General features: G+C 39.3%; 12 protein-coding genes across 14 annotated transcripts; 2 read left to right on the top strand and 10 right to left on the bottom strand.

Moving 5' to 3' along the window:
* The first annotated feature begins 794 nt into the window (after positions 1–794).
* Positions 795–9,237, top strand: zbtb41 (zinc finger and BTB domain containing 41). Its single transcript, XM_063462828.1, has 11 exons — positions 795–936; positions 1,460–2,704; positions 3,632–3,839; positions 4,424–4,493; positions 5,730–5,877; positions 6,146–6,275; positions 6,409–6,504; positions 6,628–6,734; positions 6,870–6,975; positions 7,126–7,214; positions 7,834–9,237. Exons 2-11 carry the CDS (start codon positions 1,492–1,494, stop codon positions 8,463–8,465), a joined length of 2,799 nt encoding a protein of 932 aa, XP_063318898.1. The 5' UTR covers positions 795–936; positions 1,460–1,491; the 3' UTR covers positions 8,466–9,237.
* Positions 9,238–14,389: 5,152 nt separating this feature from the next.
* On the bottom strand, positions 14,390–15,795 carry LOC134617260 (complement factor H-related protein 1-like). The gene is made up of 4 exons (XM_063462465.1): positions 15,735–15,795; positions 15,471–15,656; positions 14,669–14,848; positions 14,390–14,586 (listed from the first exon to the last, which is right to left on the bottom strand). The coding sequence occupies exons 1-4, from the start codon at positions 15,793–15,795 to the stop codon at positions 14,390–14,392; spliced, it is 624 nt and encodes a 207-aa protein (XP_063318535.1).
* Positions 15,796–21,907: 6,112 nt separating this feature from the next.
* LOC134617258 (complement factor H-related protein 1-like) lies at positions 21,908–23,520 on the bottom strand. The gene is made up of 4 exons (XM_063462463.2): positions 23,461–23,520; positions 23,186–23,372; positions 22,185–22,364; positions 21,908–22,101 (listed from the first exon to the last, which is right to left on the bottom strand). Exons 1-4 carry the CDS (start codon positions 23,518–23,520, stop codon positions 21,908–21,910), a joined length of 621 nt encoding a protein of 206 aa, XP_063318533.2.
* Positions 23,521–30,716: 7,196 nt separating this feature from the next.
* Positions 30,717–34,180, bottom strand: LOC134617257 (complement factor H-like). The gene is made up of 7 exons (XM_063462462.2): positions 34,126–34,180; positions 33,853–34,044; positions 32,847–33,035; positions 31,463–31,519; positions 31,039–31,200; positions 30,845–30,943; positions 30,717–30,733 (listed from the first exon to the last, which is right to left on the bottom strand). The coding sequence occupies exons 1-7, from the start codon at positions 34,178–34,180 to the stop codon at positions 30,717–30,719; spliced, it is 771 nt and encodes a 256-aa protein (XP_063318532.1).
* An 8,953-nt stretch (positions 34,181–43,133) lies between these two features.
* LOC134617256 (coagulation factor XIII B chain-like) lies at positions 43,134–50,968 on the bottom strand. Its single transcript, XM_065469577.1, has 7 exons — positions 50,914–50,968; positions 47,185–47,361; positions 46,910–47,089; positions 46,113–46,175; positions 44,016–44,177; positions 43,415–43,443; positions 43,134–43,303 (listed from the first exon to the last, which is right to left on the bottom strand). Exons 1-7 carry the CDS (start codon positions 50,966–50,968, stop codon positions 43,271–43,273), a joined length of 699 nt encoding a protein of 232 aa, XP_065325649.1. The 3' UTR covers positions 43,134–43,270.
* Positions 50,969–52,730: 1,762 nt separating this feature from the next.
* Positions 52,731–76,410, bottom strand: cdc73 (cell division cycle 73, Paf1/RNA polymerase II complex component, homolog (S. cerevisiae)). Its single transcript, XM_063461408.1, has 17 exons — positions 76,221–76,410; positions 75,428–75,533; positions 75,239–75,308; positions 75,034–75,096; positions 74,707–74,759; positions 74,119–74,207; positions 73,813–74,026; positions 72,285–72,383; positions 66,149–66,227; positions 65,334–65,398; positions 58,895–58,952; positions 57,026–57,061; positions 56,838–56,925; positions 56,316–56,477; positions 55,477–55,577; positions 53,949–54,090; positions 52,731–53,801 (listed from the first exon to the last, which is right to left on the bottom strand). The coding sequence occupies exons 1-17, from the start codon at positions 76,349–76,351 to the stop codon at positions 53,765–53,767; spliced, it is 1,593 nt and encodes a 530-aa protein (XP_063317478.1). The 5' UTR covers positions 76,352–76,410; the 3' UTR covers positions 52,731–53,764.
* On the top strand, positions 60,424–65,311 carry LOC134616547 (beta-1,3-galactosyltransferase 2-like). Its single transcript, XM_063461409.1, has 2 exons — positions 60,424–61,647; positions 63,229–65,311. The coding sequence occupies exon 2, from the start codon at positions 63,345–63,347 to the stop codon at positions 64,617–64,619; it is 1,275 nt and encodes a 424-aa protein (XP_063317479.1). The 5' UTR covers positions 60,424–61,647; positions 63,229–63,344; the 3' UTR covers positions 64,620–65,311.
* Positions 76,411–77,924: 1,514 nt separating the features above from the next.
* LOC134617255 (parafibromin-like) lies at positions 77,925–83,227 on the bottom strand. The gene is made up of 5 exons (XM_063462460.1): positions 83,097–83,227; positions 78,709–78,814; positions 78,465–78,534; positions 78,260–78,322; positions 77,925–77,977 (listed from the first exon to the last, which is right to left on the bottom strand). The coding sequence occupies exons 1-5, from the start codon at positions 83,225–83,227 to the stop codon at positions 77,925–77,927; spliced, it is 423 nt and encodes a 140-aa protein (XP_063318530.1).
* A 171-nt stretch (positions 83,228–83,398) lies between these two features.
* On the bottom strand, positions 83,399–92,695 carry ro60 (Ro60, Y RNA binding protein). Of its 2 annotated transcripts, none has more exons than XM_063462416.1 (9): positions 92,587–92,695; positions 91,054–91,642; positions 90,327–90,547; positions 87,014–87,160; positions 86,784–86,921; positions 86,565–86,681; positions 86,178–86,294; positions 85,466–85,612; positions 83,399–85,176 (listed from the first exon to the last, which is right to left on the bottom strand). In XM_063462416.1, exons 2-9 carry the CDS (start codon positions 91,622–91,624, stop codon positions 85,024–85,026), a joined length of 1,611 nt encoding a protein of 536 aa, XP_063318486.1. In that variant the 5' UTR covers positions 91,625–91,642; positions 92,587–92,695; the 3' UTR covers positions 83,399–85,023. The 2 variants fall into 2 exon arrangements, with proteins under 2 accessions (XP_063318486.1, XP_063318485.1); XM_063462415.1 differs by lacking the exon at positions 92,587–92,695 and adding an exon at positions 92,009–92,434.
* Positions 92,696–97,072: 4,377 nt separating this feature from the next.
* On the bottom strand, positions 97,073–100,921 carry LOC134616905 (uncharacterized). 2 transcript variants are annotated; one of them, XM_063461973.1, is made up of 4 exons: positions 100,522–100,921; positions 99,780–100,050; positions 98,738–98,875; positions 97,073–98,150 (listed from the first exon to the last, which is right to left on the bottom strand). In XM_063461973.1, exons 1-4 carry the CDS (start codon positions 100,719–100,721, stop codon positions 97,881–97,883), a joined length of 879 nt encoding a protein of 292 aa, XP_063318043.1. In that variant the 5' UTR covers positions 100,722–100,921; the 3' UTR covers positions 97,073–97,880. The 2 variants fall into 2 exon arrangements, with proteins under 2 accessions (XP_063318043.1, XP_063318044.1); XM_063461974.1 differs by having other exon boundaries at positions 97,075–98,150; positions 99,780–99,934; positions 100,522–100,607.
* Positions 100,922–113,037: 12,116 nt separating this feature from the next.
* On the bottom strand, positions 113,038–114,728 carry LOC134616880 (regulator of G-protein signaling 13-like). The gene is made up of 5 exons (XM_063461941.1): positions 114,587–114,728; positions 114,428–114,487; positions 114,269–114,330; positions 114,006–114,172; positions 113,038–113,895 (listed from the first exon to the last, which is right to left on the bottom strand). The coding sequence occupies exons 1-5, from the start codon at positions 114,667–114,669 to the stop codon at positions 113,710–113,712; spliced, it is 558 nt and encodes a 185-aa protein (XP_063318011.1). The 5' UTR covers positions 114,670–114,728; the 3' UTR covers positions 113,038–113,709.
* A 6,957-nt stretch (positions 114,729–121,685) lies between these two features.
* Positions 121,686–122,658, bottom strand: rgs1 (regulator of G protein signaling 1). Its single transcript, XM_063462604.1, has 4 exons — positions 122,626–122,658; positions 122,341–122,425; positions 122,088–122,254; positions 121,686–121,862 (listed from the first exon to the last, which is right to left on the bottom strand). The coding sequence occupies exons 1-4, from the start codon at positions 122,656–122,658 to the stop codon at positions 121,686–121,688; spliced, it is 462 nt and encodes a 153-aa protein (XP_063318674.1).
* Positions 122,659–122,662: the final 4 nt, after the last annotated feature.

Genomic DNA, 122,662 nt, shown 5'->3' with positions numbered 1-122,662 from the left:
TAACGACAATTCATTTAACTCTAAGAGCATTCACTTTGGTCTCTGGTACAACTAATGGGCTTGATGCTCTGTTTGTGTTGCTTATTTTACCATTGGTCTGGCTCAGGCTGATAAACCTCGGACTCCACCCTATGATGAGGGTTTTGAACCCTTAAACTCATTCATTGAAAATATTACTAATATACACCGTATTGCCATGCATTCACTTTAGTGAATTCAGACATTCAGTGCTAACAATGTACTTCAAATTTAAATATACAGTACAACCAAATTGCCCTGCAGGAGGTGGGTGACTCTGTAAATTCGTCCACCTGGAGGGGCCACAGCCCAATCGTGGATTCACATCCAGGGCCTTCTTGCTGTGGGTCAACAGTGCCGACCATCACACCACGATTCCCCCAATATTACTTTATATTATATTATTGTTGCAATTGGCTGGAAATTTTACATTTTTTAAAACAAAATACAGCATTTATATGTTGTCAACATTTTCTTTTTAATAATCTTAAATGTTAGCTGTCAGATAAATGTAGTTGGAAAGGAGAAAAAAAAGAACGCCAGTATGCCGTTAGCTGTTGGACTACATTACCCATGATGCCGTCGTGTTATGAGCTCACGATGATAATCGACACAAAACACCCCAGCCTTTGTTTATTTCGTGTTTGACTTTTCATGTATTATATAGAAAATGAAGTAACACGGGCATCAACTGTCGTATTTGTTGAGCTTTATTTCACTGCTGCTAGTGTTTACGCGGATAAAAATGGACCGTTAGAGAACAAAAAGCTGAAGCAGCCAATGAGCAAACGGCTTGTTTCGGTGTCTGGTGGGGCGTTACAGATATCCAGGAAATTATTATTCCTTCGTTTATTTCTCACCTTTCTTATTCCAGCTGGGGGTACGCAGTCCCTTGTAAACGTGTCCCGCAACTCTTAGGTAAGACGTTTGGTTAAAATACGTGTGCGTATTTAATGATAGTTTGCAGGGTAACATCAGAGGTCGTTTGTCAACACTCTCCTCGGAGGGGGGCCCGCCCGTCACTCCGATAACACAATGTTAGGGGTCCTTGAGGTGGGGAGCGAATATGTAAATGCCCCTGCCCTGGCAGTTAACAATTTAGATTAGCAACAGAGTTACTAAGTTAGCTTAATTTCACATTTAAGGCCACTGAGGCCTTTATTGTGTTGAATGCATTGTTTATAACCAATGGCAGTTTTGTGTTTCGCATTAGCAGGAGAAATCCCTTAGCATCTTTTTATGTATAGTTATGCATATGTATGATAAATGTTGACTACAGTCTCCTTTTACACTCAGCTTTGCTGCACTGTGTTGCACTTACATACCAAACCATTGTGCAGCCTCTTGACTAACATGCTCCTTTGAAATCTGAATAAAAACCCAGTAGTCAGCAGCTATACATGTTCAGTCCCAGCTCTGATGACATTCCTCTTCTCTCTAGGAGGGATTCCTTGTAGACCTGCAGACACATTAATGACGAAAAAGCCTAGCACTATGCTCCGTCCCAGACGTGGCAGGCAGGTCAGTGCCAGTGGTGACAGTGTACCTCCATCCAACACCCCAGCAAACTCTGAAACGTTACAGGAGTCAGCCCCACAAATGAGACACCTGATCATGTCACAGCACAGTAACAACCTCCTCAATTTCTTGAATGAGGACCGGAGCCGGCAGAAGTTCTGCGATGTGTTTGTGTCTGTAGGTGGGAAGACCTACAGTGCCCACAAGGTGGTTTTGGCCCATGGGAGCAGCTATTTCCATGCTGAGCTGTCCAAGAATCCTTCTGCTAAAACTCATGTGACTCTGGAGCACGTGGAGGACTCTGTTTTCCAGCACCTGCTCAGCTTCTTGTACACCGCTGAGTGTGTTGTTGCAGAGACGGCGCTCCCGGCTCTAACTGAAGCGGCCCGATTCCTGGACATGATGGATATATTAAAGCTGTTATGTAAAGACGGTGAAGTACAACCTGTAAGTGTAATACAGACCCAGGGTGAGACAAGAGCTTCTCGTAAAGTGGAAACTACCTCCAACAACTCGTCAGGAGCTGATACAGAGATCCACAGTCCAGCTGATGTTCAAGGAAACCTGTTCGGTCATGATAACTCCAATCAGGGTCACTTGGCTGAGAGTGTACACACTGATGTACATCAGGAGGCCTCGAATGAGGAAGAAAAGACGACAGGTCAGGGAAGTGCTACCACACGGAGATCAGCTCGTAGGAGGAGAACACCTACTAAGTATAAAAGAGATGATGGTGAGTACTGTAGCAGTGCTCCCAAGGAAAAACAAAGCACTGCATCATCAAGGCAGCACAACAAAAACAGACTGGAAGGAAAAGGGGAAGTGAATGTGACAGCCAAGCTGGATGTGAATAAGGCATCTAAACCAGTTCAGGGTGACGATGTAATGGATGTGGACGAGGAGGAGGAAGAGAGAGGAGACGCAAATGCCGACATTATTGCTGAGAAGACAGCTGATGAGGCAGAGAGGCATGCAGATCTGCAGAATTCAGATCTACAGAGGACAGAGCAGCAGGCTGCTGAAGGGGTGGAGATGCATGTTGGAGCAGCAGCAGGAAGCTCTAACCAGAGTCCAGTGTATCCTGAAGGTCTGGCTCCAGTCATCATCCAGAACTCCAGCAAGAAGATCCTCAAGTGCCCCAAATGTGACAAGACGTTTGACCGTGCAGGTGGGAACCACGGAATAAGATCTAGATTATTAGTGTTATTCTTATCTTACAGGGTTAACAGATAGGACCAGAGATAATTATTTTTTGTGATGTCATTCAGTGTTTGGTCTGCACACACATAAAATAGCTATAAATGCTCATCATAAATTACCACAGCCTAAGATATTGAGGGTCATTCCATATAAGATCAATCAAAATTGATTTTGTAAAAATTTTAGTTTATTTATCGGCGCTATGCAACCCTAAAAGTTAATAGAGTTGGGTTGTAGTTTGCACTTTTAATATTTTATTGCAGCATTTCACCGCTCAAAATTTCATGGGTAAAAAAATATATACACCATTAACACGGTTAACCTGTTAGATAGTAAAACAAGTTATGTCAGGTCTTCTTTTTACCTACATTTTGATACAAGGCTCATCTCCTGGCCATGGCTCCTTCTGTTTCATAATATTTATAATACTGTAATTTTGTAATGTTCAGCAGATGTTTAATATGAGATTCTGTTTAACCAACGAAAGCAGGATTTGTACTAACACAACTGGTGTGGGAGACTATTCAACTGATTTAACCCCTTCCTGATTTCCTATTTTTTTCTATGTTTGTCACACTTAAATTGTTTCAGATCATTAAACGAATGTAAATATTAGACAAAGATAACACTAGTAAACACAAGAGTTTCTAAATAAAGGTGCTTATTACTTACTCCAAACTTACATGGCCATCGTTTGCAAATTGAGTTTTTGTGGCCTCTAAATTGTCTTTAGAGAGTGCCTCTAAAAGATATTGTTGTGTTTGTGTTGTAAGTGTAAAGGGTTTTTTTCTGTTCCTTTCTTGTAGAGGTATGTCTGTAGTTTGTGTTTATCTTATGACCCAGATGTGTTCCTAATACAGTATAGTATTTTATACACGTATTTTGCAATTTCCAGGGAAATATGAGAGCCACACTCGAGTGCACACAGGCGAGAAACCTTTCCAGTGTGACATCTGTCTGCAGCGTTACTCCACCAAGTCTAACCTGACCGTACACAAGAAGAAGCACGCCAGCGACGTCCCCTTCCAGAAAAAAGAGCACAAATGTCCCTTCTGCAACAAACTCCATGCCAGCAAGAAAACCCTGGCCAAGCACGTCAGGAGGTGAGAGATGGCCATTTTACTTTGGTATTGTAATAAATTCACATAATGTTCATGGGATGATTGATGCCAGGGTAAGCAAATGGATGTAAATGTGCAAGTATAGTATGTTTGGACCACTCCCAGTCGCTCTGGTTGCAAATCATCAGCAGCTCAAGATGTCAGCATATATGTGTGTGAGGTATTTAGGCTTTGCTTTGTACAAAAAAGAGAAGCTATAACACTGCACCCATGTACATACAGTGTATATGGTGTGTGCACTGCAGTGAATGATATTTCATATACACTAATAGTTAAAAATAAAACCAGAAAGATCAGCTTTGTGGTGAAGAGTCTGTGACTAGCAGTCTATCATTTTACGTGTTTAATTTCCGTGTTATTGGATTTAATATACAATTAAAATGATTGAAGCAGTGTCACCAACACTATAGCGCTGATATTTGTAAAACTCTGGCTCTACTTAAATTCTAGTTAAGATATTATAGTTAAGTCATTTGTGCAGCACAAACATCACACAACAACAACATCAGCTGAGCTGCTGCTGTGCTGCTGCTCTGTGTAATGAAGTATCTTCTCTTTCCTGTCAGGTTTCATCCAGACCACATCCAAGAGTTTCTTACCAAAAGGAAGAGGAAGAGTGAAGGCTGGAAATGTGCTGTGAGGACTGGTTTAGTTATGACGAAATATTTATATGTTATTGACAGTGATGTTAGCAAATGTATTTCTCCTGATGAGCCCACATCCATTTTTAGTAATATATTTCCAAGACTCAGTCAATCAATTATTATCAAATTAAATACTTTTTAAGAACTTTATCTTTTTATCTGATAGTCTGTGGAATCAACAATAATATCAATTCAATTCAATTCAATTTATTTGATACAGCACCAAATCACAACAACAGTCGCCTCAAGGTGCTTTATATTGTAAGGTAGACCTACAATAATACATACAACTATATGCTTTAGCAGAAAGGAAAGTTTTAAGCCTAATCTTAAAAGTAGAGATAGTGTCTGTCTCCCGAATCCAAACTGGAAGCTGGTTCCACAGAAGAGGGGCCTGAAAACTGAAGGCTCTCCCTCCCATTATCAAATGAGTTAATTTTTCATGCTGCAGTCTGCAGCTGATGCGGTAAGATACTGATCAGACCAGAACGCACAACCACTGTGGTCCCACTTGCAAACTCTTTGAACATGTTTTCCTTTCTCGTCTCTGTCATGCAAATGTCAATAAAGTTACAGTACTTATTTTCAAGCCTTCTGCTAGGCCTACAGAGGAGGAGCGAGGATCAACAAAGATGATTTTTTTTTAAAATTCATACATTTTTTTATGTGGCAGGTCATTTCAAATGCAGCTTTTCAGACAGCTCAACAGGTGTCACCAAACACAAAGTGTCTGTGCAGTTTGCCACACAGTCTCTCTTTGCTGCTCCAACAGTTGTTGTGTTTGAAGAGAAAAAAGTTAGTGTGTGATAATTTTACTCTGAGAAATTGAGAAAGATGTAAGAAGGAGAGGAGAGGACAGGAAGGTGACAGATTATTTTCAAAGACAAGGACTGTTCAGCAAGTAACATTTGTTAAAATGGAAATTTACATGTTACACAACTTATTGTGAAATGTCTTTTACAACAGATTGAATGATAATAATTTATTGCTCAGAGTTTATACAGGATGGCAGCTGTAAGCTAAACTGGATAGTTTGTGGTCTGGTGGTAAAGTTATAGTAATGGATTAAGCTTACGATGATCTGCAGCATTGTTTTCCTGTGTCAATATTTAAAGAAACTCTTTATACTAGTATATCTGTGAAATAACCAGTGTTTACACCCATGACTTTTATATGGGCTGTAATGATGAATTAATCCTACCTGTAACCTTTGAACTCTCTGTATCAGATCTGTTTCAAGACCTTCACTCGCAAACCTCATCTGGAGGAGCACATGATCCTGCACAGCCAAGACCGGCCTTTTAAATGCTCCTTCTGTGATGAATACTTCAAATCCAGGTTTGCCAGACTGAAACACCAAGAGAAGTTCCACTTAGGTGAGAACTATTTTTTTCACTTATATATTTATATATAATAATGGATTTATATATTAAATCCAAACCTTTAACGTTTTTCTCCAGGTGCTTCAACTTCGTCTCATGCAAAGACATGCAGATGGGTTAATTTAGGTTAAGTTAGTGATTCTAAATTGACTGTATTTGTTCATGTGAGTGTAAATGGTTATCTGAATGTGCCAGGGTGTACTTTTGTAACCGTACCGAAGTATCAATTTCTGTACTCGATTTCATCCTGCCTCATTTTCAGGTCCTTTTCCCTGTGAGATCTGTGGTCGTCAGTTTAATGACACCGGCAACAGGAAGAGGCACATCGAGTGCACACATGGAGGCAAAAGAAAGTGGACCTGCTTGGTTTGTGGGAAATCAGTAAGAGAAAGGTACACCTGTCGGTGCCCTGTTACATTTCCCACATGGCCCATTTTTATGTGGGAGTGCACTATGTTAGACAGCAATGATTATTTATTTAAAAAAATAGTCATAGATGATCATATTTGAGTTTTCACTTTGCAGGACAACCTTAAAGGAGCACTTGAGGATCCACAGTGGAGAGAAACCTCACCTCTGTAGTATTTGTGGCCAAAGTTTCCGTCACGGCAGCTCCTACAGGTGGGTCCCGTGAGATTTGGAGACGCCATTTGCTGTTGGTGATCACAAAAATTTCAAACTTTCTACTATGAACATAAGTTCATAGTAGACTTGTCTTTAATGAGAAAACTGTTTATTGGACAGGCTTCACCTCAGAGTCCACCATGATGACAAGCGGTATGAGTGTGATGTTTGTGGGAAAACCTTCATACGCCACGATCACCTGACCAAACATCAGAAAATACACTCTGGTGAGCATGGAAGGGACAGCAGTGCTATTCTCTAGTTTTACTTGTTACTTTTGTGGCTTTTTCTCCACACAGAGTCACATGGTACAGCGTAAAACACTTAAAAATGTATTTTAACTGTGACCATTTCTATTACAGGTGAGAAAGCACACCAGTGTGAGGAGTGTGGCAAGTGCTTCAGACGCCATGATCACCTGACAGTCCACTACAGAAGTGTTCATCTGGGAGAGAAAGTCTGGCAGAAGTATGTTATACAAACCACGGGCTTGTTCTCTATGTAGTGGTGTTGTTGTTGTCACCAGCTTCTCTCTGCATCTCCTTTCCAGATTAGCCTGGAGGTTTCTGTAAGTGTTCCCTTTGTGTATGTTAATGATAGATTTTTTTTTCCTCTCAGGTATAAAACTGCTGTGCATCAGTGTGAGGTCTGCAAGAAAGAATTTAAAGGAAAGTCAAGTCTAGAAATGCACTTCAGGACTCACTCAGGTAAGGAAGCAAATGAATTAGTGGAAAGTCTACATTTGCTTGAAAATACTTCCTGTATGAGAACAGAAAAGAAGTGGATCTTTAATGAGTGTTTTTAGGCTTGTTTTATTCTTTTTATAAACTCTGAATCCTTTAAACACGAGCAGCTTCAACTGGAGATTATATTCTGTTTTGGATGCAGACAGATATCTGGATGAGTAGTCATTCTTGTTATACTTCTTTGAATCTCACTTTAAGCCCCGTGGATGTGTCTGTAAGCTCCACGCTTACCGTCTCATGATAAAACTTAAGTCACTTTGACACAAACAGATCTGAGCAGACTCCTGGATGCAGAAACTATGACAAGACCACTAACTGTTGCTGACAGATGTGCATTCGTTGTTTAACAGTTTTATTTGTATGAGCTGTGTCGAGTAGACAACATTTAGAAGAACCATGAAATAAAGACTTTTTGGGTTTGGAGAAGTGATAACAAAAGACACATCTACAAACAGTCTGGGGGTCTTGAAAGCCTGACAGTCAGTGTTCTGATGCAGGGTCCATCAGAACACTAATATTATTATTAAAATTAAAGGTGCCGTAGATGTGAATGCCTGTCTTTCTGTGTTATGCGTAACAGGTGAGAAACCGCACAGATGTCCCGAGTGCCATCAGACATTTCGGATCAAGAAGACTTTGACGAAGCACATGGTGATTCACTCAGACGTCCGTCCCTTTAACTGTCCCCACTGCAGTGCCACTTTTAAAAGAAAAGACAAGCTCAAATACCACGTCGACCACGTGCACAGCACCCGCTTTGCCGAGCAGCCCCTCAGCTCGATCGGTGAAGAAAAAATAGTGTCGATTACTTTTGAGGAAAGCTCAAAGACGTACCATGCCGAGCCTAAGTCGAGCCACCAAACCAGCCCCGCTCCTACAAACGTGTGCGTTCCCGTCACTTTAGTTCCCATCCAGATGGCTGGAGGAGCGCAGGGCGACTTGACCGTTCACAGGCCTCCACCTCACTCCTCACAGACTCACACAGTCATTAGCTTGCAGACTCAAGGACAGCAGCAAAACTCTGGCTACCAGGCTACAGACATGGCCTTCTTAGAGAAGTACACCCTCACACCTCAACCGGGCAACATCGTCCACCCCGTGAGGTCGGATCAGATGCTGGACCACCGAGAGCAGTCCTACCTGGGAACGCTGCTCGGACTCGATCCATCTTCCTCTGTGCAGAACTTGCCCACCTCTGATCACGCCCACTGACAGTCCTTGGCAAAAAACTGGAGCTTAAAGGCACAGCGCAACAAACTTGGCACAGAAATCATGTAGGAAGAACCAAAGACGTAGTCACCTCTGCAGTGTGTTTGTATTTCAACATGGAGTTGACTCGCAGACTCACGTACCATCTAAACTTACGACAAAAAAATAAATCCAGATTTAGATGGATTTGTGTGACACGTTTAAGAAAAAAACTTAAACGTGTTAAATTTAATTTAAACTTAAAAAAAGACATTCTGGTAATAATGAAACATTTTTAAACATTACTTTAGCAAGTCCAAGTCTAGGCAGGATTTTTTGCTGTTACTGAAGTGTTTACCTTTCATATCAGAGTTTTTATTAGCACGGTCACTGTCATTTTTAACGGACAAATAAAAATGAATGATGAGATTTTTGATAGACAAGTCATGTAATTATTTTTAGTAAAAACAGTTTGCCGGTTCTAACTTGTAAGAATTAACGCTGGTTTACCAAATACATAATAATAATAATAATAATAACAACCTCTAATAAAAATAATAATTGCTGGTGGTTAGAGGAATTCTAAACTGTGACTGCAGTATACATGTGTGCAATTTGTCAAAAACAAGCACGATTTTTTTTTTTACTTGATGTAGTTTTATGATTTAGAGTACTGTAGGTGAAAGGGAGAGCTTTCAGCCACTTGTGAGCTTGAACAGCTGTAGGTGTGAATAACCTTTGTTGTTTAGCTTTAGTTGCACATCTGGTTTCAAGTTGAGATGTTTCATGAACAAATTTCGAGCTTGTTAAATAAAGTAAAACAAGTGTACAATGAATAACATATAATGACTCTTTATTTGAGAGCAATAATTAGGCATACACTGCATTTCTTTTACAGATGAAGATTCACCAACAAACGAGTCTTTTCAAAGATAAGTTTTCAGTTAATATCTCTTTGGAAATCACCTGGTTGGTGCAAATATACCCCTCCACTGACCTCCTTCAGTTCCTTGGATGTCTGTAAACATCTGGGAACCGAGGAGACCAGCAGCTAGGACCTCTGGGAGATTTGTCTGATATAGGATTCTAGCTGTGTTGGGTCTTTGTCTTTGTTTTTTGTTTTGTCTCAAATATTTCCAGTCAGTGAAACTGCAGGAAAATTCACCACCCAGACTCCTGCACTACAAAGTCATGCTGTAAAGATGGTGCAGTAGATGGAAAGCATGATGTTGCAGTAACTTAGATGTGGTTTAGTGTTGTCCTGCTGAAATATGCAAGGCCTTCCCAGAAAAATCTGGATGGGAGCATAAGCCGCACTAAAACCTGTACATATGCATGTTTTTGTGTTTCCCACGCTGTACAGTCATGTGAAAAAGAGTCTTCACAGAACCACAGAGTGCTGTGAAAAACCAAGTACATCCTTATTGTTTCCATGGGATTAATAGATCCTCATCATGTGTGAGCACCTCAATCAAAGCAGAGGTTTTGGCAGTTTACAGGTCCAAAGCATTCAGGTGTGTGTTAACACGAAGGCAACACTGTGGTTTTTATAACGTTACCGTAGGTGAGTATTGAAAAACATTCACTGTATATGAGTATAATAAAATGTGCAAGAATCTTAATAAAAACACTTGTTTTGATATTTGGGGACTAAAGAAATTAAAAGAAACAGGATTACCTCTTTTCATTTATCTACATTTTAAAAAAGGCTTATTTTAATGTTGCGGCATTTCCTATAACTTAGATCACAATTTGAAAACTGATTGATTTTAAATCGGTGCTCTTCAGATACAAACACTAAAAACAAGAACAATAAAGAGCAGCAGGAGCTTTGATGGTAAAATCTGAGACTTTTTTCACACACAAACCATTTTCTCTGATACTGTTTGAAGGTGAAAATGAAAAGTCAACTCGCTGTGATGATGTGATCATATGTCAGTTGTCTCATCTAAAAGCTCCACGGCGTTGATCAAATACTTAGGTACAGATTTCCTGGTCAGAAGAAAATATGTTTTATGAATAAATTACAAATTTAATAAAATGAAACACAAGTGTAAAAAAAAGAATCAAGTTGTGATTCTTCATTTGAAACACTTCCAAATGACAGATGAGAGCAATAAGAATACACAGCATGTCTTTTGAAGAGGAACACTCACCGCTGCATGCTCCATCCTGTTACAACCTGTAAACAGTGACGCAGAAGCTCAGTGTGAACACTTTAGTTACTTAACATTTGCAGATGAGGTGTGTTCAGTTTTCTACATGTCTACAAGCTCCTGACAGTTTTTATCAGGTTTAATATTTTGTTTAATTGACTTTAAGGATAACTTCATGTTTAAAAACAGAATAAATGTGGGGGAAAATATCTGTTACTCATTGAAATAATTTCCACATCACAGGCATTAGTGCAGGGAAAGGGAAGCTGTCAGGGCTGCAGCAAACACTACAAGGTGTGACAGGTGCCTGTGCAGTACGTCTGGTGACAACTAATGAAGGTAGAAACAACGAATCAGTGAATCAGCAGAGTTGCTGCAGTTTTTTCTGTGTGTCTAAAGGAGTTTAAAGTTGTAAAAGCTTGGTTGGATTTAATGACACTGAGAGACATTAAGTGCTCAGATCTTTTAAAAAGTAATTGTTATTAAAACGATTCATGTTCAGTTGTTTTATTTATTAAAAAGTTTTCTTTCTTATAGGTAATAAAAACGTGTTAACATGTAGGCAACACAGCACTGAAAACTCTTTTCTGACTGACACGTTCAAACATAAAGAGTTTACAGTAATACTTACATTTAGTTACCTCCACTCTTCCATTGATGCACCGAACCTTAGAATAATGTTCAAACGACCAGCTGTGTGGTTTCACACAATCCACTCTCTTTTCCTCACCATTTTCTACGTACACAGTTCCCACAGATATGTATTCAGGAAGGTCATCGGTGTTGACAGCACAGAAGTTAGCTGGACACAAGAAACAACCATCAAATTAAAATTTCTCCCCAACGCTTTAACAGATCCTTAAAAATGATTATCACTGATGTGTTTATACCTCTGCACTCAGGTAAGTCTGACCACATGCCACTGCTGATACACCTCACTGTTTCTGGACCCACTAATCTGTACAAACGTTGGCATCGGTATATCAAAGAGTACTGTGAAGTTTGCTGAACGATAGCATTTTCAATAACAGGGAAGTTTCCGCAATTTTGAACTGAAATGAAAATGCAGGAATATTTCTGAAAACATATCAAACTGTGGCCGAGGTAATGCACTTAATATTCTGATTTCATCAGCATCAATAAATTCAAGGTGAAATTAATGTACTTATTTACTTGTTGTATAACGAAGATGAGTGTCTCTCTCATTTGAAGATCCTGAAAGATACAAAACAGTTATTTAGCTTTGAGAAGCTTTCTTTCTTTTTTTTTTTTTTGCCTGTCCCGTTTGGATCTTTAGCCATGAGAATTGTTGTCTGAGGGCCAAGAAAGATGCCAAGCGGATTTAATTTACCAAGTGGATCATCATGGCCTTGCCATATTGGTCCATTTGATTGACCTTTATTATAATTATGTATTTATTTTATTTGATTTTCGGTTGTTACAGACGGGACAGACATGACTGGGGGATAGGACAGGGAGAGAGCATGAAAGAAAGAGAGGGAGAGAAAGAAAACTAGAGGGGAGAAGAGATGGTGAGAAAGGGGGGAAGAAAAAAAAAGAAAAACAAACAAAACACCTGGATCACCTGTATGGAGATAAAAAAAAAAAAAACAGAAGAGAAAACAAACAAAACAGAGCAACATAATAAATACAACACCATCACAATAAACTAGCTAACAGCAGATAACAGTAGATACTAAATATTAAATGTTATTGTGCAGTACGCAAGATCGACAGCACACAATGTGCTTTGAGGTAGCAGCCAAGAAAGGTGTAGTTTGTGTCTGTGAACACCCGTGTGTACACCAGTGTGGATCAGCATGCTTGTATTCAAAAGGTTTCTCCATGTAACGATCTGCTAGGGAGTGTGGGGAGCCATATCCCCGTCCCCCAGGGCATGAAGCAGGTATGGAGGAGATCCAGGCCCCAGACATCCAGAGGCCCCAGAGTATGAGGACCCAAGGAGGACCACCACAGGGGCAACCGTGCCACCCTCCTGGGAAGAGCTGAGGAGAGCCCCAAACGAGAGGAGCCATGGAGCAGAGGCCAGGGGGGGTTGCAGTGACGTGCCTGCAGGCTCTGCCGGCAGCCAGCTGTGCCAGAGAGGACCGCCTCAGGCCCAGCCGGGCCACTGGCGCCAGGCCCCGCCAATCGGACACCAGAAGTGAGTCAGTACATACATGAGCTCCCAGCCCCAGACACCAAGAACCACCAACACACCAACGTCTGAGGGCATCAGCCACCAGCAGGGAGTGTGGTGAGGGGAGATAGGCCTCCTTACCTTGGAGAGCCTGAGATGTTCCCAGAGAGGTGGAGTCTAAGACCCAAGCTGACATATAGACACAGACGAACAGGCGCATGCAGACACAAACATGCATTCCCACCCCCATATACACAAACAAATACTCGGCACTCACCCAACATGGAGACAGACACAAATAGACACTGTACACACATTCACACTCCCCAAACATACTCTATATCCTAGGTCCAGGTACCCCTGCTCCCAGAGGGGCAAACCGTACCCGGACCCAGGAGATGTAACCCTTCTCTCTGGGGCGGAGGCAAGCAGACTGCCTCCTTATCTGCAGTAGCAGAGAGGATCCCGCATCCCTGACCCCAATCTGACGCCACCAGCACCAGAGGTGGGTTTGAATACACAGACCTTCCTCTGGACGCTGTATAACGTGCCCACCCCAAAGGCCCTATATGTATGTGTTATGAGAGTATGAGTAATGTGGATGTCTAGCTGAGGATGGGGAGGGAAGAAAGGGAGGCCCCTCCCTGGGGCCAGCTCCCCCGCTGACCCCAGTAGGCACCCCCACACTCTGGAACCCACCAGGGAAAGGGGGCCCAGGCCCATCCGGACCACCCCACCCCACAGAGTCCGGGGCAGCCCACCCGACCCCACCGCAGAAAAAACTGCACCCACCCCATCATCCAATCATCTCCCAGACTACACAAGACAATTGACACCCAGGTTGAGTTCATTCTCCACCTCTCCTATATCTCTCCCCCACCTGCAGAGTGAGCTCCTGTAGAAAGGAGACCTCCTGCAAAGATGTAACAACCTCCCCACCATTTAGAGAGCCCTCCAGTTGGGCTGGTGCACCAGAGGTCCCCCACACCGGGGCTGAATCCCCATGCACCCACCCACCCACAACCCCGGCAACACAGCAACCAGGTCCCAAGCCCCCAAGGCCCAGCCAGAGCCCCAGTCCCGGGGGTGGAGCACCCCCAGACCCCCAAGCCTCCACGCCCGTCCCGGACCCACCCAGGGGCAGCCAGGCTACCAGGCCAGTAACCAACGTCCGCTAGCACAGACCCTCCCCCATCTCCGCTGTATGCAGCCACAAGGAAAACACCATCTAAGAGCCACCAGAGCCCCGAACCGGGTCATGGCTTTGAGAAGCTTAAATTAATTTAAAAAACTCAGAATATGTCAACGTTTTCTCTTTCAGTCTTTCAAAAAATTATGATAATTTTCAATGAAATTATTGTTTTTTTTAATGTTTTAGGTTTATATTTATATATTTATTTTTTAAAACTTTGATTATTAGCAGCAGAACAGGATGTAAACATGACACATTCTGCATCTGCAGACTACAGAGTTCAAATGTTTATTATTTTTCTGAACACTTGATGATTTCCACCAATCATATTCGTGCACTGGTGCATTTACTTCCTGGATTATGTTCTATATTCCTTCAAGTGTTATGTGATCAGTTGTTTTTAAACTTACTGTGGATTATTGCCAATTAATAAAAAGTAAATACATAAATGCAGATCTCATTAAACTGTCAGCTTACTGCATGTTGGCACTGGTGTCCAGTTTCCCTGTATACAAACAGATTTCTCGGTGTGTGCAGTGTATCCGTCTTCACACTCATACTGCACTTCTGAACCTGCTGCAAACACTTCCTGGTACCTCTGATTAATGATGACTGCATGGGAGATTTTAGGAGGTGCACTGCATGCACTCATACTTCCTGTAAAAATAAAAAGTCATGAATAGAAGCAGAAAAAAAGCACTGAACGGCTAACTGGAGTCAAAATATGTAGCAGACTTACTCTCACAGACTGGTGCAGAGGACCATTTTCCATTTCCACAGGTAGTGGTGGTGAACTGGTTTTGGTGCTCAAATCCTCCATTGCATGTTATCCTTAGTGTACTTCCATCCTCATACCAGCCGTTTGAGTTTTCAGGGTACTTTCCATTGGGAATAGTTGGTGGAAAACAGGCGCTTTCATCTGAGGAAGAACAGACTAGAGTCACCATCAACACTTTGAGATTTTACAGAGTAAAATTTCTTTGTGGGAGACTGAAATTCCTGATTTGTACTTTTTTAAAACTACTATAAATAAATTTTTTACACTTGGCACAAAAACATTAAATTAAACTTCACGATTCTGCCTCTCCAAAAGTTGAATCTGTTCATCTGGACGTAGCGTTTTGTGGGAGAAACGTTTCGTCACTCATCCAAGTGACTTCTTCACTGAAGAAGTGATTCACTGAAGAAGTGATTCACTGAAGAAGTGATTCACTGAAGAAGTGATTCACTGAAGAAGTCACTTGGATGAGTGACGAAACGTTTCTCCCACAAAACGCTACGTCCAGATGAACAGATTCAACTTTTGGAGATTTACTTTCCTGGATGATTGAGAATGCATCAAGACGTTTCACGATTCTGCAATTGGATTTTATTGCTTTTTATATTTATTTACTGAAATAATCACATTTCATTGTTCTTTTTCTCAGATGAGTTTATTTATTAGCAAATCTAAACTAATTACATCATTTTTTAAAAACAGAATTTATATTGAAGCTTTTTAAGCACATTCACCATTCCCAGTACCTGGGAATAGGACCTACCTATACATTGTGGTTCATGAGACCATTTCCCACGTTCACAGGTACTGGTTGCCCACCAACCCTCCACTACAGGTTTATATCCGTTATCACAGGAATAAGTGATCGTGGCTCTGTCAGAGTAAGTCTCTTGTCTGGGGAGAAAGTTACCATGAACCAGTCTGGGAGCATCACAACCCTGTGCTGAAACACAATTTTTTTTTAAATCCCACATAAATCTCACATTTACAAACTAAAATAGTTTCGATGTGTAACAGAATTGAATCTTCTTACCTTGAAGCAATCCAGGAAACAAAACAAAGACAAATCCAAGAGCCCTGAGACACATTTTGCAGCAATGAAAGCGCGATGTGAAGGCAGAGTAAAGAGCCGTGTTCTGCTGGACGAGTTAATAATTGTTGGGAATTTCCCCAAAGAACTAAGAAGTCAGGACACAGTAAACATTGCGCTGAGTAACTCTGGCTCTGGTCCATATTTCTCAGACAAATGTTGTATAAATAAACTATTGCTGTCAATAGATTAATTTTTTTTTGTAATTGATCGTGATTAATCGCAATTACTTGATCAATAGCCTGGCCACAATTACATTTTCTTCAACTTCATATTTAAACCTGTAACTAAAATTCATGCAGTATAATGAAGTAAATGCAGAATAAACACAAAGAATGTATGCTTAAATTCAAAGAGAATTTGTATAGTTTTCTTCAATCTTTTAGCACAGGTTCTCTCCTGTGAAATACAACTTAAAAAAAACCCCCTATATACTAATAGGTAAGTATACACTAATATATAATATGTATTAGTGCTGTCAAACAAATGTTTAATCAGATTCATCACAGGGTTACTGTGGATTCATTTTGATTAATCACGATTAAATATCATTCATTGCATCATTCATGCAATTTGTTGCAATCCACTTGGCAATTGTGTCAGTCAATATTTCCGAGGTAGACTGACTGAGTCCCCGATGCTCCGTGAGTGGTTTGTCCCAAGCTGGGAGACGCCTTAGCCAAAGTCCTAGCAGCATCCCCGGCTAACGTATGCTTTGCGTCAATGTGATATTTTAAGCTGGAGGTGCTTTAATGAAAAGAAAATGTGCAATAATACTTTATGCCGGTCGACTGTTCCGTCTTGTTATTTTTTTAATACTCAAATTTCCCATCGAGAGGGCCAATGTGCGTTTATCATTTTCCATACTGAGTTGATTGGTTCAGCTGCCCGTCACTACCAGATCAACTGCCCATTTGCGCATGTGCGAAGGTAACTGCTTGGACAAACTGCCCGAAAGGCGTTGACAGATAATTTTGAGGAATTTTGAGTCATTCTGCACTCCAGATGCGTTAAAGATTTTAATCGCGTTGACGGTGATGGCGGATTAATTTGCGTTAATGCGTTAATTTTGACAGCACTAAAATAAAGACAAATGAAAGTACAAAGACTCATATGTTTTTTACTCCTGTTGTGTCATTTACTGTGAATATTTAGTCCTTCTCACCGTGAAACGCAGTCATCGTCAAGAAAACACTTCAGCATTTCACTTTTATATGACAGGAAAAAGTCCACGTTTATTAATTTGATCCTGAATTTCTCAGAATATGTTTTGGATAAATTCTATGAGGTTGTTTACAGATCCCAGATTTCAAAGAGACTTCCCGCATTGCTGCAATCAGAGGTCACCATTACGAAACATCAAACATGTAGAAGCACAGGTTTCCTGTTGAATATGTGGTTGATTTAAACTCAGAGTTTCTCTGATTGTCAGCTGGATCTCTACAAGCTCTGTGTGTTTGTTAAGGAACAGATATCAGAGAAAATGAGGAAAAATATAAGAAAGCACAGTCAGATTCTCCTTTACTTGACTTTACAGCATCCCAACAGGTTTGGCGTGGCTGCCTAGCAACATTAAATGTTTCCAAGTGTATAGTAAGAACATTTGTTTCATATGAGGCTGAAGGATTTGGAAAAATCTGTGTTTTTCCCATTTTTCAGAAAGAAGACTTTAAGGTGTGCCAAACTGAACATTTATAAAATCATTATACCAGAATAACTGGAACATGGCTGGAAATGTTCTCATCACAGGACAATCTTAAAGGAGCACTTGATGATTCAGGGTGGAGAGAAACCTGACCTCTGTGGTATCTGTGGCTGAAGTTTCCATAGTGACAGCTCCTACAGGTGGGTCCATGACTGTTGGAGAGGATTGATGATGACAAAAGTTTCAAACTCTCAATTATTAACATGCCTTTGTTATAGTTCTCTATATTGGCTAAACTGTTCCTTGGACAGGCTTCACCTCAGAGTCCACCATGATGACGAGCGGTATGAGTGTGATGTTTGTGGGAAAACCTTCATACGCCACGATCACCTGACCAGACATCAGAAAATACACTCTGGTGAGCATGGAAGGGACAGCAGTGCTATTCTCTAGTTTCACTTGTTACTTTTGTGGCTTTGCCTCCACACAGAGTCACATGTTACAGCGTAAAACACTTAAAATCAGTATTTATTTTCCTATTTCAGGTGAGAAAGAACACCAGTGTGAGGAGTGTGGCAAGTGCTTCAGACGCCATGATCACCTGATAGCCACTACAGAAGTGTTCATCTGGGAGAGAAAGTCTGGCAGAAGTATGTTATACAAACCACGGGCTTGTTCTCTAGTGTAGTTGTGTTGTTGTTGTCACCGGCTTTTCTCTGCATCTCTTTCCAGATTAGCCTGGAGGTTTGTTAAATCTTGTTTTCTTTTGTTGTCTGCATTAATAAATACTGCAGAAAGCTGCTGTGCATCAGTGTGAGGTCTGCATGAAAGAATTTAAAGTCAAGTCTAGAAATGCACTTCAGGACTCACTCAGGTAAGGAAGCAAAGGAAATAGTGTAAAGTGTCAAACTGTCAGATATGTCTGGGCTCGTCTGGTTGTGCACGATGGGGAAGTAAACACATGGCATTGTTATGAAGCTTACGAATAAGATGAATAAGGAAAATGTATTAATGAGTGATCTATCTGCTTTTGTGGGGTGTTGGGCTGCTTTTTTGAAATTTGTTGGTCATACATACACTGCATCTGGAAAGTATTCATAGTATTTCACATGACGGCCGTAGTGATAGATGTAATACCGAATAACAGCAACATCAGGAAGAAGGAACATGAGAAGCCGGAGAAGTACCAAGAGCTCAGAGAAGAGCTTGAGAAGATGTGGAGGGTGAAGGTAACAGTTGTCCCAGTGGTAATCGGAGCACTAGGTGTGGTGGCTCCAGCAGATCCCAGGAACAACATCTGAGATCTTTGTCCAGAAGAGCTCAGTCCTAGGAACAGTTAAGATACTGCGCAGGACCCTTAAGCTCCCAGGCCTCTGGTAGAAGACCCGAGCTTGAAGGATAGACCACCCGCAGGGCGAGAGGTGAATTTTTTTTATTTATATGCATGTATATATCAAATTATTCAATTTTTAAGAAGTAAAGAAATAAAAACAAAGTTATTATTTTCATGAGGCTTTTCCCATAACTTTGGTCGGAACTGTTTGACAATTCCATATTTTAAATATTCTTCACATTTGGAAAAAGTGATGAAGTTTTTCTCAACCTTTTTGCCATGATCAATAAATCAAAACTGCAAAAACAAACAAACAAACAAAAAGAAATGTGTGAGTTTGTAGGTGTGTGACTGTCTGGAGAAAAGAAAACCACATGTGAGAACGTTCAGCAACTTGTCACCCTGAACAGGACAGCTAGCTTTAAATCAGTGCTCTTCAGATACTAAACAATGAAACACACAAAGCAGGAGCAGTTTTGATGGTAGAATCTGAGACTTTATTCAGTTTGGTGGTGTTTGTGTCTCAAATAAGAGCACACAGACCATTTTCTCTTAAATTTTTGAAGATGAAAATGAGAAGCTGACACAGGATGTGACGATGCGATCATATGTCAGGTGTCTCCTTTAAAAGCTCCAAAGGGGTGAGCAAATCCTCAGCTGCAGGTTTAGTCACAGTCGAATAGACTTGCCTGGTTAGAAGAACAGATGTTTTATGAATAAATTACAAATATAATACAATTTTTAAAATGTAAAAACCAAAGGAAAAAAATAAAGTGTGAAAACAAAGTATAAAAATCAAGTTGTGATTCTTCATTTGAAACACTTCCAAATGACAGATGAGAGCAATAACAGCATTTCTTTTAAAGAGGAACACTCACCGCTGCATGCTCTGCCCTGTTACAACCTGTAAACAGTGATACAGAAGCTCAGTGTGAACACTTCAGTTACTTAACATTTGCAGATGAGACGTGTTCAGTTTTCTACATGTCTACAAGCTGCTGACAGTTTTTATCAGGTTTAATATTTTTATTTTATTTATTTTTACTTTTGGAATATTTTTGGATCTCAGTGAATTTGGAATCTGGTCCATCTTTCAGTGTCAGAGTTTATGAAAACGTTTTTCGGGACTGTGTTCACTCTTACAGCTCTGAGCACAGCAGAAAAAGGGGTAAAGACATGAATGTCCATCTGGGTGTCTTGTTTCCCACCTAATGATGGTTTCATATTTTGTTTAATCGACTTTACTGGGATACTGTTTAAATCACTGCATGAGTCAGAAGTTTCTATAGAAGTGGATATGTTTGTTTACTAAATACTCCCCTGTGTTTACACGAGTCACAAAGTAAACAACATATTTATCAGCCTCATTAAAGGTGATCACACAGTAAACTCTGTTTAAAGCCTTCCTGCGTGTTTAAAGAAATACATATTCATCAGGTCTATAAGATCTATTCTGCATATCTGTTACTCATTTTAATAATTTCCACATCACAGGCATTAGTGCAGGGAAAGGGAAGCTGTCAGGGCTGCAGCATATACTACAAGGTGTGACAGGTGCCTGTGCAGTACGTCTGGTGACAACTAATGAAGGCAACAACGAATCGGTGAATCAGCAGAGTTGCTGCAGTTTTTTCTGTGTGTGTCTAAAGGAGTTTAAAGTTGTAAAAGCTTGGTTGGATTTGACGACACTGAGAGACATTAAGTGCTCAGATCTTTTAAAAAGTAATTGTTATTAAAATGATTCATGTTCAGTTGTTTTATTTATTAAAAAGTTTTCTTTCTTATAGGTAATAAAAACGTGTTAACATGTAGGCAACACAGCACTGAAAACTCTTTTCTGACTGACACGTTCAAACATAAAGAGTTTACAGTAATACTTACATTTAGTTGCCTCCACTCTTCCATTGATGCACCGAACCTTAGAATAATGTTCCCACGACCAGCTGTGTGGTTTCACACAATCCACTCTCTTTTCCTCACCATTTTCTACGTACACAGTTCCCACAGATATGTATTCAGAATTCTCACTGGTGTTGACAGCACAGAAGTTAGCTGGACACAAGAAACAACCATCAAATTAAAATTTCTCCCCAACGCTTTAACAGATCCTTAAAAATGATTATCACTGATGTGTTTATACCTCTGCACTCAGGTAAGTCTGACCACATACGACTGCTGATACACCTCACTGTTTCTGGACCCACTAATCTGTACAAACGTTGGCATCGGTATATCAAAGAGTATTGTGAAGTTTTCTGAACGACAGCATTTTCAATAACAGGGAAGTTTCCGCAATTTTGAACTGAAATGAAAACGCAGGAATATTTCTGAAAACACCAAACTGTGGCCGAGGTAATGCACTTAATATTCTGATTTCATCAGCATCAATAAATTCAAGGAGAAAATAATGTACTTATTTACTTGTTGTATAACGAATACGTGTGTCTCTCTCATTTGAAGATTCTGAAAGATACAAAACAGTTATTTTGCTTTGAGATTAGGCACATTTGAACGTTTTCTCTATTATTATTTTATAAAGTTTGTCAGTCATTTTTATGTTAACAAGGTATTCATGCTAGAGAACTTTTAACCCCCAGTGAGACATAATGTAAATCATAACCTGCCTCCATGTCCTGGCTGTATCTCACTGCCAGCAGATGTACTGTCTCCATCTCCTGTTTCTGTAACTGTTGATTCAGTATGTTCACCACCTGGTCTGGTTTCTATCTCTGACAGAGACAGAAAATACATCACATATTCTACACACACTACATATGCATCCAAGAACTTTTACTGCTCAAAAACATCCAAAAATAAAAGGATACTGTCACTGCAATATGTATTAAATATTTGTTTTTTTTGTGTTTTTGTATTTTATTAAATTTCACTATGAACAGCAGAAAAGACTGTAAACAGACACTGACAGTCCACTTCCTGTTTACACGTGCATCATTTGTAGACTGTAAACTTCAAATGATTGCAGAATACTTATTATTTATTATTTATTATAATTCTGACCACCTGATCATTCACTAAACATTCTCATTCATTTGTGCACTGACACAAGTGTCATGTGATCAGCTGTTAATTACTGCCAATTAATAAAAAGTAAATACATAAATGCAGATCTCATTAAACTGTCAGCTTACTGCATGTTGGCACTGGTGTCCAATTTCCCTGTATACAAACAGATTTCTCGGTGTGTGCAGTGTATCCATCTTCACACTCATACTGCACTTCTGAACCTGCTGCAAACACTTCCTGGTATCCATGAATGATGACTGCATGGGAGATTTTAGGAGGTGCACTGCATGCACTCACACTTCCTGTAAAAATAAAAAGTAATGAATAGAAGCAGAAAAAAAAGCGTTGAACAGCTAACTGGAGTCAAAATATGTAGCAGACTTACTCTCACAGACTGGTGCAGAGGACCATTTTCCATTTCCACAGGTAGTGGTGGTGAACTGGTTTTGGTGCTCAAATCCTCCATCACATGTTATCCTTAGTGTACTTCCATCCTCATACCAGCCGTTTGAGTTTTCAGGGTACTTTCCATTGGGAATAGTTGGTGGAAAACAGGCGCTTTCATCTGAGGAAGAACAGACCAGAGTCACCATCAACACTTTGAGATTTTACAGAGTAACTTTTACATTCATAATTAAAACTTTCTGACTGCGAACAGCAACATGTCACATTAAATGGTGTGAATAGTTATTTCAAGGAATTACTGGAAGAGAGTTTTTTTATTTTATTTTTCCTTTAAATCTGAGGAAAACCAGACAAAAGTCACCATCAACAGTTTAACAATATTAACTGTTGGGGTTCAGGGTTAGGGTAAGTGTTCATAAAAGTCACGATCAATGACGAATTCCCATCTTAACCATGAAGACAAGCAACATGTATTTTCTTGGAATAAATGCAATTTTCTTTTATTCATGGCAGAATGATTCTTGACAGGCTTGGACCTCTGTGATTTGTGGTATTTAACTTTAAAACTCCACAAACAGCAAAATGTGTCCCTGCATGAACGGTTAATTCAAAGAGAATTAGGAGTCCCAAACTCTGATTTGTATGTCCTGTACCTCATAATATTATTTTTTATTTAGTTTATAACTTTTTTAGAGTTGAAATTAATGCTTCACCATCCTGACATAAGATTAAACATTGTCTTTATTTGCTGATCAGTCTGATTTTTAGCTTATTTCTTATGTTTTGAGACAACTGATTACATAATCTTTTAATAATAATAATTATATCTATATCTATATCTATATATATATATATATATATATATATATATATATATATATATATATATATATATATATATATATATATATATAATTATTTTTTTTAAGCTTTCAAACACATTCATCATTCCCAGTATAGACATATATATGTAACACTTACCTATGCATTGCGGTTCATGAGACCATTTCCCACGGTCACAGGTACTGGTTGCCCACCAACTGTCCACTACAGGTTTATATCCGTTATCACAGGAATAAGTGATTATGGCTTTGTCAGAGTAAGTCTCTTGTCTGGGGATAAAATAACCATGAAGCAGCTTGGGAGCATCACAGCGCTGTGCTGAAATACAATAAAAACAAACAAACAAAGAAACCCCATAAAACGCACATTATATATATAACCAACAACTTCAAATAAATAAATAAATAAATGTCCTCACCAAGAAGCACTCCGGGAAATACAATCAGGACAAATCCAAGAGACCTGAGACACATTTTGCAGGAATTAATTCACAAAGCAGAGCAGAGTAGTTCTTGTTCTTCTGAACCAGTTAATAATTAGTCAACAAAGCCAAAAAGTTGGGAAACAGTAAACACTACGCTGAGTAATTCTGGCTGTTGTTGAAATCAATTCACAAATAGACACTGCGTGCACATTTTATAAATGTATAAAGCTTAAATTGGGGTCCTTACAAATGCACACAAAGTACGCAGACATACATTTTGTACATACACATAGTGAACGTCAAGAAAACACTGCTCAGTTGGAACTGCTTGTATTTATTTCTTTCCTCCTGCATTTGTCAGATAATGTTTTTGTACAAAAATCTATGAGGTTATTTACAGTCCAGGTTTCAAACTGACTTCCCGGACAGCCGTAATCAGAGTTCAACATTGTGAAACATCAAACAGCAGCCACGTCAAAGCACAGACAGTCAGCAAAGACTGAATCCTGAAGCCAGGATTGTTCAGTAATATTGTTATCATGATATTTGTTTTGCGGTGAAAGATTCAGTTCTTATTGATCCTTGCATGCTCTCTATATTTTCTTTTGAGGAACATGTGCTGGGTAGATTGAGGTAAAATTAAGTAAAAGGACAGATGTTTAAAAAACAAAAATAGCAATGGATGAATTACATATGAGTTTTAGTTTCCTACTATTCTCACTCTATTGACAGCTGGCTGAGAGCTGGGAGCTTTCCCTGGATAAATCTGACATCTCAGGGGAATCACAGGACAGCAGTTTATATAAATTGTTAGATCCTGACACATCGCTATGCTGATGAATATAGGCTTTGTTACTGTACAGCGTCTTAAAACCTGTGCATCGTTTTTATTATTTACTATTAGTTTGTTCTCAGCGTGCTCTGCAAGGCTGCCGGTGTTTATTAAATTCAGTATTACATATTAAAAGAATCCAACATTAATCTTACACATGTGAAGTGTGTTTGAGTCTAATTCAGGGATGTCAAACTCATCTTACATTGTGTGGCACTATAGCCCACTGATCTAAAGTGGGCTTGACCAGTGAAACTGTCCATCGGTGAAAAGAAGTTTAGTTAAAAATCAAAGCACTGAGACATCGTAAGAAAGAAAAACAAATGACTATTTGAACAGTACAACTAAGTTTTTCCACATAATAAAAAAATGCTGCTGTAATAAATGAAATAAATATTTCTGTGATACTCTTTGAGCATAAATTGGAATAAATAAATGTGTAAAATGACCAAAGAAAATTGGCTGATTAAATTAGCTCATTGCCCAGATTGTGCAGTAATTATAAAACAAGAATGTTTCTGTTATTCAAAGAAAATGTCCTATTTTCTGGGCCCACTAAAAAACAGAAGTTTCTATATACTCAATATTGAAAAGGCATGATTTTTTTCTGATTTTTCCTTTTTTTTATTTATTACTTAATTACTTTGGTGGACTATAATAGCTTGAGCTGCAAGAAGATAGGGAGAACAGCAAGTTCCACAGAAAGCCGTGCCTACCGCACACTCCAACTCACAATGAACGATGCCATGAAACACCCAACTGCTGATTCAGTCATAACTAAAGCAAGAAAACTGGTACATGCTGTAAGAAAATCATCAGTGGCAAATGAAGAGATGATCAAAAGGTGTTGCAAAACTCTGTTCTGGGATTGTACCACTCATTGGAACAGTACTTTTGACATGTTGTGACGACTGCTAGAAACAAGCGCTGAACTAAACCAACTGCTTGAGCAGCTGGTGATGGACACACACACAAGTGATTGGGCCCTCGAAGGAGACTTCTGGGGAAACGTCTTTTTAACAGATGAGACCAACGTGGAGGTTTGGCAAAAATGCACAGCAGTACCTTCAGCAAAAATCAAACACAGCACAAACACCTCAAACCAACTGTCAAGCAAGCTGGTTTAAGGGTGGTGATTTGAGCTTGTTCTGCAGCCACAAGAGAGAGGCACCTTGCAGTCGACGAACTCCTCTGTATGCCAAAGTTTTCTAGAGTCAAATGTGAGGCCGTCTGTCCGACAGCTAAAGCTTCTCCTAAGTTAGACCATGCAACAGGATAATGACCCCAAGCACAGCAGCAAATATACAGCATGGAAGTCCAGACCTCAACCTGACTGAAATGCTGTGTATAAACATTGCTTGCAAATGTCAATGAATTGAAGCAGCTGAAGTTATTGCTGCTAACTGCTGGTTCTGTAAACTACTCAATCATAGAATGATTGCGATATTGAACTAAAACACTAAATGCGATTCAGATTTCTTTCTTTTGTGTATGCTATTTTACATCCAGTGGTTAATTTATGCTAAAGAGTATATATTTTCATTATCGTTAACAAAAATTTGGTATAAAATCTGGATTCAGATACATGAAAGCCTCTTGTTCATTTTGTGCCTGGCGCTTGCAGTCATGTACTGTCACATAAGCCAATCCTAATTACACAATGAGTGCCTCACATTATTCTGGTTAAATGATGAAAAACTCAAAGGCACGTTTCAGCCGTGGATCTGTGTGAAATCAGCAACTTGCAAAACTAAATCAAAATGTGGGCTATTGACTCTAAAAACAGAAATCGCAACAAAGTTCAACATTTACTACAACCGCAATTAAATCACCTGAGGAGCTTTACTGATGAAATTATAACAGTTGAATTTATATGCAGTGAGATTTACTGATCAGTGATCACAGGGGAGATTTATGCCATAAAGAAGACTGTCATGAAAAGTAGGTGGCATCTGATCTACAGTAACCTGTTGAGCTACACTGTCTTTCCAGCACGGCTCTTTGATTTTTCTTTATATTTTTGTTTTGTTTTTGTTTGCCTTCTTGTTTTATTTAATTGCTTCTGGGATTTGGATCCAACAAGTAAAGTATGCATATTATGCACACATACAAACACACATGCAGCTATTACCCATTTCTTGTATTTATACTTAAGACAATTTATTCTTGAATGAAGACAACGATCAGTCACATGTAAAATGTAGCCAATTGTGTTTATTGTTCCACCCCATCTCTCTAACCTGCCTGTTCAAAAGTGAACACAGGTTAGGGAGATGACGGAGGAAATGGTGGGGGTTGTAAAGAAAAAGGTAAAAGAAAGGTAGAAGAGGAAAAAAGAGGTAAAAAGGGATAGAAAGGAGGAAATAGAGGAGAGAAAACCCCAACAATCCCCTCTGAGCAAGCACTGGGCGACAGTGGATAGGAAAAACTCCCTTTAAAAGGAAGAAACCTATGACAGAACCAGGCTCTAGAGGGAGCAGTCAACTGTCGGGACTGGTTGGGGGGTGAGGGTGAAAAAAGAGAGCGAGAGGGAGAGAGGGGAAGGAGATGGGGGAGGTGTTAGGAGTTAAAGGGACGGAGATGGGAGAGAATAGAGGAGAGGTGAAATTTAAGATGGAACAGAGGTGGAGGAAGACGTGGTTTTTCCTGCAGTTCCATCCATTTACATAATTGTCCTAAAATTGATGCCAGTGGGCTTATAAGTGGTTGGTGTTAAAAAAAGCCCCAGATATAAATATGAATTTTAGGACACGATGTTGAGATTAAATTAGGTGAAAAGCCAAAGCAGCCAGTTCCGCTTCTTCTTCTTCTTCTTAATTTGCGGTATCTCTGGCAGGGTCTTAACTTCAGTTTTGAGGTCAGCCACCTTGGCAGTAAACATTTTCTGTTTGTCTCGTAGCCTTTGCAAAGATTCCTGGACAGACAATGCAGTCGAGTCCTCTTTTTCTATCTTTTCTTGTTGTCGGGTGTCTTCTTCTTTCAGAGTCTCCTGCAGAGACATTGCAGTTGATCGCAGCGAGTCCTCTTTCTCTATCTTCTCCTGTCCTCCAGTGTCATTTTCTTTCAGAGGCTCGGATCTTTGCATTTCATTTGCATCAGAAGAATTTTGTTCTTTTTGCTTCTTTGTGACTTTAAGGTAGGAAGCTCTGGCTTCTTTCAACTCTTGGTCAAGAGACTCTACCTTCAAATCATGATGGGCCTTGTTGGAGAGCAGCTGGGATTTCAGGTCACTGATTTCTGTCTTGAGTGACTCCTTCTCCTGGCTATGTTTGATGGCCTGCTCTTTCAGTTGATTTTGAGCTGCCATGAGCTGTTTCTGGAGCATCTCTATCTGCTCTCGTTGATTCCTACATTGGACCTCAAATTCAGCCTCCTTAGAGGACTTCAGGCCTACAGAGTTGGTGTGTGAAGTGTCTGTGGTTGGAGTGGCAGACTCCACACACTGCTCTGTGGTAGGGTGGCTGATTTGTTCCTGCAGGGATAGCATCACCTCATCCAGTTTGACAATTGCTTGATTGTCATTTGTGAGAGCCTCTGTTTCACTCTTCCCATCGGGCTTATTTCTAGAAGCCTCCTCCAGCTGCTCTATGAGGTCTTTAATTGTTTCCTCATGATTTCTGTTGTTGTAGTACATTTGTGTATGAAGTTTGCTCAGCTGAAACTGGTGATAAGAGGCCCTCTTGTTAGCACCAACCATTTGCCAATAAAGGTCGTTCTGATGGTTTTGGGAGGCTTGCAGTTGCTGTTTGAGAGCAGCAATCTCGTCCCATGGATTAAACTGAACTGGGCCCTGATGTGGTCTAAATCTGGGATTGGACTGATGTTGCCAAGTCCCTCCATTAGGCCCAGGGTTTTGTCCACCGTGGTTATGCACATTCCCCTGTTTTTGCTTTTTTGTTTTCTTTGTTTTCATGACCGTTTCTGTTTGAGCTGGTACCACGGGAGATTTTTCAGTATTTGGTCTTCCGGGTTTTTCAAGCTCGTTTTTTGGGTTTGGCAAGATTATTATTTTTGGAGTCATGACCATTTTCGTTTGTGCTTCTGCCATTGTCGATGGTTCAGCGTTTGCGTCTGCGTTTCTCTGCGTCTGCCTTATCTTTGTTTTAACAACCAGGTTGTTGTGTGTTTCTGCCATCCGAGATCCACTAAAATTGGTTGAACTTCTCCCCTATTTAAGGGTTTTTCCAGTAGAATGTGCACCATGACATCACAGGCTGTTCCTTTGAAGTGCTGCTCCTTTGATGTGCCATCATTGGAACAATTCAAAATAAAATACCTACAAACCTCCTGTAAAGGAAAGGCTTTTATTTTGTAGCATATACTGACTTAACACTATAAAAGCTACTCTACAGAAATTGCAGTAAAAAAATAAAACAAAAGCAAAATATAAGTTTGATAAATGGTTGTTAAAAACCCTAACCAAAGTAGAAGACGACTGTTTAGTGGAAAAGTACTCAACATTGTATAAATTCTCATGCATAATAATTTCTTTTATAATTTAAACTAGGGCAGGTAGAAAACTTTGATATTTAGTGAAAGATGTTTATGAACACTATCCAATGAGAGTTACTGAATGACTTTAGGCAGTGAGATCATGGTGGTTGCCGAGGTGACAGAATGTCATCTATGTTTTGTTTTAAATTCAGTTTCAATGCTGAATCTAAGAAACAACAGACTTTAATAGAGGTTTACTAACTTTTACTATCATATCTATTGTGGAAAAACCTGTATATATTTAGCATAATATATTCCAAGCATGCAAACTAAAATTCACAGGAGAGCTTATGAGACCACAAACACTGTGAGATCCAGTTCAGAGACACAGGTTTTGCGGAGGTGAAGCCTAGAGGACAGCTGGCAGCTACAGATTTGCTCATCTGCTTTTTTCCTCACAATTTCAACATTATGACTAAACTAATGCAGGTATGAGAATCAGGCATAGGCTGTGTTCTGAAAGGTGTCTATAAAAAAACTGTATTAAATGTATATGTACATTTTTAAAATTAGAATAAAAAATTTATTGCCATGAACCTGAGTTGTCATATACATCTGTGAGTTTATGTGCACAACAGTATGCACATGTGGTCTGTGCATGTACACACATGAAGAATTTGACATTGCAGCATCTATGAAAGTGTTCATTGTGTAGAACTCACAACCCAAACCTCTACTAGAAAACTGTTAAAAATACTAGTTTCAATATTTAAACAGTCATTTGTAGATGTTCTAAGTATGTACAAAGAAAAAACAGATCCACTCTTTTAGCAGACAAAGCAATACAAAGACGTCTCTGATGATGAAACATTGAATTCAGACCTCAGCCAGCCCTCTGCACTTTATGGATTCAGTGTGCACATCATGTATTGAGTGCATTCAAAGCTCAAAACATTTATGGACAGTTTGGTGTTTAAAGAACAATCAGCACTAAAACTGTACAGAGAAAAGAAACATGTTTCATTGTTGCTCTGCAGGTTTCTGGTTGAAGTGTTTCAGAAAGGTCATGTTGTCAGTTGGGTTCTCTGAATACTCTGCACACTTCCTGATTAAAATACAAATAAAAAAATAATTTTCAAACTGCTGTGTAAATGTTATCCACAATTTAATATACTTCTTTGAAATGTATATATTTGAAAAGTAAATCAAAGAATTACACTTACATAAAAAATGTCAGCTGTTGGACAACCTAAACATAATCAGACAAAAGCAAAAAGTGAGTTTGTCAGTTAGAAGCTCAGATCCAGTAAACTTTATTAGTGAGGACGGATTCGCTGCATTCAAAGATAAACCTACAGACAAAAATCCTCTGTTCTTAAAGAGTCAGATTGCTTTTATTCTTCGTGTTTTACTTTTATTCCATATTAATATTTGCTGGCAAAACTGCTTGCAATCATAGACAATGACTCCCACTCCCTCCATAACACACTGGACAATCTGAAGAACAGTTTCAGGAACAGATTTCTTCAACCTCGCTGTCTGAGGGGAACGTTACAGGAGGTCGTTCCTTCCTGCTGCTATCAGACTCTTTAGTTCATCCACTTGGGTCACATCCACACATGCAGAACAGGATTAAACACACCTAACTGCAGTCTGTTACTTTGGTACACCATGGCATATATTTACACACATATTTGGGACCGTTTATATTTATATGTATATTTATGTTTGTATTTATACCTGTATCTCAATATTTATCTATTAATGTCTCTGACATGACATGAATTTGGCTGTTGGAAGTTGGGGACGACTCTATAGGCAAACATCAGCTGCAGCCTTTCACAACTCAGCAATGTTAGGTTTCTATTTCATTATGTTCCTGTGTGGGAAATGTTTATTTACTTGTTTTCTTTCACTATTCTTCTTGAAATGATGTGTTAATTAGATCCTGGAGAATGAAGTTTCATGTATGTTAGCTGTTACAGGAAAAGAGAAACTGAAAGAGAAACAAGTTAAAATATAAAGAGATTGTTTATATACTTACATGTACTCAGAAATATTCTTCTATTAGTGCACCGAACATTGATATAATAGTCTTTTGTTGTACAAGGAAAAGGCTTCGTCTCTCCTTCCCGCATGTATTCAGATGACGTTTTTACAAGACCATAACGAGCATATCTAGCAGGATCCACCACACAGAACGCTTCTGCAAAAACAACGACAAGTAAAAACAAACATAAGAAGAATTTTTAAGAACATTTTTAATAAACTTTTGAAATGAAAATTATTATTTTTTGATACCTTCACAGGTGGGTAGTTTGGACCAGTGAGCATCACTGTAACAATTCACAGCCTCTGGACCAACTAGTTTGTAATAACGATTACACTGGTATTTCAAATACATTGGACCTTCTTCCACAATTACAGCATTTTCGATGTATGGGCGGGCTCCACACGACTGAACTAAAATAAAAGAAAGTGACTGTAACAAAATGATCATTGTGTACTCAGCTGTTTAGTTTTCCAAATCTTTGAATCCCTGTACAACGTACCCAACTAATCAAAATTAACCATTTTTGCAGTGATCAACAATTCATTCATTCATTAACACTGGCTTCTAATTCCAATCCAGCTGCTTGTTGTCATTCAAAAAACGAAATTAAATATATAAAAACTGAATTTGATGTATATGCTGATTAAGTGGAAAAGGTTGTGAACAACTTACTGTTTACTGGTATAAGACTGTTGTCTCTGTTATTTGAGTCAGAGGTGCTAGAAGATGCTGCAGGATACAGAGCAGATAACGTACATGTACATATACATATACATATATATTAGCATCACTTTATAAACTCCTTTGACTTATAAATCAGTCCTGCTGCCAGCTGTACCTCCCTGATATGTGATCACAGTGAATCATCCTGTCCCCAGTATCCTCTTCTGTCACAACACCCCTCTGCATCTCCTCTTGCTCCACATCCATGAGCCGAGATCTTTCTCTTTTCTTCCTGCTTGGCAGCTCCATCTTCAGTATCTGTCCCTATGACGCACTCATTTCAAATCTTGTTCCTGGTCAGTCCTGATGAAAATCAACTCTGATGCCTCCAGCTCCTGTCTTTTTATCAGTGCCACCATCTTTAAATCATACATCAGAGCTGGTATCACTACTGTCTGGTAAACCTTCCTTTTCTCTCTTGCTGCTATCATTCTGTCACAGTTCACTACGAGACAGTCATCTTCTTCACTTCTCTTTTGCACCATCTGTTATCTTGGTTGACCCAAGCTATCTCCACTACTACTTCTACTCCCTGCATCTTTACTTTTCCACCTGCATTATCACAGTTCCTTTGTCGGCACTCTTGGTACATCAAAGAGTGAAAGTGTCAGGCCAGGACTCTGCAGTCTATTAACACCTACATGCTAGTGGACATGAGGGGGTTCACTTCCTGGCGTTCCAGAAGGAACGCTGGTTTGAGCGGGGAGTGAAGGTGGCCATTTACGTGAAAAGGGAAAGACCATCTCTGATTCGAGGAGGGAGCCTAAGGGTACATCTTTCAGTATCTTTCAGTGCTGTGATTGCAGCCATTCCCTAACTCTCTGTGAATGCTACTTATAACCATTGTTCAATGGTTTTTGATCAGTAGTTTATGATCAATGATCATGACAATTTGTATATTAATGATCAAGAAAATGACCCCTTTGCCCATTGTTCATTCAGTGTTGCAAGTTTCAGTTATTATGCAAATGTTCTGTTTATGATGCTGGAAACCTGCAGACAGATGAGACTGAAAAGTCACTTGGATGAGTGATGAAACGTTTCTCCCACTGAAAACGTCCAGCTGAACAGAATCAACCTTTCTGGGATGTGAATGAGTGTTTTCAAAACATTGCTATACTGTATATATATTTTCTGAAGAGAATAAATAAATGGTTTAAAGCTTCCTCTGCCTGCAGGTTGAGAGGAATTATTGTTACAAACTTGTCAGTAATGGTGCTTAAATGCCCTTCTGTGAAGATCAAGACACATCATTGATCTATACTGCATGGATACTATATTATTATAATGTTATGTTATAGTGTGTCAAAAAGTTTAATTCATGTCCACTTACTGCAGGTCGGGCCTTGTGTCCAGCTTCCTTGTGTACAAACAGATTTTTTGTTGTGTGCTCCCTCTGCAGTGTATCCATCTTCACACTCATACTGCACTTCTGAACCTGCTGCAAACACTTCCTGGTAGTCCTGATGAACGATGACTGCATGGGGGATTTTAGGAGGCACGCTGCACGCATTTGTGCTTTCTGTAAAATTAGTTTAAGACTCAAAAACGTTATTAATCCCAGAGAAGAGCAGTTTGTTTGTAGCTTATCCACAGGATCAAACCCACAAAACCTACAGTCCTTAAACACTAATCATAAAAACTCCTGTGAGTTGAGTCATGGATCAAAGAACAGTGAGGACCTGGAAAAAAATTACATAAAATGCCCTTATTAACAGCCTTCTTCTCAAATTTGTTCTGTGTTCACCAGTATTAATTTTGTTGATCAATAATTTTCGTCATAGTGTGCAGACTGTGGTGTCTAACCGGATACTTACAGATACTTCGCAGTTAATCCAAATTGCTATAGCAAGAGTACTATCATCATACTTCTTTGGTATCATCTTCCCTTTATTGGCTCCTTTAAAATGCAGAATTATATTTGAAACTCCTCCTCTGACATAAAAGGTCTTAAATAAAGAGTTAAAATTTCTAAAAGTAGAATGGGAGGCAGCACTTTCATCTATCAGGCCCTTCTTTTGTGGAACCAGCTCCCAGTTTGGATTGAGGAGACAGACACCCTCTCTACTTTTAAGATTAGCAGTTTAAGGATCTTGGAAAGAAGGCGACCAGATTTCTTTAAGTTAGTGAAAAACATTTTTAAAAAAGAAAATCTGATACATTAAAATTTTAAGCTGATGTTGGCATTAAATTCAAAGTAAAATAAAGTAAAAAGGAGTTCATTCTACCTTATTGCACAGATTCCATCTGTGCAATATTTTTGCACAGATGAAATCAGCGCAAAAATATTTCAACCAAGACAAACAAGAAAAGAAAGAAGAGCTGTTTGCAGGACTTACCTATACACTGTGGCTGATGAGACCATCTTCCATTGTGACATGTGCTGGTTGCCCACCAACCCTTCATTGCTAGCTTACGTCCTTCGTTGCAGGTGTAGCTCAGCTTGGTGCCGTGAGAGTAAGTCTCTTGCTTTGGGGCAAAGAAGCCACCGTCCAGTGTGGGAGCATCACAGGCCTGTGTGGTGCTCTGTGCTGAAACACAACATTGAAGTAAGTGCAAAACATTATCAACCAGTGTAAATGTTTGTCTGTGAAGTTACTTGTTGTTCTCACCGTGCAGCACTCCAGGAAACCAAAGAAGAGCAAATGCAAAATATTTGATGCACATTTTTAAATCGTCCAACAACAAAACAGCACCAGCAGTTAAAGGTAATCCACATGAGAACCAGCTACTGATCACAACTGTCACCCAAAAGTTTGTGTAATCATCTTGGCCGTTCCCATTTTGTGGGATGGAAAAAAGTTCGTACACATTCAAAACAACTTTTGAGAAAGCAAAGGGAAAAAAACCCAACTGTTTTTCCATAAACTTTTATTCAAATATGTTTTTTATTCAGGTTCTTTTTAAACATGAAGAAAAGAAATATGAAAAAACCCTCAGCAACTCAGAAAATGAACCGTTAAACAATAAATAAATAAACAAATAAATAACACATTTTAAAATTCATAAGTAAGTGTTAGAGCTCTGATCTAAAACTCATAAACTTCTTTCTTTTACAAAAAATTTATTGAGACTTGGGCTTTCCACAGCTTCTTTTCTCAGTGCTTTTGTTACATATTGTTACTAATCTATTGATTTCATGCACACACCAACATCTTCCTGATGTCTACAAAACTTCTCATCACCCAGAAAATGAAGAGAAAATTGTTGGTTTTACTTCGCCAATCAGTTTGGTTTAAACATAGTGATTTCAAATTACATTATTCATGACATTTATTATTTTAGTGCTAATTGAATGAATAGAGCAACACATATTTTGCATTGATTTTATTAATCACACAGTGGATGTTGTGTTTGGGACATTTTCTCTGAAGCGACCCAAAATATTTACTTTGAAACATCAAATCAATGAAACTATTTACAGTCCAAATTTCAAAGTCATTTTAGATGGCCTACCACTCTGTGGCCGAGTTGCTGTCGTTCCCAATCACTCCCACTTTGTTATAATACCAATAACAGCTGAGTGTAAAATATTTAGCAGCAAAGAAATTTCCCAACTGGACGTGTTGCACGGGTGGTGCATCGTATCCAATCACTGAGCTCCTGAGAGCGACTCATTCTTTCACAAATGTTTGTAGACGTCTGCATGCCTGGGTGCTGGATTTTATACACCTGTGGCCGAGTTTATTTTAGAAAAAGTTCAAGTAGGGACTCGGTCACTGTGATGCCTTTAACAGGCCACAGTTTAACAGCCGTGGGATTAAAACTTTAATGTCACATCAAATTAGTGGCTGTACCACGCATTTAGTACATGCAAAAGTAAGCTGTGAAACATTTCTCCATCTTAGTCACTGTGAGCTTATTCATTAGGACCCAAATGCAGGTCTCAGAGGCTGCCATGATGTGATATAATAAAGAATGAAGATGCCATGTTATGAGTACATTAAGTGCAGAAAGGAGGTGCTGGGCCCGATCCAAGGGTGAGAGAAGGATACACCCTGGACAGGTCGTCAGTCTGTCTGCAATTGTGGCGTATTAATTCAGTTCAGTTTAATTCAATATACTTACACTTGTATACATTTTTACACTTACACCTACGTTAGCATGTGTAAGTTCAGTAAGGACGATCTGTAAGCGTTCATCTGTCTGCTTTCCTGGCTGTTTGGCTGCTAGTCTGTTCATCACATCACTTCCACTTTTTCACAGTGTCCTAGTCAGTGCTGACATCATTGCTCCAGTCCAATCATCTAATCCGATCTAATTGCTTTTACTTTTTCACACAAGGGCAGGTGGGTTTGAATAGCTTTATATCCCTTAATAAATGAAATCATCATTTACAAACTGGATTTTGTATTTACTCAGGCTATCTTTGTGCAATATTAAAATATGAAAATACTTTTTCACAGTACTGTTCCTGCATGTTTTAAGAACACTGTATTTCAGGGTTTACACATAAAAACCTTTATGCTGAGTCCAAGAAATCGTTGTCCTGTTAACATAAATTACAAATTGTAAATTCAGATCAAAAGTGATGAGAAAAGTGGTTTTGTTATTACTTCTTCTCAAATGAGATACAGCAACTATTTCAGTCAGACTTCAGAGCTTTTCATGTTCCTGAAAAAGCTTCGTTGAAGGTGATCAATTATTTGTGACTCACATTAGATTCAGGAGATATCACAGCCCTCATTCTTTTGGACATTAGCTGCTTTCTGCTTTTGAAGCACAAGAATCTTTGGGCTTGGCTCAAATGCTGGGTTGGAAATAAGAACTTTCTCTGTGTCTGATGGTCAGTTCTTTAAATCTTCTGCTCCTGTTTCTTGTATGTTTCTTGGACCAGGACACCAAATGAGGGTTTTTGTGCCGTCACAGACTGTTTGAAAATGTCAACCTACAAGAGACCCACAGACCTCTTAGAGGTTCGAATGAACTTAAAACACCTGAGTTTCCTAATGTGTTCTCAGCTTGTTATAATTCTAGACAAAGGGGAGTAGCAATTTTAATACATAAAAATATTAATTTCACAGTACTCGATACAGTTATAGATCCAGAGGGCAGATTCTTAATCATTAAACTATCTATACTTGATAAAAAGCTATGTATTGTAAGTGTATATGGTCCAAATGTTGATGATCCCTCATTCTTTCACAGTTTTTTCAGTGCACTCTCTGAACACTTAGATGGCACACTTGTTCTTGGAGGCGACCTCAACCTTGGACTAAATGAAGAAATGGATAGGCTCAATACAGCAGGAACTCAGCGTAATTGGCAGTCCACAAATATAATCAAACAGTATATGAGCGACTTTGGTCTTTGCGATGCATGGCGCTCCCTTCACCCCACCAGTAAGGAATATACTTTTTTCTCACATGTTCATCACTCCTACTCTCGTCTGGATTATTTTTTGGTCAGCAGCTCACTGCTGAGTGACATTTCAGACACTGAGATTCACCCTATAGCTGTCAGCGATCATGCTCCTGTATCTTTAACACTAATGCACAAGAATAATACTACGCCAAGTAAAAACTGGAGATTTAATACATCACTGCTTAAAGATGAAGACTTTATTAAATATTTTAAAAAAGAGTGGACTTCATATTTAGACTTTAATGACACTCCCGGAACATCAGCTTCTGTTTTATGGGAAGCAGGGAAAGCCGTGATGAGAGGTAAAATAATTTCTTTCTCATCACATAAAAAGAAAAAAGAAAACAAAAATATTCAGGAATTAGAAAAAACCATCAAATCACTAGAAGAAGCCTACGCGTCCCACCAAGATCAGGAAACATTGAACAAAATACGCAAAACAAAACTAGAATTAAATGAGATAATTGATAAAAAAACAAAATTCTTAGTACAAAGACTACGCTTACAAAATTATGAACATAGTAATAAATCCGGTCAATTTCTAGCAAACCAGCTAAAAATAAATAAAGAAAAAACAACTATATGTGCTGTTCAAGATTCATCTGGGAACACAATATATGAACCGAAACAAATAAACAACATTTTCAGGGATTTCTATAAAACGTTGTATTCACCACAAATAAACCCATCTAAAAAGGAAATTGATCAGTTTTTAGACAACATAACTCTCCCAAAATTATTAGACACTCAAGCAATGGCACTGGATTCGCCACTGACGCCAGGTGAACTCCAGGAAGCCCTGATAAATATGCCCAATAATAAGGCTCCAGGTCCAGACGGCTTTCCTGCAGAATTCTACAAAGAATTCTGGACGATTCTAGCACCAGTTTTTTACAGAACGTTGTTGGAAATCAAAGAAAATGGCAGACTTCCACCAAATATGAATTCTGCAAACATTAATCTCCTGCTAAAACCAGGCAAAGACCCTGTATATCCCTCAAGCTATCGTCCAATATCCCTTATAAATGTAGACCTTAAAATAATTTGCAAAGCTCTCTCAAAGAGACTAGAGAAAATAACCCCCCTCTTAATTCATCCTGACCAAACTGGTTTCATAAAAGGTAGGCACTCATCAACAAATACACGTAGATTACTTAATTTGATAGACTACTCATACAGTAAAAACCTTGAAACTACAATATTTTCTCTAGATGCAGAAAAAGCGTTTGACAGAGTTAACTGGAAATTTCTATTTGCAACTCTACACAAATTTGGTTTTGGATCTTCTTTCATCAACTGGTTAAAAATATTATATAATTCCCCAACAGCTTGTGTCAGAACAAATGACCAGACATCCTCCAGCTTCTGTCTCCTGAGGGGCACCAGGCAGGGATGCCCACTCTCCCCTTCACTGTTTGCAATTTTTATCGAACCACTAGCAGCAGCAATTAGACAGAATTCAGTAATTAAGGGCATAAAATGCAAGAACGTGGAACATAAAATCAGCCTTTATGCGGATGATGTGTTACTCTTTCTCCAAAATTCACAAACCAATATCTCTGGGGTGATTGAACTGATAAACTCTTTTGCAAGAATATCAGATTACTCAATTAACTGGTCAAAATCTACAGTCCTTCCGATTAATTGCTCCTTCCATAATTCCTCTTCTACTCCACTGCAATCGGGAAATATAAAATATTTAGGTATTAATGTTTCTCCCAAGCTTGCAGATCTAACTAAATTAAACCATATCCCACTTTTAAAGAAAGTAGAAGGTGATCTGGCTAGGTGGAAATGTCTACCCATATCACTCATGGGAAGGGTTGCCGCTATAAAAATGATGGTCTTACCAAAAATAAATTATTTATTCTCAATGATCCCAACTAAACCGCCGCAAGATTGGTTCAGATCTCTAGATTCATATATGTCCAAATTCCTTTGGAAAAATAAGCCCCCACGTATAAGCTTAAAAACACTACAAAAGACCAAGGATAAAGGAGGATTAGAACTACCTAACTTTCAGCACTACTTCTTGGCCAACAGGCTTCAGTTTATCTCAGGATGGCAAAAACATACCCTCTTAGATGAACCTTGGCTAGATGTAGAACAAGCACTTTGCAATAATCTAGAGATTTCAGATCTACCGTTTATCAGCTCAAACATCCAACGACATGAATGCTTCAAAAGCGCCAACATCAGCTCCTCTCTGACAGCGTGGTGGGAGTTTCTGAAGTTGACAGAGTCTCCATTAATCCCATGCAAACGTACACCTATCTGGAACAACCCTGACATATTACAAAACAATAATATGATAAACTTTTCAGATTGGAGTAGTAAAGGAATCAAATATTTAGAACATATACTAGAAGGAACAGAATTTATTTCATTTGACAGACTAGTTACACAATATGGGATCAACAAGAAAAGATTTTTAGAATATCAACAAATTAAATCCATAGTAAAAAAGAGATTTAAACCGGGTCAAGTTGAACTACAAACACCACCAAGTGTGGTTCAATTTCTTACTCTTAAAACCCCCAAATTACTATCCAAAATATACAGAATGCTTTCTAAAACAGATGAATCAATATCACTTCCTATTGCAAAATGGGAAGCGGATTTATCAGTTAACTTAGACCAAAACTTCTGGTCTCAGATTTGCTTAAAAACCTTTCATTTAATTAGAAATCCCAGTCTTCAATTAATTCAATACAAAATACTACATAGAGTGCACTATACAGGTCATCGGATGTTCAAGATGGGCTTTACGTCTACCAACAACTGCTCACACTGCCAAACCAATTCACCGGACAATTATATCCACGCTCTTTGGTTCTGTCCACCAGTTCAGAAGTTTTGGCGTGAGATATGTGAAGACTTATCAAAGTGTCTGAAATGTAACATTCCAACTTCTCCTTTAGTATGTTTGTTGGGCAGCTTAGATAATGTCACTTCAGAAAAGAATATAGCCCACATGGTTTTCACTGCCCTATGCATAGCCAAGAAAACAGTCCTCATGAACTGGAAAAATAAAAATAATCTTAATTCTAACCAATATAGAAATTATCTATTAGATTACATTAGTCTTGATACAGCCTCTGCCACCACATCAGATCAATTGCTCTGGGCTCCTTTGATCAGCTCCATCACCTAGTGGGGGTGGGGGGCCATAGTTTGGTCCCACCTTCACTGTTGTGATTGGTGTGGGGGTAGGGACAGGCTTAGGGCGTCGGGGGGTTCCCCAGGAGCATCTTCCTTGGGGGGCTCAACCCGGGGTAGCGGTCATGGCCAATTAGGGGCTCTGTTGGCTCTTAGGTGACGGTTTCCTCGTGGCTGCGTGCAGCGGGGCTAGGGGAGGGTCTGTGCTGACGGACGTGGGTTACTGACCTGGTAGCCTGGCTGCCCCTGGGTGGGTCCGGGATGGGCGTGAGGTTCTGGGGGCGCTCCGTCTCTGGGCTGGGGCCCTGGCCGGGCCTCAGGGGCTTGGGTCCTGGTTGGGGTGTTGCCGAGGTTGTGGGCGGGTGGGTGTATGGGGGCCCGGCCCTGGCGCGGGGTGCCGCCGGTGCATCGAGCCACCTGGGGGGCTCTTCAACTGGTGGGGGAGGTTGTCACATCTTGCAGGAGCTTTCCTCTCTTCAGGAACTCTCTCTGCAGGAGGGGGAGATACAGGAGAGGTGGAGGAAGATCTCAGCCTGGGCGTCTATTGTCTTGTGTAGTCTGGAAGATGAGTGGATGATGGGGTGGGTGCAGTTTTCTCTGTGGTGGGGTCAGGTGAATTGTCCCGGGCTCTGTGGGGCCGGGGGGCGCTGCTGCACTGGGCCCCGGTCCGGATGGGCCTGGGCCCCCTTTCCCTGGCGGGTTGCACAGCATGGGGGTGCCTACTGGGGTCAGCGGGGGAGCTGGCCCCAGGGAGGGGTCACTTGCCCCTCCCTTCCTTCCCTCCCCATCTCCAGCGGCCTCCCTCTTCCCGCTCCACCACAATCACCCACACATGCAGGGCCTTGGGGTAGGGGTGTGTCACCAGGGTGCAGAGGAGACATCCCCCCCCTCTGTCCCCTTCTGGCTGCCTCTGCCTCAATTTTATCCCACAACTTAGACATTCACATTACTCACACTCTCATTACACATACATATAGGATCTTGGAGGTGGGCACGCTACACGGATTCCAAACTACCATCAGGGTGTACACCTCACCCCTGGCGTCGTTGCCCACCTCTCAATTTTAAATACATGTAGACATTGAGGGCTAGCAGGAGGGGCTATATGCTTACCTGCTGCTCTGGCAGGTGGCTCCATGCCCTCCTGGGTTTTAAATGCACCTTAGAACACACATACATCAACAGTACATATGAGCGGGTGGAGGGAGGTTTGGAGTCTTCCTACACCCCCGTTCTCTGCGGCCTGCTGGAGCAGGGGGGCTAAGAGGAGGAGTTGGCCGTCCGACTGGGGTCTGGTGTATGGGGCCTCCCTGCTGCTGCGGAGTCGGGGCGGTCTGCTTCTCCCCACCGCAGGGAAAAGGGTTACACCACCTAAGTCTGGGTGCAGTTTCCCCCTCCAGGGGCAAGGGTACCTAGACTCGGGGCTTAGAGTACGCTTGGGGAGTGTGATTGTGTGTACAGCGTCTCTCTATGTCTGTCTCCACGTTGGGTGAGTGTTGAGCAATTGTATACGAGAGCATGAGGGTGGGAATAGATGTTTGTATCTGTGTGTGCCTGTTTGTCTGTGTCTATATGTCAGGTTGGGTATCAGACGCCACCTCTCTGAGGACATCTCAGGCCCTCCAAGGTTTGGAGGCCCATCTCCCCCCACCACTTCCCCTGCCGGTGGCGGACGCCCTCAGACATCGGTGCGTTGGTGGTTCTCTGTCTCCGGGGGTGGGCGCCCAGGTACCCACCGGCTCACTCCTTGGCGGCTGCTTATTGGGGCCTGGAGCCTGGGGCTCGCTCGGGCCACTTTGGGGATGGGGTGCCCTCGGCCTCACGGCCCGGGGCTCGGCCACTCAGGCACAGCTGGCTGCCGGCGGAGCTCACGGGCACGTCACTGCAACCCCCCCTGGCTTCTGCTCCGCGGCTGCTGAGTGACCCCTCATCTGGGACTCTCCTCAGCTCTTTCTGGGACAGTGGCGCGGCTGCCCCTCTGTTGGTCTTCCTTGGTCTCTTGTGTTCTGGGGGCCTCTGGATGTCTGGAGTCTTGATCTCCTCCATACCTGCTTCATGCCCTGGAGGTCGGGGCAGTGGCCCCCCACACCCTCTAGCAGATCATTACATGAAGGAACCTTTTAAAAACAAGCGCGTTCATGCTCACAGGTGTACACACGGGTGATCACACACACAAATTACACCCTTTTTGGCTCCTACCTCAAAGCACACTGTGCGCTGTCGATCTCACGTGCTGCACAATAATGTTTAATATTTAGTATTTACTGTCATATTCTCATATATCATTGTGATCTTGTTTATTACTCTCGTTTTCTTCTGCTTGCTTTCTTTTTTCTTTCTCAACAGGTGATCCAGGTGATCGATATATGTATTTTTTGTCTGCTTATTCTGTTGGTTTTTGTTTTTTGCCCTTTTTCCCCATCCCTCTTCTCAGGTTTTTTTTCTTTCCCTCTTTCTTTCTCCACATTCTCTCCTCCAGTCAAGTCTGTCCCGTATTCAGCAAGTGAAAATAAAATAAACAATAAAAAGTTGAATCAAATGGACCATTACGGCAAGGCTGGGATGGTCCATTTGGTAAAGTAAATCCGTTGGGCATCTTTCTTCGCCTTTAGACAATAATTCTGATGGCAAAAGAACCAAACGGGACAGGTTAAAAAAAAAAAAAAAAAAAAAAAAAAAAAAAATGTCAACCTACTGTGAAATCTATTGGTGGATCAGTGTGTCTATGACATGTTTTGCGGTGATACTGTGGTGCATCAACTTATCATCACCTCATCTCTAAAAAAGAGTTCAGCCAACCTTCAGACGAAGCTGTTTTCTGCAGCTTGTATCCACAATCTCATTCTTTCGGTCACTAACCAAAGCAACACCATCATGAAGCATTAAACAAATCAATAAACTTGAGCTTGTCTGCTTGCTATAGTGTTTCCGTTATTGTTATTTATAAAATAATATTTTGATGTACATAATAAAAGAACTGTTCTACACAGTTAGCAGACAAAGAGATACAAAGACGTCTCTGATGAGGAAACATTTTATTCAGACCTCAGCCAGCCATCGACACTTTATGGATTCAGTGTGCACATTATGTATTGAGTGCATGAAAAGTTCAAATTATTTATGGACAGTTTGGTGTTTAAAGAACAATCAGCCCCAAAACTGTACAAAGAAAAGAAACATGTTTCATTGTTGCTCTGCAGGTTCTGGTTGAAGTGTTTCAGAAAAGTCATGTTGTCAGTTGGGTTCTCTGAGTTCGTAGCATGATCTCTGATTAAAACACAAACAAGCAATCAAACAGCAGGTGAGTGAAAAACATCAAGCACATTTATTTCAAAGAAACTATATTTGTTTGAAAACAAATCAAAGAATAACACTTACATAATATTGACGTCCATAGTCATTACAACCTAAACAAGAAGCAGTGAGTTTGTCAGTTAGCAGCTCAGATCCAGTAAACTTTATTAGTAAAGACGGATTCACTGCATTCAAAGATAAACCTACAGAGGAAAATCCTCTCTGTTCTTAAAGAGTCAGACTGCTTTTATTCTTCATGTTTTCTTTTTATTCCACATTAACATTTGTTGAAGTTATTTCATTGATGTTTTTGAGGTTTTGTAACAATAACAAACTGTTTTGTGGTGATTTGGGGGCAACTGGAACAAGTGTGGAAAGAAGATGCTGCACAGTAAATCACTTTGTTCCTGTGATAAAGAGTGAATCTCCTGCTTTGTGTGCAGGTAGATGAGTTTGACTGTTGGAAGCTGGGGATGACTCTTTTACCAAATCAGCAATGTTAGGTTTCTATTTCAATATGGTCCTGTGTGGAACAATTTCATTTATTCATTTTTCCTTCACTATTCCTCTTGTCTGTGAATCACATATCAGAGAATTAATTTTCATACGTGTTAGCTGCTAAAGGAAAAAAAAGAAAGTGAAAGTGAAACAAGTTAAAATATAAAAGCATCATTTATATACTTACAACTGGTCAAAGTTATTTTTCTGTTAGTACACCGAACATAGGCATGATAGCCTCTTGTAGTACAAGAAAAATATTTTTCTTGTCCATCGTGCATGCGTTCAGGTTCAGCTGCTTCAAGAGCATAACGAGCATATCTTGCAGGATCCATTACACAGGACGCTTCTGCCAAAACAAAAAAAGTAAAAACAAACATAAGAAGAATTTTTAAGTAGAATTTCTAAACTTTTGGAGTGAAAATTAAATTTTTAATACCTTCACAGGTGGGTAGTTCAGACCAGCTACCATCACTGTAACAATTCACAGTGTCTGGACCAGCTAGTTTGTAATAACGATTACACTGGTATTTCAAATACATTAGACCTGCTTCCACAATTACAGCATTTGGGATAAGGGTTGGGGTGAAAATTGAAGCCAAATAATCTACGAAATGCTCAAAATTTACTAGTTTCCTGTTTTAATGCTTGTCTTGTAAGTCTTGTTTCTAAATCAAAAATGAGAGTCAAAAATAAATTAGTGTGTCCAAAAATGTTGCAGTACTCTAAGAGATGAGATGACTGGATCCACTAATTAATATGCTTCACTTACCCTCCGGTTGTTTACTAGTGATGGGATTTCCGGCTCTTTTTAGAGAACCGGCTCTTTCGGCTCGGCTCACTAAAAAGAGCCGACTCTTTCGGCTCCGAACCGGCTCTTCAGTTTGTTTTGTTGCTTTAATTAATTAATTATCAACAACAATATAAAATTATGCACAAAAGGAATTAGTAATGTAAAAAAACGTGGTTTTCTTCATGTATGTTTATATATAAATATTTATGGGGGCCCCTAGAGACGAAACACGTACAAACTCCAAAACACATTTCTAGCATTAACTGAACTTCCAAAACAGAGCTACCTAGATCACTTAAATTACACAATCGAATTCATATGTCTATTGTTTTTGTATTAATACACAAACACTCATATATATATATATATATATATATATATATTCAAATACTTCAAAACACAACGGAAGTGCTCCAGGATGCTAGGGGCCGTGTTGACCTTTTGTTACCTAGTGGCTACACAAGCCAGGAAGTACCAACAATCGGATTGGGTGTGTGGTAGTAACAGGTAAATGAAGGGGTTTTTTTAGAGTTTGTTCGTGCTCCGGAGTTTGTACGTGTTTTGGAGTGTGTACGTGCTTTGTCTCTAGGGGCCACTGTAAATATACTTTTATTTATTCACTCCACATAAAATGTAATAAATAAATTATAAAATACAGAAACCAACTATTTACATTTCATACATTTCAACTTTTAACTACTTAAATTTTCAGCTTTTTCCTTTTAAACAAATTTAAAGTGAAACAACACAAAACACTGCAAACCACAACACAATAAAATATAAATTAAAATATGGAAAAAAAGGGGGAAAAAAGAACGGCCAGATCTTTAATTAAGGGAAAGGTTGGCATTTAGAAATATTAATATCACACTCAACTGACTGCATTTTATCTTCCCATTGCACTGATGGGTGGACAGTTCTTAGGTGCCTGTGCATGTTGTTTGTGGAGCCGGCTCTATATGATATCCTTTTCTTGTAGACTCTACACTTTGCTTTTGTTTTGCCAATAAGATTGAAATGGTTCCAGACTTTGCTTCTTTTCTTGGTGTCACTCATTTTCTTTACTGTACCTTTCCAATGTGACGGTGTTGTCTCTTGTTGTTGCTTCCGGCTCGCTTTCTTTCCCTCTCCCTCCTGCTCTTGTTGTGTGCTACTGCTGTTGCGAGTGTAACTACCGCCCCTCCCCCCTCTGCCCTGTTTGCAGTCTCTGCTCAGCGCAAACACAAGGGTGACTTGCAGCGTGAAGCGAAAAAAAAGTGAAAGAGAGGGCAGGAGAAAGAAGAAAAAAAACCCACGGCTCCCAATAAGGAGCCGGCTCGCATCGTTCACTTCAAAGATCCGGCTCTAAGAGCCATTTCGTTCGCGAACGACCCATCACTATTGTTTACCACTGCCAGCTCCACTTTCTCTTCTGTCTAAAAACATGCTTTAGATTCAAAGTATACACAAACACAGAGATGAGGTGCATGGACAAAATGATTAAAAATGTACCTCTCCCCTCAGGCTGGACGTCTGCGTCTGATGCAGGGTGTACCTGATCTGCTGATGATTCGTCTGTAGAACCACAGATATTAATGAGACTACTCAGCTTAAAAGCAAAAAGCTTTAATGCTAATGTGCTCTGTCACATAAACTGTTGTTTACCTGCTGACTTGCAAATGAATTCAGAGCACAATTCAGGTAACAATGGCAATTCTATCAGATTTATTCTCAAATTTTATACAAATTTTCAAACAAGACAAAAGTCCTACATCATTTCAGTTACTGCTGATAAAAGGTGTGGTTTGTCATCCTATAAAAACTAAGCAGCCCATGTAGAAAAAAAGAAAAAAAGTAAATCTGTCCTGTCATGATGCTAACAGACTGTTGCCAAAGTAAAGTTGAATGTCTCTGAGACCTGGACTGCATTTAGATAATTATATGGATTTTTATTTTTTCCACTTTCAATTTAGTGAGACCTTGTATTTATTTTTGTTGTGTTTGTTTGTTTGTTTTGGATTGCAGGGTTCATTTATATTGTCATAAGCAGAAATAAATATTCTTGCAGGTTAGTCATCTGTCATGCAACATTTGATCAACCTGCACCAGGAAAAAGTAAACAATAAGCTGTCCCAAAGTGCAACTGCAATTTCAAATGCCAATAATTCAGTTTCTACACATGCTGCGCATGAATCTCTTCTGATTAACGTACATATAGAAATTGGTTCCTTATACACTTTTGTAACATTGTTTTAGGTTTTAGAAAGGTGAGAAAAAATAAAATTAAAGGGTATTTTTTACACACTTACTGCATGTTGGCCCTGCAGACCATTGTCCTTGTTCACAGACGATGATACTGTTGCCCTTTTGAGTATAACCTTTTTCACACTCATACTGCACTTTTGAACCTGCAGAAAACACCTCCTGGTATGGATGAATTATGACTGCATGAGAGATTTTTGGAGGCTCACTGCATGAATATTTCCTTCCTGTGAGGAACAAAAAAAAGCACACCTGTCACTACAAGCCGACTGATGGAGGTGGTGAGAAAGTGACTTGTTTTTGTGGGATCTGGCAGACTTACTCTCACAGACAGGCAAAGAGCTCCAGTTTCCACTTCTACAAGTGGGTCTATGGTTGCCACTGAGTACATATCCATCGTCACATTGTATCCTAATAAAGTCCTGTTCTTTGTACCAACCCTCTTCTGCTTTATCATATTTTCCATGAGGTATTGTTGGGGGGAGGCAGGCATTTTCATCTGAAGGAAATAAAAAAACCAACAAACTTGTTTGATGACTTTCTTTAAACTGTATTTTACTTGTTTTCATATTATTCCTGTCCTCTAATTGATTCAAGATTCAAGATTCTTTATTTGTCACATGCATAGTTATACGACTACAACACGCAGTGAAATGTATCCTGACACGCTCCTCGACTGTTCTGATTTAGGACCCTGTTCTGTAAACAGCCGTCACCCGTCAGACTCACACTAAGCTATCAAGCAAACATTGCTGGGTTTGGTATGCATTGCATTACTGTGTATTTTTAAATATTATACTACATATTAGAGTACAATTTAATAAAACAAATAACAAATAAGGATAATTTTCCATGGCTTAAAACTGAATGCATTATTTCTTTCATACAACAGTATCACTCCACATTGTTCTTTTAATGAACAGCTAACCGATGGTCACACATGTATTGAATAAAGTTCGCACTCCTGCAGATTTGTAGTGTCTAACTGAAACAAATTTGCTGTGATATTACTGAACACTTACCTATACACTGTGGATAAGCAACCCAATTGTCATTTTCACATTTGCTTGTTGCCCACCAACCCTCCGCCACCGGTTTAAGTCCAGAATCACAAGCGTAAGTGAGCTCTGCTTTATGAAAGTAAGTCTCTTTTTCAGGGACATAATAACCCCCTTTCAGCACAGGAGCCTCGCAGACATTTTCATTTTGTGCTGAAACAATGATAAACAAGTAAGCAACTAGAGGAAAATGCACGTTTTAAAAATGTGTTTTTAAGTATGAAAATAGCAAGAAGTAAATTTAATGTTCTTACCATGCGTCACTCCTGCAAACCAAATCAGAAGCACAAATCCAAGATAACGCGCACACATCCTGTCAGGAGCTCAAATACTGCAGAGTAATGCAACAAACATGAGAGCACAGAGACGAGATAAAATCAGAAGCGGTTAATAATTATTTAAGGAAATTCCCCCAAAATGTAACCATGCCTCTGGCATCATGCCCAAATGGAGCAAGCATCTAAAATCCAGGTAAACTGGAGGGAAAAGTCAAACCTGTAGAGTTAAATTTTTTTCTTCCTTCAAATTGATTTCAGACACACAGGAAAACTGTACAAGGAGGAATGTACTGACCAGCATTGCAAAAATACTTGCTTCTGTACAATTATAGTTGCAGACTCTCTGTGCACCTTTAGTTTGAGCTTTTAACTTCTAATTTAATGCTGACTTTTGGTTTTATAACTGTAACACCAGCGTGTCTGTATGTGTGTGTGTGTGTGTGTGTGTGTGTGTGTGTGTGTGTGGTGGGCTGGGTTACTCTATATATATTGTCCAGGATTCAGCTTTGTTTGGAACAGCTCTCACAACAGTTTGTTTAGCGTGCGCATTTCAAAATGATTTCCCGGACTGCCGTGTTCAGAGGTCACTGTTTTGTTGTTTTGAAATACCAAACACAGCCAAGCCAAAGGTCAGGCTGGAGTAACACAGGTGAAAGACATAAAAGTGAAAACATGTTATAAAATAAGGAGGAATAATGATTTAGGGTTAGATTATTACTGATGACTGTAATGTGATCCTTTAGTTTGTGTTTGATCACCATCTCCTGGATCTTCATGGGCTCTGCATTAAAGTGCTGGTGGGAAAATTGGATTTCTGGCTATAATTTCAAATGGCAAAGAAAACATAAAACATCCCATAAAAGAGCAAGAATTTTTAACAGTGAATATGTTGACATCATTTTGTGTCACATGACATATGTAAAGGTTGTTCTGCTTTGACCTTAGCCCTGCTTATTGGCTGCTTCTTCAAATTCAACTGATGTCATCAGATTAATCAGTTAAATATTATATATGTGCAATGCTGTAATACTTAGCTCAGGACAAGCAAAGTAATGCTAGAGCTTGAGCTGTAACTGTACACATTAGTACAAAAACTTGATGTTAGCTGACCCTGCAGATGCAATGATAGGATTTGTATAGAAAACAATGGCTGGATAAAGGCACTTTACCACCTTTACATTTTAATGAGGAGATTTTAGGATGATACATTCTCAAAGAAAGCCAGGAAAATAAATGTATCATAATGTCATGCTCTTGGTTTGATTTGAGTGTTTTTAAATGCAACTGTATTCTCGCATCGCCCTTTTTCTCCAGGGAACATCTTCAGGCAACATTTCTGTTATGCAAAGATAAGAAGTTTTTTTTTTTTTTAAAGAAGCCACTTTTGATTCTTTTTTCTTTCTGCAAATGAATCTGTAACTTTCTAATTTCAGGGCTGGAAAATGGCATACATGGTGTTTCAAAACGAGAATAAATTAAAGAGCACAATTTCACTCTCTGAGCTGCTTTTTTGGAATACTCCTTTATTTATTTATTTTATGGAAAAAGCTCCGTGGCAAACATTGCTATGATTTGAACATTACTTTTAAGTTCCTGAAACCTTTCGGGTTCAAAGCTGCAGACAGACGCTGAGAACAAAACAACACCAGTTGCACAGAAGCATCGACAATGTGTGAAAAATATATTTGTATCCAGCGGAAACGGCTGACACTCAAAAACAACATTTTGCATGCATCCATCCATTTTCTTCTGCACATCCGATTCAGGGTCACTGACAGGCTGGAGCCTATCGCAACTGTCGCAGGGCGAGAGGCAGGGTACACCCCGCACAGGTCACCAGCCAGTCACAAGGCTATACAGAGAGGCCAACATGCTCAGATGTATACATCTTGCCAATTTAGAATCACCAGTTAATATTTAATCGTCACTTTTGTAAAATAAATAAATTAAAATCATTCACTGTGAAAAAAGAAAATAAATTGCGAGTAGAGTTTGATGAAAAGAATAGTCCAGACACTTCAATTTGATCCAAGGATCTGCTGGAAAATCTGCATCTCAGTGTCAAATTGCATGCATTTCCAGTCACAAAGACACAAATTTAACTGGGATGGGAAGTGTTCCAAGTGTTCCAGCCTTTGCTGTCCAAAACGAACACTAGGGTGGAATAAACGGACTCAATGATCCTTTTCCTTCTAGTTGCATCCACTCCTTCAGCCAGCACTCTATTCTCTGCCTTGTAGGCGCTTACTAACTATAACACATGTTCAAAGTCGAATGGCAGGAAAATAAGATGGTCAGTGTCTTGCCCAAGAACACTTCAGACTGAAGAATAAAATCACCAACCCTCCAAAAAGGTGGAGGAGCCACTCTACCCCTGTGCAGAGCAAAACAATTGTTTGCCAATGAACATATAAGAAAACATTGGATTTTCTCTCTGGATAGTAACGCGAGAGTATCACTCTGACAGATGAACCACAAATCAGACTTTCAGTAGGATAATAATACTAATCTTAAATCCGTGGCTCAAAAAGAAGAAAAGGAAGTTTACTGAATGGCAAAGGTCAAAGTTAAATATTCTAACTTGTGTTCATGTAAGACGACCCTGAAGGAAGTTTAACAAAGTGGTCAATGCAGATTGACTCCAGATGCCTCATATTTGATGTTGTGTTACCACAATCAGACAGAAACCTTTGGAGCAGCTCTTTAATCGCTCACAGTGTGGGCACTGGGTACTCTGAACGCTGCTGATAAAGTCCTCATTGGTTCGCATTCACCTAGGAAGCATCCTCTATGTAGGTTTCATCCACCAATACAGCTGGAGGAGAAATACTGGGGTAGACAGTCCCACACTTAGTGGGATTTGCTGTAAATGAATTGCAGCCAGCCAGATGTTGAAAAAGTACCGAGATTCTGTATTTAAGTAGAAGTACAGATACTAGTGTTTAAAAATACTCCAGTAAAAGTTGAAGTACTGATTTCACTTCTTTACTCAAGTGAAAGTGAAAAAGTACTGAAATGTACTCAGAGTAAAAGTAGCTCTTTGAAACACATTTCTACCAGCTGCTTCTATGCAAAGCTAACTGAACCTTGTTTTCTATTAATGTAATAATAAAATAATATTAGGAAATGGAAATACAAACTTTATTTTAGTATAAATTTTAATACTAGTAAATATTCTCAGTTTGAATCAGTGAAGCAGAACATGAGCAGAGAAAAGAAATCTCTGTTTTCTGTTGGCTACGTTGTAGAGGGTGACTCTGCATCTAAGCAAAAAATGAGCACAGTCAGGGGCTGAAGTGGGATTGAGCACGTGGGGGGACGCTAAAATCGTTCTTAATGGCTCAGTGTGGGGAAAAAAGAATCACAGCACAATAATTTCTTTTGAGAGCTCCAGTAGATTTTCTTAGTGTACAGGCTGTGATCAGCTGACCTGCTGCTGCTCTGACAAGACGTCAGCAGATGTCTCATGAGTTGTTCTGGCTAATTTCCATTCTCTATACAGTACACAGTTTATGCTGTCTTTATATTAGACACTATAAAGTTGGTATGAAGGTGAATTCAGTGACTGAATCTCAGCATCATCAGTTTAACTTAATATTCATCTCTGCCACCCTTCATGTGCACACAAACTGTTTGTGTGTTTGCTGATGTTTGTTGAGCTGATAGAAACATTGCATCAGAAATTACCTGCCACAGCATGTTGCTTATTCACCTATGTGAAGTCTGAAAGGCCGAGGGCCGTGGGAACGAAAGTGCTTTACTGTCAGGGGACCACGATTAACAGGCAGAGCCTAAAGAGGTGACACAACTCAGGTCACAAAAACAGTCAGTGAACCTGTGTCTGTCCCAACTGGGATGGGATTTTGAGTTCATTTATGGAGGAGTTTGAGTGGGTTTAACAGGATTTTTGTTAATTACGTGTTTATTTTGATGTTAAAATGTTAATGTAAAATAAAATGAAACCAGCATTTATGTCACTGTGTTTTCTCATGTGCTGTTGTGTTTCTGCCCACCTGGTGGAGTCCAATACCGACTCTTCCTTTGAGCTCTTTGTTTAAACCCTGTCAGAAATGTCGGGCTCTTCACATGTTAATAAAGCTCCTCTGTCTGCTGCTTGGTCCTGGAGGGCATGTAGGAGAACGTGGATGAATGTGGAAATCACATCATGAACGTGCATCTGATAAATTTGCAGCAACTGTGCGACGCTGTCATGTCAACATGGTTTCCGGCACCTCACTGAATCTACACCACAAAGAATTATAGCAGAGCTGCAGGCAAAAGGGGGTCAAACCTTGAAGTACTAAGGTGTTCCCAATAAAGCGTCTGGAGATTATATACGATGGAAAATAAGCAAGCATGCACTCTATCCAGTTTAAGCATCCTCCAGTCCCAATGAGATTATTCCTAATGCTTAGGAAGCCAATCACGGCTGTCACAGATCACTTGTTCTGATACGAACTAAAACAAATCCATGAGTATTTTGATTAAGAAGTCATCAAACCCCGAGCAGATTATTAACTGCAACAGTAAAATGTGTTAGAACTGTGTTTATAGTAGCTGCATTTCACAAGACATTATGTAACAGTGCTGGAGCCACACAGTAAAACTGGAGCTTTATTTTAGGGCTCAGCTGCATCTGTGTTCAGCCTCATTAACCACCCAACGTATTTCAGGTGACATGATGAAATGAAACCAACATTAAACTACTGACATAGAAGAATAATGAAATAAGCACTACCCACGTTCAGCAGACCGCACACAAGCACTTGTTTCTCAGAGGCTTTATTGTCTATTTTCATGTGATGTTTTAAAGCAATACTCTCCATAATTTCTCTCATCTAGCACAACACCAACAAAAAAGGAGTTTAACAAGGTCATTGCATGACCAAGACGTGTGCAGAGCTGTCAAAAACTGAACTAGGCATTGACTGCTTGACTGAGATCATTTTAACTGAGTGAGAGCAGAGGAGCAATCTAACATATGAACACATTTACCTGCACTCCCCTCTCTGCTCAAGGAGTTTTGGCTCTCACAGATTTGATCACATATGTACATTCAGACCACAAACACCCCCCCCAAAAAAAGAAAAAAAAAAAGAGACGTGTAAAGAAAGTCTCTTCCTTAAACTCAGCACTTGCCTCAGTTGCACCCAGAGATTCTCACGTTTTCATCAGACTAAAACGCTCACATTTCCTGTTTACCGCTGACAAGCATCTCCCTCTGAGCTCATGTAGCTTAGTACTGTGTTTTAATCATCTCCACAGCATGTTACCTTTTATATAAAACTTATTTTGGTATTTGTCTTTAACTACCTGAAAACATTAGAAAACAATTACAACAAAAACACAAAAATCTCCTTTCTGATGTCCAAAGTAACAATTCCAGCACACTGCATTAGGAGTCCTGGAGGAAGTCCTGGAATGATCGCTCCTCCTCTTCCTCTTAAAATGGGGATCATGTTGGAAGATGGATTGGCAGCTTGGATGAGGGAGTTGGACCAAGGAGAAGGGGAAGGCTGAAGAATTAATTTGTGGGATATTCGGTGTCTGTGGCTGTGATCCTGGCTCAGAACCTGAGGTGAGATTTGTGTTTCACCATGTATCTGTTCACCGAGGAAGAAAAGGGAACGAGGAAAAGAGTTTGTTACAGAAAGTTTTCGTTAACTACATATTAAAAAAAAAAAAAAGGTGCATCGAGGTGAAATTAAATTAAATTAAGAAATTGAATTAAGTGCATAAAAATTAAGTACCTGTCAAGGGTCTCCCAAAAGCGCAGGAAGACGGGCCGGTCCAGATGGCGTCTGTGGCGGCTCAGCTCCAGGACGGTCACATCCCACTTTTGCACATTGGGATCAGTCGTTGCCTCATCGTATTTTAAATGAAAGGCTCGAACTGGAGGGGAAAATGCATTCATGCAACCGTAAGGATGTTTTTCGGTAATATCTCCTCAACCGCTTAGTTTATTCTACACATTCAACCCTCTGAATCCTTTTCCAACCTCATCTCTAAAATCCTGGAAGACACGGTGGCACCACAGCTCTAGTTAACAATAATTTCTACGAGCCATTTCAATGCGATTTCCGTTCTAGACAGACCACTGACATCCCTCCTGACATCACATGGCACTGTTCTCACCATCCTCATCCTCCTTGACCTCAGTGCTGCTTTGATACCACTTCCCACCCTCTTCTGTTAGAATGACGAGCCAGTGCTGGACTCAAGGACACAGCACGAGAATGGTTTACATCCTTCCTTTCTGACAGGATATAGTTCAAGGCAAGACTGTACTATTAGCCTCAGTCACACATGGGGTCCCTAAAGGATCAGTACTGGACCCCATGCTATTTATAAATTATCTCTTTCTTCTCAGAAATATAGTTTCATTTTTACGTTGACAACTCCTTTGCCCGTCCTTTCCTCATTACCTGCTTGCAAGCCGTCATGAAGTTATTTTATTGAATGAAAGGACACTCTGTTTGATGTCTCTATAGATGGACAATACTCTCTTTGTCACCCACATCAATAACATCCAAGTCCACCTAACATCTTCAGGCTACACACAAGTTCCAGTTCATGCCCTTGAATAGCATTCCAATAATCCATGCCTTTGGATTAATGGAATGCTATTCTCTCTGATCTCCCCCCAAAACTTCTTAACTGGCTCCAAATTGTACAGAACTCTGCAGAGAGAATAATCACCCACACTTATCATATTACACCTATTCTCATCCAGCTTCACTGTCTCCCCATTTCCCAGAACATCCAATACAAGATTCTGCTCCTCACTTTCAAAGCTCTCCATGACCTGGCACCCTCATCTCCTCACACCTCTGCCCGTGCTCCATGCTCTCCTCACTGCTCCTCGCTTCAGACTTTAACACTAGAGAATTTAGCTGCGACTCATCTTTGGAACTCACTACCTCTTTAACTCCGTCAACCAAACTATGACACAGCTTAAAAGCACAGTGCAAAACCTACCTTTCATATCAGCATATCACCTATAACCAGCAACGCCTTATGTTTTACATTTCTGAATCTCAAACTTAAATCTCTCTTTAATATTGATATAGTTGTTAATTTTATTGTTGTAAGGTAACACTGACTGCTTTGAAAGGTGTCCACAGATAAATATGTCTATAACAGGCACAGAGTTTACAATTTTGCTGATTCTTTGAATGAGTGGAAAACCAAACATCACGACTTCAAACATTTTTTACTGCTATTCTTTCAACACAGTGATGAAGACAGTTTCTAAATAGACTTCACAATATTGCTTACTTTTGGCAAAAATGTCGACAGGAGAGCCGTCGGGCAGCAGCCACGGCCAGCCTTTGAACTGCCAGGCAGGACCCTGCACGAACACAGCCACCACTCGATCCCTGCAGGAAGAAACAGGCTTGTCAAAAAAACCAGGATTAAACATTTAAAGAAGGTGCAATAAGCTGTAATCACATTCACTGAACACTGCAGCAGAGGGCAAGGTATCATTAATATGACAATATGTGTTTTTCTGATGTTGGATTTACAACCAAGGATGCCCCGATACTGAAATTCTTGATCGGCTGTAGGTCAAGTGGAGTGGTTCGGAAAACTGGTGGACTGATTCCTGGCTCCTGGCTCCACATGTCCTTGGGCAGGTTACTGAAAAGTTGCATCCAATGCAGCAACTAGAGTATGATTGTGTGCAGCTTGCAGTAGGAAGCACTGAGTACTCAACTTAAGTAGAAAGGTGCTACACAAGTACCAGTAATGTGCCATATATGCCAATACCAGTGGGTGTTATACATGGGCTTAAGACTTGCTCCAGCAGAGGGAGTGAGAAGTGAGGAAGAGGACACGCACACCTCTCGCATTTCCCTCTGAAATTATTCAACAAAAATACAAAAATGGGCCAGCACTGTGTACCAATTATATGATAACTCAGACTCTGAAACATAATTCAACACAGGCTGCATGCATAATAATGAGTCATATTTGCTAAAGACTCAAATATTCCCGTTAACAGCTGAGTCATCTGATGAACGGTCATTTCATGATAAAAGTACAGGCTTGTTGTTTCCATAGTGTTCCTGTATGGTGTAAAATGCTAATATAACTGAGAAAATACATATACTGACCAATCCTGGGGAGCCAGTTTGAGCGGCTGATCGATGACGCGGTACGGCACGGTGACACTCAGTGTTGTGCCACCAGGCTGAATCTGGTCTTTGCGCCTCTGTAGCAGAACCTCATTGTCCCGCGGGATGCCCTGCTTCTTCTTCTCTTCGGATGTGATAAACCTGGTACAGGCCAGAGTCTGGAAGTCATTTCACTGCTTCTCCTTCGGGTACAGTTTTTACCTTTCTTGGCAGCACTGCCCATTTTGCAGAGGTGCCAACATTAAATCCAGTCATTAAACCTCCAAACAGTTGTTGCTCTATCTCAACGACCACAGACAGTCACCACTGGCATGCCAAGCTCTTTTTCAATCTCTGCCCTATACTTAGTGTTGAGCAACTTGACAAAAAAACCCCACTACTGCGTGTCTGAAGAACATCAACCACCAAATAACATCAAATAAATGCATGGAAGACAGTGCAATTGATTCATTATGTGAACACTTTAGAGAAAGAAGAAGGACACTAATGATTTGTACTTACTTCAGATCCTGCAGGAGATCCTTAGCATTGAGCATTGTGACGAGGGAGGTGGTGGCAGCAGGGATGATGATGATTGGTGTTCGGGATCCTGCAGAGAAAACCACATTAAAAATGGTTTAAAACTAGAGCTCAGTTGGTCAGTACTACTAAAAAAACTGAGTGATTAACTCTGATCAAATGTGATGTACCTTTCTTCTGGTTTGGTGGAGGTCTGGCTTGTGAAACTAGAGAGAAAACAGTCAAAAGAACATATTTTTAAATAAATACAAACAGGAATGTGGATATTGAGTGCAGAGACAAGAACAACAATCCACAGTAAATCTGCTTCCTATGCATCAAGTATTTAAGTCAAGTCACTTCCTTGACATGAAACTTTCTTCATAAGCTCTAACAATAGTAAGACTTAAACATCCAAGGACTGAACGAACATCACTAAACCTGACATGCTCGATAATTTGAAACAAAGAAAGGATTTTTTGGAATTTATCCTTAAAAACTGTTTGGAAAAGGGGAGGTGCTTCCAAATGATAGTTGGAAGAAACCGGTGTCTATCGGTATACCTAATGCCAACTTTAACCAATGAAATAAACAAACCCTTTAGGTCCAAAAGAGGAAAAAGAAAAAGGAAACACGACTTTGCCTAGAGACCTCTTAAAGCTTGCATACACTGAGTGTGTCAAATGATCAAAAAAAAGAAAAAGGATCTTATGTTAGACTAAAAATACATGTAGCCAATTCGCCAAGTTCCTCCATTTCACCAACAGTGGTTCAGTTACATGATGGTTTAAGTTGGGACCTTGTTTAAAATCTAAGTAAGAACAGAATTTGCCATCAACCCATATTTCATTACATAAAATATTGAATCCTACATCAGTAAAACTGCTTCCTATGCATCAAGTATTTGTTAAGTCACTTCCTTGACACGAAACTTTCTTCATAAGAATGCATCCTCTCCTCTTTCAACACCAGTGCAGACCAGATCATGTGCTGTCTGATGTAGGATTCAATATTTTATGTATCTACCAACCGGCTGAAGCAGCTGGAGATAAAACTGAAAGCAATAAAAATGCATAAATCCCATGTGAAATACTACCATGGAGTGAGCAACTGCAGAACCGTTAGATAGTTTATAAAAGTAATGGCAACAATCAAAGAAAGACCATTAAATATATTTACAAGTTTAGTCTTTTGCTAATTGGAGTATAATTAAATAAAGCAGAAAAGACAGTTTTTGTCAGACTTGCAGTCACACTCAAAGACAAAGTTTTAGCTTAAAACCTCTGCTGCAGGCCAAATGAGTCAAACTGATTCTACTTTTTATTTTTTCCACACATAAAATGGGAAGTTGCTAAGAGAGCATCTTAGGTCAGTGTTTGTAGAAGAGTCAAATAAACATGTGATTCTTCTCTACAGACAAAAGTTTATTTTAGTGATGCAGCTTCATTCAGAAATCATGTGAATATTCTTTTCTTTTTTTATTAGTACTGTCATGTGTCTAAATGCCACGCCTGGAAACAGTCGATGTTGTGAATAAAGGAAATACAGTTATTATTACACAACACTCTGATAAAGTCCCTTTAGAAACTGTTGGTAAGAGACCTGAGTGACTGATATATGAAAAGAGCTGATCAGCACATACTAACAGGCAGTGTTGGGAGCACTTTTTGAAAACTGAAAACAGTCATGACGTGACTACGTCAGGATTTGGGAGGAGGAAAAAAAATGACAGAATCAATTTAACCCTTGAGAAATGAATGAAAAAGGAACTAGCCCAGGCTCAACTGGAGCCTGTACAGACTATAGGGTGTTTTTAGCTGGTTTTTTCTATTAAATGGAGGATTTTCCCTTGCTATATGAAAAATAAGGCACAGAAAAGAATATTGTACTAGTACAGAGTGCAAGTTTGTCTTTGTTAAAAACATCCCTCCAGTACAAACTCTCAAACAGAAACAGCCCTTACACTCTATGGCACGATGGGCAAAAACAAAAAAATGTTTTTACTCTGTATTTATTCTTTATGCATGATTAAACATGAACATTTAGAATTCAACACTAACCTGGACGAGGTACAGGCTGCAGTGCAGGGGTCTGGGCCTTTCGAGCAGATGCTCCTTCCTAGAAAACACGCAACACCTCAAGGTTAAAAATACAAGGTACGGGAGCAGCTGCTCTTGAAGCAGCTGGTAGTCATCCTTATCGTGATCTGTTATTTGTTTTCTAAAGTTTTCAGCATTTTAACACAACTACAATCAACCAACAGTTAAATATTAGTGGGCATCAAGTATCAAATATACTCCAAATCCTCTGATCTGTAAGGTAACGTCTAACTGAAGCTCCACAACAAAATGTGTCATTTACAGATAAATTGCATCTCTGGAGCTCATCTGCTTGAACTGAATGTGGGTTAATGTTAACTAGAAGGCCCCATCTGAGTGTGAGTGCAAGTTTCTTAAACCTCTCAAATGCTAATTACACTGCTGTAGTTTTTCTTAGTTCTTCTTATTCACAAGTTACCCTTGTGAAAGAGAGCTAAACTTGTCAGGGCTAACCTACCTACAAAACAAGACAGATAGCTGCTTTACTGACCTCACAAGGAAAATTTGGGTGTTAGAACAGAAACATAAAAAGTAAAAATAGTAGAGTCTGTAATAAACAAAGAAATACAGTCAGAATAAAAGTGCCAGAAGCACATGATAAAAGCCTTATGCAGGAATTTATAGAGTTATAGCAGTGATTAAAAACAAAAAAGTAAAAATGTAGTTAAAAAACAGTAATAGTAAGACTGACATTGCCTGAGAGAGAAGTGAAATTGCATTAATAAATAATATAAATAATATGTACACTACATAAAAAAAGCAAATTTAAAAAAAACCAGCTGAATGAAGGTTTAATACAAAGTACATTTGGGATTTTATGCCTGTTCACAGGTGTGTTCACAGGTGTGTTCACCTGTTCACAGCATGAAGAGTTTTAAATACAGCTTTATAGAGAACAGTAGGAATGATTTCCTCAAGGGTTCTCTGTGGCAGTGAGGTTGAATCAGTCTGAGGGAGAAGGAGTACAGACTGGACTCAGAGCAGAGCGGAGCAGGTGTGATGGGTGATAACTGTACATTGAAGAATAGCTTACAATAAATCGATCTATTCTGTAATTCAATCTGCACCACCAGTCTACTAAGCTACGGCAAAGGCCTAGATGTTTAGATGAAACCAGAAAAAAGAAACATAAAAGTCCAACATGCAAAACTTAGTGGAGTCAAACTTTCTCACAGGATGAGAACACTGTGATTATGTTGTAAAATTCAGAAATGGGATTTCTACAGCTGGAACAGTCATAAAAACATAATGGTCTCTTACAATTTCAGTTCACGCTTCAGCAACAGTACTTATGCCGGCATTTTCAGTCATCTCTGTGCCTTTGTGTTGCTAAGAATCACAGTTGTGGTTTGTCACCTGAAAAGTCGGCGTTTTTTATTTTTCTGTCATTACCTGACACAAATAAAATATATGTATTGTAGCATGGGCAAAGATGCTAAATATTAGATTTAAAAAAAAGAAAGAGCACTCTTCTTTCTCTACCCTTTCTTCTCCCCGAAAAAACCCCCAAAAACATAACATGGACAAACATGGTTGAGTGAGCTTAGTATAAACATAATTTTAATTAACTATATGCAAGAAGTTGGCGTGAGATGATAGCTGGGGGTGACAGACTGCTGGGGGTTTGGGTGGTAATGTCCACTGTTTTTCAGTCAACAACATGTAAGCTGATGTTTGCCACTTTTAAATCAGCGACCCTCTAAGACTTGTGGAAGTGTGGACACAATGGCCTCTCTTCCCTTTTCTCACAGCATGCCAACTTGAGATAATGGTTTATTCCTCATTCTGCAGAGTGGGTGTGAATACAAATAGGTCAGTAGCCCAACCCCCTCCCCTTTAACAGAGCAGGCAGCAACAGCAGCAAAGACGGCGTGACGTGGTGAGAGAGCGTAATGCCATCGAGCCTAGAGCTGCCTTTCAGAGCGAACTCACAACTCACAGCGCTTCCTTCCGTTCATCTTCCTCCTCCCCCGTTGCTTTCATCCCTCTAGCTAGAAGGAGCAGTGCGTGAGAGGCAGCTGAATGGGGAGGGGGGATAAGCATAAAAACCAAAATCTGAACGATCTGAGAAGCACAGTGGACAGCGGGCATGTGAATCAAAGAGGAAGAACAAGAGGAAACGAGGATAAGCACAGAAAGGGGGAGCAAAGCTGAACGGAGACATGTAGGCTTATTTATCATTCAGATGTGAATCCCATCTCTGCGTGGCTGCTTTGATATACACAATATGACAGCGGGGACAGTAAAAGGACCCAGGGCTGCAGCTTACTGTCAACTACCGTTTCTCTTGTCTCTTCGGCCATGAGCAAAAGAAGCAGCACACCACGGCTAAAATCAAGCCTCTAGGGACAATGCGCCAAGGCAGATTGAAAGACTGCAACACCGGAGCGTTCAAACATGCTCTGGCCAGGCATGCACGCATGAACTAGCAGCACATTTGTGCACGCATGAGGCAAAAAGCTAGGATTACCTGGAAAAATTAATTTCCCTGGACTGACTACAGAAACCTTTATCAATACCAGCCAAAGAAGAGGACAATTTGACATATGCTGCAGGAAAAAAAAAGAAAAAGTGAGGACATGGGGCTGTGTGCATTTATGATCTGGCAAAAGCACCGCAGGAACAGAGACCGAGAGGCCAGTCGGAATGTGTGAAGACTGTAATTTATCCAGCAGTGATGAATACCACAGAGACAAGTTTTTAGACTGAAAAAGGTGAGTTTATGTTGTAAAGAATTGAAAATTCAGATGAACATCGACATAAAAACAGTCATAACAGATGACTGATATTATACAAATAATGTGAAAAATCACTCATCTGGTTGTGGTTTAACTTACAGGATGTAAAGGGTGTGTCTTTCTAAAGGGAGAAAAACTTACTTCTACTGAAGCATACAACAGTGCAGAGAGTTTACGCCCTCACAAAGTCCTCCCTGTTATGTTAGGCTCCTTTAAAGGGGTTTTGTAATTTTCTTTCAAAAAAAAAAAAAAAGAAAAACTCATCTGGATTCTGTATAACAGGCAAAAACTACACACCGTCTATTGACTATCTACAATTAGCCACAACTAGCATTTTATTTTATTTATTGAAAGTTTTATAATTTTGACAATCATCCACATTAAAAAAACAAAAAACAAAAACAACAAAAAAACAAAAAGCGAACAAACAAACAAAAAAACATAATACACACTGGCAATAACATATTGGCACAGTGAAACCCTCAGATCTACCCGGTCTGGGGGAGCTCCCCTCCACCTCTTTTCAGGTCCCATGTCGTCAGGTTTTTGCTACTGTCCACGCAGCACTTTACGGTCCACCCCTGGTGATATTGGGAAGGGTATTTCCAGTGTATTTTATGAGCTGCCTTCTAAAAACAGTGGCCACGGCCTTAGCAGGCTTTCCTTCTTCCAGTGGTTGCGTGAAAATACTTAGCTAAGCTCTGGTTATATAACCCACCACCCATCATCCCACATTACCACCTTCAACAAATCTCTCCCACTTCCTCCAGTTTTTATGAAATTGGTCCATTTTGAGGTTCAAAAGAGATGTAAGTTTTTCCATTCTTTATATTTCCTCCATTATTCCTATCCAATCTTTCTTTATTGGGGTCTCTTTCTCCAGCCACTTCCTGGTAAGCGCTTTTTTGCCCGCTCCCAACAGGATGTTTATCAAATATTTGTCCTTTAAGGAGACTGCTGATGGGATATCGCCCAAATACACAGTACAGAAATCCAAATTTAATTTGAGACCAGTCACCAAGTAAATTGATTCGACCATTTCACTCCAGTATGGTTGGATTATTGGGCATTTCCAAAATATATGAAAATGATCTGCCATATTTTCCCCACAGTTTCTCCAGCAGTATCCATCTGTCAGTTGACCTTTTTGTTTGTATTTTATTTTGGGGGTTACACAACTAGCATTTTAGCATTATTACATGAAAACAAAAACGAAACAAGAGTGTGGTAGAGGAAGACGTCAAAGCAGGTAATTTTGTAGATTTTAATGTTGATATAAAAGCCTACAAACTATATTTAGACTTTAGAAATGTACTTTCATTACATTAATATGATATCAAATACATTTAAAAACAACAGGAAGGGCTAATCAAGTTGTGTATTTTTCCAAGTCAAAAAATGAAACGTGCTCACCAGGATAGCTGTCAAGTTTGCTTAACTTGGCTGGTATTTACTTTAAACTGCAGCCTTATCAGAATGAAACTACATGGTTAAACTGTGAGTATAATTTCGTTTTTCACTATGAAAATGTATACTCTTCTTTCCACTGTCTCCTAGGCCATCACTGGGTATCAACAAAGTGTCTCAAAAATCTTACTCATCAACACGAGCTGAAACCCTGCTGACAACTGGATTGAAGTGTAACAACTGTCAAGGCTAGAAGTATCAAAACCATGCAGTGGAAACGACGCCACTGCTGCACACACACAGCTAAACTTCTGTATCTGCTCTCTCTGCTGGGTGTGCTGTTCTTTCTAGTCCACCAGGTGTGGCTGCCGAGGCTCACTGGTATGCCATGGTGGAGAGGGCATCCTCTGGTGTATGGAGGTGGAGCAGCTCACACCACCAAAGCCAAATGGAACACAAGCGCCCGCCATTCACAGTGGAGGTTCGTCATCGTTCCTCAACAGACTTTCAAGGCTGACGCCAACATCAGCTCCCGTGAAAATAAGGGACTTTACCCAACTCAACCAGACCCAAATTTTGAGAACGTTCTGGCAGCAAACACAAGCCAAAGAGACGACGCAGACCTCAGCGCCACGATAACCCACGGACCGTACCCTTACATCATTAACGAGCCTGATAAATGTGCAGACAACACAGCTGCGCCATTTCTGGTGTTGCTGATTGCCACTGAAGCTCGGCAGGTGGAGGCGAGAAATGCTATACGCCAGACGTGGGGGAACGAGAGTGTTGCTCCAGCTCTGGGATTTATCCGGCTCTTTCTGCTGGGGAAAAAAGATGGTGAACTGGGACTTCTACAACAAAGGATGCTAGAAGCAGAGAGCCGGAGGCATCATGATATCATTCAGCAGGACTTCCTGGATTCTTACAAAAACCTCACCATAAAGACACTGATGGGACTAAACTGGGTTGCAATGCACTGTCCGCACACCAGCTACGTCATGAAGACAGACAGCGACATGTTCGTCAACACAGAGTACCTCATTTTTAAGCTGCTCAGGCCTGAACTGGAGCCCAGGAGGAACTACTTCACAGGAAACAACATGAGAGGCTACGCACCCAACCGAAATAAAAACAGCAAGTGGTACATGCCCCCGGAGCTGTACCCAGATGACAAATATCCCACCTTTTGCTCTGGGACTGGTTACGTCTTTTCTGGGGATCTCGCAAGGAAAATCTATCAAGTGTCTTTACGTGTCCGCCATCTGCATCTGGAGGACGTGTTTGTGGGAATATGTCTGGCCAGCCTCGGAATCGAACCCACGCCACCACCAAATGAGTTCTTATTCAACCACTGGCGAGTATCTTACTCCAGCTGCAAGTACAGCCATCTGATAACATCACATGGGTTTCATCCCAATGAGCTCCTGAAATACTGGCATCACCTTCAGAGCAACAAGCGAAACGCCTGCATCAACGCATTTAAAGAGAGAGCAGGCAGGACACACTTACACAGAGTGACTGGAGAGAAATCAGCTGAGTGAAAGGACACAGTTACACTCACATGCTCACTGTTAAAAATGAAATAAATAAATAAATAAAAACAAAATAAAAAGAGATTTATATCTCGGCACATTCTCTTTTTTGAACTTCATATCAAGGGACTTTACTCATAATCCAAACCCACTTTATCCACAACACAAAATGTGCATAAATGTTGGAAATGTAAAAAACGAATCAAGTGCTCTAGCCAATTTTGTACAACAGAGATAAAAACTGTTTCTACGTCTGAGTCAAACTACTGGAGTTTTATTTTATGAAAGAGCACGGTGTGCTTCACTGTACAGAAATAAAGTACTTTTTTGTAATAATCAGAGCTACTGTATGACTTTTATATTTCTGAAGCAGACAGTGCAAGTAAATATCTCCACATATCAAACTGTCCAAGAAGTTATTTTGAAAAATGGCTGTGACAGGTGATGTGCAAGGATGCGACATCATTACCTACACAGAGGACATGTATCCAGTTATCTGTACTTTGTGCTGAATTTCTTTGAAACAGTAAAATATATTTAGAAAGAACAGCACTCATCTGTCTTTCAAATGCTGTTACATACATAGCACATTTTAAATGTGCTACGTATTTAAATACTTGAAAGACTTTATGTCTCAACTTGCTGTGGAAAACCATGCTTGCATACATGTGTTACAGGTTGCGGTTTTGGTTAGTAGTTATCGTGCAAAAAGTTCTTTCTTACCGTCACTGACTTCAGGGTCATGCCGTGATACGTGCCCATAGTATCGATCTTGAAGCCCTCCGTTTCTAGGAAAACAACATGCTATGAGTTGCAGCTCACTGGCTGAACAAAGAGGTTTTTTTTCTTTAAAAGTGTAAGTATAATGAAATCTAATACCTGCATATTATGCAACATGTTCGCCCCTTCTAAGCCCAGATGTCCCAGTTTTACACTGGGACTTGAAAGCAGCTTACATTTGTGGATCTGTGTGAAGCTAGCAGCGTTAAATCTGCCTTAAAAGTGGGCATGTGACGTGGTCTGTGGGTATCAGGTGACTGGTGCTTACGCATTTATGTTTTTTTTGAAGGACATGAGAGATTATTATTTTTAGATGTGTGCGCGCACAGAAATGTTTTTGAAAGAGAAAATGATCTGATTCGTGAAGCTGAACTTAATAAACTGTGCGTAAATGATCATAAATGATCAGTCTTTACTCAAGTTTGGATGGACGCATTTGTAAAATAGTTTCACGTGTGGTCAGATTGCTTCATATTTGTGTGTGTGGATTAAAGCACGTGCCTCTTTGTTCTCAAAGGTTACACACATATCATTGTACACATTTGTGAATCTTTAGTTTACGCTTGTGAATCATATCGCATGCATTTGCAATGATTTGAGGCTAATTTCTCTCCATAATCTGACCACATTTGTTTACTGATGCTGGGTTTAAATGTGGAAACTGTGGATCAGTGAACTTATATTAACTCAAACAAACAAGCACTCTTTTGGAAAAGGATCGATACTAAAATGATCAGTAAAGCATTTCTAAAACGCACCTTCTTTTCCCTTGAATCGCTCCTGATCGTATCTGTTATAGGCAGCTGGGACAGGTTGCTTGTTCCTTAGGGACGGGTCCTGGAAAAGATATGAAACAATCAATACCTGTATATACAAACACACCACTCTTCAGTCTAAACTATAGTGGATTTGCAACTAACTCAAACACCTACAGACTATTTTTGCACACATAACTTTGGACAAATTCATTTGAAACATGAATATATGTCAATTTTAACTCTGATTTATTTATGAGATGCAAACGTAACAGGAGTAACAGCTAATCAAATTAAAGGTGTGTGCTTATACAACCAACAAATCATCAACTGACTCTTAATCCTCCTTATTACTCCTGTATTTTCAAATTGTAAAGAAATTAATTTACAAAAAAAGTGTGATTAAAATCTAAACCATGTACAAATACATACTTAAAAAAAAAAAAAAAAGATTCAGGTCCATTAAAAAGTAATGGACTACCCTTAATGCTCCCATTTCTAGAGAGGAGGTACTAAACGCTATAAAAACTTTAAAGAACGGAAAAGCCCCAGGACCTGATGGTTTTAGTAGTGAATTTTATAAAGAATTTAGTGAGCTGTTAATAGACCCATTACTTAATATGTTTAATTATTCGTTCTTGCATAATAGATTACCTCAGACTCTAAGGGAAGCTAATATTTCTCTTATTTTGAAGAAGGGGAAGTGCGCAGAGTCTTGTTCCTCTTATAGACCGATAGCTCTTCTAAATGTGGACCGGAAGATACTTTCTAAAATATTAGCTACTCGACTTGAAATTCTCCTGCCTGTAATTATTAAAGAAGATCAAACAGGCTTTATAAAAGGCCGTAATTCTCGTAATAATGTCAGGCGCCTTCTCAATCTAATTCAGGCTGCTCAGCAAAGGAATATGGGCGGTTTGGTGCTTTCTCTGGATGCTGAAAAAGCTTTTGACCGGATAGAATGGACTTACTTATTTTATACTTTAAATAAATTCAGTCTTGGTGATAATTTCATTAAGTGGGTAAAAATTTTGTATGATAATCCTCAGGCGTCCATCTTGTCTAATGGACTGAAATCAGATAGTTTCCCATTGTATAGAGGAACGAGGCAAGGCTGCCCCACTGTCACCTCTTTTGTTTGCTATTGCCATCGAACCGTTAGCCGAGGCTATAAGGACGGCACCTGATGTACGGGGCTTGCAAATCGATTATGAGCATAAGATCAGTTTATATGCAGATGATGTTTTAATATTTATTTCTGATCCAGAGACATCAATACCGGCTTTACTTAACATTATTGATACATTTCGTCAATTTTCTGGTTATAAAGTAAATTTGACTAAGTCGGAGGCTATGCCAATTGGGAGCCTTAATTCAGTGCCAACTGGACTGTTTTCCTTCCCCTTCAAATGGTCCCCCACAGGTTTTGTATACTTAGGGATATTTATAACTCCAAAATTTAAACAAATGTATAAAGCAAATTTTGTCCCTCTGTTCGAGAAGGTAAAGCAGGATTTGGAGAGATGGAATTCCCATTTCCTGGCTAGGACGTATAGCTTTGATTAAGATGAATATTTTGCCTCGACTGTTATATCCTGTTCAAATGATTCCAGTTATATTTTCAAATAGGGTGATGAAGGATCTGAATGGCTGGCTAAGCTCTTTTATATGGAGCAAACGCAGACCAAAACTTAAGATGGCTACATTGCAGCTCCCAAGTTCAGTAGGGGGTTTAGATTTACCAAATATTAGAACATATCAATTGAGTACTCACATCTGCTATATTCATGACTGGGTCACAAATAATTTACACTATCTGGTTGGGGATTGAAACCACTCTTTCAAAGTATCCATTAAGGGACTTACTGTTCTTTAAGAACTTTAAAGATATTAGATTGAGCTGTGATAATCCAGTCACACTTAATACACTTAAGGCCTGGCGGTCAGTATGTCGAATTGAGGGAAGGTTGAAGTTAACATCTGTGTTTACCCCTATTGTGAATAATCTTGACTTTCAACCGGGGATGTTAGATATAGGTTTTAAGGAATGGAAGAACAAAGGAATTCACAGACTGAGGGACTTATTCTCTGACAATGTAGTTATGTCATTTGACCAAATGGTTGAGAAATATTCTCTCCCCAAACATGACTTTTTCCGTTACTTGCAGATAAGGCATTATATCTTGCATAGTGCTGACTTTAGTGAGAATCATGAAGTCTCTCCTGTTGAAAATTTATTATTTTTAACAGACAAAGAGGTACCTGTGAAGATATTTTATAAGGCTTTATATTCTGTACCTTCAGTGATGTCACAGAAGCTTAAAGGCACATGGGAAAAGGAGTTGGGTATAGCAATTGATGATGAAGAGTGGAAAGATGTCTGGAGTTATGCCAAATCAATCTCAGTTTGTAATCTTACCAAAGCAATACAGTTAAAAATCATACACAGAATGCATATATCCATATTTCGCAGACATCAGTAGTGTCCTACCTTTTCACCCATGTGCCTCAAATGCAAGATAGAAATTGGTACCCTAACTCACAGCTTCTGGTCATGTTTGAAATTGCAAGAATATTGATCTAATCTGTTATCTGAAATGGAGAAGATTTTCTGTTGTGAATTGGAGATGGACCCTATGTCTCTCATACTGGGCCTCCCCAGCCGGCGGTTAATATCCAAGAATAATAGGAGATTGTACTGGGTTCTCACCTATGCGGCGAGGAAGAATATAGTACTCCAATGGATTAATGAAAAAGCACCAACTATTAAAGGTTGGCAAAGAGTAGTGTTGGATCTAGTGCCACTGGAATATCTTACATGTGTACTGCACTCAAAAACAGATCAATTCTTTAAGGTGTGGGAACCATACTTGAATTATGTGGAACCTGATGTTTCTAATATTATGTTACAAGGATTCTCTTGAGTGTTCAAACTGTAACATACTACTGGGACTACAGCTATGTCCACCAGTGTGTCCTCTGTTGTTGACTTAGCTGTCTCTGACCACTACTGTGTGTTTTTTAACATCACCGGTTTTATTCAGCGGGAGACCTCGGTGCGAACTGTGAGGAGGCGCTATCTAACCTCTGAAGTGGCTGCAAATTTTACCAGGATTTTAGACGAATGCCCCCCTGTGATTCTACCTGCACCCTGTGATTTTATTTTTAATCATTTTAACCTAAAACTGAAGAAAAGCCTTGACTCCGTTGCTCCACTCACCACCAAAAAGATTAACGTAAAACGTGTATCACCCTGGAGAAACGAAGAAGTCAAAAAACTCAAAAGAAATTGCAGGGCAGCAGAAAGGAGATGGAGGAAAAATAAAAATGAAATCAACTATCAAATACTTTGCGAGCAACTTAGAATTTACAATAATACACTAAGGAATTCAAGAAATTCATACTTCGCCAAAATAATCAGTAATAACAAAAATAATCCCAAGGTCCTCTTCTCCACCATAGATCACTTATTTAACCCTGATTTTAACAGCTCCCAAAGACCCCCCACAGACTCTCTCTGCGAGCAGTTTGCAGACCACTTCAGGGGAAAAATCAACACCATCAGATGTGATATTTTATCTTCTCGTGATATGATTTTAAACACATCTGAGGGTCCGACTGTACCTGAGGAGACACTGGACAGCTTTGTCCTGGTTAATGCTGAGAACCTTAAGAAAGTTTTCTCCACAGTGAGACCCACCACATGTCTTTTAGATCCAATCCCCTCTCCACTTTTTAAAACACTTTATGGATTTTTTGAAGCTGAGCTTTTATACATGATGAATTGCTCTCTTCAGTCGGGTGTCTTCCCTGCTGACTTTAAAACGGCGGTGGTGAGGCCCCTTCTGAAGAAGAGCAATTTGGATTGCAATAATTTTAATAACTACAGACCTGTATCCAACTTACCATTTTTAAGTAAAATTTTAGAAAAACTTGTTTTTTATTCAGATTAATGATTTTCTGAATGATAAACAGATCCTAGAAATATTTCAGTCTGGATTTCGGGTGAACCACAGCACAGAGACGGCTCTCCTAAAGGTTTTAAATGATATTAGATGTAACTGGGACTCCCAAAAGCTCACAGTCCTGGTGCTACTGGATCTAAGCGCAGCCTTTGATACAGTAGACCACGCTATACTTTTAAACAGACTGAAACACATGGTGGGCCTCTCTGGTACTGTACACATCTGGTTCACTTCCTATCTCTCAGACAGAACTTTTATGGTGAGTATGGATACATGCTCCTCTAAGATCCATAAAATGACATGTGGTGTGCCTCAAGGGTCGGTTTTAGGCCCTGTACTTTTTAATTTGTATATGCTCCCTCTTGGCGGTGTCATCAGGAGGCATGGCGTGAACTTCCACAGTTACGCTGATGATACTCAGCTGTATATCTCCGTGTCTCCTGATGACACCAGACCAATGGATGCCCTTTTTAACTGTATTGTAGATATAAAATCTTGGATGGCAGAAAACTTTTTACAGCTTAACCAGGACAAAACTGAAGTTTTAATCATCGGTCCTGAGGCTCAGAGAGAGAAACTCTTGTCTAAATTACAGGCATTTTCACTATGCCCTTCACTACAAGTGAAAAACCTGGGTGTTATTTTTGACTCTGAGCTTGGTTTTATCCCACATATTAAACATGTAACCAAAATTGGATTTTATCATCTAAAAAATATAGCCAGAGTCCGCCCTATTCTCTCTCGGGCCAACACGGAGATGCTGATGCATGCTTTTATTACCAGTCGCATTGATTATTGTAATGCCCTGCTCTCTGGTCTCCCCAAAAAGAATATTTCACCTTTGCAACTTTTGCAAAACTCTGCAGCTCGTGTGCTGACGAAGACCAGAGGGCGGGCCCACATTACACCGGTTTTACAATCGCTGCATTGGCTCCCCGTGTGTTTCAGGATCGATTTTAAAGTTCTTTTATTGGTTTTTAAATGTCTTAATGGTCTTGGGCCTTCTTATCTTTCAGATCTGCTTTTACCATATGAACCCTCACGGACCCTGAGGTCCTCTGGTACTGGCCTTTTGATTGTCCCTAAAGTCAGGACACATACTCACGGAGAGGCAGCTTTTCAGTCGTATGGTCCTCGACTGTGGAACAGCCTGCCGGAGGAGCTCAGGGCCGCAGAGAACGTTCATGTTTTTAAAAACAGGCTCAAGACCCACCTTTTTAATTTAGCTTTTAACTAACGTTATTTATTTTATGCTTATTTATTCTATCCTGTTATTCTATTTATATTATTCATTTAGTTTTACCTAATATTTACTGATTTTATTCTTATTCATTTTTTTATCTTCTTACTCTGTTTATACTTATATTTATATTATATCCCACTCTTATTTATTTTATCTTTTTATCCTGTTTATATTCTTATTAGGTCATATCTCCAGTGTTTCCTCGGAGGGGGTTCTCTGCACCAGGGCTGTGATCGACCGTGGCTGCTGGGGCCCTGTGGGTCCTCTGGGCCTGGCTGGGGGGCTTCTTAGCCTCCCTCCTGCTGTGTGCCCAGCCTGGAGGCTGCGGTCTGTGACCGGCTCCCGGTGCAGACAGCTCCCTGTGATAGTGTTTCCTCACTTGGCTAATACGTACCCAGCCCAATTTTACTCTTTAGGTGTGTGTGTGTGTGTATATGTGTGTACGTGTGTGTGTGGGGGTGGGGGGGGTGGGGGGATGTGTGTATCATGACCGCTTCTGTTAATGACAGTGCGGGGAATGAGTGGGAGGGTGAGGTGGGCTGCTTTTAACCATGTAAAGCACTTTGTGCTACAGTTTGTATGAAAAGTGCTTTATAAATAAAGATTGATTGATTGATTGATATTGTACTGTATTGTATTCTCTCTTTATTTATTTATTTTTAGATGGACCTGGGCTGGTGTTTTGTGCTTAGTTATCAGTCTGTTTATTTGTTTGTTTTTGTTCTGTTTTGTTTATTTGTTTTTTGTTTGTTTTTGTTTTTTATTTATTTATTTTTTGGTTCTGAATTGTACACTTTATTATGTTATGCAATTATGTACTATTTGTGAAAACAGAAAAAACTAATAAAAAAACATTTATATATATAAAAAAAAGTAAATAAATAAAAATAACGTAACGTAATTTGTAGGAAGTGGATATTTGTCAGTTTACCGCTTGAGTCGTGTTCTGTGCTGGTCTCTGCTCCGGAGCTCGCCCTTCTTCTCGAGCTTTCACGGACTGAAGGATGGCAAAAATGTTTTTGGAAAAGTTCTGAAAAAGGAACAAAAATAGGTTGAGCAGGAGTTGTTTCCTTTAAAAAAACAAAAAAAACAAAAACAAGACTGTCCTTTACAGAAGCAATTCAATTAAAACACATTTAAAATGTACAAGTTATTAATTACTGTGTGCTGTTAAGTTAACAGTCTGTCTACATCTTTAGTTTGGTTTAGAAACGATGGGCGTATAATGCCCACCTCAGTACGGAATTTCCCAGAAGAAGTCTTTGCATGTAAACACAACAAAAAGAACATTCAAACAAGAGCTCAAATTTCACTAGTTACGGTCTATTCGCTGTTGCATATAAACAACGCAGCAGGTTCATTAAATATGTACAATAATTAAAATCAATATTTTGCATGATTCTGCAATTTCTCTCCTAACAAGCGATCCATCCACAGAACAGATGTTCAGTTACAATTCCAAGTTTTCCAAACAAGATGGCTCTGCCCTCAGTGTCTACAAAGTGAGACAGCTGCCTTACTTTGAACATTTTATTAAAGAAAAAAAATTCAACTGCACAACTGGTCTGAAGGATTAGTTTAATTTAACTGAACTCTAAATTCTTGTTCATGAACATTTGGTTTTTGTTTAGATTTTTATCATTTAATACTCTGGATATCAAAAGAAAAATATTAAACATGTGGAATCTGAACAGGCATTCATACTTAACTGAATACTGTGCACTGTTACCTCCCTATCCCTATCAATCTCTCTCCAGTTAGACATAATGAGACACACTAACTAAATTAGTTTATCGAGGGACTGACAAAACCAAGATCTAAAATCTATTTAGCTTTAAAAAGGTTAAACTAAGATAAGATCAGATATCTGACAACCTTAAAACAAACAAAACAAAGATGGATGGACTTTAAATAAGATGGTTTCATTTTTGATAAGCCAAATTTAAACTGATAGGTGAGCACATCTTTTCAACAATCTGTAGATCAGTTAATGCCTAATATTTAAATTCAGCTTCTGCTGCCATCTAGTGGTTCACACTGGTCCATGTACTGGTACACATTTATGGTGCTTTCATGGCTGGGCCATTTGAATGTTTTCTCAACCCAACGCACTGTCTCTTAGGGTTCAGGACGCTAACGAATGATTTAGACTTCTGTGGGAAATCTATGTCATAACTCACAAGGTAACTAGAAATCCCTTTTTGTCTTCCAGGCCATTCAGTTGTTTCTGCGTCGACCCAAGTTTTAGACAGATTTCTAGGGAGGTGCATGTCAGGTGATGGCGTAGGGTTAAAAGGGGTTTCTGGTTACATGATATGATACATCTGGCATTACAGTGTCAAGTCAATTACAATTCATTTATACAGCACTAGTTGACAACACAGTTGTCTTAAGGCTCTTACTTCTGAAGGAAAGTTTCATTATTCCACAAAACCGTCTGGCATAAAGTGTACACTAACCTTTCCAGTGCTCTGGAGAATGGTTGTCCTAGTCCTCCAGACCCGCTCTCTGCTAACAATATCCCTGGTGACATCCACTTCTGCATCCACAAAGCTTCTCTGCTTCAGTGTTATGTCATCATCGAGATCTGTTTTGATAGTTGAACGCTTCTTGGCCATAATCTTGGCTTTAATGGCTGCAATTTTTTCCACAGACATGGCCTCAGACAGTGATCTGGAAGACAGGGAGAACGTTTTGATAAGCTGAACTATCTGTTAGGAGGAACTGGTAATCAGAATAAGGAAAAGCTCATAACCAGATCATACCTGATCTGTTCGATCTGCACGATGCCTTCTTTATGGCCCTCCAGACGGGCAGCCAGACGCTCCTTGTCCAGACGCACACGTTCCTCATCCTTGAGATTGAAAGCAGTTTTCACATTATTAGCAAATTGCAGGATAAAAAATGATATCATATCAAAAACCTTTAACTGCCCACACTGCTGAAATTTGTAAAAGTTAAAATACTCAGACTCTGTCACCTGCATGCATGACACACAGTTACCCATTTTATATTCAGTTACACTAAACGCTGAAGAATGAGCTGCGTTTCCCACTATTTAGAAGCTCAAAGTTAATTCAGTTAAATATTTTCCTTATGGAATTATTTTAAAAAAAATACATTATTATTATTATTATTATCATTATCATCATCATCATCGTCATTATGATTAGTAGTAGTAGTTGTAGTATTTTCAGGTGTTGGGAGTGGTCCACATTTCTCACAGTAAGAATATGTAAAAAAAATTCAATGTTAAGTATGTCAGAATAGGAAAACTGAATTTCTGTGTCCTGTGTGATACCACACAAAAAACAACATGAGCCACATGTGACATCTGAAGTAGCATAATTTACCTCAACTCTCGGTTTTTTGGCTTCAGAGGATGCCTCATCAGCTGCTCTTTTAACTAAAAAAACAAACAAACAAAAACAACAATAAGAAAGAAAGAAAAACAACAAACAAAAAAACGTTGTATCACTATGCAAAACAAATTCCTTCATCCCACCTTCCTTTATTTCACTTATGCAAAATTGTTTTTGTAAAAATAGGACAGTGTATGTTGCATCACTGATATTAGCACTAGCAGTTATAAGTAGTAATTATTCCTGAAATTAACATTTCAGGATTAAGTTATGAAACTTTAAACTCCACATCACATTGTAAAAATGCTGTTACTTTACCTTGTGTTGGCCTTTGCAGACCTATTTCTATGGGCGCACTTCTGTCGATGCTCGTTGACGTGGCTGCAAATGGATAAAAAGGACATTTTAAGCAAATTTTCAGTGAACCAAAACCTGGAAGAAGTCATTATAATTTTGGAAAATGCCAAAGGCTGTACTAGATGCCACAGATCACGCCCTTCCTCAGCGTCCAAGTGCTACTTACAGCTCTCGCCGTTAAGATATGACAGCAAGCCCTTTCGATCAGGTCGTCTGACAACAGGGATGTTCTCTGTCTATAAACAACACACAATCATCAAAGTCAAAACTCTTTAAAGTTTACAAGATGCTGCATGCATGACAAAATGTGGTCTCAAACAACACGTTGGTAAGCAATGAACTCCAGAGCACTTACTGCAGCTCTTCGCACATAGGATGGATGCGGCAGGTGCACATTGTTGAGCAAGAACAAGATAGAGTCCAAGGTATAGTACTCTTTGGGCTGCCCCTCTTTACCAGTACTAAAGATCAAAACAAGCACAAAACATTTTTTAAAAAGTATGCAAGTGTCCAGTTTTACAACTAACAAACTTTAAGTGAATTACTGCGTGATGCACACTTAAAGTGGTTTGATGTGAACCGCATTAAAGCTTGAATATAAAGCCAAAGTTACTTTATCAACCACTGTCAACAATTCTCCTGCTAGCTAAAGCACTGCTAGTTGCAACCTTAATTTCTGCGTCACATGCACAAAGTTTGGTTTTTGCACGATGAAGAAAGATGTTTATAGTCATGACTGTAGGGACTAAAAGAAACAAAAACAAACCAACACGCAAGTGTTTCAATTCCACTGTCTGAGTCTCCGTCTCCGTGAAACAACTCGCTCGCTAGCTAACGTCCATGATTAATTAGCATTACACAATACTACAAGTTTGGCTGAACCCCTCGCGAGGTAAGTTTAAAAGACATACATTGGCTTTCATGAAAGCTAGTAAAATTGGCTCTATAGTCTATGGAAGAGACCGCCCTGTTGCACTAATAATAATTAAAAGGGTGTTTTAACTTTTAAGGAAAGCAGCAAGGAAAGTAGCTGGGTTAGCATTTCGTAGCTAGCGAGCCTTCCGTCGTTACTAGCAGCACAAGGAACAGATGAGCCTCAGCTGCAGGCCTACTGAAGCACTTTGTAGATGTTATTAGCACTGACATACCCCCAGATTATGTAGTTGGTCTTGACATTCTTCGGCCAGGAGAACTCCCCAAATATAACTTCATCTCCTTTAGCAACAATCTCCTTTTTCTGGATGTTATACTGACGAAGAACACTCAACACATCCGCCATCTTCACTTGTATGTATGTAGTGTGTTTGCAAGGCCCCCGGTTATCAACATCGTGCGGCCTCTCTAGATGCCTGATCTGAATGACGCTTTAAACTGTAAACTTTACTTTGATCACAGTGATGTATCAGCTCAACAACTCAGGCAATTATTGGTAAAATGAAAGCGCATTTCCAGAGCAGCAAGTTTTTTGTTAGGAAGGGCTTTACATCGCCGCTACAGTGAATAGGTACATGTTAAGCAGGACAGATACAACAGAATGGTTGTGAAACACTTGAGAACTACCAAATCTCATGTCCATCTCCTAAAGCGCTGTGTCAGCAGTCATGTTATAAATATTTTTATATGTCGACCATAAAGACTGTGGATGTTGCTTTAAAATTAAAAATGAAAACATCAGCATGTTGGGACAAACATCCTTCACAGTTACAAGGGCAGTTTGTTGTTTTTTTGTTTATGAAGACTAAATTACACCGTGATAAGTAAAGCTTATTACAGTACATTATATAGTAAAATGTAAATTCTGATGCATAGAATTCGGGCTGAAACACAAAATTTTCAACAACAACAAAAAATCCCAAACATTGGCATTAGTGTGTTGTTAAAACTGAATCCAAATTTACTTTATAAAAAGTGTCGCCACATTTCTTTTCAAGTATAATCTCACAAGAAGAAAACAGAAAACTCAGCTTTAAAACAATAAACTGGGCTTAGGGTCAAACAAATGTTAGAACAACTAAAATTCGTGGCTAAGCTAAAGCAAAGACTGTAAAAGGAATCCAAGATGTTAATACTTGAAAAAAACTTTTCTGATCTAAGAAATCTGTGAAATTAACTCAATAAAAAGCAACTTTTACCATTGACTTTGTGTGCTTTGTTTCAGATTTCTCTTTCACTGATGTTAAGTATGTCTAAGAAACGCTACATGAAATGAAGGTTTAAAACATCTCTACATCAAACCTGCTAACTCATACCATAGATGCATGTTGAAAACTACAGGTAATCCCCCCGAAGTAAACCTACAGTCGCAAACACCCTATAACTGTGACTCTTGCAGTGTTCCCCTTAACCTGCCAACCTCTTGCTACAAATGTTGAATTGGCCTTTATATTCTACACTCATTACATTACTCAGGAAAAGTCCCCGAAATCTTATCAGATCAGATCTTGGGCCAAATTCCGAATGACACTAAAACTCCAAGGTTGAAGCCAGAGATGGTCAGCAAACCCCGGTCTTCTTCGATGGACTTTCCAATGTAAGTCAGGCCACAGATCACCGGCTTTGCACATTGCCTTCTTTATGGTCCTCCAGACAGGCAGCCAGACGCACCTGTTCCTCATCCTTGAGGTGAAAGCAGTTTTCACATTATTAGCAAATTACAGGATAAAATGTGATATAATATCAAACATCTTTAACTGCCCAAACTGGAGAAAATTCTAAAAGTTAAAATATTCAGACTTTGTCAATTTCTGTGTCCTGACTGGGGGGTGGGGGATGTTTGAAGCATCACATTTCTAATGATACCACACAGAGAACAATATCAGCCACATGTGACATCTGAAGTAACATAATTTACTTCAACTCTTGGTTTTTTTGGCTTCAGAAGATGCCTCATCAGCTGCTCTTTTGACTAAAAAAACAACAACAACAATAACAATAACAAACAAAAAAGAAACAAAAAAAACAATATTTCACTGCACAAAACAAATTCCTTCATACCACCTTCCTTTACTTCACTTATTCAATAAAAATTATTTGGAAAAAATATGACTACTAGAGACAGGAAAGTGTATGTGTTATTATTTGTATCAGCACTAGCAGTTATTAGTAAATAATCGTGAAATTTACATTTCAGGATTAAGTTATGAAACTTTAAACTCCACATCACATTGTAAAAATGCTGTTACTTTACCTTGTGTTGGCCTTTGCAGACCTATTTCTATGGGCGCACTTCTGTCGATGCTCGTTGACGTGGCTGCAAGTGGATAAAAAGGACATTTTAAGCAAATTTTCAGTGAACCAAAACCTGGAAGAAGTCATTACAATTTTGGAAAATGCCAAAGGCTGTACTAGATGCCACAGATCACCCCCTTCCTCAGCGTCCAAGTGCTACTTACAGCTCTCGCCGTTAAGATATGTACGTAAGCCCTTTCGATCAGGTCGTCTGACAGCACGGATGTTCTCGGTCTATAAACAAGACACAATCATCAAAGTCAAAACCCTTTGAAGTTAACAAGATGCTGCATGTATGACAAATTGTGGGCTGGAATCAGGATTGTCCTCAAATAACACGTTGGTAAGCAATGAAGGATTGATACTGACAGATTCTGGGCTGTTTCATATGAACTCCAGAGCACTTACTGCAGCTCTTTGCACATAGGATGGATGCGGCAGGTGCACATTGTTGAGAAAGAACAAGATAGAGTCCAAGGTATAGTACTCTTTGGGCTGCCCCTCTTTACCAGAACTAAAGATCAAAAAACGAGCAAAAAACATTTAAAAAAAAAAAAAAAAAGCATGCAAGTGTCCAGTTTTACAACTAACAAATTTTAAGTGAATTATTGCGTGACGCACACTTAAGGTGGTTTTATGTGAACCGCATTAAGGCTTCAATACAGCCAAAGTTACTTTATCAACCACTGTCAACAGTATTTTCTGTAGCCCACATAATTAAACATTTCCATAAAACGTATGAATTTGGATTCTATGTACTATGTTGCCTGTATAATAAATAAATATGTAGACCAATAAGTCTAAAATACAGAAAGCTACACAACATGGGTGGTTCATTTACAAACACAAGTCTAACTTAAGTTTCACACTGATTTTTGTTAGAAATAAATTTCCCACGTGTGGGACTAATAAAGGTTATCTTAATCAAATTGTTACAAGCTTAAGTTTACACAAAATGTCAGAAATCTGCACTGTCATGAACAAAAATTGAAACCTAATTTTTCATGATTTGTTGGGTTAGCCCTCTGAGGTCCAAAATATAACCAGACATTTTTGACTACTTTTTATATTTGTACTTCACCTTCAAATTGTTTCATTTTTTATTTTTTGCCTTGCTTGGTATCATTCTTTTCAGCTCAACCTCACGTGTCTGAATTTACAGGTTTTTTTTCCCATTGACATACTGTATTAACACAACTGATCTGAAATCACACAAAAAACATAAAATCCTTGTCGTAGTTTTTTTTTTAAACTGTAAAAAACACAGACATGTTTAGTAAATTATTTTCATAACCTAAAATGCAAATTGTATCGATATCGCTCTGTCTTTCTCACTCGTTCGCTCTGTCTCGTTGCCGTCCCTCCAAAAACTTCCCCCTCTCCCTAAACAACCATATCCCATGTGTTGCCATTTTTTTAATACATTGGTCCACATAGTACATTTTCCCACCAACTGGAAAGAGGTGGTTTTTAGTCTTCACCTTTTTTCGCGCCGTCCTTAGAAAATGCTTTTTTTTTTTTTTTTTTTTTACCGTATCACTGCAATAAACGTGACGATAGCATTCAGAAAAAAGCATCACTTATATATATATATATATATATATATATATTTTTTTTTTTTTTTTAATTTATTTATTTTATTTTATTTTTTTTAAATCATCACTCTGGATTTACTGGCCTGTTATTAAAATCTAAAAACTGGTATATACAGGGTGGGCCATTTATATGGATACACTGTAATAAAATGGGAATGGTTGGTGATATTAAAGTCCTGTTTGTGGCACATTAGTATATGTGAGGGGGCAAATTCCTCAAGATGGGTGGTGACCATGGTGGCCATTTAGAAGTCGGCCATCTTGGATACAACTTTTGTTTTTTCAATAGGAAGAGGGCCATGTGACACATCAAACTTATTGGTAATGTCACAAGAAAAACTATGGTGTGCTTGGTTTCAACGTAACTTTATTCTTTCATGAGTTATTTACAAGTTTCTCTTTGTTCACAGCCATTGACATGTCGAAGAGGTTAACACGTGAGGAGCGGATCGAAATTGTGTTGATATCTGGTGAACCCAGTAACCGGGTCATTGCAGCAGATTTCAATGCAAGACACCCTACGAGACCACCCATCTCCCATGCTACAGTTAGCAAACTGCTTGCTAAGTTTCGTGAAACTGGTTCAGTGTTGGATTTGCCAAAATGTGGATGCAAGAAAACTGTTACTAATGAAGACAATCAGTGGCTATCCTAGCTTCATTCAGCAAGAGCCCACAGCGTAGCACTCGCCGTATGTCACTGGAGAGTGGCACTAGTCGAACATCCCTTCGGCGGATATTAGCTACTCACAAATGGCACCCTTACAAACTCCAGCTACTGCAGCATCTCAACGAGGATGACCCAGATCGGCGCACAGAATTTGCAGAATGGGCAAAACAAAAATTGGAACAGGACCCTCAGTTCACACAGAAGATTTTGTTCAGTGATGAGGCAAACTTTTATGTGAATGGTGAAGTTAACAAACAAAACCACCGCTATTGGTCTGACACTAACCCACATTGGATGGATCCCTCCAAGACTGTTGGAACAACAGAAGTGATGGTTTGGTGTGGTATATGGGATACAACGATAGTGGGTCCATTCTTCATCAATGGAAACCTCAAGGCCACTGGATATTTGAAATTGCTACATGATGATGTGTTTCCCTCTTTATGCACTGAAGCTGGCACGTTCCCTGAGTTTTTCCAGAAAGATGGTGCACCACCACATTATGGGTGCCAGGTCCAAGCATTCCTAGATGAACAGTTTCCTGGAAAGTGGATTGGTCGTCGTGGGCCAGTTGAATGGCCCCCAAGGTCTCCCGATCTGACCCCCTTAGACTTTTATCTTTGGGGTCATCTGAAGGCAATTGTCTATGGTGTGAAGATACGAGATGTGCAGCACCTGAAACTACGGATACTGGATGCCTGTGCTGGCATTTCTCCTACGTGTTACTATCAGTGTGTGAAGAGTGGGAGAAGAGGGTTGCATTGACAATCCAACACAATGGGCAGCACATTGAACACATTTTATAAGTGGTCAGAAACTTGTAAATAACTCATGAAAGAATAAAGTTACGTTGAAACCAAGCACACCATAGTTTTTCTTGTGACATTACCAATAAGTTTGATGTGTCACATGGCCCTCTTCCTATTGAAAAAACAAAAGTTGTATCCAAGATGGCCGACTTCTAAATGGCCACCATGGTCACCACCCATCTTGAGGAGTTTGCCCCCTCACATATACTAATGTGCCACAAACAGGACTTTAATATCACCAACCATTCCCATTTTATTACGGTGTATCCATATAAATGGCCCACCCTGTACTTCGAAGTCTGAACTTTCAACACAAGCTGAAATAGAGACTCAGCGTGGTTGCAGCTTGTTGCTATGTCAGCTTAATTAAGTCATGTGATTTGGAGGTGTGGCACACAGAGGGTTAGTAACACTCGCCTTCATTCCACTTCCAGAGTGTCACAACCAACCACCTGTGCCCATGGTGTTGATTCAAAATGTGTTATCGTTAGTTCTGTCAATAGAATAAAAAACAAAAAACAAAAAACGAATTAATCTCACAATTTTCTGTAATTAATCGCAATTACTTGATCGATTGCCTGGCTGCAATTACACTTTTTCAACTTTATAATTAAGCTTGTAACCGACATTTATGCAATATAATGAAGTAAATGGAGAATAAACACAAAGATGTGTACTTAAATTCAAAGAGAATTTGAATAGTTTTCTTTAGCACAGGTTTTCTCCTGTGAAATACAACTTTTTAAAAAACCTACATACTAATAGGTAGGTATACACTAATATATAATATGTATATTAGTGCTCTCAAACAATTACAATTTTTATTCGGATTCATCACAGGGTTACTGTGGATTAATTTTGATTAATCACGATTAAATATCATTCATTTTTAATCTATATTATTTGCATTTCATTTTGCAGGTGGGTTTGCTGGGTGACGCATTAGCCAAAGTCCTAGCAGCATCCCCGGCTACTGTATGCTTCGCGTCAATGTGATATTTTAAGCTGCAAGTGCTTCAGTGAAAAGAAAATTCCTTCTTGCACAATGTGATTGGTTCAGCTGCCCCTCACTATTAGATCTACTGCCCATTTGCACATATGCGAAGGTAACTACTTGGACAAACTGCCCAAAATGCGTTGACAGAAACATTTCAGGGATTTTGAGTCATTCTGCACACCAGATGCATTAAAAGCGTTAAATTTTTTTAAATCACTTTAATCGTGATGATGGCTTAATCTACGTTAACGCGTTAATTTTGACAGCACTAGTTCTGGTACAATCATAGGCATCGGTTGCTACTGACAACAAGAAATAAATCTGGTCTGCGCTATGGGCTGAACCAATTGTTAATGTGGGGGGGGGGGTATAACAATACACAATATATTCAGTTTTAGAATTTATATTCAGTGTTAACTGTAGCTAGGGTTAAAGTGTTAATGCTATCCTATTTTAATAAACAAGACTGTCATATGCAAAACTAGGGTGGCACGTGCGTCCCTTCTAGATCCGCCCTGTCTCTGACTTCGTGAAACAACTCTGAGCTAGTTACGTCCGTGATTAATTAGCATTACACAATACTACAAGTCTGGCTTCACCTCTCTCAAGCTAAGTTTAAAGGACATACATTAGCTTTCATGAAAGCTAGTAAAATCGTCTCTATAGTCTATGGAAAAGACCTCCCTGTTGCACTAATAATAATTAATAGGATGCTTTATGACATACCCAGAGATTATGTAGTTGGTCTTGACATTCTTCGGCCAGGAGAGCTCCCCAAATATAACTTCATCTCCTTTAGCAACAATCTCCTTTTTCTGGATGTTATACTGACGAAGAACACTCAACACATCCTCCATCTTCAGTTTTATGTATGTAGTGTGTTTGCAAGGCCCCCGGTTATATATCGTGCGGCCTCTCAAGATGCCTGATCTGTATGACGCTTTAAACTGCAAACTTTACTTTGATCACAGTGACATATCAGTTCAACAACTCAGGCAATTATTGGTAAAATGAAAGCGCATTTCCAGAGCAGCAAGTTGTTTATTAGGAAGGGCTTTACATCGCCGCTACAGTGAATAGGTACATGTTAAGCAGGACAGATACAACAGAATGGTTGTGAAACACTTGAGAACTACCAAATCTCATGTCCATCTCCTAAAGCGCTGTGTCAGCAGTCATGTTATAAATATTTTATATGTCGACCAAAAAGACTGTGGATGTTGCTTTAAAATTAAAAATGAAAACATCAGCATGTTGGGACAAACATCCTTCACAGTTACATGGTCAGTTTGGGGTTGTTTTTTTTTTTTTAATGAAGACTAAATTACACCGTGATAAGTAAAGTTTACTGAATATTCTCAGTAATTATTACTGTTGACTAAAACGAAAAGCACCACTGTAATCATTTGTTTACATTTCCTCAAAAATTAACAGGCCCTGGCTCTAAAACTCTCTAAGCTGTGCACGTTTATTCTGTGTCTGGAGAAATATAAAACGTATTTTAAATTGACCATTACAGGTTTTATAAAAGTACATTCAAATAATTTTCACAATAATTCATTCATATCAAGTTTTCTGGAAAGGTAGCAGTTTTCTGTTCTTGCAGAACGAACAATGTCACATTAAAGATAAGGTAACAGGTATCAGAGAGCTATGATTGGTCCTTTCCAGATACTTTATTACAGCAAAATGTAAATTCTGATGCATAGAATTTAGACTGAAACACAAAATTTTCACACACACACACAAAAAAATCCCAAACATTGGCATTAGTGTGTTGTTAAAACTGAATCCAAATTTACTTTATAAAAAGTGTCACCACATTTCTTTTCAAGTATAATCTCACAAGAAATAAAACAAAAAAACTCAGCTTTAAAACAATAAACTGGGCTTAGGGTCAAACAAATGTTAGAACAACTAAAATTTGTGGCTAAGCTAAAGCAAAGACTGTGTAAAAGGAATCCAAGATGTTAATACTTGAAAAAAACTTTTCTGATCTAAGAAATCTGTGAAATTAACACAATAAAAAGCAACTTTTACCATTGACTTTGTGTGCTTTGTTTCAGGTTTCTCTTTCACTGATGTTAAGTATGTCTAAGAAACGCTACATGAAATGAAGGTTTAAAACATCTCTACATCAAACCTGCTAACTCATACCATAGATGCATGTTGAAAACTACAGGTAATCCCCCCCCCGAAGTAAACCTACAGTCGCAAACACCCTATAACTGTGACTCTTGCAGTGTTCCCCTTAACCTGCCAACCTCTTGCTACAAATGTTGAATTGGTTCATTTTTTCCCCACTTAAATCACGATCCATCAAAATCCACCAAAGTACTGAACAGCTGATCATATAGAGACTCTTAAAAACATGATATGCAAACACATACCATGTCTTAATTACTTCCTATTCAATTTTCACAAAATATAGATGCATTTTACATTTCCAAAGTGTTGTCCAGCCCGCTGGACACTTTGTCGACTGAATGGTGAGCAAGAGAATACAAAGAAAAACTGGAATTGAAATTGTCAGCATCTTTTGGATTAGTGATGTTTTGGGACACTCTACATGCTAAATGAGCCTCATTGGTCCGCTCTTTGCCTTCATATTCTACACTCATTACATTACATAGGAAAAGTCCCCGAAATCTTATCAGATCAGATCTTGGGCCAAATTACGAATGACACTAAAAGCTCCAAGGTCGAAGCCAGAGATGGTCAGCAAACCCCGGTCTTCTGTGTCTGCGATGGCAATTCCAATGTTAGTCAGGTCACACATCACCAGCTTTGAATTAGCTCCTGATGTCTGTTGAGAATATACACAAATCATTTTTATTGTAAAAATGTTACATTTGTCATCGTTACTTAGTAAATATTTTAAGTAACCTTTCAGATATAGGAGTTTTCACACACTGAACTTATAATGCTGTAAAATTAACTGTGCCCTATCAGCCATCTATGGAACAATGCGAATTAAAATAGCACATCAACCCCATCCCATTAATCTTTGCTTGGTATTGTATATTTTCAAAAACAATCTTTACCACACAAGGCCATTATTTAATTCAACTCCAGATGTGAATAAACAAACGTACTTCTCTGTGCTTCTTCAGAGACTTCACCGGGCTGGCAGGAAACATCCACAGTGGGCTGTTGTTCACAATGACGAACACATCTACAGCTTTCCCGTTCTCTGTGGCCCATTTAATGGGAAGGGTGCAGTCTCCGCTCTGACTCTGGAACTGCAACATAAAGGGTCAGATATCAAGTTAAACAAATCTTTAGTAAGGTCAGTCTGAAGATAGGCACTATGCAGTGAGTACAGGCAATAGCTAATGTTTTTGCTAATGTTTTCAACATTATGACGTCTGTGGCCTAGGAAGATAATAATCATTCAGCGCGTCCCTCTTTTCAACATCCGTGTGATATAAAGAACACATTAGTAGTGACACAGCTTTAATCCACCATCCCACTTCCCATCACCTGTGAAGATCCCAAGAACTAGATATACTCATTGATTTAAAGATGTTACAACGCCACCGGGCACTACCTGAGGCTGTAGCTGTGACAGATGGCTGTGCACCCCTTTCTCTCGTCCTCTATGTAAGAGGACAATAAACAAGTGGTAGATGAGCTAACCAGCACTGCTTTGCAGTACCTTGATGTGAAGGTGGAAGAAGAAGAAAAAACTACCTCTAGTTGCTCGTCTGTAACAAATAGTGTGTTGTCAAAACTACCTTATTCCTGAAAGGAACTGTTCAGTCGCTCGTATTATCTCTTCACCTTTAATGTTCTGTAAAGCCTTACCTTAACCAGTTCATCGGTTGCTTCTTTGAGAGTCATGTCAGCAGAAATAGAGAATGGTACCACAGCCTCTTGAGAGTAGACCAGCACATGTGTGTCAGCCTCCGTCCTTGCTAAAATCTGTGTCAAAGCCAAGGTCAAAAGAAAGCCATTTAGTTACCCTGACTAAAATGCCTTTATCCTGCATGCACATTCAAACACAGGACACCACTGTTAGGGCCTATGCGCTAACATACTGAGAAAGGAATTTTCAGGGAATTCACAGTATGCGTCAACAGTTCCACGCCATCACCCGGGATCTCTCTAAAGATGGGGCAGCCTGAGCCCTGTTTGAAATTGCAGCTGTTCCAACTAACCAGATGACATCATCTGGCTGTAGTACAGTCTTACCATGGCAATAGCGGCTGCAGCAGCAGCAGTGCTGATCGACGTTCCTGGGACAATGCTGCTCGGTGACCCGCTCATATCTACTGCCACAACAAAGCATTTACCCACAGGCTCCACATTCTGAGAACAAAGTCACAGCAGAACAGGTCATTCATGTTAAACAACTGCTGCTGACATCTTCTGCAACGACTGGAGAAAGTTTTGAAAGTTACAACAACATACCATAAAACTCTTGTAAAAGGCAGAGTCCATAGCTTTAAGGATGTTGCGGTCTGCTTCCCATTTTGGTTTACCCTGATAGCCATGGCCTTTTTTGTAGTTTTCTGTAGCCAAAAGTATACTGAAAGGGTGGATCTTTGCCTGGTGATTTTAGGAGACATTTAATTCCTAAATATTGACCTCTGCATAATTAAAAACACAATAACATTTCTGGTAAAAGTTTTGAGCCTTACCTGTTTTAGTGCTGTCTCACTTTGAATTCTGTCACATAAAAACTGTGTTTCTGAGCTTCCCGGTTCAAGAACTTTGCCAGATGTCAGCCTACCTAACATCTTTACCACCGAATGGAGAGGCATTTCCTTCAACAAAGCGCTCCATACCTGCAGAAAACAACCACCACACATTCTTTACATTAGGCTTCAGTCTACCTGAACATTGCAGTTTTACAGATAAGAAATGTTTTGATTTTTCCCCCCTCCAGGGAACACTTTTACGCAGTGAGCGGGAACTTACAAGGGGCTCACCCCAACCCCCAAAAACTGAAGAAAAAAAAAAAGTCCTAGCAGTTCAGGAGGTGAGATAGTAAAGATCATTTATGGTATTTGCTGTTTAGGTAGTAAACAAGTAAGCAGTTACTTTTTAAACCAGGGTTGTTAAACTTATTTTACATCAGGGGCCAGATACAAAGAACTTAAGTGGGCCAGACCTAGGAAAGTCCCCTTTCTGTCAATGTAACTACGTGTAGCTGCACATACAGTGGCTTGCAAAAGTATTCGGCCCCCTTAAACTTTTCCACATTTTGTCACATTACAGCCACAAACATGAATCAATTTTATCGGAATTCCACGTGAAAGACCAATACAAAGTGGTGTACACGTGAGAAGTGGAACAAAAATCATACATGATTCCAAACATTTTTTACAAATAAATAACTGAAAAGTGGGGTGTGCGTAATTATTCAGCCCCCTGAGTCAATATTTTGCAGAACCACCTTTTGCTGCAATTACAGCTGCCAGTCTTTTAGGGTATGTCTCTACCAGCGTTGCACATCTAGGGACTGAAATTCTTGCCCATTCTTCTTTGCAAAACAGCTCCAGCTCAGTCAGATTAGATGGACAGCGTTTGTGAACAGCAGTTTTCAGATCTTGCCACAGATTCTCGATTGGATTTAGATCTGGACTTTGACTGGGCCATTCTAAAACATGGATATGTTTTGTTTTAAACCATTCCATTGTTGCCCTGGCTTTATGTTTAGGGTCGTTGTCCTGCTGGAAGGTGAACCTCCGCCCCAGTCTCAAGTCTTTTGCAGACTCCAAGAGGTTTTCTTCCAAGATTGCCCTGTATTTGGCTCCATCCATCTTCCCATCAACTCTGACCAGCTTCCCTGTGCCTGCTGAAGAGAAGCACCCCCAGAGCATGATGCTGCCACCACCATATTTGACAGTGGGGATGGTGTGTTCAGAGTGATGTGCAGTGTTAGTTTTCCGCCACACATAGCGTTTTGCATTTTAGCCAAAAAGTTCCATTTTGGTCTCATCTGACCAGAGCACCTTCTTCCACATGTTTGCTGTGTCCCCCACATGGCTTGTGGCAAACTGCAAACGGGACTTCTTATGGTTTTCTGTTAACAATGGCTTTCTTCTTGCCACTCTTTCATAAAGGCCAACTTTGTGCAGTGCACGACTAATAGTTGTCCTATGGACAGATTCCCCCACCTGAGCTGTAGATCTCTGCAGCTCGTCCAGAGTCACCATGGGCCTCTTGGCTGCATTTCTGATCAGCGCTCTCCTTGTTCGGCCTGTGAGTTTAGGTGGACGGCCTTGTCTTGGTAGGTTTACAGTTGTGCCATACTCCTTCCATTTCTGAATGATGGCTTGAACAGTGCTCCGTGGCATGTTCAAGGCTTGGGAAATCTTTTTGTAGCCTAAGACTGCTTTAAATTTCTCAATAACTTTATCCCTGACCTGTCTGGTGTGTTCTTTGCACTTCATGGTGTTGTTGCTCCCAATATTCTCTTAGACAACCTCTGAGGCCATCACAGAGCAGCTGTATTTGTACTGATATTAGATTACACACAGGTGCACTCTATTTAGTCATTAGCACTCATCAGGCAATGTCTATGGGCAACTGACTGCACTCAGACCAAAGGGGGCTGAATAATAACGCACACCCCACTTTGCAGTTATTTATTTGTAAAAAATGTTTGGAATCATGTATGATTTTCGTTCCACTTCTCACGTGTACACCACTTTGTATTGGTCTTTCACGTGGAATTCCAATAAAATTGATTCATGTTTGTGGCTGTAATGTGACAAAATGTGGAAAAGTTTAAGGGGGCCGAATACTTTTGCAAGCCACTGTATAATCCCTCCAATATTTCAATATAAATAAAGAAGTGCAATTTCAACAGGGCGTCTCAGTTTTACTACATGATAAAGACATTCTGGTAGCTTATTTACCAGACTGTCCTGTAATTATAAAGCAGAAAGTTTTTGTTGTTTTATTTATTTTACTGTGGACACACTGTAAAAAACAGGAATTCCTTTTGTCAGTACTGAAAACCAAAAACCAAAAAAGAAAAAAGGAACTTTTCTGTCATTTAATTGTTCGTTTATTAATCTGATGTTGTATGCAAGACTGTGAGTAGGAGGGCTTCATCAGCAGGACAAGCTGTAAAATTTATGAAAAATGATACAGTTAAACTATATCATTTGTGCTGCTACTGTAAGGAGTTACACATTAAAAAACAAAACTGAAAATAAATTGCTGTACACCCCCCTTTACATGGCATATTTTACTTTACCAAACAACAGCAGGTACAATATATTTATATAACAAAACTATATGAGTTGCTTTCATTACTACCTAGTTTTGTTTTGAACTTCACAAATCCCTATCTGTTTTTCACTTGCCTTCATAATTGTCCTCATAATCGTTTTTAAGCTTTGACTGCTCATACAGACGCTGCTAGCTTGTACCTTGTCTGAGTTCTGTATTGCTTTAGCTTTAGCCACTTTGCCTTTTCTAGCTTCGTATGTTCTGCTGGGTCAAAGTGATTTAAGTGATTAGGTTTGTTGTTAAACATTTTTGTGGTCATCTCCCCGTGGTTTTCTGCGTTGAACACTGGTCTAGTCACTCAGTGTGAGCAGTTTCCACACTTGTCAAACTGTGGCTATGAGTGTGCGCTGCTTTCCGTGTTCTCAGCCCAGTCAGTCACCAGTTTGAGCTGAGAACACTGAAAATCTTCCCATTTCGTGTGCATTTCTAATTTTAATAAGATCCCAAGTGTAAAAACTGAATTCATCTCATCAATTATCACTACGGTCTATGTTAGAAACAACAACCAGGCCTGTCTACAAGACGTCCTGTGTACGTGTCCCACCAGCTTTAATAACCCTATTTCCAGAAAAAATAATTGATCTGTCGGAAACTGCTAATTACTACTTACTCGGTAGTATAATAACTACGGAAGTGCTTAATAATAAAACAAGCGAGCACAAAAAACAAACAGCATCTTGAAAAAAAAAAATGATTTAACAGACTCACCTGTTTAAACTTCAGATGCTCGGTCAGCAGCTGTTCCCTCTCAAGCTTGTGTTCCTCTATTAAAGTGACGACCTCAGTTTCATCCCGACTGTGCTTTACCTTTTCCACCACTTCAAGATATGAAAGCACCCTGATAACCTCTTCGGCGTTCTCTTTGTTTTCATGAGCAACCTGGACCTCTTTCCACCCTTTTGTTACATATTTGCTGATCAAGGCAATAGCTGAAAACACAAAGAGAGAGCCGTTGCATGTTAGCACCGACTAAAGTGAAACAAAATAAAAACTTGCACTGTACTGATTAAAATTCAGCATGGGGAGTGCACATATACACATATATGCTCAGAACAGAGAACATCCAATGCAACCCCAAAGAAAGTTTGGATAACTGCAGACATTTATTCAACTTGATGATTACTTCTAACATTTTGCAGGCTGAAACTGGGTAGTTGTACTTGCCTTTGTTAACAGAGTTTCCCCCCCGGTTTATCATAATGACTTTTTGGGGATTTCCTTTCCCACAATTCAAAGAATAAAATCCACTTTAAGAAATGCTGACACAGTAGGTTCCTCGTAGCACTGACAGTAAACAACGACTACACCACTATGGGCAGGATGCTCACTCCAAATCAATCTTCAGACATCACTTACTGGATAGTAGATATTGCAATATGAGCTGAATGATACCGTTTGTTCATTCTGTTTAAATGACGTGGGTCTCTATACTTACCATCTCTAGCTGGTTTAGTGTGGGAGAGTCTGAGCAGATCCTGGTGTGACCAGCCATCTCTCTGCTTACATTTGGTCACTGCAGCAGCTAGACTCATGGCATCTTGCTCATTGTACCAGTCAGACAGTGCTCTCCTCAGGGCACGCCCCCATATCCCACATTTCATGTGCTCTTTTAATTCCTTCTTGTACTTGATGAAAGAAAACAGATGGGCAGGCTCACGACAAACATCCTTCAGGGCTTTGAACGCTGCCTGTTTGGTTTTCACATCTGGGTTCTGGGAGCACAAAGCCAAGGCAAAAATGGAGGGCTCCAGTCTGACAGCTCGCCCATCCTGAGCGAACCTTTTTATTTCCTCCAACACCTCAGCGCCTCGTTTCTCCTCCAGCATGGACTGCAGGGCTCCAGTGTTCTCCACTCTGATGCGACCATTCTCTCTGGCACTGTACAAGTCTCCCTCTGAGCCATAGCAGAGAAAGCGGCAAAGCTTGGCCTTGTCACTGATCTCCCATGAGCCACCACCTGTTGAGTTCAGGGTATGGTTGCTAGTGGTACTTCCTGATAGCTCCATTGAAACACTTGAGGCGTCCTGAAACAGATTGTAGTAAAACGAAACAATTCTAAACTTTATAATGAAATGGCACTGTAATTTGATTGTGGTATTTTATCTTATAGTATAGTGGAAATGAAATAAAAGCTAACTACTAACACTAACGGGACGTAAAGCGTCCCCAGTGTAAATCAAACCATGGTTCGGATTTGACAGGATTGCGCAAGCGTTAATAAACCACCCAGCGTTTGCTAAGGTGGCGCTTAGCACACCTTACTTAGGACATAAATTATCCAGCTACGTTGTTAAAATGCACATTAAAATGTTTGAGTCCCAGTTCAAGGCCAACCAGAAAGCATGTATATGCACAAGACAATGTTAACTTCGCAAGCAAACATGACTTACTCATTGCCTCAGAGCGCTGTCAGAAATAGCTTAAAGCCGATTACAGAAGATGATCATACGCATAAGACAGAGAGAAGACACGCTGGTCTGTTAACAGGAGATCGTACGACAAGTTAACTGCACGTCATTTTAAGTTAGCTGCGGAATGAGGCGCTAACAAGCTAGTCAGCCTTAGCTAACACTCCCGGTAGAGATTCGTTTGCTAAGTTAACTAGTTAAGCTAGCAAAGGAGGGCGGTCTGGCCAAGGTGAATTAAGTTATGCGGTTTTAATAATTTTACAATAAAGTTAGGAATCTGACTAGTCATGTAGCAACTCATAGCCAGCCCAAGTCTCCTCAGTTTCCCCAGCCGTGACTTGGCTGCATAGTAATGATATTAATGTTAGCCGTCAGCACAAAACTATCAACTCTCCAATCTGAGCTCCTCTCTGGCTGGGACACCGGAAAGCACTTTGATACAGCTAGTCCAGGATGAGCAGCTGGCTACTAACATACGCTAACCCTAACAAAACTGTGTTGGTTTTTCTCAACACATACTGTTTGCGCGTTGAAATAACATGACATAAATATCCACTTACCACCAGGTATGCACACAGTGCTCAAGTTTTTTGGGTTGTTGTTGTTGTTTTTTTTAATGTAGCTAGATGTGGAAAGGCCTCCCCGCTGACCGTCAGTGAGATAACAGGGCGGTGCCGCGGTGGATGCCGGGATATGGAGTAAAATCACACAGGCACATTCCCCCAGGGTTCTCTCACTTCCTCTCCATACGTTCACATTCACTTTTTTAGTGGTACACAATCCACTGAAAAAGACTTGAGCCACCTTTCATTTTTCTATATTTTGCTAGTAAAATGGGAAATAAGTGCAGTGATTTATTGAAACATGCGCAAACATACGTGGAAATACGCATGTACATATAAACAGTAAAAGGCAAAAACGATTCTATTGAGCTTCAAAGTCAATATTTGGTATGACCACCTTTATTTTTCAGCACAGCCTGAACTCTCTTATACAAGCTTGTAATTTCTTCTTTAATGTCTTTAGGAATAGTTCTCCAGGCTCCAGGTTCCAGCCCTAAACTGTGACAGAGCCTCCACCATGGTTATTGGATGGATATAAAAACTGTTGTACCTTTCTTCTAACCTCCTCTGTACATACTTACATTGATTTAAATTTAAAAAAATTGATTCATCAATCCATAAGACCTGTTACAACAGGTTTTAAACCCAGTTCTCATGAAATTTGACATAGCTCAGATTTTTCTCCTTGTTTCAAATCTTCTTTCAGGCTGTTAGGAATGTTTATGGCAATTTTAATAGTTTCAGGTAGAATAAATGGGAACAAAGGGCTGTCCTTGTCACTCCTGTTCATAATTTTTATGGACAGACTTTCTAGGCGTTGCCAGATGGCAGAAAGCCTCCACTTTGTTGGCCTCAGAATAGCTTTCTCCTTTTTGCAGATGATGTGGTTCCATTGACTTCATCAGGTGGTGGCCTCCAGCTCACACTGGAGAGGTTTGCAGCCAGATGTGAAGCAGCAGGAATGAGAATCAGCACCTCCAAGCCTGAAGCCAAAAAGAGTGGAGTGCTTTTGTTTTGTTCTGTCTATCATTATAAAAACTATGTGTCTATGTCTATGTCACGAGGAATAAATCATTTTCCTCGTACATTTGGATGATTTTGATTTCCATCAGATGAGAAGAATGCATTAAAACATATAGCCAATCTTCCAGATAGATTTACCATCACATATTTTCACTTTTCAAAAAACAAACACACTTTCTTCCATCAATTCCAAACTGACCTTCAATGTATCCAAAAGGGCCACAGAAATGGGACACTTTTACAACTTTCCGAGCTTGTTCTATTCTAGGCTTAAGGCATTTTCTTTCCTTCCGATTGTCTCTTGGTAACATTTCTGCAAATCCGATACCTTTCACCCTGCAGATCTTTCCTTTTTTAAATTTATATTTCACCTGTTTGTGAGTGAAAGAAACGATGACATGTTTTTGCTTTTTGTGCACCTTCCCTCCCGTTCCCTGCACATCTACTGCTAATATATATTGTTAATATAAATATATTAATAGTATATTGTTTATATTTTAATATATATATATTTTTTCTGTAATGCTAATCTGTATATGGAGAAGGTGTTTGACTATCTGTTAATTATCTAGTGACTCATCAATTATCTAGTAACAAATTTAGTAACAATCTAGTGACAAAAGTAGCTATTAAAAACCTGAATATTTTCACAGCCGATGGAAAAAATGTACTTTTTTTTTTTCACTTTTATTCAGTTTGTACAAAGCAAGAAATTCTAATGAAAATGTAGCATTTTTCTAAAAGCCCAGTGTCAAGAAGCACCTTTGCCAGGATTCAGTGTATTTTGTATGGTGGAGTACATTCTGCAAACCCCATCGGTGTTCATCACGGCCATTTCCATCTTTTTCACAAGATCCACTACCTTCTGTTCTTCAGCATTGTTCTCCTTAACATCATACCTACCAACACCTCCTCGTCACCTCTGTTTTCTTCACCTCCAAAATACAAGTTTTTCCTTCAAGATGACCCCTGCTCCATTTCTCTTCCTAGCGACAGCGGACTAGAGTATTAGAAGCTCCTGGCCTTGCTTCCCTTCCACCTGGTCTCTACCTGTCCTTACATCCTTGCCTTTCCTTCTTTCTTGATGCCTCTGAACATGCCTTCCAACAGCATCAGAGGTTGTTGTCCACAGATCGGACTAGTCTGGTATCGAAATGTTCTTCTCGATGATCTACATGTTTGATTTACTTAAGATATCACACAGGATGTACTTCCTTACACAACTCCCCCCATTTATTCTCACTTGGGACTCACTTGGGACTATTGCCTTCCTATCATCATGAAGCAGTTTGGCAATTCTTCTCTGACCTCTAGCTCAAGCTGTTTTTACGCAGTGAACTCCTGCTTACTGGATATTTATATGGATATTGTGACAAAAAAGAGCTCAGTGACTTCCCACTTACAAATTAGATTGATTAGAGATGTTGAGACATTTAAAGGAACTCAATATACACAGTTAAAAGCATATTAAATAGTGAAAAACATCTAAAATCTTCAAAATCTGAGAAGTAAAATTGCACAAATATCAAACCTTTTACAATTTTCTGCTCTAAGCTTGCATTTCATTTAAACTTACATAATCTCACTCACATCATCTTAAACAGTTTTTACATTTTAGATTTTCTCTCCCCTCATGCAAGAACAAAAAGCATCAAAAAGTTAAGTACAAACAATAATTTCTGGAGATGCTGTTTTTTTTTCCACACTTCAAAAAGAGAAAAGCAAAGGAACACATTACTTATAAAATTATCATGAATCAAAGTGCAACATTATAAATGATGGGGAGGTTTTTTTTTTTCATTTTTAATGTCACAACTCGGCTGGTAGTTGTGTGGAGGTGAAAAAGGAGGATCCAAAAGCAGACAGTGGCGGAGATGCAGGTGGGTTTATTTACAGTGCACAATAACCAAGGAGTGGGCAGAACCGAACAAAAACCTAAACTGGGAAAAACTAACACAAAATGGAGGACATGGAGCGAGGAGCAAAGAGACACGGAGAAACATGGAATAATGAAGAATACACGGGAGATTCACAGAGAAACACAGACGACGCAACGAGGAGCACAAGCAGAGACGCAGTATAAATACACACAACAGGTAATCAGGAAATAGCACACAGGAGGGGACACAGCTGGAACTAATGGACATAACGAGACACAAACTTACAAAGTAAAACAGGAAACACACAGACTGTCTTACACCACCAACTGGGCACACGACAGAACACAGAGGAGAGACACAGGTAGGGATGATAGAAACACAACTCAAACCCTAAGAACAATTACAAAACAGCAGAAACTGGAAAATAATAACAATAAACTCAAAACGCTGGGTCATAGACCCAGGATCATGACATTTAATGCATTTAAATTGTGAATCTTTGCAAAAAAAGAAAAAAGGAGCAGGTCAACTAGATATATACATATTTTGGTAAAAATGTGTGATCGTGTGCAATTAAGAGCTATAATAGACAGAGATGGGCAGTAATGCGTTACTGTAATCCCATTACTCTTTTCAAGTAATGAGTAATATAAGGGATTACTATCGCAAAAAAGTAAATAAATTACTGTTACTTTCCAGTAAGCACGCTGCGTTACTGCGTTACTAAACCATTGTGATTTTGTTTGTGAGAGTGTCTCATGACAATGACATAAGCACGTGCGACGCCTGTGGTAGCAACAGACTTGTGTAGATCAACAATGGATAATATGGAGTGCGGGACAGAGTACGACTATGCAGCATTTAAAGCTTGGACGTACTTACATTACTTTAGTCGGTAAAAAGTGACAAAAATATTAGCATCTGCTGTTCACTCTGCGTGGGAAAAAATGTCTTTCTACAGCGAAAAATTAAACTTGAAATCTGAGCAAGCTGCCACAGGAACGTGAAATTCACAGAGAAACCCCCGGATACCCCACTGACATGACTACTGTGGCACCGGGCAAACCTCCACCCGCCCCACTCCTGCTTAACAGGTGAAGATAGATTTAAAAACGACAGGACTTGGTGATGCTGAGTCTTTGATTCTATTTATTTTTTGCTGTGTTTTACTTGCATCTATTTCAAAGAGTGAGTGTAAACACAAAAAATTTTTTATTTTATATGTTGGAATATGCAGAAAATCGGTTGAAATGTTAAACAAATTTCTTCAAGTCAAAGACTGTTGAATATAATTTCATTTTTGCTTAATACAATGTGCATAAAATTAAAACTCATAAAACAAGTTTTAAAAAGACTTTTTCATTTGATTCAATTTTATTTGATGGATTATGCAGAAAAAATAGAATTGGCCTGAAAGGTCTGTTGCTTTTATTATGTATTCAGGTTGTGTATCATGTTTTTAAAAAGTAACTAAATAACTAAGTAACTAATTAGTTTTGAAAATAAGTAATCAGTAAAGTAACAGGATTACTTTTATGGAGTAGTAATCAGTAATTAGTTACTAATTACTTTTTTCAAGTAATGTGACTAACACTGGTAATAGATCTCATCAAGGAATTACAAATCATCCACCAGTTCTTCGGAGCTCAGTTATAAATGATTAATATGAACAACTTTGTCAAGAGATTTATTCTAAGACACTTCTTCAGCTGAGAGTAGAAACACACACACACTGCAGTTTTTTACTTGCAAGCAAGGGCAGCCACAGAGCACTCGCACGAGAGTGAGGGCTCCGGGACTCGCACTCTGCCACTGCCCTGGTCTTTATTTATATACAACAGTAGGTGGTTCGTTTATTACATTGGAATGTGGATGTGTGTGTGTGTGAGTGTGTGTGTGTGTGTGTGTGTGTGCGCGCGTGTGTGTGCGCGTGTGCCAGGAGAGGCTCCTCTACCTGGTACGAAGTGAAACTGCTTAAGCTCTTATCTATCACTAGCAGGTACTGCTCCTTCCCTGCATGATAACGGGTCACAGTGAATTAAAACAACAGTCTGAGTCATAAAGAGGTCATCATGCAGTATTCTATCATATGCAAACTTATATTATTAAAAGATTATACTGACTACTAAGTACAATTTTCTATTGACAAACTTCTTGGCTTCTAGTGTGCAGAAGGATTGAACGTCTACCTGAATTTCATAGTGAGAACAGTTTTGTGAGCATAATTATCCCTGAACTTCACTTCTCTTTCCACAGACATTTTATGCATGCGGGTAAATAACAAATTTTAGGGTTTACTGCACTTTAAATTGCAGCACAGAGGATTACTAGAGTCTGCTTTAGTCTTTATTTGGCTTTTCTGCTACCTCTAGTGACCTTTTTGGTCTTTTAGAACTCTTTCAACAGAAGGCCATAGGGACGAATGGCACGTTCCACCATCTTTTCCTCTTCTTCTTTTGATAATCCATCATTGATGCAAACCAGCCAGTACTTATCATTGTTGTGTTTCTCTCTGTATCTGGGGTTGATCCGATTCTGCAGAATCACTTTGTACGTCTTGCCGGTTTTTTTGGACTTGAAATCTTTACAGTATTTGAGGGCCTCATTGATGTCAGGTGTAGAATAAACCCCTCTACCATAGGCGTCACGGGGACCTGGCTGTTAAATAAAGTAAGAGGAATTAGAAATTAATTTAGAGATTTAGATAATTTAGAGAATGTTACAGTTTATTTACTTCGACCTGAATAAGATAAACTTTAAGTCATTTTAAAAACTTTTATTTATTTATTTATAGATGTACAATAACTAACAGTAAATCACGTTTCTATTCTATAGCACAGGAAATGAGCACATCACAGTCTTTGTTAACAGATATTGTGTTTTTCTGTTATGTTTCTTCTACTGAAGATGAAATCTATTGAAATTTCAATAGATACTGATCAGGGGCTGAGGGAAAGAGAAGCATAGAGAGACCAATAAATAACAAGAGGATAAAAACACAGACTACACAGACAGAAGATTCATGAAATATTTTAAGATATTGTGTCAAATAACTATACAGTAATTGGAGTGGAGATGAAATGCTCATTGCATCATGGGAAGTCATCGTGGAGATGATGGAGACACAGACCTCTGTGCAGAGGTGACTTACTAGGCATGTAATTCCAAAGTATTGTCATATTAAAGCATCGTATCGTATTTTCACTGGTTAAAATACTGCAGTACCAGAGATAATGTAATCAAACCTTGAAACGTCCTTTGATGATGTCACAAGCAGAGTCATAAGATGTCCCATGGTAGGACACAGGCCACTCCCCTGACACTGACCGAGTGCGATAGCCTGTGGTGCCTAGCCATTCATTTCCATCATACTTATCCAGGACCTGTGATCAAATATTTTCATGCAAGAAAATCTGTTACAATGTTATAACAGATGATAGCTTCGTAGAGTTACGTAAGCTGAGGGCCACAACTCATAGCAGAACACAGTTAAAACAAACAAACAAAAAAAAAACTATCGCTTTTGATAGGTCAAAGAGCCCAAAGTTATTTCTTTATCTTTAGTTATTTCTGTAACTGTTTATTTGTTTCTGCCATATCTAGAGGCTGGAATAGATGGGGCAGTGGGACATAAGAGCAGAGGACGCTATCTAGAGGGTGCAGCTCGAGTACGAAGACACAGTCTGTCGGTCTGAGGTCATCAAAACTGCTTTTGTTTGTTTCAGATAGTCCATAGATTATCTTTGCAAAAGTTAAACACGTGTTTTACACACAAATTTTAAAAAGTCAAATAAAAGTAAAAGTAAAATTATTATTGTCATTATTCTGATTTCCCGTGAAATATAATATATATTCTTTTGACAATCTAATGAAGTCACAGCCCTCCTTCCACTGTATCTAACAAGAGGAAAAAGTCTGCATTTTATTTGTTCATCACAGCCTCTAGTTGAAAGTTTCTAATAAACCCAGCAACAGAAAACAAAATCAACTCCATATTTTGATATCAATGTGATTGTAATGTTTCTAAATGATCTATTAATAACATTGTGAGCCATCTTTTGATTTTATTCTACTATATATTTCATATACTATATACTTAATTTCATTATACACTTCATTATATACTTTATTTTTTATAAGTAACTTTTACGGTGGTATCATTGAATTCATAATGCGTCTTTTTCAGTTAGTATCAGTATCATCCAGTGCTTGATAGTGTTTAAGGACCAGTTATAACAGCTTAAATGCTGAACATGAATAACATGGCTGCTTCAAAGGGATATTTACCTTGAGAGCAAAACGCTGCCAACCATAGGGACGCCGGTACTCTTCGTCACCTCTGTAAAAGGTATCTGTGTCTTTCATTCCAGTAAAGTCGTAGTGAAATCTGGGGTCAAAGAATTCTTCCTCGTTGATGATGAAACGCCTTCCATTTCTTTCCTCTATTTCAAATTTTGATACATGTTTATTTGCTGGAAAACCTTTAATACTTATATTCCCGGGCAATCCAGAAGACACGTGCCCATCAAGCCTCATCAAGCTGCTTTGTGACACCGAGCTGTAAGTTAGCATAAAGTTTCAAAGCAGATCAGCTGTGTCTTCATGTCATTGACTTAAATATATTTTAACTCAGATTATGCATGGCTTATAGGTCATGCTGTTTTACAAAAGTTAATGAATTATGTCTCGGGAGTCTGAACAATCTGAAATTCTAGCTGTTGAAAATGAAAATGGTGGATTTTAATTGGACTTTTTTTTACACTATATAAAGTGAAATGCAGGTAGAAATGAGCACACATATTTTTCTATCCTGTTGTGAAACGATTAAACTTCTTTGGGTTTTCGAAACTACAACCTGACTTTGAGTCTCAGCACAGTCACAGTTTTACTAATGTCATCTAAATTATTTTTGAAATATTTTTTGCATCAGCAATTCTATTCTAAAGCCTAACCCTTTTAAAAACCTACAATCCTGTTTCAGAAATGACATTTAAAGCAGTTATTATCAGAGGTTTAGTAGAACATTTACCAGGTTTGATCTCCATCCACAACTGTAGAAATGAGCTGGGTAACAGGCAGCTGCGTAGCAGGAGCTTTGAAAAACAAATTTTTGAAAGCTTCGAGAAGACCAGAACCGATGCCAACTTCTCCTTGTTTTTGTTGAACAGAAGTTATCTCAGCATTGCAGATCACCGCCAGTGCTTCAAGTACGATGTCTTTGTCAATCATCTCTTGGCGTTATTGTCTTGATGTTGCAGTGCTTTGCTTTGATGTAAAGAACGAAAGCTTGTATCTTGTACATGTACTTTCACTTCTGGTATATAGCATACAGCTGAATGTTTATATGTGTATGGAGTCATCTCTGTTGCTGAAGAGGAAGTGTTTCTAAACTCTCCCTGAGTCACATATACCATGATTTATTTCTTCTTACATGCTCCGTGAAAGTTAAACTTCAAAAATATAAATTTTCTTTAAATAAAAACAGGTTTCCACATAAACATTTATACTTTGGTCTGACTTATACTTTCATTTCTATCCACTCATGCATTTTCTTAACTATTGGCAGGGGTACTGGAGCCTCTCCCAGCACTTACTTGCTGGGTGTTACAAAGTCTCTCTCCTCCACCCTACATTTGTATTTTTAAGATAAGTAATTTATCAAAAAAGGGAAAAAAGCCATAGAGTCAATGAAGTTAAAGATGTGTTACACAAAACAGTTTCAAAACGTAAAGTTATTACTCATATTAAAAATTTTATAGAGAGATTGTAATGGAATTGTTACTGTTTGTAAGGCTGGGGGAAATGTGCAGTCACTCTGAGCTTTGCTTGTAACAAAAGCTGAGAAATGCAGGGGAGGCAATTAAAACTGAAACCACAACCACTGTATGGTGCAGCTGGTGACATGGAAGATGAGGATAAAGCAAACTGCATCAAGTGCTGAAGTCATCACTCTTGCACTGTGTGTGATGCTGCGGTTGGTTGTGATTAAATGTTGCATAAAGTGGTAGGCACAAATGCAGCATTTCTATCAGCTCAGCAAACATCAGCAAACATATAAACTGTTTGTATGTTGGCCACACAGTGTGCTGCTGGCTAAAAGCCTACTGGTGTGTTTCACTTACAGAGAAAAGACTGTGAGATAGCTTCACTCAGAGATGGGGAAAGGTTTAAGAAGAAAGACAATAACGGGAGAAGTAAGGAGTGTCATTTGGCATTTGGTAAACTGCATTAAATATCTTTTAATAGAGGATTAAATAGAAAAAGTTAATAAAGACAAACATGAGTCTATGGAGCCATTCACTTAGGTAGGTCAACTTAAAACAGAAAAGGGAAGAATTGGATTTTCCATCAGATGTGCAAAAGGATTTAACGCCCAAAAACATTTTGTAAGCATAATATCCCTAAACTTAATTTTATGCATTTATGTACATTAAATTGTAGCAGAGAGTATTTTTAATGGATTACTAGAGTCCACTTAAGTCTTTTCTTCCAACATCTAGTTACCTTTCTTAGTTTTTTTAACTCTTTGAGCAGAAAGCCATAAGGACGAATAGCCCATTCCACCATCTTTTCCTGGTCTTCTTCTGGTAATCCAGGATTGATGCAAAACAGCCAGTTTGTTTACTTTGACCTGGTTAAGATTAACTTTAGCTCATCTTTAACAATGTATTGACCTGTATTTGTACACATACAATAATTCTAAGAGTTAATTGCATTTTTATTCTGTAGCACAGAAAATGACCACATCACAGTCTTTTAACAGATTTTGTGTTTTTTTTGTCATGTTTTGCAAATTTTCTGTTAAAGATGTAATTCACTGACATTTTTTTTCTGAGTGGTTGTGGGCTGACGGAAAGAGAAGCACAGAGAGACTGCGAACAACAAACAGGACAAAAACCCACGAGTCTGGTTTTGGTTGTTGACAGGAGAACAGTACATGTCTGACTGCACTGTGCCATGTGTAAAGTTTGGTTGAGGGGGGGATTATAGTGTGAGCCCTTAGTTCCAGTGAAAGGAACTGTAAATGCTTCAGTTTACCAAGACATTTTGGGCAATTTCATGCCCCCAACTGTGTGGGAACAGTTTGGGGATGGTTCCTTCCTGTTCCAACATGACTGCGCACCAGTTTTTCAAAGCAAGCTCTATTTGCATATGTGTGCATGGGGGTGGGAATGGATGTTTGTATCTGTGTGTGCCTGTTTGTCTGTGTCTATATGTCACGTCGGGTATTAGACGCCACCTCTCTAGGGACATCTCAGGCCCTCCAAGGTATGGAGGGCTATCTCCCCCCACCACTCCCCCTGCCAGTGGCTGATGCCCTCAGACATCGGTGCATTGGTGGTTCTTGGTGTCCATGGCTCTGGCTTCTGCTCCACAGCTGCTGGGTGACCCTTCATCTGGGGCTCTCCTCAGCTCTTTCCGAGAGAGTGGCACTGTTGCCCCGCAGTTGGTTTTCCTTGGACTCTTGCGCTCTGGGGGAGTCTGGATGTCTAGAGCCTGGATTTCCTCCACACCTGCCACATGCCCTGGGGGGCGGGGCTATGGCTCCCCACACCCTCTAGCACAGTGGTTCCCAAACTTTTTTGGCTAGGCCCCCCTTTGTTTTTCAAGAAAAATGTCCTCCCCCCCCCCGCGCACGCACAAACACATCCTCCAACCACACACACCCATATTTTGCTCCATTGCGGTTTATTTCACACCTCAAACATTTAGTAAACAATTAAGCAAATACAAATAAACTGTAATAAATTACAGGTAGTAAGAAAATAAACTACTAACTCTTTTATGCTACGTCCGCACCTACACGGGTATTTTTGAAAACGCATGCGTTTTCAAAAACGCACGCATTCTATGCGTTTGGACCTTTCATCCACACGTAAACGGCGTTTCGAATCACCGAAAACGGAATTTTTTAAAACTCCTTTTTTGCGTTTAGTTGTGGACGAGGAATACAGAGTCCGTCAGGCAACGTCAAAGGTATGTGCCTTTTTTCACGTCATGCTGTGCGCACGTTATTGTTTACATGAATTGAATTGCAGAATAACAGTAACAGTATTTTGTCTCTATCTGCCAATCTATCTTCAGGTTTTACACGCTTACATACACACGCAGTTACTGTCCCTCCATTTACGTGTAGTTGTTTTTTTCCTGTGTAATAATATTCAACATTGCTATCAATACATTTTTCAAAAAATACCTCTCTGTGCAAAATGGGTTTAAAAACATAAACAAGCTAGTTACTGGAGCTGGAGAGTGAGTTGTTCAGGAGGACTCCCTGGCATTAACCTCCCTGTTACTGTACCACCTCAATAAACTATGGTGAGGGCAAAATGTCTTGTGCTTAAGAGTCTACGCAAACATTATAGTATATATGTTCAGTCCAGATAGATATATAGTGTATATAGGTATACATGTCATCCAAAAATCCACAACAAAAGACCTTCAGAAAATCTAACTCCTTGAAAGCAAAATATAAATGAGGGGTGGCTCAGGACTTTTGCACAGTACAGTAGTTGTGTACTATAGAAACAATGATATAGATTACCTCCCACCACTTGGCACACTGACTGTGTTTTTCTTGACAGATTTTTGCCTTGATACCTAAATGTTCCCGTTGTCTCCCAGCACTGGTTGTCACATGCAGTTGGCTCCTTCCACATCCTCCAACAAGTGTTTCCGATTGGCCCTTTATGCACTTTAATGATTTTCTGACAACTTATTCTGCTGATGGACAAATTCTAATCATCATTTCCAAAATTAATTGAATTGCAACCAACTGGACACCACATGGAAGGAGGCACATTTTTAATAACAAAATTGCTGATCTGGTTTATGATACATAATCATTTACAGTTTAAACATAAAGATGAATTTAATGTTTACTCTTCGCTGCATCATTTTTGGTGTTTTCAGTGGCTCAAATTTAAATTTTGCCCGCACGTCTTTCAAGTCACCACTGTGTGGCAGTAGCACACCAACTGTAAAGAGACGTGATGCACTTTTTACACCCATGAAAACACCGATGGGGGTTTTTGTTCCGTTTTTGCAACGCTTGAACAATTTAAATATTGTTATCACAATATACTCTCAGGGATCGCAATGCTTTATGATGCACACATGAGGAGATTGTGCAAGAATACATGCAACAGCCCTCTGGCCATCTACATTTCACTTGTATCGATCAATAAATATTGAATTTCACACTTGAAACACTGGCTATCTCACCCAGAAGCATCACATTATTGAAAAGCAGAGTTTTACTTTTAGTCACATCCAAGTGTTATCTGTGCACCAGATGGCACTCCCTGTAGTGTGGAAGTTTCGGTGGCACAGCCATCAGTCTGTTGGGATATTTTGAGAGAAGGGGAAGTGTCTGCATGGTGCCCATCAGTGACACTTCCCCAGTCTGTCTGTGCAACACTTTCCACTGTCAACAACACAAATGATGTCAGTTTGTGCAAGACACAGAGGTCACTCTGCAGACTGGATGGGTCAGAATCATGTTGTATTATGTTTCCAGTGCTCTTTATCCTCAAGGCCTCGCAGTGCTTCCCAGAGCCTCTCTGTTTAGAGGCTGCATCAAAAAGGTCTTTGTATTGCTTAGATTGAATGAAACATGACAAAGTAGCATTCTCCAGTGGGCTGTGATTATCTCATGTGCCACAGGAAGAGGGAAGCAATGACTAATGGCTTCCATTGACTAGAAATCCAAATCACAAAAATTGGATAGCAATAACAAACAGATAATATATCTGAACATAGTGTTCTCTCATGCAGAAGATAATGTATAGCATCCAGCCACCTACACTGTGATTGCAGTTTCAATTTCTGGGTGTTGCGGTTGTTGTACGGTGCAGATTATACAGGGTAGTGCTCACGCTTGCTTTCCAGGCTTTTCATGAACACAGTTTTTATTGATTTAGGTGACTCCGCCTGGACGAATTTGGTAAATACTGGCTGCTTTCTGTCTTTCCTCTGGACTGTCAAACGTCTGGAACTCTTGACAGGCAGGTTTGATGTCCAGGCCTTTTTCAAAGAGCTCTGACTTCAGAATGAAATGCTATTTGTCCACATTTTACAGAGAAAACATAACTTCATTATAAACAAAACAGTACCCAACCATGATATTAGTTTTGTCCTGCTTGAATGCAAGTCAGAATTACTTTTGTGCTCAAATAGTGTCCCAGGAGAGGCTTACTTCATTTGTTTCCTGTCTGCTGACAAGAGAACAGCACATGATTTGGATTTGTTTGCATTTTAAAGAAAACATCAGATACGGCAATATTAAAATGCAGTCTGAGGTAATGAAGGAAAAACAACCGAGGATAACAGCTGGAATATTTAAATGGTGTACTCGGTATCAGTTGCAGAAAAAGCCTTAAAAACCCTCCTCACTGTATTACAAATGAGACGTACTTTAATTTCATTCGAGGTAGGGTACATCCTGAGGCTGAATCCTCAGAGGAATGGTCTTCACATTCACAGCTTTTCTGTTGGATCCTGGCTCTTCCATCCTCATGGTGAAAGTCAGGATCAGAGTGGAACAAGTAAACAACTGACGCTGCTCTCTGACGTTGTCACCCTGCTGCACCTTGTCTCTTGTATTGTTACATAAGGAGTCGCATGAATGCTCAGAATACAGCAAATTGTTTTTCTTTACCCCACGCTCACATTTTTACCACATTTTCCTGCTAAACGTTGTTCAGTCTCGACGTTGCACAATTCACGTCAGTGCTGATACTGTTACAGATCAAGTTTCGTTTATCAGTTTTACAGCAGTTCCTCCTATCCAGCTATCTTTAATGTTTACTGCGTTGTCTCTTGTAATTTGTTAGCATCAAACAAATGTGTTTGTGTCAGAAAAGATTAAAGAATGGATATAGTTGCAGTGAAACATCAGATGATCAAGAGATTAGAACTTGGAAGGGACGCTTTAATATCAGCAGGAGAAACTTGGGCTGAATTAATATTTTCAAAACAAATAAAATCTTAGTTATTTGGTATATATGTAAAATAATAACATGGAATGAACTGGTGTTATTTCAACTAGCAGAGAACAGAAAAAAAAGCTAAATTACTGATTTTATATTTCAATGCACGCTCTTCCTCACCAGAATAATTACTATGGGATAAAACACTCAAATTACTTTTTCACTGAACTGAAGTACCTCTTTAGAATTTTAAAGAGCATCACTTAAGCAGAGAGGAAGAACTCGGCTGAAAGCATGTGCACCAGAAACACTGAAAGGATAATGGAAGTGATGATTTCCTTTACAAAATGATCACATTTATCATAAATAAACAACAAATACAGATAATATACACAGAGCACTGGGGATGCACTGATTGTCAAGTCCTGGAGTGATACCAGTGCTATACTGATAAAGGTCCAAAGATTCTTTTTTGTCATTGTGCACTCACATGGTGAGTTTTTATAGTCCTGTAGCTTCTTCCAGAAGGCAGAGGGACAGTTTATTACCCAGGTGGGTGGAGTCCACATCAACACAGGTAGCCTTTTTCTGGACACAGCGAGCATACTTTGAGTCCAGATCTCGGAAAGAACTTCCCACAATCCCCTGTACTATTCTCACTACCCGGGGCCAAGTCCTTTCTGTCCTGTGCTGTGCAGCTGCCATATCATACTGTCATACTGAGACAGCAGATGCCTTCTTTTGTGATTATGTAGAAGTTTGTTAGCAGGCAAGGGGGTTGCTTTTAAAATGTATTTACTCAAATTAGGACAATATGATAGTGATATTAGAGTTTGAATAGAGCATACTCACTGACAGCATGGGAGCAAGTTACTCTGGATACTTCTGTTTTAAACTTGCTTAGTCATTCAAATAATATTTGAATTCTCAAATGGACATGTTTTTCAAAAAATGTACAAACAGCAAATGATGGCAGTGCATGCATTAAACCATTGATGTCATACTGGCTGGAACGTTTCCTAATACGCAGGTTCATGTTTACATGCGCAGTCAGAATAACATAGCAGTGGCGCGACTGGTGTGACATATTCTTCTATTACTGGATGTCAGATGGTTTGCTGATGACAACCACTGAGGTGTGAAACATGCACCACTATACAACTCTGTGATCACATTTATGCATTCAAAATTTGGGCATGTTTTGCAGCCCCAGGACTCTGGTCTTTGCCATCATTGAATCAACAGGGAGATGAGACTGACTTCACAAGGAAATACAAAAGGACGAAACACAGGGAAGAGACAAAGGAAACAGGAAGGGAAATAAGTAGATAAGGAAAACATACACGCAAAAGGACTAAATACGAAAGGAAGTGACATGAGGGAAAGAGGAACAGAAAGGGAGGAAAAACTAAACCAACTGGAAACCAAGAACAAGACTATGTTCACAAAATAGTACAAAAATAAGAAACACATTAAGACTAAGCAACCCAGGAATCTCATAATATTCACATAACTAAATCAGTAAGTCCCAAAACTCAGTAAGATCAGAAAACAAACCCCGGAGCATGACAGGGGTGTACTTAGTTATTCAGAGGGCTGCACAGAATCCTGTGAAAACATGATTGTAGCATGTTTACATCATTTTAGCCATTGCAATCTATTTAACAGGCATTTCACTCGAAAGCAGACATATTGGTTTGCTGGTGGAGGAAACGTCAGAGCAGAGCGATACATTCATATGGACACAGTGAAAGTACACAATAGGTTTCATGAAAATCCATTTACTAACAAAAATTACAACTTTGACTCTTAAAGAGAGCATGAAATGCTAGACACACACAAGCTAATATACACCACTGAGCCCTGCTCTCAAATACTGACATAGATGTAACACTGGATTTAAGAAATCGATGCTTGAAGTTCAAGTTGAAAAACATGTTTAGTGCCATCTTCTGTCAGTACAGAACGTGACGTCATGCGGTTGATCTGTTGCAGCTAATAGACTTACATTAGCTTATGTTAGCTAACTAGTGAAAGAATCGCTGACTCAGAGGAAAATAACAACACTAAGACTAAAAATCATTTTAAGGGTATCACATTTATGCTGCCCCTGGCTGCAACAATGAGTTTTATGTTAGGAAACCAAAGATATACCATCTACTTTCACGGTCTGTATCTTTAGCAGGAACTGGCTGTTTGCTGTTTGGCTAGCTGCACTCAAACAGGAAAATCCAGCTGTTAGCCGTAACGCTGTTTGTAAAGCACTTTATAAATGAGGATTGTGTGGAGGAGAGCCTGTTTGAGTCTATTAGTTTGAGTACTGACAGAAGACGGCCAAACTTTAACTTCTAGCTCTGATTTCTTAAATCCAGCTTCACAGACAGTCTTACATCTATGTCAGTTTTTGATAGGAGGGCTCAATGGTGTATATTAGCTTTTATATGTGTAGCATTTCATGTCCCCTTTAACTAACTTAGCTATCTCTAACTAATTAGCTCCTCTTTTTTTCTTTAACTTTTTCTTTAAGTTTAACTAGCCGTCAGTATGATAAAATGTAGATGTAAAGGTTCCTTTAACAGAGAATTAAAAAAAAAAAAACGGCTTGCATCTGTTTATCAGTGAATATTTGTATGAACAGTTAATACGCTGTAAATAAGAGACCTCAAAGACCAGACATACCAAACACAAACCGGTAGAGACAAGTTTAAAGTTGAACTTGTGACTGAAACTAGGACATGATGCACGTTATCTGCATGTGGTTTGCCTGACCAGAGTGTGCTTTTGTGACCAGGAAGTAGCTGACAGAGAGAAAGCAGAAAGAGAGAAACTCAGTGTGCTTTAACCAATTTGTTTAAAAAAAAAATTTAATAAAAGAACCCAAAAGAAGAGAGATTAAATGATCTCACCTACTTACATGGTTGACATGAAAATCAAGAACGGGACCACATGACTAAATATGGATGTTTTGTGGGGCAGATGATTTTTTATTAAGGTCATTACTGGGGAAGTATGTAAACAGAGGCAGAGTAGGCAAGCAAAACAGCATAACCAGGTCTGCCCTCTCCTGCGTGTTACACCATTATCTACATAAAAACAGTTAATTCACATGTATTTAGGACACAAATGTGTACGTTGATTGCAGAATACACAAAACTGTGACTGCTTCACATATGAGTAAAACTCCATTAGTTACAGCCATCACAGTCCCTGAAAGCTTTTCTGCTGTGCAAGCCACTCACAGATAATTCTGCAAATTTCTTTAACACCTGTTGTAAAAAAAAAGTTATATATAACCTTCTTATGGTCCAGATCTAAACATGGGGCCTTCATTTGAATGGCAGGGTCATGGTCAGCAGGGTATAATTGTTATTGTTTTCCATAGTGCAGCAGTGGGAAGTATGGAAGATGAAAAGTTTTACAAGTTTTTATTTGCAATTCACATCAGCGCAGTGAGATGGGGGTGGGTTATTCGACTACTTCTCTCTTTGTTTTCTCTCGCAGTCCATTGACCTGCAGGTCAGAATAACCTGAGACATTTTGTGCCTCAATCTTGTTTTTGTATGAGTTGGCTGATGTGAACTAGGGCAGATTTAATAGATTTCAGACTTCACCCTTACTCTTATTCCAAACTTATCTGAGTTTAAAAAAGCCTATCACATCAACTGTCTGTGTCTACGTTTATATTCTTTAGATTTGCTATGTTTGTGGGGATGGGGAAATAAATATGTATGTGTGTGTGTGTGTGTGTGTGTGTGTATATGTATGTGTGTGTGTGTGTGTGTGTGTGTGTGTGTATATATATATATATATATATATATATATATATATATATATATATATATATATATATATATATATATATATATATATATATATATATATATATATATATATATATATATATATATATATATATATATATATATGTATATATATATGTATATATATATGTGTGTGTATATATATATGTGTGTGTATATATATATGTGTGTGTATATATATATGTGTGTGTATATATATATGTGTGTGTATATATATATGTGTGTGTATATATATATGTGTGTGTATATATATATGTGTGTGTATATATGTATATGTGTGTATATATGTATATGTGTGTATATATGTATATGTGTGTATATATGTATATGTGTGTATATATGTATATGTGTGTATATATATGTATATGTGTGTATATATATATATATATATATATATATATATATATATATGTATATGTATATGTGTGTATATGTATATGTATATGTGTGTATATATATATGTATATGTGTGTATATATATATGTATATGTGTGTATATATATGTATATGTGTGTATATATATATGTATATGTGTGTATATATATATGTATATGTGTGTATATATATATGTATATGTGTGTATATATATATGTATATGTGTGTATATATATATATATGTGTGTGTGTGTGTGTGTGTGTGTGTGTGTGTGTGTGTATATACATATATAAATGAGTGTGTGTGTGCACAGTGTGGCCTGCTATGGGTTTAAACACAAAATGAAAAATGAGATGAACATATACTTCTGTCTTTTAGTCATGTTAGCAGCATGATCTTAAGGAGGCCAGTATCAACTCAGCTCACTGTCTTTTGAATTAGCTTTAATTAAAGTCTGTAAGCCACTTCAGGTGAGTTGATTTTTGTACCGTGAGGTTCACTGTCGTCCTCCAAGCGCAGATTATTTTTAAGCATCACGTTTGGTAAAAGCAAATTTTTGTACCTGGCAGAATATTTCCTCTGTGGAATGTGTTTACATGTCATTAAAATAGATGTAAAACAAAGCCTTCTTTGTTGAACTGGTTGAGCAAGATCTGTCACGTGCTGAAAGCATGATCGCTTCTGTCTAATGACACGTATGGTGGCTAAGAGTTTCATTGGTGACTTTTAGTCTTAGTTGCTGAGTAGTATTCTTAATGGGTAGTAGATAGTCATCAATAACGCATTGGTGATTAGTATCTCAGGGTGATTAAAAAAGCACCCTAACTCACTTTTTCTGATAGTGGCTTATGGTCATATGACTGACGTATCACCGGATCATCTTGTTGCCAATACACAGACCAGTGTAAAAAGAGAAATGACTAGCAGACAGCGGTCCATGCATGTCAGCCATGACTGACTAAAGATTAAAATAACAGTTAGAAGAATTTTTAAAAAAGTTCAGATCCTTTTGAAAGTTTATTTGACAAAAAACACAACATGACTTTAGTGGTGCTTAACCTTTAGTTTGTTGTGTTTTACTCACTTGACAACCCAAAAGGTGTTTCAGGGTCATGACTGCTTACGTATATGCCTCTCGCTCCCTCTCTCTCTTTCTCTCTCTCTCTCTCTCTCGTTGTGTGTCTGCGCAAATTCAAAAGTACACAAGTGAGATTAAAAGAGGATGTGGTGGAGCAGTTAGGCCTAAACAGATCTTCCTAATTTCTGTAACCTTTAGCAGAGTGATACCTGATGTGTTCTCACAGATAAACTTCCTTTTTTAAAAAAAAAAAAAAATAGCCAAAGTTTCTTTTTTTTAAAAAAGCCCCGACAAATCCAGTTTCAGTTTAAAACTTTCAGCTGCATTAACAGGAACATACAACGGCAACATCTGGTACACTAATAAATGAGACACTGGGTGGCGAAAGGCTGAGCGACTTGCAGGATGGTGGGACAATAACCTGTTTAAGAACATGAAAGGCTGATGACACATGAAAGGCTGATGTAAGAACAGACCGTGTGTAGGTGGAAGAATTTTGTAACAATCTGTCTGCTCACGTAGCACTCGAAATCGCTGAAACCTCACTGATGCGTGATGCATATCATGATTTTGAACTATAGTAGTAACTTTGGCAGTCTCAAAGACACCACAGATCCTCGGCTGCACAAAAAAACTTGCATGGCCGGCATTCTTCAGTCAGTGTAAACCAATGACTGTAGAAAACACTCCATGCTGCAGCTGCAACAGGCTGATACAATATAGAATGCTTATTATATGGCCAGGTTAAAATGAATAGAAGTTCTTTGTGACAGTATCCCCTTTTCACTGGGGAAAAATGTATATTAATGTATATTAGGCACAGGGAGAATGTGGCACATCAAAAGACTCAAACAGGTTCAGTAAAACATGATTACTAAACTTCCTACTTTAAAATAATTGTCAAAAAAGCAAAACAAAAGAAACAAACAAAACGATTAGGCTCTCGAGGTCTTCCCAATTTTCAGTGTTTGTGTTGAGCTAAACTAAGCTAACGTAGTTATATGAGGCCAGCTGCTTCCTGTTTACATCCTGTGCAAAGGATTTTTTTCTTAAAAACAGTTAAAAAGAATTACTTATATGACATGGAAAAAGAATGAGGGCACAGTTTCAAGATTAGGTGTCCTGGTACGCTTTGCTGTTCTACATATCATAAACCCACTGGGTAGTAAATACTATAACTGTGAGACAGTTTATGAATGACTGAGAAAAAGAAATGAATGAACTGCTGACTAAGTCACTTCCTGTATTCTTAAGAAGGTGTTTAACTAAAGCTTGTGCGGCTCTTCTTTGTGTCTCAAAAAAACCATGTAGTCACAATGTACATTTAAAACAGCTTGTTTTTATTATTTGCCACAAATCCATTTATTATTCACATTCGCAAACTGGAATACATTTTTTAACATATAGCTTATAATAGATTACTATCATTACAATGTATCGGCTTACTGTGTCAGCACTGATGTCACTATGTAAAAAATTTTAAATTCACAAGGCTGTGCATAATATCCACATCTAGATACATCTACTTTTTTATTGCTTTAGTGAAATAACAATAAACTTCAGATGATGTGCATGTGCAGATATCGGATTGTGCAGTTTCATTTTGTGTGGATGGTGTTGACCACACATGCTTCCTGGTGCCTCACTCAGAAAGTCCCCAGCATTCTCTTTAGAGAACTGTGGCGTTTTGGGAAAGCAGTCGTGACCTGTACACAGCATTTCCAAGCACACTGTCTGCTTCTTAGCAAACTCTTCTCACAGAATTTCACTGAAGTGCCAGCTAAGTCTTTTTAACAAGTTCAGACGAGGTCTTAGCCAGTCCCAATTTATTTTCCAACTCTTTAGAAAAGTATGAATGTAATGGAAATGAACTGGGTTTAGTTTTGGTGTCCATCACTACCAGTCTCAGGACAAACAAGCAGACATCACAGCTCCTCTCAGGTAGTCCAGTACTGGGCGTAGCGTCAAAGTCCAGCTTTTACAGGCGCAAAGTCTCAGGCGTCACTTCTTTTTACATGTTCACTGATTGCGACGTGGAGTCCATTAAAGTCCTGTAAATGTCAGACTTGAGGAAACGTGGGTAAGAGTCCCTCTCCATTAACCCGTAGACGATCTTTTGAGCGTCATCAAAACACACTGTAGAAGGCGCCTCTATGTTTTGCTGGATCCTTTCCCTCGTCTTTTGATCAATGTTGATCTGGAAGCAGAGGAAACATAATGAGGACCAATAAAGAAAAACTAAAGCAGCCTGCGCTCCTTGTTCTGTAAAGTGCCATAAATCTGTCTGGATTATCAAGAGCTGCATACCTCTCTGGGAGACTCAGCTTGAATGTAGCGTTTGAAGATCTTTTTCGCCCTGGATGACATCCTGAAGGAATTTCTTATCTTCTTAAACTCCTCACACACCACCCAAAACTCAATGTTTTCATCACTGAACTCCGACTTCAGGAATGCCTGGAATATCTTCATTCCATCTAAAGATGGTAAAAAAAAAAGATCTGCAGTTAGCCATTGTTTTCGACATTTAGTGACTAAGACATGAGTCTGAGACAGTGTATTGATTAACTTACATTTGGATGAAAGAAGCCTCTCAAGTGATTGTGACCACTGAGACATATCTTCAAAACAAAGCCTATAAATGAGGAGAATAAAGTTAGCACAGTTATCCATACATGAAGCATAATATATGAGCAGGGTTTGCTTTTAGCTTGTAGTTTTTTCTCACTTACCCCTCAGTTTTTGTGGCTTGGGATGATTTACACTGCAGCCGATACTTCAGGTTTCCCCCTCTGGGTAATCAAACAGAAACGAACAAAAGCTATTTTACTTATATTCAAACAAAAACAAGACAAGATGTGATGATATTGATTGGCCAGAATAAATTTTACCTGTATTTCTCTGTCTTCTTGTTGTCAGTGTCCATGTTGATGTGCTGAAGCTCCTTTGTTGGAGATGTGACTAGACCTGGCATGGCAACAGTGCTTTGTACATGTATGACTAAATGTTGAGCTCTTAGAGAGTTACGAGATCTCTAACTGCGTCTGTTTGACGAGCCCGCGCAGCGTTGCCTTATATATCCGCAGAGACGAGCGTCACATCATTATTCTGCAGCAACCACACGACAAAGAGGAAGTTGGGGAATGACGCAAACGAGCAAACAGACAGACAGCAAATAGCTACAGCTTTCTGTTCATACTGTACTCAAACGTGCATCATTACTTGTTTGGTTTAAAGTCAGTGGATGCAAATAGGCCAGTGGAAATTTCTGCAGTAGATAAGCAAATGCTTTAATCTCTATTCCACTTTGCCTCGAGAGCCAGTACCACTGTTCTAACTTTTGGAAACATTTGTGAACTAGATGCTGAGGCTATTTCAGCTCTCACAGTCAAATTTAAACATAGCATGTTCTTGCTCCTTAGCCTTGTTGGGCATTTGCATTATATGGGCCAAAAAATCCACCAGATAACGAAAGACTGCACATCTTTGCATTAGCTAAAGCAGCGGTGTCCAGTTAAATGCAGAAATTCCTCTGCTCTCTTGAAATATATATTTTATTTTTAAAAGAAGAAACACGTTCCTGCATTTGAAAATGATAACCTCTGAGTTCACTACAGTCAGAGAGTCTGGCGCTACAATTGTGCGTACACCACCGTGAGCTCTAGCCTCTAATACAGGAATGTCAAACATGGACAAAGTGTGAAACTCAGCCCATTGACTTTGCAAGTATAAAAATGATCTTGTAACATGGGTACGAAAATGCATGGAAAGAATAAAAAGATATGTCTAGATCTTAACAAACTGTTTCAATCATAAAAAGTAAAAGAATAGTTTTACAACACATGTGAAGGTTTGTGCTTTTCTTATCTATGGGTAATAAGTCTCTGTAGGTTCTCAGTCATCCAGGTCATGGAAGTTCTAAGTGGGGGCTGTCCCTTTTGACACCTTGCCTCATCACATGAGGCAAGGTGTGAAAAAAGTTGGATGTAAGCCTCAACACTGAAGTTTACGGGAAGCCAACACACATACAGACCAGTAGCTACTCTTTGACTGCCACCACCCTCTGGAATACAAACTTGGGGTGATCAGGACCCTGCAACACAGGGCAGAAAACATTACCTCTGAGCCCGAAGGAAACAAAAAGAAACATACACCTAAAGAAAACACTGACAACATGTCGTAATTCCAACTGGGTCTTCATCAAATCAGTAAAGATCCACAGTAAAGGTCAGACAACAACTAGCGAGAAACAGAGTGACAAGCAGAACAACGTTGTCATCCCTTATGCATCGGGTTCATCAGAGAAACTCATGTGAGTTTTCTCTAAGCACGACATCTCAGTGCACTTCGGACCCAGCCACATACTCAGACAAAAACTGGTTTATCCCAAGGACAAAACTTCCAAACACAAGCTAAGGAATCCAGTGCACGCTGTGCAGTGTGTCAAGGAGTGCTCGGACCTCTACACTGGGGAAACCAAGCGGTCAGCCACTTCAACAGTACAAGACTCAGTTGAACATCTGCACCCAACAGACAAAGGTCACTCTTTCAAAGACGCCAACATTCACATTTTGGACAGAGAACACAGATGGTTTGAAAGACAAGTAAAAGAGGCCATCTACGTCCACTGTGAACGAACAGAAGGAGTGGCTTATGTCACCAACTGTCTGCCAACTACAGTGCAGTCATGAGATCGCTTTCCAGGTGTCTCAGCCCCAAGTTACATCTCACATCAGGTGACCTCAACAGGTCACATGATAGAGTAGCGCGAGATCTCACAGTGGTTACACCTGAAACCTCCAGTGGTATCACCCACGCCTTTGTTCAAACCTTGGCTCATGTGATTAATAGTGAGTACCTCTTAGGGACAGCCGCCACTAGGTATTAAATACCTGTGACCCTCTACCTTTTGTTTTACAACTGAAGAAGCCTTTTGGATGAGAGCTGAAATGTCTTTACAAAAGCTTAAAGAAGTCAAGTCGCTCTCTTTTTCAAGCTCCTTAAACTACAGATAATAAGATATCTCTCGCTAGTCATAGTCTGAAAGGTATATGCATGGCGTATTAAATGTGAACTTTCCTTGTACTGCATCACATGAAAAGAAAGTTAGGTTATTGTGCAGCTCTTTTACTGATCTGCCCACTTAATATCAAATTAGGGTACATCTAAACCAGGAACTAAAGTGACTTTGACACCACAGCTCTATTTGCTAAATGTTAAATAAACATAAACTAACCTGATACAATATCGTAGTTCTGCTTTGGCTATTTGTAAATTTGTCAAAGCTAACTAAAGACCTTCATTCTTTAGTAGCATTTGCTACTTGCTTCTAAATTCAGATAAAACTGAAGTTATTATACTCGCACTATACTTGCACAGAGGGGCTCGCTTGATTGTTGGGGTTTCTCTCTGTTATTGTGGGGTCTCTATATTACAATACAAAGCGCCTTAAAGCAAGTTTTATTAAATTGAACTCAACTGAACTGAATTTGCCATTGTGGCAGTTACTTAGTAAAAGTTTATCCCCCCCTCTTGGTGTTTGCAGCTGATTGTGCAATCAAATTAAACCAGCTATGTTATATGGTTTCATAAATCTCCCACATGACACCTAACCTTTCTAGAAATGAGTATTTTGACGCCCATATGGTGAACAAATTCAAGATTCAATGTCAGATGATACAAGAACAGCTGACATGCTGACACACCTCTTTTGTATATACGTTAACTGCGGCTCAAACACTGCCTCATACATTATGCACCACTTTGTGGTAAATTTCTCTTGTGTCTTTTGGCAGACTTTTGTAATACGGGTTTTGTTTCTGTTTACAATCTCTTGCCAGTGGAGGCAGAGAGGAAACACGGGGGAAAGAGAGGGGGACGACAAAGGTCACATGTCGGAACCAAACCAGGGACAGTGTGGGTTATGTGGTGTGATTCTTAGACCACTAAGCCCCCTCAGTGTTTCCATTTTAGACACAATTGAAGCTCAAAGGCACAGAAAGTATAACACAATCTCTGTTTTAGAGACTATTATAGAGACTATTTATGAGACTATTACCAATGTTATTCTGTTCCCTTTCAGACCGTGCAATATTACCCAACAGTACCTTATTGAATATTTCTTTCATCCCCCCATCATACGCTATTCCCTTTATTCTATTGCACAATACTATGTCACTTTCTAGAATCGCCTGCACTGCTAGTTAAGTTATTCATTCTCCAGGACATAGTTATATATATTACTTCGTTAAAGTTATTTGATACTATGTCTTGCACTATCCTACTGTATATTACTGTATACTACTATTCTTATTGTATATATTGTATATCTTATTCATCTGTTCCTCTGTCTCTTCTGTTACTTTGAGCATGTACATGACAAAAGAATTTCCCTCGGGATAAATAAAGTTATTCTTATTTTAGAAACGTAAAGCTCGGGAAACATTTTGATCTAAAACCTGACATCGGTCAACATCATGGAGGAAAAACTACTAACGTCCTCGATTAGCATCCTTAATCCTTCCACAGGCCTGTTAGCTGTGACAATTTGGCTTTCCCCTGTCCAACAAAACCTCTTAAGAGACAACAAGTCGTGAAACTGTTTCACTCTTTACTTCCTGCTTCTTTGTTGACAGGAAACTTTCATCTGTTCTCTGGAGGTCTAGAGTGTTTTTAAAATTCCAGTAACCCCTTTGTATTCTTAAATTTATATACATTTTAGTTTTAGTTCCTCTCTTTTTGTGCCCCAGTTTAATCCCAGTGATGTAAGCAACAGATAACACAGATAAGCACTTCAGGTGGGAGATGTAGGTCAACTTCTTCTTCTTCTTTTTTTCCCCTTTTTTTAATGACCGTTAACTTTACAATGAAATACTAGTCAGTTAGGTTACACCTTTATGAGACCTTAATAACATTTTATGAACAGTTGTTCATAACAGTTGTTTCCTGTTTTTCTTTCTTTTTCTTTGGACAATTCATGTATGTTTTAATTTCTGGAGCCACTTGGTGTGTCAAATATTAAATAGTAGTACTTTCTATTATTAGCTCATTATTATCAGTAAACGGATGCGATTTTATTGCGAAATGTACAAAAAATTGTATGAATGAATATTGTCCACTTATGCTCCAGTTATGCCTCATCATATTGTATCATAGTTCTTGTAGTGTATAACTAAATCCTCAACAAGGAGAAGGCCAAACAGCTGCTAACCCTGCATCTCTGAGAAGAGTTGAGGTTTCCTTACAGCTGTCATTCACTAATTGACTGTAAAATCCTTTTTACTTAGAAACCAGTTATTAAGGGTTCTAGCTGCTCTAAAAAATGGGTCAGCGTTGCTCTCTGTCTTCCTTTTGTAACTATCTTGTAAAATGACTCAGCAGATATAAGTGTGCTTCACAGATGAACACTGTGGGTTAGTTTCTTGGCGCGCCCCTTTGCTGTTTCACTTGTTTAAAAGCCACATTTAAGGGCAAAGACAAAGTGACAGTCATCAGTACCCATGGTGTTTGAACCAAGAGTGCCACTTTCAGCATCCTAGCATGACTGCAATGCTAATGCTATTCAGTATGCTACAAATATGGCTCTTGTCTGTTCCCACAGCAGTCTGTCTAGCAGCATTGAAAAACACAAATGCCGTGCCATTGGGGCACTTTAAGTTCATTTATTTGCTCATATGACTAATGATAGTGTCAAAGAAAAAAAAGGTTAGCTTTACAGGCTAATTTTAATCTGTTGTCGTTAGTGTGTTCTTAAGACAGAAAGCTAACATGAGAAGAAAGATAGAGTTGAATTTATTGTCTGGAAATCATCAACAAGCATCAACAAATGAATAAAATAAAAAATCACCCAGCAGTTGCTGAAGTATTTTAGTTTAGTACTGATGTAGCTGCCTGCCTTATAGCAATAAGCCTCTCTCAGCTGCTTTACTGTACCTGGTAGTCTGCTATTGGAGATTTTTAGCGATAACCTTTCATTTGTTTTCATCATCTGCTTTTGATTTCAGCGTCATACTACTCTTTCACCTCACTCACTTGTAATGTTTTGCTGTAAAGTTTCAGTAAATCTACGCTCTCAGCTAAAAGAATGAATCCTAATATCTTTATGGCTGCAATAGATGTTCGCACGATTTCACAAGATTCCCTCTGTTGTGAAATCAACTGAAAGCCACTGGCTGCTGAAGAGTTAACAAATGTTAAGAACATGTTAGGAATGCATGGAGGGGAAAAGAGCAACTAACAACAGTCATGTCTGTGAAAAAAAAGGAGCTGTACATAACCTCATTCATGTGTAGCGGTAAATGTAATCAGTTTCTCCTGAGGTGTACAGTGCTTTGTCTGTACTTTTCTTGTGAGTGACAGGAAACACTTTCTGTCAAAATGCAGATGTGCCTGTGGTGACATTACTGTTATTGTTATCTCATTTTCTTTACCGGTTGCAACACCCATCCGTGAATTTCCTCCAAATGTTGTGACTGTGAGAACCCAAACTTTCTTCAGAACCTTTCGTTTTTGTCTTTATTACTTCCTGCGCTCAGTATCCTGCAGTTTTTGCTCGGCTACACATTTCTTCGTGAATGCGTGTGTAGAGCAAACACCCTGTTTTTCAAACCCAGTGAACTTAGTCTTCCTCCCACAAAGAGGTGAGAGCCACCAGTGTTGTCTCAAAGAAGAGGAAGTTGCGGCAATATGTCTGCACAAAACAACGCCGTCTTTCAAACATCTGAAACAGCTCTTAAAATAAATCCCCCCGCCAGCCCTCACATTCAGTACCACCAACAGAAACTGAAAAAAAATGTCCATCCACCGCTGAGTAGTCATACGGAGAAACCATGCTGCGCCCACATCCACTTTCCAAACAAAAAAGGGACATCAGTGAAAAAGTGATATTTTGTACTTGACATTCATTATGTTGATTCATATTACCTTCATATGAACATTTTCTCTTTTTTTGTCTTGTTTTTGTGGACCTGAACATTATGTCTAAATACAAAGTAATAGAGAGCCTGTTTTTCAGTGTGCTCTTTTCCATTTGCATTATTTTTGCATAGACTATTATATGAGCTAGTAAAGTTCACCCTCTCCCTGCAAGAAATAAACAAACACAGAGGAGAACTGTGTCATACTTTCTAAAAACTGTACTGCTTCACAACATTTTGAAGGGATATAAAATACTTTTTAGGGATAACATGAAACTAACTTAGTTGTGACTGAAAGTGCACACCCACAAGCCCACGTCTGATGAGGCAAATAAAGATTCAGACTCCTGATTCATGCAGTTCCTCTTCACGTAAACGTTCTGACTTCTTAAAACTGCCGAGCAGATGACACACAAACTTTAGCGGAAGTCTCAAGTATTTCATTGTCCCCAGGCTGTGCTTCTTGTTTAATGAACGACGTAAAGAACTCTGTTGCCATCTGCTGTTTGTGTGACAAATGACCACATTACAGGAACCCAGGTGATTTGCATTGCATACAAAAAGACCACACCCGGATGTCACTTGGCTGAATAGGTTTTGTTTTTTGATATTTCAAGAAGTGCATGCAAAGCTGACAAGAAAAGGTTCCATAGAACACAAAACTGAGGCAGAAATGTAACAATATTTATTCGCATAAGAAAGTGGAAGTTCTCAGAGCGTAAGACAGTTTATATTTGCACGAAGTGTTATATAAAGCGTTGATAATACTTTACAATAAAGGAATTATCTTCATTATTAACTGTATGTGGGAGGGGAGAAAATAAAAGAAAAGACTTATAGGCACTTTTTTTTTTTACTTAATTAAGGGATAAAGTATAATACAAGCTGTAAATTCAACTTAAGCTACTAAATCACACAGACTAAGAAAAAAAAAACTACCTCCACTAGACTAAGGATCTGGATTGTATAGGATAAACCTGTTATCCACACTGAAATCAAAGAGTGCTACAGCAGATCAGAGTTGAGCAGAAGACATCATGAGCCTCAGCCTGAGAGGCCGTCATTTTTAATACAGTCACCTTGAATCGTTTCTCCTCAGGAGTCCCTGATAGATGTCAGATTTTAGGAACCGCGGGTAGCAATCCCTGGCCAACAGACTGTAAATGTGCTTCTGAGCTGTATCAAACGAAGTCAGGGTCGGCTGGGAGATGTTATTTGTAATGTTTTCTCTTGTACCGCAGTCTATGTTGATCTGGAATCAAGCAATGTCATACAAAAACTACATTACAGGTGTTCCTTCCATCATCACCTGCTGTCTGTCTGCACAGAAATCTGCTTACATTTTTGCAATTTTACCACCATGAAATGCACAGTTTTATTGCAGATGCTATGTGACTATAGATCTACTAACTGCAAAAAAATTAATATGAAAATTTAATTCCAGCAAAATCCTGTTTTATATGCTCAAATTATTTACCTGTCTTGGTGCTTCTGTTTGGACAAACTCAGAGTAGATCCGGTTGGCGGAGGAGATCATCTCTGGGACTGTCTTAATCTTTTTGTACTCCTCACAGGCGAGCCAAAACAGTATATTCTCCTCGCTGTACTCTGACTTCAGGAACTCCCGGAAAGCTATCTGCCCGGCTAGAAGTCACAGACCAGAGTAAGCGAGCGGGAACCATGCACATGCAAGCAAATATATATCATACAGAATCAGAAGAGACTCTCACCTTTACAGCTGAGGACTTTGTCCACAGACTCACTCCAAGTCTCAACATCCCCCAGTGGATCCGTGGGAAAGCAACAGAATCTACCCTTGAAAAGAGCATTAAGATCTATCACTAGCCCAAATGTCTGTGACCCCCCACATTACAACACCCCGCCTGCAAACCGTACCTGCAAAGCGTCTTTTTAAGACATCTCAAAGATTCGTTAAATGCATCAAGCACCTGAGAGCAACCTCCTATCAATACAAGACCCCTTCAGAAATAGACACAGTCCAAAGTTAGACTTACAGTGAATGAAAAGCCTTTTGGCATTTTCCACATGGCT

This window comes from Pelmatolapia mariae, linkage group LG18 (genome assembly GCF_036321145.2).
Source record: "Pelmatolapia mariae isolate MD_Pm_ZW linkage group LG18, Pm_UMD_F_2, whole genome shotgun sequence".
In the NCBI taxonomy this organism is placed as follows: Eukaryota; Metazoa; Chordata; class Actinopteri; order Cichliformes; family Cichlidae; genus Pelmatolapia; species Pelmatolapia mariae.
Note: the sequence above shows the minus strand (reverse complement) of the source record. Positions and strands in the feature narration are given on the sequence as shown.

Excerpts from the sequence above, each read along its gene's own strand:
- zbtb41 (XM_063462828.1), top strand. The coding sequence starts at position 1,492 with ATGACGAAAAAGCCTAGCACTATGCTCCGTCCCAGACGTGGCAGGCAG. Across the intron at positions 5,878-6,145 it reads CCAAGAGAAGTTCCACTTAG|GTCCTTTTCCCTGTGAGATC; the intron begins GTGAGAACTATT and ends CCTCATTTTCAG. Across the intron at positions 6,735-6,869 it reads ACATCAGAAAATACACTCTG|GTGAGAAAGCACACCAGTGT; the intron begins GTGAGCATGGAA and ends TTTCTATTACAG.
- LOC134617256 (XM_065469577.1), bottom strand. The coding sequence starts at position 50,968 with ATGCGAACCAATGAGGACTTTATCAGCAGCGTTCAGAGTACCCAGTGC. Across the intron at positions 46,176-46,909 it reads GTCTGCAGGGCCAACATGCA|ACGAATCATCAGCAGATCAG; the intron begins GTAAGTGTGTAA and ends GTGGTTCTACAG. Across the intron at positions 44,178-46,112 it reads CGTCCAGCCTGAGGGGAGAG|AAGCGTCCTGTGTAATGGAT; the intron begins GTACATTTTTAA and ends TTGTTTTGGCAG.
- LOC134616880 (XM_063461941.1), bottom strand. The coding sequence starts at position 114,669 with ATGCCAGGTCTAGTCACATCTCCAACAAAGGAGCTTCAGCACATCAAC. Across the intron at positions 114,488-114,586 it reads AAGAAGACAGAGAAATACAG|AGGGGGAAACCTGAAGTATC; the intron begins GTAAAATTTATT and ends TTGATTACCCAG. Across the intron at positions 113,896-114,005 it reads AAGCTGAGTCTCCCAGAGAG|ATCAACATTGATCAAAAGAC; the intron begins GTATGCAGCTCT and ends CTCTGCTTCCAG.
- LOC134617258 (XM_063462463.2), bottom strand. The coding sequence starts at position 23,520 with ATGTGTCTCAGGTCTCTTGGATTTGTCCTGATTGTATTTCCCGGAGTG. Across the intron at positions 23,373-23,460 it reads CCGGAGTGCTTCTTGGTGAG|ATTTCAGCACAGCGCTGTGA; the intron begins GACATTTATTTA and ends TGTTTTTATTGT. Across the intron at positions 22,365-23,185 it reads TCATGAACCGCAATGCATAG|ATGAAAGCGCCTGTTTTCCA; the intron begins GTAAGTGTTACA and ends GTTCTTCCTCAG.
- LOC134617255 (XM_063462460.1), bottom strand. The coding sequence starts at position 83,227 with ATGGAGGATGTGTTGAGTGTTCTTCGTCAGTATAACATCCAGAAAAAG. Across the intron at positions 78,815-83,096 it reads ACCAACTACATAATCTCTGG|TTCTGGTAAAGAGGGGCAGC; the intron begins GTATGTCATAAA and ends TTTGATCTTTAG. Across the intron at positions 78,535-78,708 it reads CCTATGTGCAAAGAGCTGCA|ACCGAGAACATCCGTGCTGT; the intron begins GTAAGTGCTCTG and ends TCTTGTTTATAG.
- cdc73 (XM_063461408.1), bottom strand. The coding sequence starts at position 76,351 with ATGGCGGATGTGTTGAGTGTTCTTCGTCAGTATAACATCCAGAAAAAG. Across the intron at positions 66,228-72,284 it reads CACAGAACACGACTCAAGCG|GACCCGTCCCTAAGGAACAA; the intron begins GTAAACTGACAA and ends TATCTTTTCCAG. Across the intron at positions 65,399-66,148 it reads GCGATTCAAGGGAAAAGAAG|AAACGGAGGGCTTCAAGATC; the intron begins GTGCGTTTTAGA and ends TTGTTTTCCTAG.
- rgs1 (XM_063462604.1), bottom strand. The coding sequence starts at position 122,658 with ATGTGGAAAATGCCAAAAGGCTTTTCATTCACT. Across the intron at positions 122,426-122,625 it reads CAAAAGGCTTTTCATTCACT|GGTAGATTCTGTTGCTTTCC; the intron begins GTAAGTCTAACT and ends GCTCTTTTCAAG. Across the intron at positions 122,255-122,340 it reads CAAAGTCCTCAGCTGTAAAG|CCGGGCAGATAGCTTTCCGG; the intron begins GTGAGAGTCTCT and ends TGTGACTTCTAG.
- LOC134617260 (XM_063462465.1), bottom strand. The coding sequence starts at position 15,795 with ATGTGTCTCAGGGCTCTTGGATTTGTCTTTGTTTTGTTTCCTGGATTG. Across the intron at positions 14,849-15,470 it reads TCATGAACCACAATGTATAG|ATGAAAGCGCCTGTTTTCCA; the intron begins GTAGGTCCTATT and ends GTTCTTCCTCAG. Across the intron at positions 14,587-14,668 it reads CTCTGCACCAGTCTGTGAGA|GAAGTATGAGTGCATGCAGT; the intron begins GTAAGTCTGCTA and ends TTATTTTTACAG.
- LOC134616905 (XM_063461973.1), bottom strand. The coding sequence starts at position 100,721 with ATGATTGACAAAGACATCGTACTTGAAGCACTGGCGGTGATCTGCAAT. Across the intron at positions 98,876-99,779 it reads GGCAGCGTTTTGCTCTCAAG|GTCCTGGATAAGTATGATGG; the intron begins GTAAATATCCCT and ends ATTTGATCACAG. Across the intron at positions 98,151-98,737 it reads TCATCAAAGGACGTTTCAAG|CCAGGTCCCCGTGACGCCTA; the intron begins GTTTGATTACAT and ends TTTATTTAACAG.
- ro60 (XM_063462416.1), bottom strand. The coding sequence starts at position 91,624 with ATGGAGCTATCAGGAAGTACCACTAGCAACCATACCCTGAACTCAACA. Across the intron at positions 90,548-91,053 it reads CACTAAACCAGCTAGAGATG|CTATTGCCTTGATCAGCAAA; the intron begins GTAAGTATAGAG and ends TTGTGTTTTCAG. Across the intron at positions 85,613-86,177 it reads CAACCGATGAACTGGTTAAG|TTCCAGAGTCAGAGCGGAGA; the intron begins GTAAGGCTTTAC and ends TTTATGTTGCAG.
- LOC134617257 (XM_063462462.2), bottom strand. The coding sequence starts at position 34,180 with ATGTGCATCAAATATTTTGCATTTGCTCTTCTTTGGTTTCCTGGAGTG. Across the intron at positions 33,036-33,852 it reads TCATCAGCCACAGTGTATAG|AAAGCACAAATGCGTGCAGC; the intron begins GTAAGTCCTGCA and ends CTAATTTTACAG. Across the intron at positions 31,201-31,462 it reads CAGTCTTATACCAGTAAACA|TTCAGTCGTGTGGAGCCCGC; the intron begins GTAAGTTGTTCA and ends CTTTTATTTTAG.
- LOC134616547 (XM_063461409.1), top strand. The coding sequence starts at position 63,345 with ATGCAGTGGAAACGACGCCACTGCTGCACACACACAGCTAAACTTCTG.